The sequence below is a fragment of the Mytilus galloprovincialis genome, chromosome 9 (genome assembly GCF_965363235.1).
Source record: "Mytilus galloprovincialis chromosome 9, xbMytGall1.hap1.1, whole genome shotgun sequence".
Classification (NCBI taxonomy): domain Eukaryota; kingdom Metazoa; phylum Mollusca; class Bivalvia; order Mytilida; family Mytilidae; genus Mytilus; species Mytilus galloprovincialis.
The window spans coordinates 73,349,868-73,472,193 of record NC_134846.1 but is presented as its reverse complement, the minus strand read 5'-3'; the positions used below and the strand labels follow the sequence as shown (position 1 = coordinate 73,472,193).

Genomic DNA, 122,326 nt, shown 5'->3' with positions numbered 1-122,326 from the left:
TGTCTGTTCTATGGTCGGGTTGTTTTTTCTTTGACACATTCCCCATTTCCATTCTCAATTTTATTACAATCAATCTTAGTCGTATTTTTTGGTGAAACCGACTCAAGGTTTAACTAAATTTCAATATAGCTAGCTATAAAATCAGGTTCATTGTCTTCGAAACATGCTTGTACTAAGTCAGGAATTTCACTTGTTCCGTTGATTGATATCGTTTAAATTTGACATCTTTTATTGGCTTCCCCATTTTAAATTTACTTGTAGTTCGATATATTTGTTGGAGATGTGGTATGATTTCCAATGAGACAATTACTAGTATCCACCAAAGTTCAAATGAAGTTGATGTAAGCAGTTCAAGGCAACCATAGGCCGTCAACAATGAGAAAAACCCATACCGTATATTGAATCGGCTTTGAAAACTATGAAACATTTGAATTGGGAAACCTTACAGATAGGATAACAAAACAATTTACGAAAAACAAATATGACAGACATGAGCAAACGACAACCACGGAACTACATGCTCCTGACTTGGGACAGGAACATACAGAATGTGGCAGGGTTAAACATGATTATGAGCGTCAACGCTCCCCAAACCTGGGACAGTGGTGTAACAGAACAACTGAAGAAAAAGCCAAAATAAGGATTAATTTATCAGATCGATACAAAGCACAAAAACCTTAAACAAGAGCAAAAACCAAGACGTGGCATGGTATTTCCCCATCCCTCATCCCTAACAACAAAAAAGCCAAAAACCTCAACAAAAAACAACTAATAAAAATAGCATACCTTTTTCGCGAGGGAAATTCTTAACAAATCAAATACTTGTATATTTATTAAATTTCTACATATAGTGGAATAATATTGTTGTTAGAACAATGCCCCGTTATTTTGACGATAACATCATTCTATTTAAAAAAGAGTTATAGCAACACATGTACAAACATTATAACCGAATGATGTATACGTATTTGTTTATTGTGTCCTGATTATCACATTATTTTTTGGTTAATTGACGAGACTGACACATTCATAAACAATACGTATAAGTTGTTTCAGTCTTATTGGTTTTAAAGTGCCAGGATAGATACACTGAAAATCTAAATAAGTCAATTTGACCAATTTAATTAGTCATTTTGACTGTCCTCTAGATGACAATGCACTTTAATCATTTTGACTATGTTCTTAGTCATTTGACTTTGTTCTTAGTCATTTGACTAGATGGTTAGTCACATTTGACTGAGTAGGGTGGTCATTATGACTATGTTAGGAAGTCAAAATGACTATATGTCATACTCGTTATGACGAATTGGATTGTTCAATTGACTATGCACATTTGTCAGTTTGACAATTGAATGCAGTCCATTTGACTAATTGAAATAGTCGGAAGTGACCATGTTGGTTAGTCAACATGATTACTGTGAATAGTCACGACTGTTAGACTGTTATTTTAATTTGTGTTGTGTTTTTTGTTCTACCATTTAATTTGTGTGCGTTTCATTCCGTTTCGTGCTGTTATGGTTCTTTCTTCTGTTATTCTTCTTTTTGTTGTTTCTCTTCCATAGGATTGACAAATACATCTGGAATAAAATATCATTAAAATACCACAGCAGCAATACTAACAATGACAATAGTATAGGACCACAAAGTGCTCATGTTCAAAACCTTCCTTTATCTTAAGTTTCCATGTGTAACCATTACTCAGTGACATATATTAAAGTCTAAAAATCAAATAAAGAAAACAAATTTATTATAAACTCATTGTTAATTTGAAGTGTTTATTTCAGATATTTTGTCGGTATCAACTCTGCATGTGTCAGTGTGGTATTCTCTATGGTAAAACAATCTCTCACCTGTGTTCATACAAATAGCAATGTCTTCATTTGCTGAAAAATATAATTGTATCATTTTAGAAGCTAAAATATAACAATAAACAAGCATATCAGTCATGTTAAAAGTTTAAAGAAAAAACCAATTTTTTTATTTTAATCACTCATCTTATACCATTAATTTGTAATGTAAGCACCGGGATCTTGACAGCCACCCATCCTATATCACAACATTGTAACATTGTAATGTAAGCACCAGGATCTTGACAGCCACCCATCTTATACCACAACATTTTAATGTAAGCACCAGAATCTTGACAGCCATCCATCTTATACCACAACATTGTAATGTAAGCACCGGGATCTTGCCAGCCACCCATCTTATACCACAGCTTGTAATGTAAGAACCGGGATCTTGCCAGCCACCCATCTTATACCACAACATCGTAATGTAAGCACCGGGATCTTGCCACCCATCTTATACCACAACATTGTGATATAAGCACCGGGATCTTGACAGCCACCCATCTTATAACACAACATTGTAATATAAGCACCAGGATCTTGACAGCCACCCATCTTATAACACACCATTGTAATGTAAGCACCAGGATCTTGACAGCCACCCATCCTATATCACAGCATTGTAATGTAAGCACCAGGATCTTGACAGCCACCCTGCGTTTTTAATTCATTGTTGTGAATATCGATAGCAGTGTTTCTTTTTATCAGTTTTTGCTCAGGTGAAAAAAAGATATCGCTAAATACTCTTTTCAATCGACAATACGTTATATGTGTATCAAAATTGATATCCCGTATACATATCCCCCCGTTTTTTATTGTCGTTACGTCAACATGTGCCGATATTACTTTCATTTATACACTTCTTTTTCTTAAATTCAATTTTTGTAAGTTAGAATTAAAACAAATATACATCATACTTACTTTAAACAATTGGTTTATTTGACAAAATAACAGTTTTCGTGCCTTCTGGTTTGTTTACATCTACACAATCTTTGGAACAAAGGGAACGCGAATGAGTGCGCGTGAAATTCGATACTCTACACCACGTGGTGCTGTGACCACTAACATAGTCAATTGACCATGCAGGTAATCATAATGACTTGATGGGTAGTCATATATGCTTTTGACTACCTTTCGGCTGATATTTGACTAACTGAATAGTCATCGTGACTAATTTAGATTTTCAGTGTACTTGTACCGAAAACAAAAACACCAACAAAAAGAAACAAAAGAACGGATAAAATTGATCTAAATAACCACTATTCATCTTTAACTACATCATATATACCACAAATAGAAAGAACAAATTAACAAACAAGTTTCTAAACAACATGCCAAGCAAGCTCTAAACCGCTTTTCAATGTTTAGACAAAATACAAATTGTGAATGATTAAACAAAGTACATTAAATATCTATCTTCATTCCATAATTCTCAAAGCATGGTTTTCGGACACTTTAAACAAGAGCCATTTACCAATCCGCTATCGATTATGCATACTCACTTGATACGACTCAATAATGTATTGAAACAAGAGTAAATATACGATTGACACCTAGGAAGCCAGACTCGTTGACCCTTCAGGAGTCCATGTGCTTACCCCTAGTTTTTAGTTTGGTGTGTGCTTCATACTTTATTTGGCCTTTTAAACATTTTTTTTTATTCGAGCGTCACTGATGAGTCTTTAGTAGACGAAACGCGCGTTCGGCGTAAATATAAAATTTTAATCCTGGTATCTATGATGAGTTTATCTACTGAAACTTTAGTAACCTGTGTAATGTTTGGGATCCTGTTTTTTACGTATTTTTTGCGTTAGTGTCGCATGTTTTTCCTTGTGTTATATATTTTGAAAGCCTCTTTGTTACCTTTTCATTATTTTAAACTCTTAACCCTGCCCTTAATTTTTGTTCATTCAATTAAAACAATCCATACGGAAAAGTCACTAACTATACAGCACTAGTGTTTAGACATAACAAACCTGTTAAAATAAGATAACACACGGCATTATAACCGGATTCTAATGATATTTTTAATGAAGTTCATTGTGAATAGGAACCTTATGGATATTACGTCATGGATTCTACATGTGGAGAAGATATTTCTTACCCTGTACCATGTCAGATTCTGTAATTGTTAGTCTATGTTTTCTTTTCAAATGGGAAGTTTCTATGACGATTCATTTGACCTTGAATAGTCATGAAATATTTGCAACTGGGTGTTAAGTTAAAAAAAGAATACAAAAAAATAGTCGAACACTTACAGATACAAATTTTCATTCACAATCACTTTACACTTTGCTACTTATGTATGTTATGAAAATTAAGAACGGTGTAATAACAATGACTTAATATTTATCATGATATATATATCTCTGTACTAACAGGGTAGGCTTTTATGCTTATACAGTTTATCTACGCTTAAAGTGGCTTACCAGGACCAAGAATGACCAACTATACAAAATCCAAAAGCAATGTCTCTAAAAATGAACCAGTTACCAAAGGAACAACTCTATAACGACTATCACTGTGACAAAACGAAGATTAACTAGTTCCCTTTTTATCACTAGTGGAGAATGAATTATGACCTGTCTGGAGCACATTAGTACCTTCCAAGTTTTTAACAAGTTCGGTTTACTCAATTTTTAGTTTTCTCAGAAGATGTTTTTGAAAATATTGTTATTCTTTTGTCGTTAAAATAAAAATAAAAAGTATTTAAATTGAATATATGGGCTTTGCTCATTGTTTAAGGCCGTACGGTGACCTATAATTGTTAATTTCTGTGTCATTTGGTCTCTTGTGGAGAGTTGTCTCATTGGCAAATTGCCAATCATACCGTATCTTCTTTTTTTATATATATAGAAGACGAAATACATATTTGAGGTTTTGAAGCCTGTTACATATTTGTTTTTTCGTTCAATTTTTTTATATAAATAAGGCCGTTAGTTTTCTCGTTTGAATAGTTTTACATTGTCATCTCGGAGCGCTTTATAGCTGACTATGCGGTATGGGTTTTGCTCATTGTTGAAGGCCGTACGGTGACCTTTAGTTGTTAATTTCTGTGTCATTTTGGTCTCTTGTGGACAGTTGTCTCATTGGCAATCATACCACATCTTTTTTGTATTTGCAATTGACGTCACAACAACAAAATATTCTATTGATCTTCAATCTGTATGCTTGTAACTTGTTACTGTCTCTTCTTCAATCTATTTTATTTCAATCATGGTTTTGTTAATTTGAATTTTGCACTTCATATACCTTTATAGCTATTATATATATCATTTGATTAACTTCTGCACTTAATGTCCCCTGACCGTATAATATATAGTACGGCGAAGAATATGTATGTATCATTAATTTAACAAAGCAAGTTAGCAATAAGTTATCAGAAAAACAACTAAATCATTTACGTAAGTGCTATAATGAAGTCTTTGATATACCATCTACCATAAAAAATTATTGTGAAAAATATACTCTAAAAATATATATGCTTACATATACCATCCCATAGTAGAATTAATCTGCAGTAAATTTATCTCTTACTTAATCCTATTCGATGTTCCAACTAATAGACTTAAGTAAAAAAAATAACAAGGAGTGGTGTGATCGCCAAAAGGACAACTATCCACCAATGATCAAAATACTTAAAGGTGAACAAAAATAATTAAGCAAAAATAATTAAGTGGCTTCATTTTGTAAGATTAGTAAAGTTATATCCTTTTTTCAATTTTTCTTGAAAGACAATATGTTTTAATAATAATAAAAACAAACCTATCGGCCTTTGCATGACCACTGAAAAACTGTGCAAATTACCCCATGTCCATGCAGTCATATAAATAAAAAGTAAAATATCCAGTAGAAACAGATTTTTTATTATCTAAATACATAAGTTCAATGATCTGCTATAGGGCCCGCAGTTTAAAATGGGAAAGTTTTCAAATGATGGGCTTAAAAAAGAGAAGTAATGATCATATCTACATGGAAACATTTTGTCGATAGGGGAGTAGCAGTAAGATATAAAAAGGTCTTCCCCTGTGTAGATAAAAGCAATAGTTTTGGTCATTTTTTTAGGCGAAACATTATTTGAACTAATTCCTTGCATCTGTTATTCTAGAAAACGTCAAAATTCACCATTTTCGTCTTTTGTTATATAATTTCTAATTTCTTTACTACGGGTATTCTATTTACCAAATGACATGATTTAATCCATATGTTGCTTTTGTTTTTACGAATAAGTAATTAATGCCTTTTCAGTAAGTTTTGTAACATTCTTTCTTATTTTATGTCAATTATGCTTCAAAGATTTTGACAGTTTTCTTCGCGCCTGATAACAGTTATGTTTTCATTGTTTTAGTATTATTTTAGAATAACCTTCACAAAGATTTAAGAGGATTTTAGAGGGCGATGAACTTATGACAAATTACTGCTACTGGTCTTGTTTGTCTATTATTACCAAGTTTCTACTTTCGAAAGTATAGCTATTTTATGTATAATATATATTTATTTTTGTATAAAATCTCATAAATGTCTATAACTATTATATAAGTTATAGATTATGAGAGCTATATTTTGCAGCTTTTTTACACTGTTAATAAATAAAGTATAAATTGTTGTATAAATAACTAACTTGTTTATCATATGACTACTATTTTTTTTTATCTGAAAGGAAATGGTGAAATTACGAATGAACACACGACGGTTTTATTGCCCCTCGTGTTTTCTTTAGATACGATTTTGAAAAGGTAATGGACGCCAGTGACACCAAGTTAAGGACGGAAGCTGTGTCAGTAAACATTAAAATAAAATACAAAAGTCAATAGTTCTCGGAATTTGACTTTTGATCGACAAAGGCGGCCTAAAATCATGTTTTTTGATCCTTTAACATGGCTATTATCATAAATGATCATTTTATCCGAATTTTCAGTGTTTGTTGTGTTAATAGATATAGGAAGATGTGGTGTGAGTGCCAATGAGACAACTCTTCATCCAAATAACAATTTTTAAAAAGTAAACCATTATAGGTCAATGTACGGGTTTCAACATGGAGTCTTTGCTCACACCGAACAACAAGCTATAAAGGGTCCCAAAATTACTAGTGTAAAACCATTCAAACGGGAAAACCAACGGTCTAATCTATATAAAATAAAAAAACGAGAAACGAGAAACACGTATAAATTACACAAACAAACGACAACTACTGAACATCAAATTCCTGACTTAGGACAGGTGCAAACATTTGCAGCGGGATTAAACGTTTTAATGGATCCAAACCTTCTCCCTTTTTCTGAAACAATAGCATAACATCACAACATAGAAAAACACACATTAAAATATCAATTGGCAGGCTTAACTCAATCAAAAAACGTACATTAATACACTGAATAAATTCTATCTGCGATATCTGAATGCAAATGCACAGTTTATAAAATATTAGGGACAAACATTCAAGGCCAAAAAGCAAACAAACAAGTCCAAACAAAGCCATGGCAAGTCACCACTGCGAAATATTTAACCCTTAGAAAATATTCACTTTTAGTTTGTTTTATGTTTTGTTTTTATTTAGCACAAATCATGTCGTTGGGTTTTTCTTTCTTTTTTGTGTTTCACATTAAGTCATACCTACTATATCTTACTATACATTGTGCTCATTGTTAAAGGCCATATGGTGATATATTTTTGTCTATATTCTCGTACAGTTGTATTAAGAAACCTGAAGTATAATTGCTCCTTATTTTAATACAAATAATAGGATATTTGATGATTCAAGACCACGATTATCTATCATCGAAATTTTGTGTTTCTTTACTGCATTTTTTCATATGATTAATGAAGTTTTTTTTGTGCAAAATTTCGCTTGAGTACTTAAAAATCGAAGTTGAAGATTATTCAACTTGAAACAACTCATGAAAACCACATAGAAATATTACTTTACAATTATTGTTTCGAGCTCTACTGTTGAGTACAATGATGACGAAGAGCGCGTTTTTGCGTTCTTATACATGTATGTCTGTTATCTTTGAGTATCATCAGCCCATTTGTCGGCAATCCTTTGTGATAACTTTCATTGATGTGGTGATTTTCTATTATAAACTGTACATAAAATATTAAAATCTTTTGAAACAATTAGTTTTGTCCCCATAGCATCAACTTTTAGGAATATATGCCCAGAAAAGTACAAAGTAAATGAAATGTGGAAAAAGTTTGATAATAAAGCAACTGATACACTGCATTCGTAAGACAATAAAAACTAATGGGCGATTGTTTGTTTGGTATCGAGTCTGATAAGATTTACAATATTGATAGTAAAGGTAGTATGGGAGTCTAAATTAAAAATGATAGAATTTGTTCATACTTTGCCACAACGCAGTATATCTATTGATATATGTTCAAAAATATAATAAAAAATGATAGATCACCGATCATTTTCTCAAGCTACAGGCTATGAAAATGGCACATTGTGTATGGATTATTCAGGAAAAACATCATTATGTGATTAGAAGCTAAACTAAATGATAGAATTGTAAAATAAAATACGAGAACATAGTTTTTAGAAAATGCTTTGAGAATATCAAAAGAAACGTTTTTCCGGTTAAATTTCAAAATAGCAAAATTCCATGTAGATTCCTTCAGAAAATGCACTATTTCAGAGTTACCTACCCTTAAAATGTCAATTCAAAAACATTATTACATGTAATTAAGCTAAAATAATTTACACTCGAAAAAATATTAATATTTTTAAGATATAATCTTATAAATTTGATCTTTTAAATGCAAATTCACATTTGTTAACTGCATTCCTACATCTTGTTTTGCTAACTTGATTAAAAAACCGTGACCTTACATTTTCCGTTTTTCACATTCCAAGAAAGGGAAAGACACTCATACCCCCTTAAGAGGGTATTACTAATCAAAGGACGCAGAAGGCTGAAGATCGATTGTAATTAATAATTTTTCTGAAGGTATTGCTTTTCTTTAGCGCAATTACACAATTAAATGAATTGTAAAGATGCAAATATCGAAGTACAGATGAAACCCTCGAGATTTGCTAATCTACCAACAGCTGGACCGACTCGGTTCAGTTATGTCGTTTAACAAACGAATTATATGTTTTCCATGGGCACACTAAGTGTTTCATTAGTATGTTTTACCAAGTAAGTAGAGGCGTAGGTTTATTGATCTAAATGGGCGTTTTTCAATAAAAAAACGTATTTTCTTGTCCCAGCCACTTTAAAAAAAAATATGTTTGATCTTTGCAAGTATTTTTTTGTGCAGTCAGTACATTGCATTAGATTTAACATTTTAAAGCAAAGAAACAGTTTATTTTTAGAGGGATTGATTAGATATTGACTCCTGAATGGTCCAAAACAACCAAAATGGCATGTCCCTAAACCGCCTGTTCAACATTCATACTCTAAAATATCGTACAAAATAAAGAAATAAATGTTATTTTACTTTACATAAGTTCTTTAATAATTCAAAAGTATGTTCAGAGCCAACATATTTTAATAAACAGCTTTCAATATAGGATTTTTAATTTCAGAAGGTGTGTCCCTCACAAAATGTCTACTACGAAACGAAGTCATTAAAATTTGCCAATAAACAGTTTTATAAAATCAATGTAATTTTTGTTTGAAAGAGATATAAACGTTAGGGTCTTACAAAAGAAGTGATGCTTTTATAACGGCAATTAAATTGTTGGTAAGAAAAATTGAGCACATCAAATGGACCAGACTGATACCGTATTTTTGTTAATGTCCACTACGAAACGGGTCAAATCTCCTTCAGTATCTGGTTTTGAAATTATGAAAAAAATATCAGTGTACAGCTTAATACATGCTTTGATGAATACAATCAGTCTTGTTACTATTGCAATATAGGGATTGTGGGGAAAAAATAAAACATGCGAATATGTCCCCTACGAAACGGTCCCCTACGAAACAAGTATGGGAGAAAAACGTTTCGTAGTGGACACTACCACTACCATGCAGTCTTTTTTTAAATCTTTTTTCAATTATATTCGTGCAAAACAAATAACAAGGGTTAGTTTCATGTAATTTTTATTAGTTTTTTTATTAACATATAATAGGGTTGATGTCAACTACGAAACTTTATGTCCACTAAGAAACGGTTTTGTCCACTACGTAACGCATCAAAATGTCCACTACGTAACATGAGTTGTACCTTCATATGTGAAGTACTGTATAATCTTTAACGATAAAAATGGTTTTCCAATTCAGAAAAAAATGAGATAGTATTTAAAGTAAACAAACTGGAATGTCTATAGGAAACATTTAAAATTGCAAAAAATATGTGTGTTTAGAAGAAGTTTCGTAGGGGACAAAAGTCCCCTACGAAACAGTACACACATTATGAAAATAGTATCATTTTAAAGAATATTTAAGATTGCACTTTTTGCTTAGAAACAGGTCTATAATGGAGGTATTCAAAATAACTCTTGAAATTAAATTTTAGACAAGTTGATTTTCCATTTTTTTTAGGTCTGAAAGTTACGCTTTTATTGAAAAACACCCAAATATGTTCCCGTTGAGTTCAAGTTATAAATGATACCTTTGATGTAAGGATACTTTACAGATATGTTAACTTGTTGATAGCACGAAAAACTAAAATGCTCTTATTGGAACAACCATATGGGGTTTTTGGAACAGACAACATGGGCTTATTGGAACAACCCTAAATGGAACTATTGGAACAGCCAAAAACCGCTTATGGTAAACTTTGTTCGCGGGTGTTGCAACTTTTGAGCATAATTACAGAATTCTTTGAACTAAAAATCTACAATTACATGTTTTATTTAAATCATGCCAATGCCATTCGACAATATCTGTAATACTAGTAACTATTTGTGTTCTCAACATGTCGATTGTTTGTGCTAGTTAAATCAGAATTAACAATCCTACGAACGTCCCTAGTAACCTTTTTTGAAGGTCAATCAGTAATCTAATTACGAACATGAGAAAAGGTGACTTACCGAATTAAGACTATTTACCGGATTTGCTATCACATAAGCAACACGACGGGTGGCACAAGTGGAGCAGGATCTGCTTACCCTTCTGGAGCACCTGAGATCACCCCTGGTTTTTTGTGGGGTTCGTGTTGCTTATTCTTTAGTTTTCTATGTTGTGTCATGTGTACTAATGTTTGTCTGTTTGTCCTTTTTCATTTTTAGCCATGGCGTTGTCAGTTTATTTTCGATTTATGAGTTTGACTGTCCCTCTGGTATCTTTCGTCTCTCTTTAAGCATAATTGCAATTAATCTGAGCAATCAATATATAAGTAAATACCAAAGATCTCGTTTTTAAACACACCTTACAAAAAAAAATGTTATATGTTTTGCAAATGCATCAAAATGAAGAAAATCTAGTTGTTAAATACATCAAATTGTTACGCTTGAATTCAGACCTAACGCGTAAACGCCTAAAATAATTCCGTTAGCATATTTAAGATGTTGAAAAAGTCTTCGGTTCGATTTGGATTCACGGGATCAAATCTTAGGGTCTATCTGGAATATGCCGAGTAGTAATCAAGAAGAATATTGAACTCAATAAATGCTAAACAATTTGGAATATGACAGAGAGCTAACAGTTGATATGAGACATTTAGTCAAACAGTCAATATACAAACTCTTATCATTGATCTGAAATAGGACAAAATCGTACTGTTTTTCCTTTGTAATTCTTTTTATATTTGTGCTATGTTGTGTTATGTTATGTTATGTCGTGTTATGTTATGTTATGTTTGTTTTGTTTTGTTTTTACTTTGTAATTTTTTTTATATTTGTGATATTTTATTTTATATGTTATGTTATGTTTTGTTTTTACTTTGCTTTATATTAGAGGTAAACTTTTGACAGGAAAACAACTTAGAAACAGGTTCTTTTATTATAACAACTTAGGATACTATTACATAAACCTCTCAAACAAATGTACTTTTCGATAGAAATGTGTTGACAACATATCGCACTTAAAAAAAATATGTGCTGATAATTAGTTTTACGTACGTCAAACTTGCTGTAATTGCGAACCTAGTAACCTAAATTAACTTCACATTATCTTTGTTCGCACTTATTCTGATACTGATTTTTTCGTTACCAGAGTTGAAATATCAATTTTGTCTGATGTCTAAGCCCTTAATCATTCCTATGCCTTCTTGTTAATTTATATTTATTGTAACTGCGAACGTCACAAAGCTAACATCTGTGTTTTTAATTAACAAAACCGCAACATTCAAGTCTCGTTTATACTATTTAACGCAATGCACATACAAGTTGTGAAGAAAGCGTTATACGCTTTTCCCACCTCTGAGTTAAGCACTGAAAACAGACGTCAATGCATTTTCTTTATGAACCCTGACAACTTTACGAGGATCACAAACATTTAATAGTAAACACTGTCTACAAGTGCACGTGGTTAACATTTCTTCCGGATTCACTTTAACTAGCTGAATTGTTCGGTGAATTTTTCATTGCACTTAAAACAAGGGTAATGTGCACAATTGACCTCTGTTAACCCGATAAGATGTGTGGTAATTGAAAAGTATCACACTGTTTGAAACTTATTTATATTTCTGGACGCTTCAGATCTTACTATCATAACTATGAACACTATTGGAATAAGTCTGGCTCTTTTTCAGGTAAGGTTCACATATTGATTAATTTGACAATAATTTATAAATACAGTGGGAATTTTAGGTCATCCGGTTTCTATATTTTATTTATTTACTTTTCACTTTTTTATTCTTTTATAAATTATTATTTTCATTATAATTACATTATTATTATTATTTATTATTATTTATTTATTTTTATTATTATTATTATTATTATTATTATTATTATTATTATTATTATTATTATTATTATTATTATTATTATTATTATTATTATAACTACTGTTGTTGTTTGTTGTCGCTTCTGTTGTCTTTACACTAACAAAGTAAAAACAATTCGTGGTTGCTTACTGTATTAGTTCAAGGTCAAGTTGTTTAAACGCTAGTTTATATAACATTTTATTCAATAATAACTGTTTAAAATCTTGACAAGTGTGGGTGCACCTTTTTCTGATTATCCTCGGTTTCTTATATCTTAGCATCTGTTACGTTCAAATCACTTTCTAGGTTAATCTTTTGCAAGACTGGTAATTTCAACCGTCGTCGTATCACGATTATTATCCAAGGTTATAAGCCTGTCATAAAAAGAAAATTCTGAATAAAAGGTCGATGCCTGAGGTCGATGCCGCTGCTGGTGGACGTTTCTCCAAGAGCGAATCACCAGCCTAGTAGCCAGGGCTCATATGCTGACATCTAAGATCCTCGATGCGTCTTTTTTTTTGTAAATTTCCTGTTCAGAAATCTTTTAAATCATTTGAATTACTAATGTATTAACCTTATAATAGATGACAGTAACCAAGTTGGAAGCATTAATTTTCTATTCTCTTCTACTGGTGTTTCTATTGTTGTGCTTAGCAACTAATAGTAGTGAAGAAAAAACATGCTTTTGGCATGCTATATGTCAAGCCCGTGTTACCTTTGATTCTTCGTGACCGAATATACAATTCTAGTTTGTTTGAATACCTCCAGATGTTTCATAAAAAACATAGCAATATGAAATGCTCTATTCAGTCTCACTTTTGTATTCACAATTAAGAATATCAAGATTATAAAATACGATTCATATCTGAATTTCTGAATTGTCAAAAGACTGGAGCACAACATAAAGTTTTATTAATTTTATAGTTATTGGTGTGTAATTTTTTTAAAGAGTTTTGCCTTTATAATTTTGAGATTGAGATTAAGAACTTGACTAAAAATATAATCAAATTCAATGGAAAAATCAACAGACACAATTCACATCCTTGTAGATGTGGACATGACAGATGCTTCGAAAACAGTAATTATAACTGTTTTGGAGTTGTCCTGGACATTTTGTGTGTCGCATAAACAGATAAAAAAGATATTTCAAATATATCCTTTTATTTTCACTTTAGAGATAAAGAAAAAAAAATAAGAATGCACAGTTGAATCGTATTAAGTGAATTTAGGAAATAAGAGACATAATGATGTTTTTGGGCTGAATGTTTAGGAATGTGTCAACACTTATCTTATTATTCGTACAATAGAAATCAGCTATGAATAAAATAGTGAAATTTCCGTTTCTGAGAAGCAGAATACATGAACCTAATCCATATGTTGAACACATTTGAATCATTTTTTGAGAGCTCGTGTCAACCATTGTGAATTCTCAGCTAGGGTTTATCGGAAGGTATCAAAACCTTGTTGATAACTATTCCGTATGAACTTCACCAAAAATACACTATGGTCTTGAAGTATAGATACTGTGTATTGACGTTGTTTATCATCTTCACGTGTTACCATTCTTTTATTTACTTTTACTGTTTAGTTTGTTCTTTTGGTGGCATTCATTTGACGTGGTTCTGTACTTGTACACCCCGTCATTGTGTTATTGTTCTATGATAATTTTTGTATTCTTGTCTTAAATTTTATCTTATATGCTTTTGTATGCTTTTTTGTGTTTCTTGGGTACATATGACGTGGCTCTGTACTTATATTTTCCGCCATTGTGTTATTGTGTCATGGCAATTGTTTGGTTATATATCTTTTTTGTGTTTATACTGCTGTACACATATACACATGGAAAAAAGTATTGCAACACCTTGATTTTTTAAAACTTGAAAAATCAGCCTCTTTTTTTGGATGAAATATGATAAAATATTTGTATAATATTATTGAAACATAGTTTATGATAACATTGGCATTGAAACGAACAAAAAATGTTTGAATAAAAAAAAAAAAGATTTATATAACCACAATTTTAATAACAAAATGAAGTGTTTTTTTGTACAAAAAAATGCATTTTACAACTTTTACTGTAGTCGAACTTTACAATGTCAGACATTTCAAAATTAATCTTCTGATGACTGTTCACATCATGGTTGATCGTTATACTTCAAAGAATTAGTACTTTGTGCGCAGCCTCCATTCAAACGGATCACCGCATCTAAACGTCTTCTGATTCCTGCCATCAATCGACTAATTTGTTGCTAAGGTATCAGCAACCATTTCTGATAAAGGGCATTGTTTATTTCATGATGTGTTAGAACTGGGGTGTCCTTTCGCGCACTTTCCGCCCTATAGTGTCCCATATATGCTCGATATGGTTAAAAACCGGCCTACGATCGGGCCAAGAAAGATGAACCGAATTCCATTGGAACAATGGATCTTCCTCCACAATGCTAATTTCCAACTTTGGCGAGCTCTGCACTACATTGGATACGGAAAACTGTGTGTCTGTTCGTAAGCAAAGGTCTCCGAAATGGTCTTATCGCACGATAACCAGTAGCGATGAGTCGATCTCGAACAGTTCTTGTTAAAAGGCTCCTGTATGCCCACCACTTTCTTTTTAGGATTGTATTGTATGCAATGGGTTTCCTTCTGACCAACCTTCATTATGCTTGATTTTCCCTAGCAAATGGTATAGGGGGTCTTCTTTATCTCGGAAGGTCTTTGACATCGTTTATTGCCTGATTTTTATTCTCAAAACGACTTATAGTGGAATGGTGATGACCAACAATACGTGCAGTTGTTACAGCGACATCCCTGCTTCTCTCATGCTGATAATCTGCCATCTTGCTGCAGTTAAGAGTTGTCGAGGACCCATAACAAAGTGTCAATCACATAACTTTAAAATCTTGGTTATTTAAAGTGTTGAAAACAATGAGGATAAAAACATCTGTTTTGATGTTTACGGGTACAGTAGCTGTATGTGCAGATAAGAACTAATGGAGTCGATATGTATTGATTAAACTCAGGTGATACTTAAATAATGTTTAACTAGTTCTATTTTACAAAATTATATCACAAAATAATAAAGATTGTTTTTTTAATTTCAATTTCAATTTGGTGTTGCAATACTTTTTTCCATGTGTATATGTTTGATATAACAAAACCTATTATTTTTGTTTGTTTTGTTCACACGTTGTTGTAAAAATAATGGAAATGTAATACGCATGTCATACAAGTGAGAGGTTTAGCTTACTATAAAACCAAGTTTAATCTACCATTCACTACCTAAGAAAATACCTGTACTAAGTCAGGAATATGACAGTTGAGTTGTTGTTCATTCGTTTGATGTTTTTGAGCTTTTGATTTTGCCATTTAAGTAGGGACTTTCCGTTTTGAATTTCCTTCGGAGTTCAGTATTTTTGTGATTTTACTTTTTTCTAACAGTCGAATTCATTGTTCCCATAGTTAAGTGCTGAGAGATTATCTGTTAAGCTTCTTAAATGTTCTTTTATGTTTATAAAAGGGTGTTATCAACCCATGATAAAGGGTGAGGGGGAGGGTCCAACTATGTGTCCCCATTCAAATGCATTGATAGTCCAAAAAGGGGGGTTCTAACTCCCCGGATCCGCCACTGCTTTTTATAATTCATTTCGATTATTTATTACACGGTGGTTTGCGTTTGTTCTTACTTGCCTTCCTGATACCATTTTCGTTTTTTACAGACAAAATTGACGACGTCGCTCACAAAGATCTCAGTTGTAAGAGATGACTTCACTGTACCGGAAGTTAAAATCATAGCTTCTAAATCAGCACATCAGTCACTCGTTTCAAAATAAGTACAAAATACAATGCAATAATGAAGGGGAACTAAATCATGTATAATTTGTTTGTTTTATTATGTAACATGAATGTGCCTATTCTGAAAATCTTTTTTTTTATATTTCCAGAGTCTGTCAATATTGTGCATATGCATGGGTAAGTATTACAACAACATATGTTAATTACATAGTTAACAATACAAATGTCTTATATATCTACATAATCAGACCTGACTATCTTTCTCTCTTAGATTTTAATTTAATTACAAACTGCTGTTGCTGTCAATAAGAAACGCTGAATCAGCATTTTATTTGACCTAAAACATAGCAGTAAATCTATGTATACATTTTATGCTTTGTTTACAAGAAGCATCTAACAGTTGGTCTCTCCCTGAGGTCTCTCCTAGCTATCTGATATCGTCTAGACAAATTAATGTTTCTTAATATGATAACTAAAATGCAATTTATTATTTTATACCTATTTTAAATATTGATATACTGAATAGCACACGTGAGATAGAACTATAGATCAAATTGTATTAACTGCCTCAGAGGTTGTTTAATATTGTATGGTTTAAAATGAAGATAACATTTTTATTTACTGATAAAATGCAAGCATATTTCAAAGTAATACAATTTTGTACTGACATGTTTGATTTTATCATATATCCCAAATCTTGTATATCATAGTCATTGCTTTTACTTTATGTTTTATTAAATCCCTATGCACTGTGAAAAATTATTGTTGCATTTAAAATGTATGATTAAAGTTGAGGCAAATATAAGCAGAGCTGACGTTGGTGAATGGGAAATGCCAATCCACTTGCATTGAAAGTCAAATGTTTGACACGTGTTTCTGGTATCACCATCATCAAATACACTTGGGAACAAAGTTAATAAAAAACCTTATCAAAGTTACCGGGCTTATGTTTCTTACGCCATACGCGCGTTTCCTATAAAATAAAGTGCATAGAACGTTTTTGAATGGCAAATGCAAATGAACCTGAAAGCCTATTTCTAATGGCGTGAACTTATTTGAAAGTTTTTATATAGTTTTCTAATTTTTATGAAGGGAAATCATTTTCAAGTTTTTAATATGGTTCACTATTTCTCATGTTTTTTTTCTAATGTGCTTTGTCTTTATGCCTTTTTGTGTTTCATCGGTACATATGACGTAGCTTGTAGTTTTTCTGTGTTTTTGTGCTATGGTAAATTATTGTATTCGTGTCTTTAATTTTTTTCGAATGTGCTTTGACCATATGCCTTTTTGTGCTTCTTAATTACATATTGGTTTGTTTTTATAATGATCAAGATTACAACACAATGTTGACTGTTGTAAACCTATTTGTGACATTTTTACCTATCATGCCCGTTTGTTTAGTCCGTTGTCAATATAACGGAATTTTATGCGACTGTCATACAAGTGAGAGATTGAGGTAGCTATAAAACAAGGTTTAATCCACCGTTATTAATGATAAAATGCCTGAACCAAGTATAACAGTTGTTACCCATTCGTTTGATGTGTTTGAACTTTTGATTTTGCCATTTCATAAGGGACTTTCATATTTAAATTTCACTCGGAGTTCAGCATTTTTGTGATTTTACTTTTCATAGAGTGAAGTCATTTCAAAGTGTTAATATAGTTCACTTTTTCTTATGGAGTGAACTCATTTCAAAGTTTAAAAATAGTTTAGTATTTCTTATGGAGTGTTTAATTATAGTTCACAATTTTCTTATGGAGTGAACCCAAATGATAACCGTGGTTTAAAAAAAAAAACATTGCTATTTGTACAGAGTCAATCCACGTTTCTCGCCATTCAACTCAATTGATGAAAACATATATAATGCCCTTAGTCATGTACCTGTTATTCAGTGGTTGTCGTTTATTGGTTTAGTTCATAAGTGTTTTACGTTTCTTGTTTTTTATATAGACTAGACCGTTAGTTTTCCTGTTTGAATTGTTTTGCTCTAGCCATTTTTGGATCCTTTATATCCAAGGCTGGCTACGTGTTTAATACCACACTCTGACCTATGATTGTTTACTTTTTATACATTGTGACTTGTATGGAGAGTTGTCGCATCTTCTTATCTATATTTGTATGAAGTAAACTTGCACTTGTCCTGGATATGAAAAACAATATTTGCCATGGTTAATTTTACGATAAAGAAAACAATGATATGGTGAACCATTTAGTTTAATAACGACCCAGTTTAATATTATCCATTGTTCAAACGTTGATAATACATCATACATTACTGTTTTGTAGGATCACTAAGATCTGTATGTTTAGAAGAAGAACAATCTGTGATAATTCCATACATATCAAACAGAAATGGACAATTTGTCAGTGATTTGAATAATTCCACATCATATCAATATTTATACATATCATTTAAATGGAAGAATGGTTTACATACGTTACAATTGCAAAAATCTGTCCAGAGTCTATCAAATATTCATCTTACATGGGACGATGGTAATGAAACACTGTCTTCCAGTTTTCACGATGAATGTTCTTACCAAGGAAACGTAGTTGGGAAAGCTGGTAGTGTAGCAGCTGTTTCAGTCTGTGATAACTTGGTATGCATGAAGGTTTTATAATCTTAATTTCTATATATTCATACATTATAATTTTTGATGCACATAGTGTTTAAAGCTAAAAACGTTCCTTAATTTTGAGAGCAAAATAAAACTTATTCTCTTGTTCTTTCCCTTTTAACAAATGAAGCAGTTGGAATAGAATAAGTAGGTTTTGTTTTGGTCCTGAATGCTCTGATCCCAATTCGTTCTCTAATGATGAAATTTACCGCGATTGTTAATATACGAAAATAAAATAAGTGAAAAATTTCCATCAATAGCAGCAAACAAACTATAAATGTTTTAAAGCAAATATCCAGTGTATACAGTCTTTAGCCGTCTATTATCGTAAGTACGTGATTATAATTCATATATCTAAAGTATATGTATTTGTATAATGTGAATGTGTGTGTTAAAAGCGACAATTTTAACATTGCCATATAAGCGGGAGGTTTGTCGAGCCATAAAACCAGGTTCAACCCAACATTATTTTCTAAAAATGTCCTGAACCAAGTCAGAAATTAGCAGTTGTTATCAAATAGTTCATTTCTATGTATGTTGCATTGGCGTTTGTTTTTGTTGCACTTCAGTGTTTTTGTTGTTCCCTTATTTTCCTCTTATAGCTGATGTGTTTCCTTCGGTTTTAATTTATTTCCCGTTTAATTTTTGTTTCCTCTCAATCGATCTATGACTTTTGAACAGCGGTATACTACTGTTGCCATTATCAATCAATCAGTAGTCTTTCTGTCAACTGCTATCTGTGAACATTTTACCAGTAGCTTTCATAATATTTGCAACAAGAAAAGTACTTAGGTCTATATATAAAAATCAGATAATCACCTCTTTGTTTTACAGAACGGTTATGTTTTGACAACTGGTTACGAGTTTGTCATAGAGAACTTAGACGATGATTACCACAAAACAGGATTACACAAGTTAACAGCTTGTCGAGTTAAAGGTATGGAACAAACAATTATACGTCAAAAACAAAATAACAAACATTTCTGCTAAATAAATCACAACTGAGTTATTTTTGTTAATGTTTTTAACAACTTGCTTACTTCATATCGTATTTGAACACGAATTTAATAATGTAAAAAATATTACAAAAATAGCAAAATCTTAGGAGAATTTTAAACGGAATGTCCCTTTATTCATGACTTGGTACAGGTCAAGTATTATCTTTCTTTAACTCTTAATCATTATTAAAAAAAGGCCTTTAAAGCAACAATTGGACATACGGATCCAAAAGGTGGATTTCAGGTTATGAATTGAATAGTAGAAACAATTTTTTATGAAAACTGTAATAGCACCCCACCCAAAATGTTGTAAAAAATGTTTTCTCGTTTATTCCAATACATGAAAAGAATTAATGTAGACTCGTTTTCTTTTGACAAATGTTTCAATCAATATTATTCTAAATTAATGAGCAAAAGAAATTTTAACTAAAAAAAGGTTAAAATGACAGCGCATAGTAAACACTTTTTGTCAAAAACAATCCCTAGAAACTCTCCTTATTAAACAATATCTGAAAAACAGGACTGATAAATATAACAACAAATTGATCAGAATTTATTTTGGAATGTTTTCCATTGTTTTCAACTAAAAACATATTTAGTTAATCATTTTGTTTACAAGACATAACAAAAAAAAAGCTTTTGTGTTTAAAGTTGATATGTATTTGTTTTTTCCAAAATTTTGCTGTCTAATCGGGTAATACTTTACAAGAATATATGAATGCAACTGATAAAAAAATGCATAATTTCAAGAAGCCAAAAAAAAGGAAACAATAACAAAAAATGAAACTTTGTGCTTTTTATATTTTTACAGATTTCAACTTAATACAGATGAAGACCAATAATAAAAGTCGTCATCGTAGAGACGCTTCAGATTCAAAGAAATACTTAGAAGTACTCCTAGCTGTAGATCCGTCCGTTGTTCAATTTATTGGAAAGGATAAAGTAGAAAGCTACGTTTTAACCATTATGAATATTGTAAGTCTGAAATAAAAAATTATAATATATGATGATTCTGTAAATATTATTTTAATTATAGAAATATTTAAAACAGTCTTTTTTAAAGGTATATATATACTTGTTCCAAAATTCCGATAATTAAACATTAACATTTTGTTTTTTTTACTAGTTTATGTTGAGTTTGACATCTAAAAACAGGGGGGTGAATCTTCCTTTTTTAGATATATTCCAAAATATCAATGTCGATTTACTGGTTACTTTAGGGTGAACTTTAAACGATCGAATGCCATTAAACTGACTAGTTTTAATTATTATTATTATTATTTTTATTATTATTATTATTATTTAAGAACTTTGGAATGAAAAGCGTTTGGGTAAACAAAGTTTCACGGACCGCAAAGCGGCTTGACCAAGTTTTAAACACTGCAAAATATATTTAATATCTGAACATGAATACAGTAAACTTTGACTTTCACGTTAAACTGGTGTAGGATCATGATTTATTTTGTCCTTCCAGTATCTTTGGTGTTTAAACATGCTCCATTTTGTCCTTCCGGTAAGTCTGGTGTGTAAACATGCTCCATTTTGTTCTTCCGGTATTTCTGGTGTGTAAACATGCTCCATTCTGTCTTTCAGGTTAATCGGGTATATAAGCATGATACACTGGAAACCGACATAGAAGTTGTTACCACAAATATTTTTCTAATGACCAATACTGATGTAAGTACTATGAATATTTTTCTGGTACAAATGTAAGAAAAATAGATATTTTCCTTTTCACTTATTCTATTTTATCATCAATAGTGTATTCACTGTAAATGCTTTTATGAGAAATCCCTACGTTATATTATTACAAGTTTTGATATAAGTATCATACATATGTTCGGTCAAAAGGAAGAACGACGAAAAGACAAAAAACCAGATCATCAAGCTATGCGAACTCATAGAAAATCTGGAAGGTTATTTCAGGTGCTACTGACAGAAAAATTTTACTCATTGCTATTTATTTTTGTGTTTACATGCACATACACGAGTTTGCAATAACACACACACTGTATCGAGATTAATACTGCATTTAATGAATTATTTCAGCAAATTGCACGTCAAAAACAAACAAATGGTATATGCTAAACCGTTTAGCATACAAGTGAAACAAAAATATTGAATCAATTAGTTTGATAACATATAAATTTGTCTAATAACTTACGTCATTATTGATATGCCTCATAAACTAAAGATTATTATTGAAGTTAACGAATGTTGTGGTTTACATAAATGGATTGCTTTGGTGCAAAGTACCTCTGTATGAAACGGGTAATATTTCAAGTACATGAAAAGAAGCGCAATGGGAGTTTTGGTTAAAATAAATAATACGCATATTATAATACGCACTTGCAGTAAGTTACAGATGCTTTGGAACTAATTCATTCTGGTTGTTTGTACATAGTCATTATGTAACACTCTGTCTGTATAAGAATTCTATCATTTTGATTCGAAGACAACACTTTCTTTGTGCTCAAAAGGATTTTGTTTTGAGTCCAATAAAACTAAAAACATTCATGACCTGCGTGCCTTCAATGACAGGCTTTCACAATGAATGTGTGACCATATTTAAAGCGAAACAAAAGCAAGCTTAATTCAACACATATTTTTTTTTATTATGTGTGTGTTGTTGCGTAGTCTTCGGTTTTTTGTATTAAGTCTTGTGTACTGGTGTTTTTCCTTTTCGTCTTTTTTCGTTTTGTTTTTTGCGAAGAACCACACTGAATGAAAACATACAAGAAAATATACTGAAGATGATATTATCAAAATGCTGGACATTTGATCGAAAATCTATTTGTTGAGTTTGGAGGATTTATATTTCAACAGACAGTCGGTATTCCAACGGGTACTAATTGTGCACCCCTACTGGCCGATTTGTTTTTGTACTCGTATGAAGCAGAATTTATTCAGAACCTTCTAAAAGACAAAAAAAAAAAAAAAAAACCTTGCGAAATTCTTTAATTTGACTTTCCGATATAATGATGATGTTCTATCATTGAATAACCCATATTCAAGCCAATACTTACATCTCATATATCCCAGTGAGCTTGAAATTAAGGATACTACTGATACTAGAAGAACTGCTTCATACCTTGATCTTTTCTTCAATATTGACACAGATGGACGACTTCACACAACAATCTATGATAAACGGGACGATTCCAACATCCCAATTATCAATTTCCCATTTCTCAGCAGTAACATACCCTCTGTCCCTTCGTATGGTGTTTACATATCTCAATTGATACGTTATTATCGTGCTTGTTCACACTATACGGACGTCATATACAGGAGTGTGCTCCTTATGCAGAAACTGCTCCAACAAAGTTATGAGGAGGACAGATTAAAAATGACACCATCACGAATTGGTTGATCCATACGATGTGTCTTTGTCCAAACTAACTAAGGACATTTTTACCACGTGTTAGATTGTGGTTTGTCATTACGTCGTCTGATCTGTTGATTACTGGACGTGACTTCTTCCCGATTGTGACTGTTTTGCTGCGTGTGAATTCGCAATGCTATAAGACATGTCATGGTACTTTTCTATCCCAAATTCATGTATTTAATTTTGATGTTATATTTGTTATCCTAATCGGATTTTGTCAAATGTCTTAACGTTTCTAGTAGTAAATCTTATTTTTTTCTGTTATATTCGTGTGTTATGGTAAAGATAATTAATAATATATTAATATATGTTCATTTATTTATTAGATTTTAGTTTGGTTCAATGAATTTATACGATATATTTGGTTTACAGTTTGATTTAAAAGAAACACCGATATAGCTAGATAATACAATGCATTATCTAATTACTACCACAATTTGATATTAATTAGTATTGTAATTTTCATTGTTATTAATAAATGTAATATCAGTATTACAAATCTAATTCTATCTTATTTTTGGGAATTTGTTTTAGAAATTCAAATGAGACCATTTTTTTGTGCGTTGATGGCTTTGGCTAACTCGGCTATGTATTTTTACGTGCTGGTTTAGGTTGTTTTATGTAATGTATCCGTTTTTTCTGTAGTTAGTCAACACTTCGGTTTAACATGTATATCTATTATAAAGTCATTTTATAAAATTTACTGTTTGCGAAAGTATGAATTATTCTAAATAATAAGGATGTTCATATCCCAGGCAGAAAACCCTAGCCGTATTGGGCACAAATTTTTCGAACTTTTGGTCCTCAGTGCTCTTCAAATTTGTACTTGTTTTGGCTTTCGAACTTTTTTTCATCTGAGCGTTACTAGTTAGTCTTGTGTGGACGAAACGCGCGTCTGGCGTATTGAATTTAAACCTGGTACCTTTTGTTATTCGTGTGTTTCTCTGTCCTATATGTTCTCCAATTTATTTGTTTTATAGTCTTGTCATGTAATGTTGTCATTTTAATGTTATATTTAACATTTCCATAAAAGTTGGAGGTTTGGCATGCCACAAAACCAGGTTCAACCCACCCTTTTGTTCTTAAAATGTCCTCTACCAAGACAGAAAAATGGCCATTGTTATATTATAGTTCGTTTCTGTGTGTGTTATATTTTAATGTTGTGTTTCTGTTGTGTCGTTGTTCTCCTCTTATATTTGATGCGTTTCCCTCAGTTTTAGTTTGTAATCCGGATTTGGTTTTTCTCTCAATCGATTTAATAAATTCGAACAGAGGTATACTTCTTTTGCCTTTATTTGCCATTTGAATGTTTTCGACTTGTGAGTTTGAATATTCTGACGGTTTTTTCCGCCGCTCGTTTTATGTACTAGAGATCACTTTGAGTAAAAATCAATATCAAGGTTTTATTATATTTTGTCATTGCAAACAATACTTATGCGATATTTTAAAACGAACCTGAATCTGAGTTCTATTTTTTGGGGGGTAAGTTTTCTTTATAATCAAATTGCTATTATCATTCATTCAAATTGTAAGAATATTATTTTATACTTCATTTGTATGTATACATACGTTTAACAGGTAAAAGCTGTATATGTGAAGAACGATGCTAGGCTAACTGTGGACAGATTCTGTGCGTACATGGCATCACATCCCCGGTACGCTGTAGGATCTAAACACGATATCTCTGTAATGATAACAAGAAATGCCATTGGTCCGGCAGGTAAATACATGTATTGTCATTATTCATGGCAAATTATACTTTTTGTGTATCATTAGTTCATTCTGTAAGTAAATACAGATCGAATGTGTAAAAATATATAAGCGTAATTAACTTATTAAGGAACTGAAAATAACAGTGACAAATCCGAACATTTCAAATTGAAAGGGTGTTCTTTAACGATGACGTGATACGTATTAGTATTTACAAATGTATTGCGAATCGTCTCTATGTGAATTTAATGGAATGTCTTGCATAATCATATGAGCTTATGGTTCGATTACTGTTTCTTTTGTCACGCAGTTCGTCGCAGACCTTCGTATAGAGGTAACTATTTTACATATCTTTTCTGTTCGCTTATAAATTTAGTTTTGAAATAGATTATTATTGAAAACCCAATTTAAAAATCGGAAGGAATGTTAGCTTTTTATTATTTTGACTAATGTTTAATTTGAAAAATATGTAATTGAATAATTCAAGTAACCTTATTCCCTTTTTCAATTCATCAATTGTCATTTATATAGATTTTATATGAATCATTTTTCATTTAAATTCTTATCATCATATGCTTAAATGCAGTCAGTCTTATTCCTTGTAGAATAGCCTTGTAAAGTTATCTTCAAAGAATTGCTATGCATATAGAGCCTCGTCTCCGATACAGGCCCATTTTAGCGTCATTTTCTATATATCATCTTCACAACGAGGAAAAATGAATCATTTCGTTTGTTTATGAATGTGTCATGTTATTCAGGATCTTTGCATTCTCATACAGTGTTATTTATATATATATATATATATATATGCGTCTAAATAACAACACAACAATGTAAGATTTGTAAATTTGTGGAAGCAAATTTTTGTTCTTTCCTGGCCGGAATTTGAACTCATGCTACTAAGATATTGTGGCACCAAATTGCCTTGCACCAAGATTGTCACGCTAGACCACACGACCACCTATGCTCGACAAAAATCAAGCTTTCGGTGGCCGGGTGTTACCTTTCCTCGTCAGTTTTTATCTAACGTCGTAACACAGTACATGATATATAAGGCATGAAGATGAAATATTACAGATCAGATTAATTATTCATCGTAGAAGATATTACAAATTCATGTAGGGTTCAGTCTAAGAAATAAGTTAATTATAAGTACGTCTGAACCAGTGGCAACTCTGAGACAGATGTTATCCATCGGATGACCAGTGATGGTGATATAAGGCTGTAAACACATTCTGTAGATATAATTCGTAAGACAATGTAAGATCTGTAAATTTGCGGAAGCAAATTTTTGTTCTTCCCTCGCCGGGATTCGAACTCATGCTACTGAAATATTGTGGCACCAAATCGCCTTGAACAATGTCAGGCGCGCTAGACTACTCGACCAACTAGGCTCGACACAAATGAAGCTTTTGGTGACTGTTGGTACGTTTCCTCGTCAGTTTATATAGACATGACACCTAAGAATAATCTGTGCCCACATACTTTTTAAAGCCCGAAAAAAAAACCCAATTATATTAAACTGCAGTACCTGCTTTTAACACTACTTAGAAATTAGATTTATTGTTTTGGTCACAGGGTATATGGGATCATTCACTGCCCATGTACCATGAAGAGGTGAACACTAAAATTGCATGGTTAGCCGGTACATTTCAGATAATTTCACTCTAATGACATATGCAGAAATGTTTGATCTAAGTTAATCTTATATGCATTGCAATGAAAAGCCAATTTAGTTATAAGCTAAGAGAAGGATTTATTCGCAAAATTCCGACAAAGTTTTGACTGTAATGACACCCATTCAAGTGATAGGCCTATACATATATATATTTTCTATATAAAACTATGTGCGGAATGAAGTTGGTGGCAAAACAAAATGTGTGTAGCAAAAATATACCATATTCACTATAGTTTTTAATATTTTATACTTTTATATTTGAAAACAATAGTTTAGTTTCATTTGAAAACATAAGTTTATTGAATACAATTGAAGCGAATTTGCACCAACTAATATCCAAACTGATATACTTTGTATAATAAAAAATACTTAATCAGTAGTAGCATTTACAGATATACACTTTAATGTCCTAAATGTATGTAAGAGTATGTAATGTGCTGTCAGATGTGTTGACTCAGTATCGAGGAACATTCCAAAGTTTCAAAATATCAAAATGAATATTTTACAACGAGTATTTTTTTTTATATCTAATTTCCCAGTTAGAATTAATTATAATTAAAAAAAATACAAAGGTCATCAATGAATGAATATCTGTGTGATTTTGACATCGATGTAAATTTATTTGTCTTATTAAATTTTTTTTTTATAATTTTTGTGAATAAATTGTATTCGGTAATATAATTAATCTTCGTTTCTCATTGTCTCAAGGTCTAATTATACTGCTAATATCTAGGTTACTATGTCTCATGCAAATTACTGTTTAATGTTCAAGATGAATCAGTTTTAGTTAATGCCTTCTCAAAGCTTAAAGAAATTATAGACATATATCACAAAAACACTTAAACCCTTTAATGTTCAATTAATGACTAACAAATTGTCTAGGAAAGTGTGTTAAGTATACTATAATGAACCAATTGTAGGATATGCACCAATAACAGGGATGTGTAACCCAACTCGGAGCTGTGCTCTCATCAAAGACGAAGGTTTTACATCAGCTTTCATAGTTGCTCACGAAATAGCTCACGTGTAAGTAATTATTTGTTAGGAGGAAAAAGTTATGTCAATAAAAGTACGTTTATTATGAAAATATAAATTAAAATGATCGTTTACATCTAAGCAAACATTTATAACAGTACATTTATCGTTTAAGGTGTTAAAAGTTGATGCCAAGTACATAATATTCACTAAAATTTACACCCAAACAATTTTACAAATATAACGCCCTGAAAGACATTTGGCAGTGATAAAAAAAAAACATCAAATATATTCAGATGTGCGTTTCGTCTGCAGTGGTGCACAAACAAAAACAGTTATAAGAAATATTCAGTGTTGTTTGGTTACGCCTCTGAAAAATGTCTTAATTGTCTGGATCTACCTTTATCAATAACTATAAAACTAAAATATTTGAAAGCCAGTGAAGTGCTAATTCTTTAACACGTTGGAAGCTATATGAACTTAAAATGCATCTTTCAATAGTATATTTAGATATAGGAAGATGTGGTATGAGTGCCAATGAGACAACTCTCCATCAAAGTCAGAACTTATAAAAGTTATCCATTATAGGTCAAGGTACGGTCTTTGCACATAACAGACTTATTACAATATAGAATTGTTTTCGTATAGAAAATGAAACTTGGGAAGAACAAACTATACCCCTGCCTTTACAAAGCAATCGAAACAAGCTTAGTGTATTGTGCAGGATATTTTTTACTTCGTAAATACATTTCATAATTATTGTTAACATGGGTTCGTAGATAAGTAATTACATAATGACTGACGTCAAAACATCTTCTTTTCATACGCGAAATACCTTATAAGGCATAATATCCTAGGGTCCGTACTTGCATTGGCAGCACGACAGGCGGTTGTGAAGTAAAAACTTCTTACCCTTCCGAGCAAATGAGATCACCCTTGTTTATAATGAAAATCGTTTTGCTTAGTCTTTAGTTTTGTAAGTCGTATTTTATCCAGAGTTCGAATTTTTTTTTTGGAATGGCTTTGTCAGTTTGTTTTCGATTTATGAGTGTGACTGTCCTTTTGTGATTTTTCACCTCTCTTCAATAAACTTCAAAGTATTTATGATTAGTAGCCAAAACTTATTGTTATCTCTGATGAGTTACTTAACTCACGCAAGCTGAATTTTACTATTTTACTTATATTAAAGACATATAGATTATACCACAGTATGAAGTGTGATGATATCAACTTATTTTATCATGTAAGTAAGTTAATTAGGTAAACCGGCCAGTATTTTCATTTAAACCTATAGCAATTATTCAGAAACACTTATGTTGTGTTTAAATTTCCGCGAAACAGTTTAGCCAGTAATTTTTTTAATCGGAATCGAAGCCTACCATTGCTCTGCAGAAAAGGTGATCTAAAGTATAGTAGAATAATGTATTGTAGTATAGCCTATAAATAACAGTTATATTAAATTCATTTATTAGAATAGGTGTTTATCATGATGGTCACGGAAACGATTGTGGCGGACGAGAATTCCAATACAGTATGATGGCATCTATGGTACAATCAACGCTGCATCACTACTGGTGGTCACGGTGTAGTAATGATAGAATTAAACAAGCTATGCCGTATGTATTTTATCTTGCATGCAAAAGATTATTTCATATGAGATCATGATGCAGCTGTTTATTTAAGGCATATCGAAACTGTGTTCCCTCTGACACCGTGCATTATTTACATTGAAGGCCATATTATCCACGTGTTTAATTTCACTGCAACTGCTACGGAATGTTTTATTTGTTATTTTAACTCCCAAACTGCACTAAATAAGTCAACCAAATTGAACCAATGAAGGATCGTGTGCTAAGACTTATTTTACAGTTGCATACCAAAATCAGCGTTAAATCTTCTAGCAGATGTATCAACGGAGAAGAAAATGCGTCTATATCATAAAATGCCAGAAATTGAATTATTTAAAGTAGCAATAACTGATAATAACAATATTCCGAAGCTTGTCTTTCCAATAAGAAATTCTAACAAAAATATGAATAACCTTTGACAGGGAAAGAAGATAACTAAAAATTTACAATGGTGAAGAAACTTCGTCGACAATCTGTATTATCGCCATCAAATTCCCTCGAAATGTTTTTTCTCATTAAAAAACGCATACTAGTATATATTTTCAATCTGACGAATATGTAATCCTGGCCTTCTTTCGTACGCTATGACTTACTACGTCTTAATACTAGATGTTAACTTGTTATACCACTGCTATGAACGGAACAATATAAATTTCTATATTTGCAACAGTATTAATATCGTTTACAATTTGATAAATACTCAGTGCTCGAGTGGTGGTCTAAGTAGAAAATCCGACGTTTCACTAGCTTGTCAACACCGATGTTGTGTGTTCGACTACAATCTGAAGTAAACAAAAAAAAATAGATTAACCGGGTGTTGTTGGTTCTATCCGGGTACTCCGTCTTAAAACTTGACCGCAACGAAACTGCACAATAAACCCTACAGTGGCGTTTAACACCAACCAATCAATCGATTTATGAATCACCACAGCATATATTTTTAAAACCAAGCCGAAAACAATAAATATTTCTTTTCTGCAGATATTTGACTTGCATGAACAACAATCCATTAGAGGACCCATTGAAAGGTGTAAGTGACCCTCTTGGAAAGGCATTTAATTTAGATGATCAATGCAAATATGAGTTTGGGGCCAATCATATATCATGCAGATCGGTAAGTTTAGCTATTTGTTCACTCTATATACCCATACTTATTGAATTCTCATACAAAATGAATCCGCTGACCCCTTATATATTCAGTAAAAATGATTCATTTTATATTTAAATGTAGTTTGATGTTGTATAAATGTATGAAATACAGTTACATGCAGGTAATAATCATCCAAAATACAGACTAAGTACGTTTATTTTACGTCTAAATTAAAGGTATACTGCTTCTCATACATCCTTTTTTTTTTCTTTACAATCAAATATTCTGTTATAATTTGGTACAACAGACGGACGTTTCTTCGGGAAATTCTTGTATGAATTCATGAATATAAAGGTTGTTTTCATTCTTTCCGCTGGTTGATAAACAAAGGAAACAGAACAATACCGCTGTTCAAATTTAAAAACATGAATGAGATAAAACAAAACCCAGGTTAAAAACTAAAACAGAGAGAAACACATCAACTATAAGAGGGAAAAAAGAACAACCGAAGCACTGAAGTGCAACAAAAAACAAACACTAACAAAGATAAGGTTTTTTTAACCGTTCGATGTTGTTAGATTTCCCCTTTCCTACTTTACCTTGGAGTTCGGTATTCTTTAGTAACTTTTTTTCGTCTTCATACGGCTTATCATACGGCTTATCAGTGGCGCTTGAATACGGATTATGTCTTCTTGAAAGTTAGTTCATTGGAACTTATATTATTTTAATGCTGATATTTATGCAAAAAACAAAGATTAAATGTGTGTACATATACTTGTAACTACAAGATTGTTTTATTTTTAAATTTCAAGTATTATGGTGACCTTTGTGATACATTGTGGTGCGCTGAAAAGTCTAACATGAGACTGTGTAAAACAAAAAGAGGAAGGCCTTTAAATGGCACACCTTGCTCATCAGGAAAGGTATTTCATTTATATATGTTGAAAACTACTTGATTTTACGTTTTTATCTTGTTTATAGCATAATCATTTTATCATCATAATCAGGCTTTTTTAAAAAGTTAAAACACAACTTGTCATTTATTTTATCTTCTTGTATGCCTTTTTAATTTTGTTTCCATGATTCTTTATGGTAAAAAAAACATTATATCATGTACAAGAAATATTCTCTTCTCCTCGGATTATGCATCTTGTTTGTTTTCTTAGAAATTTACCGTAACCATACTATACAAACTTTTGCTATGTGTTTTTTTTTCTCAACTTCCCTTTTACAAAAGTTGTTCGAAGTAATTTTAAGAGAATGAGTGCACAATTAGAATGAACAAATTATTCATAACCCTCAGATTCATAGCCATTTGCTTGCAGTTACCAAAGAATGAATTTTTTCCCTTCTGTATGGATATTTCTATGAGCTTATAGACAAAACACTGTCAGTCAATCAGAAGACGTGTTACATCCAAAATTAAACTAGATTTGTTATTGCTAACAATAACGGATGGCACTCTCGTCCCCCATTGCCAGGTGAGCGGCAGCCATTTTGAAATTCCAAAAGTCAAATACCGTATGTAGACATATCAATTAACGTTTTTGTAAAATTTTATGAGGTTTGGAGCATTTTGAAATTTTTTGAAATTTTTTAAGTTTCCATGGTAACGGTGACCATTTCCAAAATTCCAAAAACAGGTGCCACATTGGAACATGCCATGTTACATTTCTTTAAAGTTTCATTGGGATTGATGCTATATTCTTCAAGAAATGCAGTTTTAATGTATTTTCCCATAGGGTCAATGTTAAACTTTCGCCCTGTTTCCATGACAATGGCGGCCATTTTGGAACTTCTTGATATTGCATGCACATCTAGGCATATCAGGTAACACTTCCATAAAGTTTCATTCACTTGGGTCTTATAATGAAGGATTTAGAATTTTGAAAAATTTTCACATTAATGCAGTTTTAATGTATTTTCCCATAGGGTCAATGTTAAATTTTCGCCCTGTTTCCATGACAATGGCGGCCATTTTGGAACTTCTTGATATTGCATGCACATCTAGGCATATCAGGTAACACTTCCATAAAGTTTCATTCACTTGGGTCTTATAATGAAGGATTTAGAATTTTAAAAATTTTTCACATTTTTGCAGTTTCCATGGAAACGGCAGCCATCTTGAACCATTCCATGGTGCTTGCAACTCTTCACCTTAGGGTCCTCTATATAATAGAGTTCCATCAACTTTGGAAATCTCCTGGACAAAATGTGTGGAAGAAAAATAATAAAAAGAAAAAAAAAGAAACGTAGAATAACAATACGTCACCCCAACTCCGTTCAGGGTGCCATAATTATTTCAGTATATTGAATACTCTATATACCCATACAATATTTTGTTTCATTCTAATCTTCATCAATGTAATACAAATTTGTGTTTGATAAATTTTGTGTGTAAGGAAAGATTATCCAAAATCAAATGAGGATAAAATTGATGATGTGTTGCCGTTGATAACAAATATTGTTAGTTAAGTGTTGAAATACTTAAGCAATTTTTGGCAAGTTTTCCTTATTATTTTCTATCCTAGTACTGGTGCATGGATGGGAAATGTTCATACCATGGTCACAATAAACCAAGAGATGGAAAATGGGGAGAGTGGGGATCCTGGACAAGTTGTTCCACTGACTGTGAAGTCGGTATTAAAGAGAGGAGTCGGAGATGTAACAATCCTAGGTACTAATATCCATATATAGTTTGTATATTGTTTTCATTTTTATGCCCCACCTACGATAGTAGAGGGGCATTATGTTTTCTGGTCTGTGCCTCCGTTCGTCCGTCCGGTTAAAGTTTTTGGTCGAGGTAGTTTTTGATGAAGCTGAAGTCCAATCAACTTGAAAATTAATACACATGTTCCCCATGATATGATCTTTCTAATTTTAATGCCAAATTATAGTTTTGACCCCAATTTCATGGTCCACTGAACATAGAAAATGATAGTGCAAAGTTCAGGTTAAAGTTTTTGGTCAAGGTAGTTTTTGATGAAGTTAAAGTTACATCAACTTGAAACTTAGTACACATGTTCCCTATGATATGATCTTTCTAATTTTAATTCCAAATTAAAGTTTTGACCCCAATTTTACGGTCCACTGAACATAGAAAATGATAGTGGGAGTGGGGCATCCGTGTACTATGGACACATTCTTGTTACTAGTTAAAGTGGCTCGGGTGTATTCCGTTGTTTTGAAGTTTGAAGTAGCAGACAGCAATTGGAATGTGCAAATCTTGAGGGTAGTATTTAAATTATATGTTTGATCGTATTTTCGGCTGCATGTTTGTTTGACTATTTTTTTTCCAACTTTGCCAAAATATGGGAAGATAACTCAGATAGCAAGTGACCCCATTTTTCGTTTTCTTATCTGAAGGTATCTTCTTATATTATAAGAGATATCTTTTCACATTTTATCTCAACATTCTATGGTGTTGTTTTCTTTAATTATACAAAATTGGATTTTTCACTTTTGGTTTATGGACGTGCAGCTACATTATGATTCATATATGCAGACATTGTCTTTTGATTCACAAATATCAACTTGATTAGATAATGTATTATTTATTATAGACCAGCATTTGGTGGAAAACCTTGTGAAGGTGATGATAAAGAAGTGTATACATGTTCAACTGGAGTACGTACTTATTATGCATATGCTAATACATTTTTACACTTCTTTCTTTTTTGCAAGTAAATAACTTTAAATAGTACACATTTGTAATTGTGTTTTTTTTCAATTGTTAATTTGACAATTCTTAAAATGAAGTGTCTACTGTATCCCAGACCTTAAATTCGATACTATTCAAGTTGTTTTTAAGGTATCAGTTCATTGGAAAAAATACATTTATTTTTGTTTTCCTATTGCAAAAAGTCATTTAAAACAAAATGTACGATCCAAAAACGTTAAAACGTACTAAATAAAGGCAACATTAGTATACCGCTGTTCAAAACTTATAAATCTATGGACAAAAACCAAAATCGGGGTAACAAACTAAAACTGAGGGAAACGCATTAAATATACACATTGTTTGTTTTATAACTCTATCCAATCTGTTTTGTTTTATTGTTTAGAAAGAATGTAAAGAGTACTCAGACCTACGGGCTCTGCAGTGTTCTGCTTTGAATGGAATACCAATAAGAGGCGTTGCTCACACATGGCTGGCTTATCAAAAGGAAAAAGGTAGAATAATTCATTTTTGTTGGCGTCTTGTTCAATTCATTTGTACATTTGTGTGAACATCTTAGACTGAAATTATGTATGTTTTCATAAATTTTATTACTGCATCCCAATTGTTGTCACATTTACCTAATATGTCCGTTTTAGTTGCTCACCCAATTTTGTTTATTCAACGAAACTATGAACAACTGTCATACATTTGGAAATTGTCCGTACCAAGTCAGAATTATCACAGTTGTTTTTCATTTGTTCCGTTGATTGATAACGTTTGATTTTGTCCGTTTTTATGAACTTCTCCTTTTTGAATTTAAGGTAGTACCTAACACTACAGGGAGATAACTCTGTAAACTCAGGTAAACGTTTTAATTACGTTGTGTAGTGAAGGGGATATTAAGTTCTCAATGATCAAAATAAATGTTTATCAAACTCCTATATAACCAGTGTAATTTTTTGGATAAAACAGTTGGTTCAAATTTTTTTGATTTTTTTACATTTTTGTCAAAGAGTCAAAGTAAATATTTTGTCAAAATTTTATGAAAATTAAATGAGCCAAATTAATTTTAGTTAAAGTGTTGGGTACCACCTTAACTAAGAGATCGGTAGTTTGTAATACTGTTTTATAGATACCTTAGGGAAAATAGAAAAGAAGAAAACTCAGCGCTAAAAGTCATTATATGTAATGCAGCATATTAGATATATGCTTACACTTCGACTATCTCTGTATAAAAAACATATTTTAAGAAACCTCAAAATGATTAGTCAATGAACCTAGTGAGGGGTGACATTACAAATCAATGAAATGTATCAAATCAAATTTCAAAGCAATTTGAATGACTCATAGGTGTTAGTATCCCTTTTAGTATATTTCGCCTCTATGTAACCATTGTGTTAAAGTCACATGAAACTTCATATTTGAATACAAAATTTACAGTTTTTCATACATCTTGTCTGTACCCCTATTTGTGACATGTTTACCTATTATATCTGTTTGTTTGTTTATACATCGTTGTCAATATAATGTAAACCTTTACGACTGTCTGACAAGTGAGAGGTTTTGCTTGCTATAAAACCAAGTTTAATCAACCATTTTTTTTTACATAAGAAAATGCATGTGCCATTTCAGGAATTTGACAGTTGTTGTCTATTCGTTTGATGCGTTTTAGCTTTGTTTTTGCCATTTAGTTAAGGATTTTCCGTTTTGAATTTTCCTCGGAGTTCAGTAATTTTTGTGATTTTACTTCTTTTTTTAAACATACTTACATAGCTACGTTTTATTATAAAAGAAAGTGTACGTGAACTTTCTTGTAAAAGAAAATCCTTTATATCATCCTAATCCTCATAAATATACCGTAAACAAACATGCAGTTAGCGGTTAATAATGATATCTGATTTTCAAAGAACAAATTTAGAACAACAAATTATTAAACAACTGTTCAGAAAACGTTTATTTACAAATGAGAACGAATGAAAATATAAAGATAATTACCAATTTACTTATTTGATACGTGACCCACGTGCACTGTGTTGATTGTTCCTTAAGGTCACAATCCAGCACACTTTCGTAACAAATCAAACGTTGAAAGGCTTCAACATTCATTGAATGATTATTTACTGTCGATAATACTTTATAGATTCGATGTAAATATAAAAAATCGTGCATACGTTTAGTTTAGTACAAATACATGCATCGTTCAATACTTTTGATTACATAAATATATAAATCATAATTATATGCTGTATCCATATTTTAAGCGTTCTTATTTAATTAGAATAAAAAAGATGAACACATAGAACATAAAACATTAAACAAAGAAATTCCTCTTTCATAGAAAAAGACCAGTGTAAATTTACATGTCAGTCCAATGATACAGGACAAACAAGGAGTTTTGAAGATATGGATCTTGAGGATGGCACACCCTGTACCTATGAAAATCCAAACAACATATGTGTAAAAGGCGAGTGCTGGGTAAGTAAATTACATTCAGTATTTCAAACAAAGCAATAATTTTTATTTTGCCACATGCTTCATGAAACATCTACCCAAGAAATAACATATATTATCATCAGTCAAAACTAGTCTTTAAGATTATTGTGAATTACCTACACCAGATGTGAAATTGTGTAATTTTCAAAGAATCATCCGTTTTAGTTTTAGAACATATTTATGTCGTTCAAAGCGGGCATTTTTATACTACGAAATGTAGACTCTTTATTACAGTTTTAATTAAATCGTATAATATAAACATAATGAGGATGTCAAATTTGATGTATGCCTTTTTGTGCTTCTTCGTTACATTTGTTGTTTTTATAGTGATTAAGATGATAACACAATGATGACTGCTGTACCCCTATTTTTTTGACTTTTTTACCTATTGTGTCTTGTTTGTTTTGTTCACGCATCGGTGACAATATAATGGAATTTGATGTGACTGTCATACAAGTGAGAGTTTTAGCTAGCTATAAAACCAGGTTCAATCCACCATTTTCTACATTTGAAAATGCCTGTACCAAGTCAGGAATATGACAGTTCTCGTCCATTCGTTTTTGATGCGTTTTGTTATTTGATTTTGCCATGTGATTATGGACTTGATTGAATTGTTTTTCCCCTGAGTTCAGTATTTTTGTGATTTTACCTTTTAATTACAAAAAAAAATACGAAAAGGTTGATGCAATTATGATATTGGAAATCAGCTACAAATATGTTTGGATATTTTTTATGCAAATCTCTTTTTATAAATGTTCTAAAGAAATCTTTGATTGCATATACTGGACATGAATTTGTTGCATCTTAATTTAAGATGTTGTAGGTTTTATTGATTAAGAATGAAGTCGAGTGCATTTATCTAATATTCCCTTTTTTAAGAGATACATAGAAACATAGAAGATAAGAAAAGCATATTAAAACTCATAAGTCGAAGACAAACTGGCAATGTCGAACAGTCCACAAAACACAACATAGAAAACCAGCTTGAGCAAACCGCATCCCACTAACCTCACTTAAGAATAATCAGATTCTACTCTACATGTGACATCCGCATGCTGCCCATATTTGAGTCTTATATTGGGATGTTAGATTCGCGGAAAAGAGGAAGAAACTGTTGTTACGACAATTGGAACACATCCATCGGCATCTGTGAGGAGTCAGGGACGACATCAAAAGATTGATGTAGGATAAAAAACTTAAATCGAATAGTTTGGGGGTGGGGGTCAACCTTGCTGCAAGTTTTGTTAATCTAAAATCGATTTTACATATATCCATATAGGTAAATAAATTTTTCCCAAATTAAGTTAAGAAGGGGATAGAGGGGTCAGCGAAAAAACTATGTGAATTAAGTTTTTTATCCTACATTGAACTTTTGATGTCGTCCCTTATTCCATCACTGTCAACAAAAGCGTGATGGCGTCGGTGATTTTTTGTGGAGTTGGGACTTCAATATCACTTGAAACTATTGACTCAATACCTTTCTCGATAGCAGAAACTCAAAATCTAAATCGCAAGCTCTTGATTATTGTATTAACTAGGAGATATACTATATATGCAGGCTCTTCTGGAATGTTGCTATTTCTATATGTAAGTCAAGATATGAAGCAGACTTGGATGGTACTGACTGTGCAAGGGCTGTATAGACAGTCAAGGTCGTTAAAAACTTCTATTTGTTGCTTTTGTGACTTGAATGGCGAGTTGTCTCATTGGCATTCATACCTAATCTTCCTATATCTATTAAATGTGTCTGTGATATCCCTTATTTCAAGTTTTATAGGAGACATGCCACATAGATGAAATGTATTCAACATAGGAAACAATCCTTCAATTTTCTAGTTACATGGCATCATCGCTATAGCGTGATGTACAAGAAGAATTATAGCCTCTTTTGATTCTCACAAGATGCTCATATATGACGTCTTTGGAAAAAAATTCAGCAAGAATAGCCGATCGTTTGTTGAATACCCCTTCCTGAAAACGTAACAAATGTGTCATTTTTCAAAAATTCAAATAACTTACCAACTTCAGTTTCAGAGATTTTTTGGTTCAATCAATCCCGGCTTTCATTGCTGAAATAAATAGTTGTTTTTGAAAAGAAATTTCGTGAACCACTTGACAGACCAAACAATACAACATTGTAGGTAACGCTTTTATAACATATTTATTCAATACAGTGATGCACGATCCAGTTATGCATCTTTGGTCGAAATGCAATAGGATATGATTAATTTCATAGGTATCTTGAGGACACACTTTCACAATGAATATTGAATATACTAATGCCTCTATATCATGTTTTTACTTTATTTTGAATGATAGTTGGAATATACGCTTTTCTTGTTGTAGAAAGTGGGATGTGATGGAGAGATGAATTCTACTGAAACATATGATGACTGTGGTGTGTGTGGTGGTAATGGTTCCGACTGTAAACTTGTTAAAGGCACATACGAACGAATGTTTAGATACGAACGGTGTAAGTTAAACAAAGGGAAAAGTAGTATACTTCTGTTCAACTTCAAAATCAGATTAGTTTTTCTATAGATTAGACCGTTGGCTTTCCCGTTCGAATGGTTTTACACTAGTAATATTTGGCCCCTTCATAGCTTGCTCTACGTTGTAAGACAAGTCTCCGTGTTGAATGCCGTTCCTTTACCTATAATGGTTTACTTTTATAAACTGTTACTTTGATGGAGAGTTGTCACATTGGCACTCATACCACATCTTCCTATATCTACCAACAATACGGAGAAAATTGCGAAAGTAAAACTCATTTACATTAAGAAAAATAAACAATGTACCCAAATATTTATGTGTTCAAAATGATAGAATTATCATTTTCTAATAGTTTAACATGAGATTACAAATGTTTGATGTCCAGATATAAAAGTAAAATCGTCGCAATGTGTTAATGTATTAACCCTCATGTATCAACAAACATGCGGTTTTAGTCATGAAACCAGGTTCATAGAATATGTTATTTTGACAACTTGAAAATGAAATACAAAGATTTTAACTGGTACAAGACAGTTGTCCTGTTGGTATTTTCTAGTTTTCGATTTTAACCCGTTGACAGTAAGTGGCAAGCATGTAAAGAATGAGTCAAACGTCAGTCTTTTATTTCGTATTTCCGTCTTTCTGTCTTTTTGAAAAAACAATCATTTGTTCAAACTCGTTGTAGAGGCATCGTAGCGACACATTTAGTAGAAACTAAATATGTACGTCTTTTCTTATGAATATTATTTAAATTCTCCCTCGCTCTGCTCGTCCGAATTTAAAGTATTTGATCTCTAAATTCAATAGGCTATCAACAAAACAAGCAAAGATATAGGATTAGTTGCTCGCAGTAGCATCTTATTTTCTCTTGCGATACAATATTTTATTTTAATTTATTGTACATATGTCTTCGATTGAAACAATATATAAATACATGACATATGACATTGTTCCTCTTTCGCATCGTTTCTTTTTCCTCGGCTAATACCTCCAACGCCTGTACGTACAATAAACATAGTAGCAACTACATATATACATATATATATGTGACCAACTTCCATTCGACGTAACTGCGAGCACCTTCGATACTAATACATTTAAATGCCAAACTTTATATAGTACCATTAAACCCCACCCGTAAAAACCGCCAAAACTTTCCTTGTGCCTCCTGCACCTGACATCAAATTTATAAATAGTACATACTATTACAAAACCAGTATCCGAACTAGTTATTCTAGGTCCCATCTATCAATAATTACTACAAATAGCGAACGGGAAAAACCCTATTTCAAACGAAATAAAATACATATAAGTTCAATAGCACTTAAATAGAGTTTGTATGCATCTTATAACTGATCTTATTATTTTATAATCAATGATTTTTCAGTGCCTACTGTTGTCAGTTTCAGTTTGATTTTCAATATTTGGTTAAGGTCAAAATAGTTATAATGGAAGCACTTAGAAACTAGGTAAAACAAAATTGTGAATTTTAAAGAATGTTTTAGGGCCGCCAAGGTATGAAAGAATATTGGTTATACCAGCAAACTCAAGAAAAATAGTTATTACTGAAGGACAATCAGCGTCACATTTTTTCGGTAGGTTCTACGTATTTTAAGTTAGTGTACAAGTTTCATGAGATTTATTCAACATGCTCGAATAGTTTGAATGTTACTTTTACGGTTTAAACACTATTTTGTTGAATTTATAAAAATTTTGGTTCAGGTTCACACATTTTTTAATCCTTTACTAAAGAGAAATGTATTCTCGAAATGCGCATCTGGTGCAGGAAAATTGGTACCGTTAACGTTATTACTAGAATTTCAAAGAATGTACAGATAATTCGGCGTTTTAAGCTTCATAATTTATGATTTAAATTTAAGTAGCAGAAGAACAATAAGAATTGCTGTTTAATACAATTTTACATCTTTTGTTTTATTTTGGAATTATATATTATCTTTGTTTTAGCGGTAAGGGACCCTGCTTATGGAATATACTATTTAAATGGAAACAGAAGGCTTGCGACTCGTTCAAAGAAAATTGTAATGAATGGAGCATGGTTTGAGTATGAAAACCAATATAACCGTGAATCCTTGAAATCACTTGGACCGTTAAGAAGACCGTTGGAACTAATGGTATCCTAATTATTTTTTATGTAGCAACTTTGATTCCAAATCCCAAGGCAAATTTGACAAAATACGTTCTTCTACTAAGTCCTGATAGGTTTTAGTGTCTTTTGATGTGCATGAATCATAGTTTGCTTTCCCAATCTTAGATTTGTCTTATGGGAAGATCAAACTCAGCAAATTCAATACGTATAATTTCATTTCTGGCATTCGGATAATGACTCCACCGTATGATTGTGATGAAATATAAGATATAACAAAAGCATTTACAAACATATATGTCATGCCTTAGATCTTAAACATTTACTCTTCAAACGATTCTTCCTTTCCTGTTAAATTCCAGTTCGTTTATCCATTCAGTTCGCATGCACACTTAAACTTTGATCTTTACTACATATGTAGTTCAATAACATAAAAAAAGGTGATCCTCCAATATATTTGAACTGCTAAAAGGCGAACAATAAATGAAAGCAGTGCGATCTCTTTATCACCAATACAGCAGTAGTTGAACTTAAACAATTGGAAACAAATTAACAAAAAATCAGATGGCATGTGTTTTCATATAGCTTGCAAATACAAATGTTCAATCCTGGTATCTATGATGAGCTTATTTGTAGACTTTAATCTCAGGAAATAATCTCAATCAAATTATTAAAAAGGGATGGTTTGTAGCAGGTTCATTGCGGTTTTTGTTTCTATATTTTAGATGATGCCACAGAACAAGTACCAAAAAGCAAGAGTAAATTATGAGTATATTGTTAAAAAAGACGATTTTACCTTTGAAAAGAGTAAATATGAATGGGTGTATGATCATTGGACAGATTGTTCTGTAACGTGTGGAGATGGTAAGTCTAATAACCAGTAAAGACTAGTTAAAGATGTGCTATCACCAAGGTTTGTTTGCCTATCTTTTTTGCGATTAGAATGTTTGACAAAGTCCATATCACTTGTTGTAATGTTAACATCTGAATTATATGTGAATGGTTAACTTGCACAGCTGGTTTACACATAAACATTGGAATTAAGTAACTGTTGTCAGTAAACACATTCGATATTAATTATGGTACTGTTAGTCTAAAATATTGTATGACAAATTTGAACATATATGCATCAAATCGAAAATATTTCAACAATAGAGACATAAGACACAACAAGGCAATTCAAAGTCAATTGACAACACCATTGTTTAAAAGAAAAAGACCAACAGAAAACAGTACACGAAACATTACAAAGAAAACTAAAGACTGACCAACACGAACCAACCACAAAATTGGGGGTAATCGGTGCCCCTGGAAGGGAATCTTGCTCCACATGTTGCACTTGTTGTGTTGCTCATATTAATTAAACCCCGGTATTAAGTGTAATTCCGTAGCGCACATTAAGGAAAATTGGACTGGGATGTACTAACGACATTTTGAACATAGCCGTTATCATCTGTGAAACGGATATTCCATTAAAGAACGAAATATACCAGATTAACAGTCAACAAACTCGTGATGACTACATTAAAACTGACGAAGGAATGATTTCAACTTTACCAATTAAACTCTTGGTTTAATAGCCTATTTGTGGGCATTAACCCTCTAACAAGGTTATCACGATAGGAAATACAAACCCTTGAATATCTTTTTAAACCTGGAGATATATACTCCGAATGCAGGCCCTACAAGAATGTTGCTACATAGAAAAGAAAAATGAAAATCTTGGAAGCTGAAATCAAATTTTTTATCGTAAAGTGTTGTTTTAAACCGACCCTCATTGTCAATGTTTGCATGCAAGTGAAGATATAAGACAGACTTAACTGTATATTTTGTATCCTTTATCTCAAGTTCGATTAGATAGACGCTTTCAACATCGACACCAAAGTGAGAAAGTGAGAAAGTTTGGACGAGGCGCGTTTTTGACGTAATGAATTTTAAACCTGATGCCTTTTGTTATCTATTATTCATGTGTTTCTATGCCTAATACGTTCTGCTATTTATTTGTATTGTAGTCCTGCATTATTATGTTGTCATTTTAATGTTATATTTAACGGTGCCATCAAAGTGCGAGGTTTGGCATGCCACAAAACCAGGTTCAACCCACCATTTTTTTCTTTAAAAATGTCCTATACAAAGTCAGGAAAATGGCCATTGTTATATCATAGTTCGTTTCTGTGTGTGAAACATTTTTACGTTGTGTTTCCGTTGTGTCGTTTGTTTTCTCCTATTTTTGAGTGTGAATTCACATTACTATAAGACGTGTCACGGTTCTTTTCTATCCCATATTCATATATTTGGTTTTGATGTTATATTGGTTATTCTCATCGGATGTTATCTAATGCTTAGTCCGTTGCTGTGTGTGTTACATTTTAATGTTGTGTCGTTGTTCTCCTCTAATATTTAATGCGTTTCCCTCAGTTTTAGTTTGTTACCCCGATTTTGTTTTTTGTCCATAGATTTATGAGTTTTGAACAGCGGAACACTACTGTTGCCTTTATTTATATAGCGGAAGTAAAGTTAACTGATTCTGCTAACTTTTTTTATTATGCATGAAATCAGCCTCATGTGAATAAAAAAACAAGTTAACAAAATGAGAGACTCAGTTCGTTCCCATGGGTATGCCGATTTTATTGTTGAAAAAAACCATTCTTCAAACGTAATAAAGATGTTGTCTTTTTAGAGATCAAACATGTTGACAATGTCAGTTTCAGAGAATTTTTTGTGTCAATCAAAATGATTTTTTTTTTACAAATTATTATTTATCCCTCCGTATTACATGGTTCTTGTATCTACGTGGGTCATTCTTTTGAAACAAAGCAGGACTAACTCTTTCAATTTGTCTTTTAGTTTGGAATAGGAAATATTCATGTAAAGTGTGCAAAAGTCAAATGTTTAAATACTGTTGCAAGATGAAATAGTCTTTAGACTACATGTACTCTAAACAATCTTTGGAATTTTTTTACTATCAACATCTGATTCACGTCAAATCTAGAATAAGTAGTTTCACAATGACTTTTTAGCTCGGCTTTGATTTCCTCGAGACATTAATGTTAATTATTTAGAAAGAGGTTTATGGAAGTGTTGAACTGAATGATTGTGCATCTTGATAAATGAAAATATATTGCAATAGGCACATCCAACCAATGTTTCTACGTTTGTGTAATGTTTCAAGTTTAAATATGCAATACACCATCATGTAACGTTTCAGTATAAATATAAATCAACTATTTTAGGAACACAGCATATCGTGAATAAATGCATAGACAAGGACACAAAAGAATCCGTAATAGACGACCGTTGCTTATATGTTGGCAGCAAAACTGATGAACCAATCAAATGTGAAAGAAAACCTTGCGATGCAGAGACGTGAGTTAAATTATGAGTTAGGGATAGATAAATGATATTGAGTTTCTTTTTAATTTAGTTTTCCCTGGATATATCTGTATTTGATATTAAAACAAATAAAATCAGTCCATAAGTTGTTTTGTAGGAAAATTTTTCGATATAACAATTTTTTTTATTAAATGTGAAGCTTATTGGTTAGATATTGTTAAATAGATAGGTGTCGATATGTGTAATAACATGAGCAACACGACGGGTGCCACATGTGGAGCAGGATCTGCTGACCCTTCTGGAGCACCTGAAATCACCCCCAGTGTTTGGTGGGGTTCGTGTTGCTTAGTCTTTTAGTTTTCTATGTTGTGACTTGTGTACTATTATTTTACCTGTTTGTCTTTTTCGTTGTAAGCCATAGAGTTGTCAGTTTATTTTCGATATATGAGTTTGACTGTCCCTCTAGTATATTTCGCCCCTCTTTGAGAAGCTTCAAAATTCTTTAATCAAACTAATTGTGAGTAAAATTATTGTATAAAATGTAACTACAACCTATTATATAGAAGGAAACAAAAAACGATGACATCTAAACAGCTTTAATCTCTAGCAGTATGCATTTACGAATGGACAATTTTTATTGTACGTTCGAGTTAAGAAACAATGCTTTAGAAGCGAAAGCCCGTAAGCGCAACGGTAACGGTATAAAACGTAAAAGGTAAAATAAAAATAAAAACAGAGAGGTCTAAGGTCATTTGACAGATAGTAAGTTGATAATGATCAACTAATGTGTTATGGTAGTTTAAAACAATGAATTGACCATATCAGTTTAGGCTAATTGACATTATATGAGCAGTAAATGTGCATTTAATTGCGCTCTGTCAAGAAAAACCCTTGATAGACACACGCTCTCGAAAAGAGAATCAAATGTAATATACTATGCAATTGAATGAGGTTGATTGCTACCCAGAAAAGTAAAATCTACAAGTTCACTTTTGTCGGACATTGGGTTGATTTACAAGTAGATTTCAGGCAAATCTAGTATTTACATCAGGAACATTCTAAAATGAAAATATTACAACAAAAAATTCTGAACGTTTAATTTATTCCATTTTTATTGAAACATTTTTACTACAGCTTTTGAATCTATTATACTCACTTTTTGTGAGTATTTATAAATGCTTGGTCGATGCACTACTCGTGAATGTTTCGTCATCACCAAAGTAATTATTATCACATGAAATCTGATCACAAGTAATTATTATCACATGAAATATGATCGAAGCGGTCGTAAGTAATCTACTATTCATAAAGTACATGTACTACAATCAATCGAAAGATTAAGAGTTTTATTCCCTCAGACATAACTCAAACAGATTTGGTAAAAAAAAATGAATAGTTTACTGTTTATTGCTCTTCAACTATAAAAATGATTTGTTCTCTAAATAGTCATAATTCGAGAACAAATCGTGAGTAACATGTTAAAGAAAGCAGCATCTGATGTACTAAGTTATAAACCATGCAGTTTTGAATATTGTGTATATCTGAAGGTAGAAAAAGTTCAACAGAAGAAAACATATCGATTTTTAAATTAACCACAAAAGAGTTACATTTTCTGTATTTTTTAAGTAATTGGGTATTCTTGTCTCCTGGTAGATCATTCGTTCAATAGTAAGTATTACAATTAGATAGATTAAGTATTATTAACAGAATACTAATTACAGTCCCTAGACCCTATTCTGTCGACAATGGTTTTGTCAATTGGTACATGATATGCACTTTAGTGTAATTCAATAATAGTGAGGATAATAAACGAAAAAAGATAAAAGCAGAAGAAAAGGGAAGATCGAGGCTCAGTGAGCCAACGTATTATTCAGTTTAGCACAATACATGCAATAAAGTGCGTTTTATTCACCTTATTTATCAAATCGTGTTAACGTTGATTCAAATTTATTCACAAATCAAAAGGAACTCAGTATTTTGATAGGTTTTATTATGCAGGAGTAAAGAATACCCATGTAATGAAAGATTTGTCTCAATAGAAATCAACCAAGAAAAAATATATATCAATTTCTTTTCGTTATAAGGCTTAACGAATACCGTTATGCGTAGTAATTTGCACGGGTGGATTCACCCGTGCATACTAAGCGGGAAGTTAAATCATTCGACGGTTTGCATTCAATCAGTCTATACGTTCAATTCAATTGCTGTTAAGGTCTGTTTGACTTTCTTCTCCTTCATGTCTGACGAAGAAATCCAAAGTTCTCCTGAACGTACATCTGCAAGAATTCATCATAGCAGAGAAGCTGATAATCCTACGAGCAACCCTACAGCTGATGCTTTCTCTTTGTTTTCCAAGCATTTAGACAGCGCATTGGAGAAACAGAAAAAGAAGATCTTCAAGTCTTTTCAGATAATCGTGACTTTGCCCTACAAACTATTGAAAAAGTCCAACAAGATATTGCTGCTCGTAACAAAGCTGTTAAGATTGGTGACAAGCATGTTTGAGACACCGTTAGCGAGTATGAAGGTAACCCTCTTGCTGATAACTCTGATGATGAGCGCCGTCTTCGACAGGCCGAAACCAGGTCAATTCGTAAAAGAAAGGCAGTCGCACCCCAAAACACATCAAAGAAATTTGCAGCTGACAAACTTTTTCGTGGCTTTAGAGAAACACCTGAAACAAGAAGCTATACAAATGGTTCACAAACAAGTTATAATGGTCAAAGATCCAGTCCCTCAAACTTCAGAGCTAGGAAAAGACCATCTTCCCAAGACACATGCTACTACTGTGGTGCCACAGGACACTGGTCGTCTAACTGTCCAAAAAAGCCAACAGTCTAACAACACCAGCAGTTCCAAATGAGGTATTATCTTTGATCGACTTTAATTTATGTTTAGACACATACGAGTTTGAGAATGAGTCAGTACAAGTTTATAATGTAAAAGGTCGATTATATAACAGCTTACAATTTTGGAAAGAAAAACTTTTATTGGCTGATAGTTAAATTTAGTTTTACCTATACTTGAAATTTACTGATACACCTACTTCTGTATTTTTGAATAACAATAGATCTGCTTTTGAACACAAAGATTTTGTTAAACTTAGAGAGAACTAAAGGCAGTGCTTTTGACTTTGAAAAGCTTTCCGGGTCATTTTGAAAATAAATTTGTAAAATTATTCAATTATAACAAAAGCGTAGCTCACATATCTGAAGTTGGCAGTATGAAACAGGATTTGCACAATCTAGCTATGGAGACTTTTTATTTTTGTATAGAAAACTCCGTGTTTTTGAAAATTGAGTGGATACCAAGAACTTTGAATACTACCGCGAATCGGTATAGTAAAATATTTGATTTTGACGATTGGTCGGTGTCGAACAGAATTTTCCATTATTTTGATAAAATATGGAGACCTTTAAGCATAGATCGATTTGCTACAGTAACAATACTAAAATCCCAAGGTATAATTCAAACTTCTTTGATCCTTTAACAAAAGGCATTGATGCGTTCACGTTTGATTGGTCAAGGGATAATAATTGGCTCGTGCCACCTGTATCTTTAATAGCTCACACTATAAATCATATTCAATTATATAAAGCTAAAGGTACATTGGTTATCCCTTTAAGTGGAAGTGGAAATCGACAGTTTTCTGGCCGATGCTGGTGTCTGTTGACACTGGCAAGTTTGTTAGTTTAGTGCAAGATTTTGTTGAGTATGAAACCCCTTCTAATTTTTTAAACAGGGGATCTGCTTAGAATTTTTTTTTTAACGAAAGCATGTTTATTTCAAATGTGCTTGTATTGAAACTTGATGCCAAAAATAAATGAACGAATTTTGAGAAAAAAATCTTTATGCAGACCTTGCCGCTTTTTGTATTTTTGATACTGTAACTGTAGATTGTACAGTGTACATGTGTTGCGTATGCGGACCTGGCCGCTTGTGTCACGGACCCGGCCGTGATTTTCTGTCCTTGAAAGGATATTGTATATCTTTCCATTTCTTTTGCAGATCTCTTTGAGTAAGGAATGGAAACTGTTTTTATATCCAAACCCTTGTTGCAGTTCACTGTCAAACATTGTCTTAGAAGGGGGAACAAATTTTGACTAAAACCATACAAAAGAAGGAACCAATTACAACGGATATGATTGTTAAATTATTTAACCTGTATCATGATATTTCTAACTTGTCCAACTGTAGGTTACTTTGTATGTTATCATTGACTTATGCTGGATTTTTTTAGATACAAAGAACTCTCGCTTATAAGAATGAGTGATATCAGTTTTTTATAATACACACGTTGAAATTATAGTTCACAATAGCAAGACCGATATTTATAGACAAGGTAGTATAATTATAATAGCAAGTACGGATATGCCGACTTGTCCTGTTAATTTTTTAAAACATAATTGTGACTTAGCAAGTCTTAAGATTAATTCTTCGGAGTACATTTTTCGTTCTTTGCAGTCCGAAAAAAACCCACTTTAGTATTGAGTAAAATAAATAAGCCTTTATCTTATACTAGAGCCAGAGAAATTCTTCTTGAAGCTTTGTACGTAATAGGGTTAGCCATGAAGCAATTTGGTTTGCATAGTTTACGAAGCGGAGGCGCTACTCAAGCCGCTAACAACGGGATTTCAGATAGGCTTTTCAAAGTGCACGGCCGTTGGCGATCCGAAAATGCTAAAGACGAATATGTGAAAGACAGTATTGAAAAAAGACTTTCTGTTTCTAAAAACCTTGGCATCTGATATGCACTCTTTCGCCTTTTGTCTCGACTGGATGCTGCAAACCTACATCCCATAGAATATGTGTGTTTGTGTCATTAAGCCTTGTATAGAAAAGAAATGCTTTATGTTCGATTGAACCCGTGAAAAGAACATAAATAAATTTCTTTTCGTAATAAGGCTTAACGAATACCGTTATGCGTAGCAATTTGCATGGGTGGATTCACTTTTGTTCTATAGGTACTGTCTTTTACACGTATAATATATTTCTAATAGAATTATAGTACAATTCAACACATGTACATTTACACTGTCCAAAGTTACAGTATTTATTAAATTTTCTGTTATCATTTATTTACATGTAGTTGTGAATTGTTTCTAATGTTTGTAATTGTATTTTGTAGATTGTGCAGGCTGTTGATTATACTTCTAGTGAAGCCAATTTGAAAAGGATTGTTTTTTGCATAACACCTGCCATTCTAAATTTTTGTTCACATGTTGTTATTATGTTCCGAATGTATTATTAAACGACTGGATGCTGCAAACCTACATCCCATAGAATATTTGTGTTTGTGTCATTAAGCCTTGTATTGAAAAGAAATGCTTTATGTTCGGTTGAACCCGTGAAAAAGAACATAACACTATAATTTGGTTTGTCTGAATCACTCTTTTGGTGAACCTGAACCCGGAACAATTATACACTTAAATTTTAAAACAAAAGAAGTACAGATAATTGCATAAGCGAGAAGAAAACACAACAGGAGCAGATATTTCACAGCTTTACAATGTTGACTTACTTAGCTGATTTCAGTTGATGCATTGTTTCACCCCTCCCTTTACTTGTAGACATTCTGATCCAAAACACAACAGGATCAGATATTTCACAGCTTTAAAGTTTGGACTTACTTCGCTGATTTCAGCTTCACTTTCCCCCTCTCTTTACTGGTAGCCAATTATCTGACCCAGTCTGGATCAGTTCTGTTTGACTGATATAATCGTTCCAGAAGTGCTACGCTTGACTTCACAACTTAGTTAACAGGTAAATGTATAGCTTTAGATTTTTCATCTTAGTTTGGATGTATTTTCAGATATGTCTGGGCAATGCAGCTTACCTGGAAACAATGTTCTGTTACTTGTGGAGGAGGCATACAGACACAAGAATACACGTGTGAAAACAAAACACCTTCAGGTTCTTTCATACAAGTGGATGTATCTTACTGTGACAATACATCATCTCCAAATTATACACAGCCATGCAATGAAAAACAATGCGGTTTTTATGAGTGGGAATCTACAGACCAGTGGACCGCATGTCCGATTACATGTGGATTCGAAGGATGGCAGTTCGAAATTTTCAATTGTTCATATGTAATGGGCGAAGAAAGAGAAGTAGCTAATGAATCCTTTTGTGGCGTGAATTTAAAGCCTAATATAACTAGGGCTTGTCGATTAGAACCATGTTATCAACAATGGTACCAATGGGGATTTAACAACGAATATACAGAATGTTCAGCAAAATGTGGTGAAAATGGAATACAGTTCCCAGTATTTTTCTGTGAGCAAATTGATTCTCATGGCTTTTCAGACATTGTCAGCTTGAAAATGTGTGACAACTTGATTCGCCCAGAAAATAGTACAAAACCATGTACCCAAGATAAGTGTGTGTTTGAATGGTTTGAATGGCATTATGAAGAATGGAGTGAATGTTCTGTCCCTTGTGGAAATACTGGTTATAAGACTAGAGATTACCATTGTAAGAGAATGTACTCAAATGGCACATCAGAGACGGAGAAGATATACATGTGTGATGATTTGCAAAGACCTGTATACAAGAAAGACTGTAGTGGCCCACCATGTAAATACAGTATTTTCCGTTTAAAGTACAGTGAAAAATGGGAGGAATGCACGGCAACCTGTGGCGATATGGGAATACAGACTCAAAAGTCATTTTGTCAGGAGGTTATGCCAAATGGTACTATAAATGACGTTTCTATACATATGTGTGCTGATTTAGTATCTCTTAGTGAAATTCAAGCATGTAATAGAATTCCTTGTATAAAATATAAATGGACTGCTTCTCCATTCTGGACCAATTGTACCGCCATGTGTGGTGATGATGGACTAACATACCAGATGCATTATTGTGATATGGTCAAAGAAGATGGATCAACTCAGTTTGTCCATTTTGAATTTTGCGCTGACATTCAGATGCCGTTTGTATCTAAAGAATGCAACAGACGTCAATGTGATCAGGAATGGATAGCAGGAAACTGGTCCAAGGTATTTAATGCATGCAATCAGTCCTGAACTGATTAGAAATTAAACTTAATCTAATAATAATATGATCATCTGTTATCTGCCTACATGGATTTTTGAACATCTAAACTGCATCAACAAATTATTAAGAAAAAAAAACAAATCAAATTATAGTGTAACCTTTGTATTGCAAAGTTTCAAAATTGAATATGTTTAGTCATTTATCTGTCTCCTTTTTCAATTCTATATCCGCCTAAAGTTAAGAATTAAAATATAATCAAGGCAACCACAAAGAAGGAACGTGTAAACGTTGTTTAATAAAGAGTAATTACTATTATTAAGAGCTGTGTTAGGTTTCACATTCGTTTCAAATTAGATGATAGTGAAAAAAATGATTGACAGAGTTTTTGTCATAATGTTTAATTCACCAAAGAGATCTTGAATAAAAGTTCCAGAGGATCTGGAAATTCAATTAGAGGGTATTCAGTATTAGGATATCAGATATATTTCCCACTAACTGCCAGCTTCAATAATATTCTACTTTACACGAACGGAACAGTGACGAACCTTAATACAGGACGATTTCTGTGCGTATTTTCCCTGTTTACTATAAAAATACATTTGTGTACAGTTTTGTACATTTATGATATGAGTTTGCGCTCGTGTATATTTTTTTTTTTATAAGGTTATATATTTTGGTTCAGAATTTTGGTTGCTATGTGGTGTATTGCTTGTAAGAAATACTTTTTAACTGGAGTGACCATTTATCGTATCTTCAAGATATCATGTTGATTCGTGTTTACCTGATAATTGGTTCGAGTTAATGCTTCTGTACATTTTGAAGGATTAAACTTTGTTAGACTCGCACATTTTTTTCGTTTAAGTATGAATGGATTGCGCTATTCAAATACACAACTGAACTGGTAGCGAGTGCTTTTTGTCTCGGCATTATTTACATAATATAATTTTACTTAGGCTGATTTTGACTGTTCTATAGGTGTGTGTTATTTTGCTTTCTTTTCTTCTTTTTTTCGGTGTTGGTAGTACCGGATTATGGTTATATTCCAGTAAAAAAACTTCATTTCTAAACAGTACTTCTACGGGGGTGTTATGCTACCAAAATGGGTCTCTTAGGGTCGGTTTCAAAAGAGAAATATGACACTAAGGGAGCATTAAAAATCATGATCAAAAGCAACACATATGAAACAGCAGTATCAACATTCACTTCAAGTAATATATGAGACGAAAACGGTAAACAAAATGGGAAGGGGAATAAGGTAACATACTGTTTTCTAGCTACATAACAAAAAGTAGGACAATATATTAAAAAAAACCACTTAGTTTATATGTATTCTCCATTATACTTATTTAGAATAACTTTACTTAAAAACTTGCCGTAAAATAATGTAACAATAGGATAAAATAATATCAATGTCTTTTTATTAATGATATGTGATACCTATAACTTGCCTGTCTGTATCATAATCTTATCTATAATTATTTTAACAATCAAATATAAACAAATAGTCCAATGCTATTTTAAGTGTTTCACTTTTTCACAGAGAATGTATTCTTTCAATTTTTGTATTCTATTATTTAGTATGTCTTATTTATCTGTTCCTATAATTTCTAATTAAAATATACTTTCAGTGTTCTACAACCTGTGATAAAGGTGTTCAAAGACGACCTGTAATTTGTGGGGAACCAGAAAATACCAATGACGACTTTTTGTGCCTCGGTGATCCGCCATCAAGTATTCAGGCTTGTAAATTGGAAGCATGTCCATTAGGTACTATTTATAAGGTTAAAATAAATAATCAAAACAAAACTGAATAATATATATATAATATAATGTAATATGATGTTGTATAAAAATACTGCTAGCATATTATCATTCCTGTGCGTATAATGCATCCGCTAAGTAGTAATCTCTCTTTTTCTATTTGAAAGATTAAAATGATAAATTTTGTCTATACTTATTACGTTCCTTAATCAGGCAATTGAAAAACAACACGGGCTACAATTTCCTTGTGTAAAAGTTGATCTTAAGGCAAAAGTAGTTTGCAGATGTTCAAAAAGGATATGGATACCCAGTGTAACGACAGGGTCTTTTAACATGAATGCATTATCCGCCTTGCAAAATCACACTCAGTCTACATACGAAAATTCATGTACCAAGTCAGGAATATGACAGATGTTATCCATTCATTGTTTGAGCTTTTGATTTTGTCATTTCATTAGGAACCTTACGTTTTGAATTTTCCTCGGAGATCAGTATTTTTGTGATTTTACTTTTCAGTCACATTGTCACGATCAGAAATAATACAAAGTCGGTATAATTGCAGTTCAGATGATAATACTGTTAAACAAACGTGATGTTAACCGTTAAACTTCATTCATTCTGTTTTATAAATATACAAGCCTAAGCTGTACGCACATAAACCATATCACACTTTATTTGTCATAAATTAAATTATATAGTCTACAAAATGCAGTAAACATGTTACTGCTAAAGCAAAGGCATTACAAATTTCTAAGGAAAGAGATACCATATTCAGCTCACATGGTCCATAGTATAACCCTATGTTGAACTACAGTCGGGTCAGGTACCTTAAAAAAAGGCCAGTAGTATACCGCTGTTCGAAATTCATAAAAAGATAGAGAAAAAACAAATCCGAGTTACAAACTAAAACTGAGGGAAACGCATCAAATATAAGAGAACTACGACACAACAGAAACACAACATTAAAATGTAACACACACAGAAACGAACTGTAATATAACAATGGCCATTTGCCTGACTTGGTGCAGGACATTTTAAGAAAAAAAATGGTGGGTTGATTTTGGTTTTGTGGCATGCCAAAATTCCCGCTTGTATGGCAATGTTAAATATAACATTACACGACAGGACTACAATACAAATAAATGGGAGAACATGTATGACAGAGAAACACACGAATAATAGCTAACAAAAGCTATCAGATTGGAAATTTAATACGCCAGACGTGCTTTTCGTACACACAAGACTAACCAGTAATTGTGTTGGCTGTTGTCCATCGTTTGTGGACTTTTGAATAAACCACCACAGCACCCTTAACCTTTTTAATGATGTTTCATAGTAAGCAATCGACTAGAATCCAGGCATTATTTATTTTTAAGAGATAAAAAGAAACGAGGGCCTATTTTTTATTCTATAATCCTAGTCATTATGGATTATTGTACAGCCATTGAAAAGGAGAAAAAACTACAATTATGATAAGATCACAGACGTCATCTTGAAGAAAAAAGAAGTAAATTGCTAAATACACGAAAAAGTCACGACTATTGAAAAATTAACAGATTTTGGACATACCTACACATTCAACAACACCAGCAGAGTGTCGTGAAGTGTTAACGAAATTAACTGCTGTTTTATATTCTGAAAATTCTCATTTATTTTTTTCGTTTTTTATATTAATTATATATTTTGTATTGATTTTGTGACTTGATGGATATCCCATATCAAGTGTTTTTTTTCTATTATTTATTCATTGAAGACCGCGCACTTTTACATCAAGAAAAGAAACAAATAAAAGACAAAACAAACACAAACACAAAGTAATGCAATTACAAAACACATAAAGATACATACTAACTGTACCTGGTCCGTAACAAATTCAAAAATGGAGGAAAGTCGAGTGGCAGTCATTCTGTAGTTTTAACCCATATTTGTTTTATTCATACTATATGTTATCCTGCTTATTTCAATTACACCTATCATAATGATCTACCTGATAAATAGACAACATGTTCTTTAAATAGTAAACATGCTGATTTTTTGTTTACACAGATGATGCAACATGTATCGACAAACGGTCCTTTTGTGGAAGAATGGCTTCTAGACGACGATGTGCCTATCGTGGATACAAAGATAGATGCTGTGCATCTTGCTCAAAATGGCATTAAACGCATTGATTAAACTGTATTATATTTTTGTTTTAATTTGATTGCATATATTGTATAAATTGTGATTCTTATTCTGAATCAACGTTAAAATGAAGGATGACATAGTATAAGTTTATATGTTCTTTTTTATAAAGTCCCATTAATAAATATGCCCTGTTAATCGAAATCAATATTAGTTTGGAAAGCGCAAAATTTCTTATTAGAATTTTACATATATATGCGACAGAATATTTTAAAAAACAAAAACACAGTTCTAACACTGTTGTTTTTTTTTTTTGGTAATTAAGCGCGCACAAGAGAGAAACAGAGAGAGGAGTAACTTCTTATTTTCTTTAGTTTATAAAAAAAATCGCCGATATATTGTTTTATCAAGACCAAAAGCTACATATATTCGAATACATTCTATTGAAGTACGTTAATATAATTAAGATGTCCTTTGGATTGCGTGCTGTTTGGTGTGTTTCAAAGAGATACACACAAAATCCTTTTAATACTCTGATAAACATTGTTAAAATTTTAGGAAATTTGAGTACATCTATATGTTTGCATCAGATATGTATAAATCGATTTAGAATAAAACATTTTAATAAGTAAATAAATTTATTGTGATAGTTTTTTTCTGTGAGTAAAAAGTCTGTGATATAAAACAATAAAACCGTGCAAAAAGAAGACAAGATTAAAAAAAATAAAATGTTCTGCTACAATTCTTCATTGTCTTGTATATACGACATATATTCGATGCCTTGGTGAGTTCGATGTTTTACATAGTATTGCGTTCCTGGTTTGCGAGCATTTTGTGGATCTTGTGCTTTATAAAGCCACACAAATGATGACGTAAAACACAGAAACACACAAATCCACGCCAATACAAAAGACCAACCAAAACTGTAAGTTCTGGATTCATTTATGATTTTTTGAAATGGTATTAAATAACCACTCAAAAGCTCTGATTTGCGTAGTATATGAGATTTTCCGTGAAATAAGGCGATTGATAAGGTCAACAACATACCTGAAAAATAAAACAAATCTTAATACATTGTATATTAACCTAGTACTATTATATCAATACATTTTGTGGTCTGTCAAAAACTAGAATTGGTGCTTCGTTACAATATTATGGAGACTTGTGTAATTGTATGAGAAAATATATACCTTTTTCTTGTTTCGTACTATTCAAATTGGGAAACCATTCAAAATGTTGTTGAAACACTCAGAAATAATTTGTCACAATGTTTTGTATAGCTTTTAATTATAAGTAGATACTAAGGATATATACTCCAACACATATTTGAGCACCCAAACCTTTGTTTTATGCAGTCACTGACCATACAAAGCCTAGTTTCCGAAGTTGATAATGTGTTTTGGTAGAATTTTATATACGAATTTTAACGTTGTCCGCTTCAAATTCATATTTGTAGATTTTTACCAATTCTTTTTCATTTGATAGGGTCAGAATTTTAATCTTTTACTTACTTTGAGACAATAAATTGTCTGAAAAATAAGTTATACTAGTGTTCTACTCGAAATCTATTCTCGAAATCTTCGAATTTAATTAAACACTGTGGATCATTATATGCAATTAGTTGAATATTATTACAGTCAATCAGACAACCAGCCATTAACGAAGTATTAAAAAACATATAAGTAAGCGTATTAGCTATAAAACCCGGTCAAATCAAACAAAAAGATATGTAAACGCCATACGACTGGACAATTGGTTGTGTTTTATGTACTGTTTTTTTTTTTTGTCTTTTTGTTTTGCCATGGTATTGTCAGTTTGTTTTTTCGACTTTTTAGTTTGGATGTCATTTTGGTGCTCTCGCCATTCTTTCATAACATTGGTTAATAAACTTCCCTTTTTGAAAACTAGGACATTATGAAGAAATATGTTCTAACTCCTTATGGTGGAGTTGACTGTACACGAATTTGATCTTTTCTGTTAAGTTTTCTTTTATTCATAAAGCTCTTACCATTTCTACGTTTTTATACAAACATGGCTTAGGTTTAAGCGTTCCTGATGAAGGTAAATCCAGAAAATCGCCATGGTCAAATGTTATTTTTCTAATTTTACAAGAATTAGAAAGCTGTGTTTTTATTATGCATCGTAGTTTAATAATTCGCATCTAAATGCTTGACCGAACATATTTGATCTTAGTACTCATTCATAGCCCCTAATTGCATTCATCAACAACCAAAAGTTTGTCTACCATTTGATTTCCTGTGGAATTTTATATTTGGGCGCTTGGTCATACAACTTTCCATGTTGTTTATTGTTTACAGTGCCTAGGTCCCTGGTTAAAACAACAAAACCTGCAAATCTATATTTTTAAGTGAACAATCGGGAAGTTTGATGTAGGTGTAAGAAATTACATGACTGTGTAGTTTGATATTTTAAGAAAACATGTATGGTGAAATCGTTCATATTGAAGGATCCCAAACCCTTAAAATTGAATTCGTTATTTTTGTTTCTTTAGAACAGTTGTCACGGATTATATCAATCACTATTGCAACTAGTCTGTGTTTCGTAAATTTAAGATAACATTGAACATACCTGCAGTCAGAGAACAAATTGAAGCCCATACAAACATTTTCAAATTTTTTCCTAAAAGTCCATATCCTCCCAACACTAATCCAACTACCATCGATATCATACATAATAAGGCAAAGGCACATGCTGCTCGCTCTAAATCTAAAACATCAGCCAAATATAACTCATTAATAAAACTATCATGTTTTTGATTATGATTTATAAAACAAAGAAAATAAGACAGAGAAAATACTAGGTTTATCTTAGATTAGTCTTGATATTTAAGATATCATACATATATATATATATATAGCAATGAAGGAAAAGGAGACAACAAAAGATCGCTTGTGAATCGCTGCACTAAACATGATGTAATGACCAACTAAAACATGTAAAACAATAAATCTACATGTTACATCGATTATACTGATCATGAGTTGTTGACCTATAACCAACTGAGACAATTGGAGTTTTGACAATGAAAAATGTGTCCAATTTTTTAAACTATATGTTTTAAAGCTAAGTGACGTGAATTAAAAAAAAATATGTGAGTGTCATATGTAAATCTGACATGGCCAGTAATAAAGAAATTTTTGACAATACACTATTGATCGACGCATTTTATATTATCAAATCCTTTGTAAAGATATTTAAGCATGACAATTAGACCAAGGATAACTGATGTGTCAGACAGAACATAAAGAATGAGGCATCCATACCAGGATACTATTTAGATATTGTATCATCTGAAATATAACACAATTACTGTCTTTGATTAAAGTATGTGTTTGTGTTGTATTGACTTTCGGAAAGTTGATGTTCAACCTACATGTTTTATATCAGAAGGTTATAATTGTTTCGTGTACCGTAGAAACATATAAATGAGAGAGACGAAACACCTGAGGATCATTGACAACCTGAAATCGAATGACAACCAACAGTCCATAACACATAAAACAGAAACAGAGATTGAGTAACTAAAAACCTTCATGTGATCTGAGGGAGGGAAGAAGTATATGCATAGTAGCTCGATGTTCAACTTTGATTTTTTGAAATACTAAGGCTTTTCTACCTCAGGAATAGATTACCTAAGCTGTATTGGCAAACTTTAAAAAAAAATCCTCAATGCTCTTCAACTTCATACTCTTATATAGATGATGTTCTTTCACGAAATAATTCAAAATTTGGTGACTATGTGGAACGCATCTATCCCATCGAGCTAGAGATAAAGGATACCACAGATACAGCTAAGTCGGCCTCATATCTTGACTTACATCTAGAAAGTGACAATGAGGGTAGGTTGAAAACAAAACTTTCCGACAAAAGAGATGATTTCAGCTTTCCAATTGTGAACTTTCCATTTCTAAGTAACAACATTCCAGCAGCACCTGCATACGGGGTATATATCTCCCAATTGATACGATAATCCCGTACTTGCATTTCCTATCATGATTTTCTTGATAGAGGGTTGCTGCTCACAAGGAAGCTATTAAACCAAGAGTTCCAAATGGTGAAGTTGAAATCATCCCTTCGTAAATTTTACGGACGCCATCACGAGTTGGTTGACCGTTATGGAATAACCGTTTCACAAATGATATCGGATATGTTACTTACGTCGTAACTACAATCCCCTTCCCTTTCATGAATGTGACCTACCGAATTAGACTATTTACCGGATGTGTTATCACATAAGCAACACGACGGGTGCCACATGTGGAGCAGGATCTGCTTACCCTTTCGGAGCACCTGAGATCACCCCTAGTTTTTTGAGGGGTTCGTGTTTTTTAATCTTTAGTTTTCTATGTTGTGTCATGTGTGCTGTTCTTTGTTTGTCTTTTTCATTTTTAGCCATGGCGTTGTCATTTTGTTTTAGATTTATGAGTTTGACTGTCCCTTTGGTTTCTTTCGTCCCTCTTTTATACTTTATTTGGCCTTTTTAACATTTTTTGTATTCGCGCGTCACTAATGAGTCTTGTAGACGAAACGCTCGTCTTACGTAAATATAAAAATTCAATCCTGGTATCTATAATGAGTTTATTGGACCTATAAGCTTCAAATTAACACACGTAAGTGTGAGGTCAATAAATGTGTCGTATGATTTTTATTATCTGTCTTATATTTTAGGTAGTTGATGGGTAAGCTCTTTTTAAAATAAAATAGACATGTTCACATAAAATCGTTAGTTTTAATAATATTGAGATTTATTTATAATTTTTGTACAACTGTTAAATTTCTGGCTCTTGTTACGCAGGTATACAAAAGGTTCATCATGAAACCGATAGTTACCCAGAGGGCATTCAATGATCACAAGTCCAAGGGATACATAATGAAATTTTCATTCATTCAGTTATGTCACAATTGAAGAATAAAAGACGGGATTGTGGTTATGCAATTTTGACATATCATCTGTGTCACGGATATTCCACGGTCTGCCATCTCATAGTGGCGTCTTCCGAACTTTCAAATGGATAATTTGTACTTCTAAATTTGGTTTAATAGCTTCCTTGTGAGCCGCAACACCATGTCAATAAAATCATGATAGACAATTGGAAGTTCTGCAATATCATTTACGCTTGGAGATATATAACCCATATACAGATGTTGCTAGAATGTTGCTTCATAAATTTGCAAATCAGGTCTTATAACAGACCCTCATTGTCAATATCTAGATGAGACATGATATGTGGCAGATTTAATGTATGTGTGGCATACTTTATCTTAGTTTGAAGGGATAAACGCGTTCAACATCAGATTATTTAGTGATAGGACATCATTTATATAATTGAAGATAAAATTAAAGGATAATTCTAGCTTATTTAAATTATTTCGTAGAAGGCTTCGGTGTGAAGTCAGCCTCATATGAAAAAAGGATCAACTCAGGATTATGATGAGTACATCTAATTCACAAAGGTATGACGACCGTCCTCTAAATGATACAAACATGTGGTCAATCATACAGTATAAAGTTAAAAAAATACAGAACTCCAAGGAAAATTTAAAACAACAGTCTTTTATCAAATGGCACAAGCAAAATCTTAAACACATCAAACGAATAGAAAAAACTGTCGTATTCTAGACTTGGTACAGATATTTCCTGATACAAAAAAAAAATGTGGATTTAAGGTAGATAGGGTGTCTTCCTCCATCTTGGATTTTGAAATACTAAAAAACAAGGTCTAGATCTTTGATGAAATGTTCAAATTTTTATAGTAGTAGGTAATTCATGTGTAAGAATTTTCATTATAATAAAGAAAATGCCATGTTTGATCATATTTATGATTGTATTTTACAAAAATAAGAATTCTTTTGTTTGATTCATTTTTTTCCAACTTTGTCAAATAAGGGGAGGCAACTCAAATGCAAGGGCAGATAATTCAGATAGTGTTACTTTTACAATAGAATGTGTTAGGAATTTACCAATTTTTACATGTAGCAAGAAAACGAGTCCGGTGACCCCATTTTTTCTTTTTCTTATCTGAAAGCATAATATTAAAGCTATCTTTTCATATTTTATCTCAAAATTCTATGGTGTGGTTTGCGTTTTATGGCGGAAAAATGGGTTTTCCATGCATAATCTATACAAAATCTTGACAATTTTGAACAACCTGTAGCGTGAAAATAAGTCCGGTGACCCATTCTTTTTATTAATGTTTTTATACAAGCAGGATATGAACTATATTTTGGCAAATTATTAAAAGATTCTATGGATTATAATTTAGACACCCCATCTACCTTAACCTAGTTTTATGACAGTCGCATAAAATTCCAAATCATTGACACAATTTGTGAGCAAAACAAACAGACATTTGGGTAAAGCAGTAAATATCGTGTTATGTGTTTATGCTATTGCAATGGGAAATAGACTTATATTGCATGTACTATAACAGCAAAAGTTTCACTAAATGTACTTTTATTTACATGAATAAATTCTCCACGACAGTTATAGACAATTGTTAACACTTTTGTGTAATAAGAACAAAGTAATGATTGTCGCAAAGGGGATATTAAATTGTTAAAAATTCTTAGCTGAGTGCAAAGAGTGTCAGATTAGTAAACATTGATAACTTTTATTGGTGGGAATGTAAGTACAAACATGTATGTTGATTTAATTTAGTTCGACTTTATTATTACCATTTGGATATTGGTAGGTTTTGAAACTTTCGATCGTTAATGTTATGTTTAATTTACAAATCAACTAGTCTGGAAATAAGTTGGTGATGGCTAGATGCAAGGTAGTGCTATGGTTTTTTGTTGGTTAACTTAAACACTATGGAGATTTTTATTTCATTTTTCACATTTGGGACTTGGGATAACCTTCTAAAATATTGCAATTAAACAGATGAGTGAGAGTGAAACTAATATCTTACGAGCTACATTTCTGGAATGTTGTGAAAATGGTATGTCTCTTCCACTTAGATATTCACACTGGCTCGTTCTCATTTCTGTAATAGACAAACGTAGGCGGACTCCGGCTGAAAAAAAAGAAATATTTGTTTATCACAGCTATCATAACCATACCGTTTACCGGGGGTTGGGAGTATATTATGTTCTTCTTGACAATTCGAATCAAATAGTTACGAAACAACAACCACTTGGAATTAAATTGTATTTACTACTGTTTTCAAACTCGTTATTTCAATTCATTTTATATAGATTTCGAACCATTACTACATTTTTGTATATAAAGTTGTTTGCATCATCGTCAACTATTGTAGCAGAGATGACCCTCAATTTGACCCATTCTTAAAATAATAATAAACTTGGGTGATTGTAACATAATATGTTTTGGTAGTTATGATTTCTATCCAAAATGTTGAGAATGTTATATGTTCATCACGTGGACGTTTCTCGTTCTGTAGTAAATATCTTACTATAACGTTGTTTGTCAGTTTTGCTGAGCTTTGTATATAAATACGCAGCCACATACGTTCGGTTAGGTGGAAGTTAAATCCAAAGCTTCGTGCAGAAAGATTGCTATGCTTTTTGCACATTAAAGAGCCCTTGCAACAACTGTCTAAGTGGTCTAGATCTGTATGTGGTCTATTATACGGCAAAAGTTGTGTTCCTATCCTTGAGGCTTCATTTCCCACGAGGAAATTCAAATTCCCAACATTTTATCCTAGTGGATTCCTACTTGGTAGATCCTACCTGCTGTGGACTTTGTTAATTTGTTCTTGCCCTGAACATGCATAATATATTGGCAACTCGACGCTATGCAAACAACAATGAAGTAATCTAAAAAGTGATACAGTTCCTTTTGAAATAATGATAATAAAACTTTAAAAAATGCAACTTCTAGATATATTTTTGTTCGTTTTGGAGTTAAAGTGTTCGATGTATTGGTGTTTCTTGGGGTTTAACTGTGCCTCTCTTATTGATTTTTTCAATGTGCTGTTACGAATGTTAGTACAGTTATACAATATTTACTGTGCATCGTTGCACAATTCTTTAGACATTTATACAATATATAAATATAAAAACTATATTAACGAAAATATTGGCAAAATTTAGAAATATTTATATAATTTAATCAATCAATTTCATCTCTTTCAAGTGAGGTAAACATTTAAACTCAAGATGGAAATACTTTTTAACTCTTTTTCATTTAGGATTTCGCCATTGCCGATTTTAGAATGTAATCAAAATTGATATTAGAAGTTAATACATTGTCATTCAAACTACTATAGAGCTTGATTACATTACGAGTTGTAAGACATGCTTTTAATATCTCTAAATATAGATGTAGATGATAGAAAGTGAAATGGTGAAATGTGAGTTTACTTGATGACTGTCTGTGTATCAATCTAATTAAAATTAAATCCTTACATTGCTCCTGTTCTGATATGTCGCGCATCTTTTAAATTGGTCTGTGTATATACATGCAGCTCATCATAGAAGTATGAAAAAACTTTTTACATTAAAAAAATGAATTTGCAGATGATGTGATATGTATTCTATAAACTCTGTAAAAGTAATGGTTGTATGTAAGGGGGAAAAAACACTCTATATCGTTAAAACTATATTTCTTTCGTTTTCGGATTAAATTGTCTGGTCAGGCAAATATAAATGATGAAAAAAGACATTTTAATATCTCATGGGATTTTATTATTTATAGTTGTGTAAATAACTAAGGTCTTAGGATGAAGCTCTAATATTTACCAATAACAGATTGGGATTTACTTCTGATGTACGTAATGGACAAGTTTATCTTCTTTTTGACAGGAATGTTAATAAATATAACGAAATGTATTGTTTCTTTGTAAATGAATATAGTTAAAAAAGAACTCGTGGAAAGTGTCAATGAGACAACAATCAAAAGCCACAAGCAAATAAACACAAGACAAGTAAAGGTCGATTTGAGTTCAATGTTAGACTAGTCAATATCACATGCCATGATCGAGTCAAGATTGGAAAATTAATTTGAAAATAAACAAAAAGGCTATCAAAATCAGTAAGTCTAAGGAAGGTAGACATACATTGTGTACCTCAAGTGATTCCAGAATAGGTAGTAAAACCGATAACTGGACTATTATACATGTTGTTGTAAATCCCTCCATGAAAACTATGTGTACATCAAACTACTTAATTCTACCAAGAGAAACAATTGAAAGAATTCAAAAGAAACCAAGGGGACATTCAAAATAAGAGTCGAAGGGAAACTGACGTCATGGAAATAACCAAAAAAGACAACAAGATTTTATATTTACATTGTATCATGATAGATAACATTTAGTCGTATGTTCACTTATGTTTATATATCTTTTAGTTTAAACAGTATTTATTAATGAAAAATTACAAGATATATATTACAATGTTACATAACGTTCAAACATGGGATTCGGACACAAGTTTGGAAAAACTTTTATAAATCCGTCTCCCTAGGAGATATATATCTTTTGATTGAGTTAAGCCATTTCAATTGCTTTTATTTAAAGTGTGTCTTTCCATGTGTACTTTTAAAACGATTAAACCCGCTGCATTTCTTTGCACATTTCACTAGTCATTTTCGGGACCCTTTATAGCTTACTCTTCGGTGTGAGCCAAGGATCCATGTGGAAGATCGTAATTTGACCTACAATGGTTATTCTTTTAAAAATTGTGTTTCGGATGGTGAGTTGTCTCATTCGCACTCCTATTACATCTTCTTATATCTTAACATTTGATACAATGGGAATTCTCGGCATATATTATTAAATCCCGATTATCTGCAGGATTTTGTCCCGTGTTGAACTTGTGTTAAGCTTTCTTAATTGACATTTTCAATGTCCCGAAAGAAAAAGGTATGATGGTTCATTTAACTCCTGAAATGGTTAAAATAATAAAACGCTTCAGTACGGTATTGTAAACTTCTACACTTTTGTACAGAAATGGCAGATCTGGTGACAATTTGATGTAATAAACATGTTGGACTATACATATTTGGAGTTACGTTTTCATTTTACATAACTAGATATGAGATGAGGATTTACTCATAGCCGACATTTCACCACCCTTATCTGCTAAGGCTCCCGAAATGATACATTTTAGAAGGGTTTTTGTGCGGTTTTGTATTAAATTCAATAAGATGGAAAAAAGTTGATACCGGGTTAAATTATGTACGTCATGCGTGCATTTTGTTACACAAGATTCTCCAGTGGCGCACGAAGCAAAACAATAGAAATCATATCAATAACGAAGTTGAAGGGCATTGAAAACCAAATATTTAAAAGAAGTGCGCCAAACTTTTTCAAGTCATGAAGCAAATATGCGGGACAATATAAAATAGTTGTTTGATTTTCGAATATAACTTGTTTTCCGGATATCAAATTTTGAAAAAATCTCCACCCACAGTCGCTTAACTTTAAATACAATACAAACACTTGGATTGCCTTAAGAGATCAATACCAATTCTCCAAATTCAATTAGAATGATGGAATCTGTTGTAATGTATGATGAGTTCATGGCACGAATAAGCATGCCATATCGTTTCATCTTCGCTTGCTTATATCGACTTTTTAACTTTATTTACCAAAAGTGTCTTAGACGTTTGAAAGGCGACTAAATGCAGTTGCCAGAGTACTCGAGCGGAATAAACGTGTGTTTAATTTGTGATAAATGAAGGAGATTGTCTAATAACATGGTGTTTGAAATAAATATCTTCAAACCGATATAACGAGGTGTATTACAATTTAAACAAACAGTGAATAAGAATAGAATATATTAATGTAGACACGAAATATACCAGCAAACGAGTCTTTATTGATAAGTTCTACAAAATATACCAGCAAACGAGTCTTTATTGATAAGTTCTACAAAATATACCAGCAAATGAGTCTTTATTGATAAGTTCTAATTCGTCTTTTCACAGATTTTCTATTTTACAACTGTTTAACATGCGACTGTTTCTCTAAATCAACCCAGATATCATTCTTCATCAGGAAAAATAATAAAGCATTTAGAATGTATTATACATGATTGATTCTGCTGTCAGCTATCATAAAATGTATCTAAATATTACTAAGACTGTCAAAAATGATCGGAGGCATGACATTATTTGTCATCTATAAAATTATCTTTAATTCAGTAACTATTTTGGGGGTTATTGATACTAACAGGAATAAATTATAAACCCACACTGAGCTAAAAAAAAAAAAAGATATATTTCGGATTTATGTACGGCCAATAAAGAATAATAACTGCCTAAAAATAACACAGTTGAATTAATCACCTAGAAATGCAGTTATTTTCAGAAATCAGTTTTAACAGTTGTGCTTGCTTGTCTCTTGAAATAAGCTGGACTGATTCATAGTTGGTATAATCTTGAGTTTTGTAAAATCTCTAGGGTATTTGGTCGAAAGTTTTGATGAATTATAAGAAAACATATGACGGTAATTATAGCCCACATACAAGCACCGCGCATCCAGTCAATCAATGGTAGTCGTCAACAATTCTATTAACACTGTAGTTTTGTTTGTAAGTAATAAATGGTAAGAATAAACACAGAAAACATCTTAGTACTACAATCTTTACTATTAAATTGAGAAAAAAAAAATCATGAAATTATATCGGTTTAAAAAAATAAATACCAAAAGATTTAAAGAGAGGCAAAAGATACCATTAAAACTCAAAAATGCATTATAAACTGACAACGCAACGTCTAAAAAAAACTGACAGATAAACAATAGTACACAAAACACAACTTAGAATACTAAAGACTGAGCAACACACCAAAAACTGGGGCAAATATTCTAAAACTTCTGTTGCATTTCAGCTTAAAACTAACCGTAACTGTATCTTATTGTGACTACAAGTTTAAATCTGCAATCGAAACCAATTGAGAACTATCGTTTACTAATAAAGAAGTCAAAGCAATTGTCAAATTGCAAAAAAAAAAAAAAAAAATGATTCTTATAGTATATGGTGATTATTTAATCATTTTTTCATAATTTTTTCACTCATCCCTGTATCTTATTGTCTGGATTGTTTGTTATAATTGTTCTCGTTTCATCTTTTTAAAAGTATTATCTAAAAGTCAAGGTCATTAGTTATTCTCTGTTTATATGCCGTATATTTACGAGGTTCAATAGTTGCACTGGGTAGTATCGACTTTTTTCATTGCTGTTCTGAAAATTACTATAGATATTACATTTGGATGCATTTCAATAATAAATCAAAATAGATAATTACTGTTTCTGCTCCATCACCTCATCATGTTAATGAAAACTTTATTTTAACATCATTAATGATTTAACTCTTCATCATTTTCATTTGTACAACGAACTGTTTTTATGCATGTAAATGTTTGCATATCATGTCGCTTGCTGTGATAAATGTTTTGGAGGCATTTAAAAATACCCATATATAACATTAATATGACTATGTCATAAGTTATAACGATGTCCCATTACAAATGACATTAGTAATAATTGTCATATTTTCTCTAGAGAGCTACAGTAACTAGCATTCATCTTACGTCATTTACGTCAGCCATGTTGATATATTCGTAGAATTCAATAAATCTTCAACTGTTTTCAAATGAGAATATTCTGTACTTTCTCTGGGATTTTGAGAAATCTGGTGTCGATATTGTAAAGACTGGGGATTATAAGGTCCAACGACATGCGCATTTAACAGTTGCCGTCAGCTTTGTGCACGCCGTCACAGTTATCGTCCTTAGGTTTTCGTTGGTACGAATATATTCCCTAGTGTGAACAGTGTATAACTTGCATTTTTTTGGTGTTACACTTTCCCAATTTATTTCTTGATTTTTAATGCATGAAATATAAATAACTTTGGGTGCTGAACCTTAATGTTAAGTAGTGATTTGGTCCAGTTTAAAAAGGTAAAAAAATAGTACGTCTGATGCTGTCAAACTGAATTTTATACCCCCTTAACACAGAATTGTCAATATTTTGAGTTAGAGCAGGTAAAAGTTTCTATAATTTTGGTAGTATTTGTCCCAATAGTAGTACACTACACTGTAAAAATCGTGTTGTTATAGAGCAGGTGCGATTTTCTTAATTTGAATTTATTGTCTTAAATAAATGCACTACGCAATAACTGTTTTCTCGGGCCATAGCTGTAGTACGTGAAAATAATAATGTGGATACAATGATATGTTTCATAACAGTTATAACACAACGACTATCAGCACCAACTTGTCGAAAGTGGAAGGAACAAAAAAGGCCAGGCTAAACTATTTATCAAGCTACATAAATATTCTAGTTATGTTTCTAAATGATATGTTGTTTAAGTAGACTAACACAAGATTAATTAATTGTATAGGGAAAATATCTTGAAGATTACCATTAGCTTGAACAAAGAAATGACATCTATTCAACTGGTAATCAAGCTTAGGTGATCATAGACATTGGTCTTGAGTATAATAATACTTTATTCCGAAAGCAATACAGCTTATAGGATACATATACACAATTTTACACCAATATAAGAATTTTACAAGAGATATATAATATATATAAATATAAGGTGTGCATGAAAGAACATATAATACATTATACATAATACATAATAAAAAATACGAAATACGAGCGGAGAACAAAAATATTATTTACTGCAATTAAATTCTAAGTTTTTCTGCAGATTTTAGAAATATACCTAAGTTTTTCAATTCTTTAATATTTCTGACAGATAACAACTGGATAAGTTTGTATGTAGAAGGATTTCTCCAATAATACTTTTTTATATACTTTTCTCGCATTTGACTATATTTTTTACATTCAAGTATAAAATAGTTTCATCTTCAATAGAGCTAGTATTACAATTTGTACATAGTCTATTATTTTTATCAACATTATAATATCTACCTGTTTCTATACTTAATATATGAGCTGATATACGATATTTACAAATGTATGGTTTATATATATAATTTACAGGTCTATCTAAATAACCGCTTAAGAACAAATGACAAGAAAAGCAAACACATAAATTTCAACAATCGGCTGCCTAGTCAATACATAGACGTTGTATTATGACAATATAGTTAACATTGATTTGTAATGATTTGAGTTCTTTAGTTTTGCCTTATTCACTCTGTGCCTCTCGGTGTGCATATCTGAATGTCTTTGTGGTATTGCATAAACCAAACAGTATTAAAATAGGTCACCGTCTTTGTCTTCATTCCTTCTTCCGGCGGGGAATAAAAATGATATGGGGCTTTTTTTACAAGTAAATATGTTAAAGTGTGTTACCCTTTTCTGTTCACTTGAAAGAGTTTTAAATAATTGCAATCAGAAGTTTATACACGTACTGTAGAGTGATTCAATGTTATTCAGAATTCACTATTTTGGTATATTTTTTTTTTTGTGTATCAAAACAGTGTACCAAAAGCTTTTCTTTCCTGATTTGAATATATTAATGTTCTTGTCCGATAATGGAGGATTTAGCTTTTTCTTTAATGTGTATTATAGATTAATTTAAAAAAAAAAAACGAAAATAATACGGGCACTTCTCTCGAATCCCCCTTTATATACCTTAATACAGTATTACATTATATATGAAGAAGAAAATCTGAGATAAGTGCCTTTGATAAGTAAGAAAACAGATGAACCAAAAGTTTAAACCAACATTGATACGACGGGTTCTGTTGTTTTGCAACTCATTATACAATTATTTTAATTTATGAACACGAATTAAAAAATGTTCGACATTTAATTTAAATTCGTAATACGGATTATGAAATTTGATCAAATATTTATTAAATAATATATTGATATATGTACACCATGCTGTTATCTGTCAGGAGAAACTGTCAATCTCTTACTTTACTAGGTTTTTGTTTCGATTTATGAACTACGCTCCATCTTTTTCTCTCCAAATAATGATAAATGGGGTGTAGAAACCATACAGCAAAGAAATACATTATGGCAAAAAATATATGAGAAGACAAACACTACAGATTCAGCGTAATGATCCCTTCCAGAAAAAGGTGTTGAACTCGTATACTTCGAAAAGGACACGTTTTTCTAATGTCTATATGTTACAGTACATGTCTGTAAATTTATACTGCATACAAGAATTATTTTTTTACGATTTAATCACAGCATCGGAAATTAGTTATCAAATTTTGTGTATGTAATGAAATTCTGAACAAGATCATGCACATTAACAACTAACGTCTGACTTCTCTTTAAAATTATTATCATTGCATACACTTCCTCCTCTTTACCCCTGTAACAAGAGCCTCTTTCTTGTCAATGATCAAACAAGTAACGCAAGAAATATTGAAAACGACACCAAAATAGATACGGCAAACGATTAATGTGCACTATGAACAGATCAATCAAATATTTTTTTCGCAGACTGTACTTCAAAACCTTAGATTCTAGACAATGTTTTTAGAGAAATATAATTGGAACCACAACGAAATGGATATTGTAAAATTACCACATGTTATCAAAAAACTGTGACATCCTTGTCATCTATCTAAATATACTTTCTGTCGTGTTGGTAGCTCTTGGCCTTGTTATATACGAATTTTACAGTTTTATATATTTTTTTTGTAAGGTGGCTTACTCTTTGACCTTTACTCCATGTCTACTTTTCTTCACATTAAAAAAGTTAAACTTAAATCAATATACCCTACTAAAAAAAAAACGATTTCTAAAAATTGAGTGATTATTTTTGTTGTGAAATCAATACTATGGTGACGTTGTAATTTCTATTTTTTAACAGGTCACAGCAAATAATTCCGGATAAACTAATAGAGTGAAAAATGATTAGTCTCTAATTGATATAATGCTGATCGTAAGTTCTATAAGTATTAGATGGAACGGGGAATGTTTTGTGTTAAATGGGACACACAGAAAGGAAATATTTTTCCAAGCAATTTTTTTTTTATATGTAACCAATTTCGAAATTTAAATATTAAAGATGCGACTGAAAAAAATAATATGTTTGTGATTATTTTCTTTGCTAACTACTAGTATATAGATATCTGATTTTTTTCCAAAGCATGACTAGCCGATTAAGAACGTTAGGGTACCGTTTGTGGCATTTTTTAAGTTTCGACTTATGAGTTTTTAATGTGCCCTTGGTGTCTCAGCCTTTTTCAGTAACAACCTTTAGTTATTGTTTCACTCTTACATGTGTATATATGTCTGTCATAGACATAATTAAATGAGATTTTGTCATTTGTCGGCTCATTAAAGACATTTAGGGTGAGTTTTTTGCTATCTGTAGGTCTATGCCATACATAATTGAGTGAGATATTTTGTCTGTCATACGCTGCCCATTACGGACTTTCGTCAGTTCGTTATTTTTCCTGTCATCTGTAACCCCATTACGTGTGTTTTCTGTCATTGCTAGTCTACTATAGACTTGAACCTAACATTTTTAAGATCCGATTACAGACATTATTAAGTGAGTTAAGTAACGTATTCGTAATGACGAAATAGGAAGTATAAATTTGTGCTGTGGTTAATTGAAAGAACAAATGCTATATAAATATCACATTTCGGTATTCTGATGCAGCTAATGAGTTTGTAAGGCAAATTTTAGAAAACAAATCCGAATTAATGTTTATAGATATAAGAAGATGTGGTATAGGTGCCAAGAAGCCAAGTCATAATTTGTAAAAGTAAACCATTTTAAGTCAAATTTCGGCCTTCAACACGGAGTCACGGCTTTGATTTCACTTGATTTTTTTTCAAGTATAAATAACCGTTGGCATTCTTGATGAAAAAAAATTTCTGCATATTTAACCGATTAACTAGCATTCTTTTCAAAGGAATGGATCTATTTAATTACAAGCCAGATTGGAATAACAAAACACCTTTAATGCTTTAATCCTTGCTTTAAATGTTAGACAACCCGTATCATGTTTAAATTGTTGATATATATTTCAGATATAGTCCAGGTGACATCGGCTCCAAAATAATAAATCACCGACAAATCGAGGACAGCATTATCCTTAAGTCTACCAAGACTAGATATTGGTTCTCAGACTGGCTAATGGTAATTTATTTGATGAAATTTGCCCCTTTATTCCATTGTGGTTCAACTCACAAGTATGTTTTGGTAAAATTAAATTTAACAATCGTCAATGGTCTTATTGACAAAAAAGATAATTTGAAATATTTTCTATTTAAGGAATGGCTGTAATATTTTTTCTGTCTATGAAGAAATAACATAAAAAATTTGGTGCACAGTGAATAACGCGCGTAGCGGGTTATTTAACAGTGTGCACAACATTTTTTATGTTATTTCGAATAGACAGAAAAAATATTAGTCATTTCATATAATTTAATTCTATATTCCATTTTAAACCGTAGAAAACCATGAAAAAACGTTGATGACGTCACGGTCCCGTGACTAAATTATGTCTATGGGGTGATAACAAAATAACATCAGCCAATCAGAAGACGCGTTACATCCATAATTAAATTATTATAATATAGTATAAAATTTGTCTTGTAGATATTTCTTTGTGAAATAAAAATTTATCTGTTACTATTTTTTGATGCATACACCTGTCTATCCGAAAAGTCAGGTGTAGGTATATCCGAAAAGAAAACCATTAAAAAATAGCAACAGATAGGCTCAAAGTAAAACAAAATTGCGATCAAGCAAAGTGGAGCCAAACAAGATGGCGGATATTGACATAGCGTCCTTACTGTAGGCACCACCAATGTTGGTGACATTTATGTACTTACTACAATAAAGGGTTATTGCCCTGACATTAAGGAATATTATCCCAATGCAGTATGTCATATTGCACCGGGACAATAGCCCTTAATATATTAGAACAATCACCCTATATCGTTCTATTGATAAGATACATCAATCTGATAACAAACAAGATGGGAATACACAATCGCCTCTTGTACAACTGCCGTTTTACACAATATTTCTAATATATCTAAACTTTGTAAATCGATTACATTAACAAATGGATATTTTTAATATATTGTTACATTGTCTACATAAAAGAATGCTAGAATAAGTCATACAAAGAACAAATGAGTAAACTTTGCCCACATTCATATTAGTTATTCAGATTTCCCCAGGGAAGGACTTGTCACATACAAAATAAGAAACATATGTCACCTCCTAAATCACTGTCATCTAAAATCAGAATATCCAGTCTTAAACAGAATACGTCAGCCTCGTACATTTTGTTTAATGTTGGTTTTTGACGTGACATTTCTTCAAGGAAAGGAAAATTCATAATTTAAATAAATCCTAATGTTTTATTGCCATGCTTGTAAAGAAAAGTACCAACAGGACAATTTAAAACAATAAGTTGAAGACGACAGTGAACACCATCGCTATAGGACAGAATGCAAAACACCAATTGGTATATGGTTTGCTTATTGTTGAAGGTTGTACAGTGCCATATAGTTGATGGTATTCTCGTTCTTTGGTCTCAAATTGAGAGTTGTCTCAGTGAAAATCATGCCTCATCTTTCTATTAAAAGATGTGGTGATCTTATTCACTTTTGCATTTTTGACATGATAGTAGTGTCATTTAGAAAAATATATATAAATGTTAACAAATGTATGTCCTTCAAAAAAGCAGATTTGTATTCTTTAAAGGAGAAATGTTTTTTTTTTTTATTATTAGCTTTTTGAGAACTTTGTCTTGTTTATCTGTACATGACACGCAATGTTCCCCTGTAAAGATGGAGAATCTGTTTCACCAATGACATAAAATTATTGAAATTTATAGAAAGGGCATTATCATCATGAAAAATAGATGTGTTCCAAAACAATTGTAGCTCTTTCCCTTTTGTAGCTTGTTTTATAACTAGTCTTGAGTCCATAATTTGAAGGTGCTTAGATTCTTGTGTAGACCAAAATTCACTGAAATAGAGTTCAATTTACTGCTTCGATAAAGTTGAGTATACGCTGTACAGTGTCCCAATATAAAAATGATGGTCAAATGAATAAAAAGTCTTCGCTTATCGGACCAATATCTATCACTATAATAAAATAATATACTAGACTTTGCGGAACAAATAAAGACTGGGCTATAGAAACACTGTTATCAAAAGTACAATGGAAATGTTCTTGAACTATGTTCCTACTTCCTTGTACTTTTCATTGAGCTGCCTTGGCAAGGGTAAAATGTAGAGTTTGCTGGCTTATAATCATATGATCTCTAATAGTGAAATAGTAATATTAAAGTCAACATCGCGTTTAAATATTTAACCACATTTTCCATTACTCAGATAAACATTGTAACATTATTTTGCCCCTTCCAGCAAACTTAAAGTAGACGACTCTTTTTGTACCAATTATATGTGTAAGTACTTTTGTCAACACAGTTAAATTGGATACAATTTAACAAAGCCGAATTGGAAACAAATTTAACAGTTTGAAGCAGGTTTTGGAAATATTTATTGACTAATTAAAAACAGAAATTCATGACATCATATTATAAGATATTACTAACAAATCATTTCTCAAATTTCGCCTACAGAATCTGTCATCTCGTAAGTCACTCCTACAGAAATTGTAAACGTGACAAATGTAAATTGCAAAATTTTTAATTACATTTATTTTATTATCTTTATTCCATTTTGTTTAATTTTAAATTTTGTTAACTTTAGTTTCGACAAAGCTTTATAAGCATATCAACATTGTAGATATAAATATTTTACTTCAAAAAAAATTAAAGCTTATCAAAATGTACATTTCATGTTGATATGAGTCAGTCAATATTAATTTGTAAAATATCATAAACAAAACCAAAATAAAGCTATTTTCAATTCCAACCATTCAATTTGACGTAATGTATGGATCAATATAAATGTTAATTGATCAGAATCCACATTTTGTTTGTGTGCATCATACCCGGGAGAATAAAGGAATACAATGCCCCCGTCTCAATCTATGCTCTCCAACTTCGTACTTTATTTTGTCTTTGTAACTTATATAATTTGAGCGTCACTGATGAGTCTTTTGTAGATAAACTCATCATAGATACCATGATTGAAATTTTGTTAAAAAAGCCCCAAAAATACCAAGTTGAAGCGCATTGAGGACCAAACATTCCTAAATGTTTTGCCAAATACAACTTAGGTAATCTATTCCTAAGGTAGAAAACTGTAGACGAAACTCGTGTTTTGTGTACAACATTTCAATCCTGATTAGACAGGGATTTTCTGTCTATTTATCAAGTACACGACTAATTTTATGGAAAAAAATCAATGCAATTATTTTCCGACTCAACATTTGATAGCTTATGTTTTTGTTTATAATTTCAACAGTTATTAAATGATTACATATCTATAGCTTAAGGCAGCAACCATTTGATTTTCTGGGGGGGGGGGGGGGGGGGGGGGGGGGGCTATGGATTTTTTTTCTGGACAAACTTTTTTTTTCGCGACAAGTCGAAAAAAAAATTTTTTCTTTCAATTTTAGCATTACATATAGTGGCAGCTGAGGGAGAAACAAACATTTTTTTTTCTCAGAATCAAAAACAAATTATTTTTTTCTCCAAAAACTGGAAACAAACTTTTTTTTCAAAAAAAATCCATAGCCCTCCCCCCCCCCCCCCCCAGAAAATCAAATGGTTGCTGCCTAATGATAGTGAATTCTTTCGGAAAACGTGTTTTTCATTAAAACAATCGACATTACCAAGGGAACAAACTGTACACCTCTTCTTGTCGACTTATTCCTGACTGACTTAATACAGGAACTTTTTAGGAAGAAAGAAAAGAAGTTAACAGTATCCTTTTACTTTTCTTTCCGCTATAAAGAGGATGCTCTCTCGCTGAATAATTCAAACTTTGGTGACTATGTTGAACGCATCCATCCCACCGAACTTGAGATAAGGGATACAACAGATAGTCAAGTCTGCCTCTTATATATCTTGGCTTACATCTAGAAAGTGACAATGAGGATCGATTGAAAACACAATTTTACGACTATAAAAGAGATGAGTTTAGCTTCCCAATTGGGAACTTTCCATTTATATGTAGAACAGTCTAGCAGCGCCTGCATACCCAGTATATATCTCCCAATTAATAGGAAATTCCAGGGCTTGTATTTCTTATCATGATTTCCTTAATAGAGTATTGCTGCTCACAAGGAAGCTATTAAACCAAGAGTTCCAAATGGTGAAGTTAAAATCATCCCTTCGTAATTTTTACGGACACCATCACGAGTTGGTTGACCGTTATGGAATATCCGTTTCACAGATGATAGCGAATCTGTTCATGATGTGATAACTTCAATCCCTTCCCCTTTTCCCAAATGTGACCGGACTGATTATTTTTGATGGATTTATACTAACATGAGCAACACGACGGATGCCATATGTGGAACAGGATCTGCTTACCCTTATGGAGCAACTAAGATTACCCGAAGTTTTTGTTTGGGTTAGTGTTGCCTTGTCTTTAGTTTTCTTATTTGTAATTTGTGTACTATTGTTTGTCTATTGGTCTTTATTTCTTTTTTTAGCCATGGTGTTGTCAGTTTATTTTCGACTTATGACTGTAAATGTCTCTCTGGTATCTTTCGTCTCTTTCATTCAAGAAAACGTCTTTCGTAAATGATATAAATTTTGCAGCGTTGCAACGATCTTTGTAAAATCAAAAGCTTTTACCTTTTCCTTTTATAGTAAACGAAGAATTCGATACCATGAAGGCTTATGTGAATATATAACCTTAAAGAGCTAAGTGAAAAAATATGTCTTAAAGATGGAATCGTCTGACAGTGAATAACAAGGTTTGAAATGATCATCTTTAAAACGATAACTATGTTAAATACATTTGGTTAACATCGTAGTCATTGTCAGATAAGCATTAGTAATTATTACAAATCTTATTTTCATATTTATTTAATTTAAAAGACTAAAAATAGTGATACCTGCAGATTAGACAGAATGTGTTTCATTTTATCTTATTTCGCTTCTTTTGGCCATTTCCGTTTCTTAATAAAAAATATTATTATACAGTTTGAACAAAATTACAAAAAAAAACATGAATAGCACATAAGCACTTTTTTGTTAGTAAAATAACTGCTATGTCTCTGATTCTAAGGCATTCAGCATTATTTATACAATAACGTTAACGGTACCAATTTTCCTGCACCAGATGCGCATTTCGACAATACATGTCTCTTCAGTGATGCTCGTGGCCAAAATATTTGAAACCCAAAGCTTATATAAAAGATGAAGAGCTATAAATAAACTCATCATTGATACCAGAATTAAATTTTATATATACGCCAGACGCGCGTTTCGTCTACAAAAGACTCATCAGTGACGCTCGAATCGAAAAAATTTTGTAAACAGTTAATTTATTAATATAACAATATTAATGATAATTCATGTCAGCACAAAAAGTGCTGACTACTGGGCTTGTGATATCCTCGGGGAAATAAATCTCCACCAGCAGTGGCATCGACCCAGTGGTTGTAAATAAACTCATCATAGATACCAGAACTAAATTTTATATATACGCCAGACGCGCGTTTCGTCTACAAAAAACTCATCAGTGACGCTCAAATCCAAAAAAGAAAAAAAAAACAAAGGCCAAATAAAGTACGAAGTTGAAGAGCATTGAGATCCAAAATTCCTAAAAGTGTTGCCAAATACAGCTAAGGTAATCTATGCCTGAGGTAGAAAAGCCTTAGTATTTCAAAAAATTCAAAATTTTGTAAACAGTTAATTTATTAATATAACAATATCAATGATAATTCATGTCAGCACAAAAAGTGCTGACTACTGGGCTTGTGATACCCTCGGGGAAATAAATCTCCACCAGCAGTGGCATCGACCCAGTGGTTGTAAATAAACTCATCATAGATACCAGAACTAAATTTTATATATACGCCAGACGCGCGTTTCTTCTACAAAAGACTCATCAGTGACGCTCGAATCAAAAAAAGTTTTAAAAAAGGCCAAATAAAGTACGAAGTTGAAGAGCATTGAGATCCAAAATTCCTAAAAGTGTTGCCAAATACAGCTAAGGTAATCTATGCCTGAGGAAGAAAAGCCTTAGTATTTCAAAATATTTTAAATTTTGTAAACAGTTAATTTATTAATATAACAATATCAATGATAATTCATGTCAGCACAAAAAGTGCTGACTACTGGGCTTGTGATACCCTCGGGGAAATAAATCTCCACCAGAAGTGGCATCGACCCAATGGTTGTAAATAAACTCATCATAGATACCAGAACTAAATTTTATATATACGCCAGACGCGCGTTTCGTCTACAAAAGACTCACCAGTGGCGCTCGGATCAAAAAAAGTTTTAAAAAAGGCCAAATAAAGTACGAAGTGGAAGAGCATTGAGATCCAAAATTCCTAAAAGTGTTGCCAAATACAGTTAAGGTAATCTATGCCTGAGGTAGAAAAGCCTGACTATTGGGCTTGTGATACCCTCGGGGAAATAAATCTCCGCCAGCAGTGGCATCGACCCAGTGGTTGTAAATAAACTCATCATAGATACCAGGACTAAATTTATATCCAAAAGGTCCAAAAAGTATAGCCAAATCCGTGGAAAGAATCAGAGCTTTGCATTATACAACATAAGATTAACTGAATTTGATCAAAGCATTTGAAGATATGAACAATGCATACAGTTATTTTTGTTGGCACATGTTAAAAAAACGTAAAATTTTTTTTTCGAAATTTGATTTTTGTTTTCCAGTTGGATAACACAAAAAAACAAAATAATGATTCTCTACTTCTTTTAAAATCTTTATATTCATATAGTTAAAGCAGATTGATATATTAGGATTGTGGCTTAGAAATAAAACTTACTGACCACTTAATAAAAGGAAAATTGAGAATGAAAATTGGGAACATGTCACAATAAACATACTTATAAAAGGTTTTAAAACCGACAAATAGGACCTGATTTAATTGTAAGGACACCTCTATAAAAACTTCTTTTTAATTTTCAGTAATCCATCTTTGTGTTGCTAATAGTAGGAATGCCGTAAAATATAAAAATGGCTAATTGAGGTAGTCTGACAGAGTCTTACATTTTAAGGTCACCATTATACCATAACAGCCAAGATTTTCATTTATCTGAACCCCACCCAGGGACACAATCAAATGAACTTACTTTACAAATAATATATCTTTATGATATTTTAAATGCTAAGCTGACAATGGTGATGAAAATTTCATACTCTGATATATTCTCTGTGAAAATTAAGAAATAAAGAAGTAATCATTGTCTTACAAATGTCTCCCATGGGAAATTCACTTTTAGACTTCCTGAACTATTGGTAAATAATTCTGACATATCAAGTTTAACGTATTTACACACATTTCTTGTTGAACACATTGCTATCATTAAGGAAGACTAAACAGCCCATACATAATATTGTTGGACGCTTAACATTAACAAAGCTATAGAAAAATCACACCAAAAGCAATTAAAGTACAACCAAAAGGTTCATGAAATTAGAGTCGACTGCAGATACATATTCAGAAGCCTAGAAATAAACCATTATTTTTGCAATCCATAGACGACTAGAAAATGGCCATCAATAATTCTCAAGAATAAAAACGAGACTAAACATGTCCGCTTTTAAAAGTTAACTTGTGTTGTAAACTTTTAATCCGACTAGCATTTTCTCCATGTAGATTGAATGAAACGAAATAACCAAATGAAAAAGACTACAGTGCACGAAATGTTTATAAGCAGCACGTGCATGTGTACATAATTTACAACTGTCATGTTACCTTGGACACATGTTTAAAAACTGTTACTATTCTTGTTGAACTGTTTCATTTGTAAGTTATCTGCACTTGTGGTTTCCTTGTTCATATGGATCAACTGCCAGTTTACTGGTTCTATATATTGTCGGATTACTAGCTCCAGATGTCACACGTGGCCTATTTCCGTAAACGTTAACACTGTCATATTACTTGTACACCTTGTAACAAGTAGGGGATGTAGGTTTGCTTGCTCCGTTATACACCAGTCAAGTCACTTGTACCGCGTGATATAGCTGTTGTGTTCCATTTTCAGAATGTAATAACTCTTGTCAGGCTGTTTACTCAACGTGTTGTTAAGTTTGAAGGAGTAAATAAAATTATTCGTTTACTATGATTATGTTTAAAGTTATCAAAATATATAGAATTTGGACGTACCACGGCGGAAAATGATCAAATATTAAAAACCCATCAAATGCACTTTTAAGTGCAGATACAATTATTGATAAACCTGTCCTGTTACGAACAGTGTAAGATTAAGAGACACGCTAATTGGAAAATACACGTTTAACATTCGGAGAACAAACACATTAATACAACAAAGACAGAAAAGCAAATACTGTCTAGCATTGAATTTGCCTTGGGAAGTTTGAAAGGTCAATTGTATTTCTTCAAAAAGTTACAATATAAATCATGTCAATGCTGAAGCTCTGTATATACGATATATATTTTTTTAAAAGAGCAAGCAACTTGGGATGTTTAAGGGTCTTAAATAATAATGAGCAATTAGGTCGAAGGAATGTTCACTTTTCAATGTTAATCAATCCTGCATTCAAATATACCCACAAAATAGATATTTATCATCAGAGTGCTTGTTAAACATTTGGGAATATACATTAAAATTAAATCAATATATTACTAAGCTTCTTGAATCTATTCGCGCAGAATGGCATGTCAGATTTCATGGAATATGATAGATTTATTAACTGGTAAAAATCTTTTTTTATCAGAAGTTATTAAACCATTTCATTTCGATTCAGCTTCAATTAGAGTACTTCTTTATGGAGTGTGAACCATAATGAAGTAGAGTTTTATACAAAAACAAACAAAGCTATAGAAGAACTTTCATTTCTTTATATGTTGCCAATCAAACAGACCTTCATTTAATCAAGAATACAAAAGCTAATTTGGAAGATGATCTGACCAACACTTGTTATAGGGAGGTGATCATTTCTAAGTCGGAAGGAATGGTTATTAGATCAGACGTAGCCAGCTGAGTCTTGAATGGACACGAAACGGAATACAAGCGGCACTTCACTAAATCAAATTGGACAAAAATGTCACTTAATATACTTTTCCTTTCAAGATAGGTCTTAAGTTATTGTTCTATGTTAATTCGCCATTGAATAGACATAGAGTATGATCATACATATAGCTGTATTATAGTTTAGTTAGAGGGAGATAACTAGGAATATATACTTTGGATTACAAACATTGCAAAAACTATAATCCGCCAACGCAGTGTGTTTTAAATGTTAATGGTAAAAATCAAATTATCAGATAAGGGACATATTTGATGTCTTGCGTCTGCCAGTACCAGATTAAAGTGTTCAATATGACTATAAGTTCTAACTGTAGCATGCACGTAGTAGTGTGTTATCAGTTCTGTTCATGTAGTATTGAGAATGGATTATTTTGGGAACAACTTCCGTAATGGCTCAAACCAATCAAATTCTTAAGACATAGAAACAAATCGTTATTTAAAATTAACCTTAAAATATAAAGAAAAGACTTCGCAGGAAACTGGTCCGGAATATTCCCCTGCTGAATAACGTTGAAAAGTCTCTTTCTACCAAATACATTGACATTTTTATTCTCTTTATGTATCGTTGGATATTTAATTCAACATTATAGAAGAACAGACGTACAGGTACATCCATAGTAATATATTAGACCTCAACTTTTTAACTAAGGACAACAAACAAAAATACACAAGAGCAACGCTAAAACTACACAATGAACAATCAAGTTATCATAGATACTAGGCATAAAATTGGGTAACGACAGACGCGTGTTTAGTCTACAAAAGACTAATAAAAATAGTATTGCAAAAATATGTAATCCAACAACGCAATGTGTTTTAAATGTTAATGGAAACAATCAAAATATCCAAATCGGAACATATGTGATGTCCTGTATATATTTGTATCAGTGTTAGGTGTTTAATGTGACTATAAGTTCCAACCGCAGCATGCAGTGTAGTGTGTTTTCAACCCTTTTTTAAAATTGTGATTTGATTAGTGCGGAAGTAATTTCCGATTTTGTTTAATAGAATACAATTTCCCAGCATTGCAACACGACGCACTTTTAAATGAAATAAAAAAAGATAAAGACAAACAAAAGATTTCACAGGAAAATGATTAGGACTAGTCCCTTGTCAAATCACTCTTAACATTCTTTTATAGTAATATATCGATAATCGTTTTAAACTGATGTAAATTTCTATCTTTTTCCGGTATCGTTGGATATAGTTATAACGTTCAAATACTGTATATGAACTTGACAGGTGCGTCCATAGTAATACCTTCGGACTTAACTTAGAAACTAACAGAAAAAGGGGGTATATTAAACATTTAACAATATCGACCTTACCTAAAATTACACAGGTATATGTAAACCAAAATGATTTGGAAAGTTATATGACTCAAAAGGTAGAAAAGATGCTTGTCTAATTTAAAACTGTAATAAACACAGACTTATTTCTGAAGATGTATAATTTTAAAATGTATACTGTTTGTATTATGAACTATATTGTAATTAATATTGTGTATAATATGCTCCTGTTACGCAGTCTTCTGCGAGTGAGTTTTACTTTTAAAAAAAAACTATGAAACTATGAGAATATGCCCATTTTGAAAACGTATGTTTCGTTAATGAAGTATATCTGTTGAAAACAAAAGAATTAAATAATCAAATTGTCAAATCTTAAATAGCAATGGACGGGCAATAAGAAAAAGGAACTAAATACAAATAAGGAACATCTATTCACATTGAATTTCAATACATTTTAAAAATCGTTTTGTCAGCTGAAAAACTTTTCAAAAGTATCTACCAAGGGCAGCCAAGTGTTTCACTCTCACAGCCGACTTATTCGTTTTAAAATGTACACAAACGTAGACATATAGAAGAATTACTTTCAGCTGTAGAAAGGAGGTGTAATTAAGTTCTTTTCTCACCATGCTTTTTATCATTCTATTATCTCCTTCTTTTAAACCAATATCTTAATAAGTGCTGTGGTCGCCTTGATAATTGTATTGATTCTGTATTATACAATTAGGTTGTCGGCTTAACTGTTATAGCGATTCTTAATATATGGTGACTTACTCCTTCATAGATTGTAATTTGTTAACATGACCCTGAAACGGTGTCGTCTTGTGCTAGCAGTGAGGAATTATCTTATGTTCATGCTTTGAAAGCATCACTTAAATTTGAAAAGCTTAAGGTTTTATGGGGATGCCCAAAAAGACAATGTTTTAGTAAAGACATAAAGGGAAGCCACTGAAACGACAATACAGAATTTTGAATTATAATATGTCAAACAACTGACAAAATGATTTCCATTAACTAACAGAAAAAAGAAAAACACCAAGAGCGATAAAATATAATGAATCGGAAAAAAGATTTGAACTAGTAAATTGGACTTTGAGTTTAAACCAATAAATTGAAAATAAGACGTCCTCATAGTGCAATAACAATAAAATGCAGACTAAATCAAAAATGTTTATCAGGCAAATTGGGTATAAAGGGAAAACAAAAATGGATATTTGATATTAAAAAGCTTTTATCATCATAATTAATACCGAATCTGTATAAATGTAAAAAAAAAAATAGATTTTCATGTAAAAATACAATTTTCATTAAAAACACAGACCGTTCTTTAATGTGATTTTTTTTTATTATAACAGGTTGGGTTCTTTTATAAAAGGAGACGAAAATGGACGTTTAAATTAACATTGAATGAGATTGGAATAAAACGAATACAACCAACGATGGTTAAAATAATTTACAAAATTTCTCAATTCGACTTCGCTTTTGGTTGATTGAACGATTTCTTTGTACGATATCTGAGAGTTTTTTGATAGTGACATACATACATAAATTGTGGCTAATGTTAGTCAGATGCACTATAACTAAAGTGCAAATATATGTAACTAGATGCATGTAAAGCAAATTAATAACCGGTATATAACTTAAGGATAAATATTTAGAAATTATTTAAATGTGTTGTTAACTTAATGGAAGGGAATCATTATCCCCTCTCCTGTAGGATTAATACGTTAATGATTCAAAATACTAAGGATTTTCTTATCCCAGGCATAGATTACCGTCGGCGTATTTGGCAAAACTTTTTAGAATTTTGGGTCCTCAAAGCTCTTCAACTTTGTACTTGTTTTGGCTTTTCAACTATTTTGATCTGAAAGTCACTGATGAGTCTTATGAAGACGAAACGGGCGTCTGGCGTATCACATTATAAGCCATGTATTTTTGATAACTATTTATACATTAATGATATGGAGGCAGAGCTTGTTACACATAATTGTTAATCGTATAAACTTTAAGTGTAAAACTTGTATTTTCGTATATACGCTAATGATGCGGCCTTTTAATGAGAAACATTTATGGCATACATCTGTGCAAAACTTCATTCATCAATGTGGTTGGCAGTTGACGTTGCGGTCGTAGATCTGTCTCGCAAATGACGTTGTCAAATCAAACTCTATTGACGTTGCATTGTCACGACATGTTGATTTGGTCTTTGGTGGTCTTCAACAAACTCCGTCTACCGGTATCATTGTCAGAAGGACAGTAAGACGAGTTTGTGACGTCAAATTGTCTTGTTGCAGCACGTTTCACGTTTTCCTGTTTGCAGTATTCTAATGTGTTGATTCGGTTTTTTATTCCTCAGTCTTAGCAATATGGAGATGCAACATTTTTTAAATGATTAAAGTGTGGCCAATGATTGAACGAACTGTTTCAAAAAGAAAAAAAAAATTAAAAAAAAATCCTTTATTGGATCGAAATTCCGCTTTCTGGAATTCGTGCGATCCCAATAATCCAGTATGTTCAATAACCACAGATACGTCAGATGTTGATTTTTTCAAAAGGGAAAGAAGTATGATGAGCATGAATAGTATTTTTATGAGGATCAAACATGATTTGGTACAAAAAAATCTACAAAATGAGTGTTGCGTTTTTAAAGTCAGTCAGTATATATTGAAATATTTTAGGTACCTAGGTAAGTTATTAGATTATATATGTAGGACTCAAATCTATAACAGGTTCCAAATCTATGGCAGATTCCTAATCTATGGCAAATGTGACGTTATAAACGCCAAACTACTCAAATCTATGGCAAATTTTTGTTTACTCCAAATCTATGGCAGATCTTGGGGAAAGAGTACCGTATAACGTCACTATTGAATAACGTCATATCATATCTTCGCCGCCGCTAACGATTGCAGAACCCATAGATTTGAACACTATTCATGATGAAGGTATTTTCCTGACAACAATTTGCGGGTGGTCTTTTTGGCAAAACTTTTTAGAATTTTGGGTCCTCAAAGCTCTTCAACTTTGTACTTGTGTTTGGCTTTTCAACCATTTTGTCCCTTTGGTATCTTTCGTCCCTCTTGTAAAGGGAAAAGTGACCTATTATCCTGAAAAGGAACAAAACTTACTTTACCGATCGATGCCCGCGACGAATAAGGGCACCGCTATTTTCAGTACCACATTTTTTAAGACAAAGGAGTTTTAGTAGGTACTGTAGTTAACTAGTTTACGACTGGCACGGTTTATAAAGTGAAAGATAAAATTACCAGATACAAATTTCATTTAAATCGTCTTCAAATAAAAAAAAAGATATATTAACGATATCGCTGAAATAAATATTATTTGAAAATTCAAACTGTTTATTTTTATTTGTTACTTTTTTATTTTTTTTTTTTATAAAAAAGCGGCCTTCTTGTTTGTTAAAGGTCTTATAAGTTGGTTTAATGAATTGGTTAAACAGGTACCTTGCACAGATTTGAAAATGTTTATTTTTTACAGAGCACATCATTTTAATCTTGAAGTCTGTATTAAGGCATATGAATTTATCATTTAGGATTTTTTTTTGGTTGACCATAATGGAATGTATATTTCACAAATGTTTATAGACATGCTCTCGTTGTCGTATTTTTCCACTTGCTTAAGACAAGTCATTGGTCGAAAATGTACTGCATTGTTTTCTATTTGCACAAAACTTGCCATTGATTTGAAAACAACATAAATCCGCCATAGATTAGGAAATTACAAACCTTGCCATAGATTTGGGATGGAATGACGTCACATTTGCCATAGATTAGGAATCTGCCATAGATTTGGATCCCATCATAGATTTGAGTCCTACATATATATTCAAAATGAACTGTCAGAAAAGAATTAAAAAAAACTGGTTTAGCCTATTTGATGAAATGCATAACTATTAGTATTAAAATGAAACAGTGTTGTCTCTATCTGATACTTATATACATACTGAATTATTATTTTTTTCTGAAGTATTGGACACCAACTATTAATAAAATGCATCTTTATGATTTCAAAATGTATTCTCAAAATAAATGAGTATTGTCTTATACGGTTTAGTGTAAATTGGTTAGATATGTTCATGATAACATATTGGTTGAAAAACATAACTAATGAAAATTATAACGCAAAGAATTGTGATAAACAAAATGAAAAACAAAATTGGTGTTGCAAAATGAGATGTTTTGTTTAGATAAGGATTCTATCGTGTTTGGTTAAACAAGATAGCAGCAATTTCATTCATTACTGAAGTAGCAGCTTTTTAAAACAAAATTAAAAGTTAGTTTTATAGGCAAATGTATAGTAAACATTATTTGAAATCTTATTTTGATTGACCTGTAAATTATACATTTGTAGATAACGCATATCTACTCATAATGTAAGCATAGACACAAGAATTTATAACTATAATGTTGATTGAACAAATATTAATTGTTTATTTATGACATTTTTACCGATTATGTCTGTTTGTTTTGTTCACACGACTGTCATACAAGTGAGAGGTTTAGCTAGCTATAAAACCAGGTTCGTTTCTATGTATGTTGGCGTTTTTTTTTTTGTGTTGCACTTTAGTGTTCCTGTTGTTCCTTTAATTTCCCTTTATAGTTGATATGTTTCCCTCCGTTTAAGTTTTTACCCGGATTTGTTTTTTCTCAATAGATTTATTACTTTTAACACCGGTATACTACTGTTGTCTTTATTGATCCACCATTTACTACATAACAAAATGCCTGTACCAAGTCAGGTATATGACAATTGTTATTCCTTCGTATGATGTGTTTTGAGCTTTTAATTTTGCCTTTTGATTAAGGACTTTAATTTTGAATTTTCCTCGCAGTTCGGTATCTCGTCCATTTAAAAAAGAAAATCATCGGACGATACAAGACCTTGTTGATAAATATTCCTTATCAACTTCACAAATAATAAACGATTGTCTTGAAGTATATGTTATTGGCACTGATGGTTGTTAATCATCTGAATAACGTGTTATAGTATTCTTTTTATTTGTCTTTATGAATATTACTTTTAATGTTTTGTCTATTTTGGGTGAATGCATTTGATACGGCTCTGTACTTATACATCCCGTCATTGTGTCATTGTGCTATGGTAATATTTTGTATTCTAGTCTTTTATTTTTGTTAGTGTGCTTTGACTACAAGCCTTTTTCTATTTCTTTATGACATATTATTTGTTTTAAAGTGATTACGACTGTCAAAAATGTTGAGAACTGTATCCCTATTTTTGACATTTTTACCTATAATAGATATTTGAAGATGTGGTATGAGTGCCAATGAGACAACACTCCATCCAAGTCACAATTTCTTAAAGTAAACAATAATAGGTCAAAGTACGGCTTTCAATACTGAGCCTTTGTTCACACCAAAAAGCAAGAAATATAGGACACAAAAGAACTAACAAATAACCATTCAAACAGGAAAACCAACGGTTTAACCTTTATAAATACGGGAAAAGAGAAACATGTATGAACAGCATCAACAAAAGACAACCACTGAACATCGGGTCTATGCCTGAGACAGGTGCAAACTAATGCAGCGAGATTAATCGTTTGAATAGGTTTGATCATGTCTGTTTGTTTTGCTCACCCATCGTTATCAATATAATGGAATCTTATGGGATTGTCATACAGGTTTAATATACCATTTTCTTCGTGAGATAATAATGCCTGTACGAAATCAGGAATATAACTGTTGTTATCCATTCGTATCATGTGTTTGAACTTTTGATTCTGCCAATTGTTAACAGACTCTTCGTTTGAGTTTTTCGAAATTCGGTATTTTTGTTATTTTACTTCTGTTCGTTTACTTTTTTATCGATATTTTTTTTAAATCTGATAAATCGGTTATGAATAACCCTATCAATGTAGAAAAAAGAAAACTGAGGGAATTGCATTAACTCCAAATGTAGTGGGTCTGAGGCAATGGCAGGGCATTATTGAAAGCTTCCTAATTGCAACGTTTTTCAGAGATTAAAGGTAACACTAATCCATATGCCGCATCATATATAGATATAGGAAGATGTGGTATGAGTGTCAATGAGACAACTCCCAATCTAAGTAACAGTTTATAAAAGTAAACTGTTATAGGTCAAGGTACGGCCTTCAACACGAAGCCTTGGATCACACCGAACAGCAAGCTATAAAGGCCCCAAAATTACTAGTATAAAACCATTCAAACGGGAAAACCAACGGTACGGTACAAATATGATATTATAGGATTATTGCATGAATATTGGGGAATATTGTCCCGAGTAGAATTTTATATTGCACGAGCTTGCGAGTGCAATATATGTTCTACGAGGGACAATATTCCCCAATATTCATGCAATAACCCTTTTATTGTATAGCAATATAATATTTGAAAGTAAAAATTGGTTTAAACTTAGATTTAAACGTTGATGACGTCATGAATTTTGAATATTTATTGCACTAGTGCAATATTAGAATTTATTGCACGCTAACTTTTGGTTACGTTCTGTGGGAAATATTATATTACTATACAATAATATATATATATATATATATATATATATATATATATATATATATATATATATATATATATATATATATATACTTCTCATTCTATATGTTATTAATGTCTTCAAGATGTCTACTATGTTAAATCACACCTGAAATATACAAAGGGTAGAGTGTGTTGGGAGTTGTCAAACAGCAGATCAAGATATTCAGAATTTAAACGTTGGGGTGCCGTCTTAATGAACTTATTCCTTTTTCGTATCAAAACAAAATCTGTTAAATGCCTAAATTAATTAAGAATTAATGTGTTTGTATTGGCAGAATAATTTGTACATCAGTATACAATGTATAAAATGATCGAATAATAACATTGATTCATTAGCTAGCTAATTTCAAACCACGGTTTCCAAATTAGTAGTACTCTACAAATCATGTAATAAAACAGGAGAACATTCATCTATTATTCATTTATAGAATTACGTAAGAAGTTTAAATTTCACCACACAAAAATAATACCGACTTTTCTGCTTTCAAGCGCTTTTCTTGATTTTCCTAAATACGAATTATCCGACCCTAAATAAGAATTGAATGCTTACAATTAATATGTGCGCAAGATCAGAGCTTTTAGCACCCATACAAAAGAAACGCATTGAACTCTTTTAATTACCTTCATTGATACTAGTATAACTATGAAATAACGAGTTTAGCTGATCTTTTCCTTTGCTTTTTATGCATGGATTAAATGTTATTACGAAATTCATATGCAACTCGTGCAAGACGTTACATTTTGTTACGAAATAGCACATAAATTTTGAAATGCTTTGGTCAATCAATATATAGAACCTTTACTTATGAAACATCTATGTAATGTAATTATAGCCAAATGTTCTTTAACAACATATAACCATCGAAGGTTAAAATTAATTGACAAGATTGTCTTAGATCGACTTTCAAATTGCTTTTGGTTAAGAATAACATAGTGAACACATTTATAAAAAAAATATATACCACCTCTGTATTCTCCCTTATTCTGAAAGAAAAACGATAAATAACCTAGCCGTTTATGTCTAATATACCCAATGTTTGAAAGCGTACTATGTTTGCCAGAAGTTTATCTAAACATGCCAAAATCCATATTGGACATCAAATATAGAAAAAGTCTTAAGACATGTTTGGCAAAAATAACATTTTATGATGGGATTTAAATTGTTTTACGTATTTATGCCTCTGGGTATTATATAAAATCGAAATACGTTGTCATATTGTCAAATAAATTTATCAGAGATGTTGAGTAAATCTCCCACAGGAAAGTTCAATATAGAAATAAATGATACTATAAAGCTATTAATGTGCAACTTAATAGAAAGACTGTTGTTAATGTGTACTTTCGATAAACATTTCTCGTGAAGACAGACATTGTACTTAAAAACAGTATATATATTTGATGTGAAATGTAGTTTGCATATTTAAAAATATTATATATATATATACGTGTTGCTTTTGTCTTCAACTTGAACTTTGTACTTTTCTTGACCATTTTCATTTTCTATTCCAGTGTCACTGATGAGTCGTTTCTAAAAGTATATCTTGTGTGCAAAATTATGACCAGGGTAACTTTGGTGAGCTTTTATTTTGTTGTTAATCATATTTTAATTGATATTTATATTCATGAACTGCAAGTAAAAGGGAAAACCACAAATTAGTCCGAGGACAATTCAAAACGGTAAATCCCTAATCAAATGACAAAAGCTCACAAACATATAAACGAAGGGATAACAACTGTCATATTCCTGACTTGGAAACTAAGGATTTTCTTATCCCAGGCATAGATTACTTTTGCCGTATTTGGCACAACTTTTCGGAATTTTGGATCCTCAATGCTCTTCAACTTAGTACTTGTTTGGCTTTATAAATATTTTGATATGAGCGTCACTGGTGAGTCTTATGTAGACGAAACGCGAGTCTGGTGTACTAAATTATAATCCAGGTACCTTTGATAACTATTTACACCACTGGGTCGATGCCACTGCTGGTGGACGTTTCGTCCCCGAGGGTATCACCAGCCCAGTAGTGAACACTTTGATGTTGACACGAATATCAATAATGTGGTCATTTTTGTTAATTTCCTGTTTACAAAACTTTTAATTTTTCGAAAAACTAAGGATTTTTTTTATCCCAGGCATAGATTACTTTAGCCGTATTTAGCACAATTTTTTGGAATTTTGAACCCTCAATGCTCTTCAACTTTGTATTTGTTTGGCCATATAAATATTTTGATATGAGCGCCACTGATGAGTCTTATGGCGTACTAAATTATAATCCAGGTACCTTTGATAACTATTGGTACATGCATTTTTTATGTAGAAAAATGTCGGATTAAACCTGGTTTTAAAGAAACATTATATAGCAATCTCCCAACCCTATTCTTAATATATTCTGCCAACAACTATGGTAATCAATTTTTTTTTATATATTAATCGTGCATTCAGAATTATAGCAAATATTTGATTTCTGAAAGAAAAAAAAAACAATCAACAAAAAACAGACATATCTGACAGCAACCAAAACCAACAACAGATTTACAGACTTCTTATTTATGACAGGCACATATAGAATGAGGCGGGGCTAAACATGTTTTAGGTTGCTCAGCCATCCGCTAACCTGAACAGTGGTGTAACAGCACAACATAAGAACAAACTGAAGAACAAACTGAAGAAATCAATGGTTTGATTAATCAGATTAGAGTTGAACATAAAAAGACAAACAGTACTGATCTATGAGTACTCGCAGATACTGAAAGCTAAAGGCATTAACAACTAATAAATAAATAATATTCTTCCAGACTAAGGTGTCAACCAGTACACATTCAATTGATTTAGTGCAAAGACGTCAAAACAGTCTGATATAGCTTGACATTGTGCAAATGCAAAAATATAAGTACATAAAGCCGGACTTAGAACCATTAGTTTTCGTAGCTATAAAGAGTTATACATATTTAGCTATTTTTTAATTTATCAGAAACAAATTGTCATCATATAAGATGGAAGCTTAAGTGTAATTCTACACTGGCAAACAATAATTTAATTTTGTTTTTCAAACTGTCTTGTTTGGAAATGGAATCAGTCTGCTTCATATCTATATTTGGTGGAAAAGGACTGTGTGATTATATTAGGCAACTAATTGTCAATGCAAATGTCAAAGAAAAGAACATGATAACGACATGGCCAATAGATGAAAAAATTGGGAAAGAATTTATTAATGTTAAAGATTCCAGAGACATAGTTTACATGGAACACCAATTAAAAATCGTTATTTTAGGTTTTCATTTTGACAGATTTTTAGATATCGTCAACGCCAACATTCAATCTAATTTCACACCTTTGAGGAAGATGGAAACAGAACATTGCATCGACTCAAAGGGATTTCAAATTCTTTTTGATAAATTTTCGTTTAATTCAAATACAATTGTTGTGTCATTGTAATCTTGTCGTTCGTTACGTTTCGATAAGAGAGACATTACATAGAAAAAAAAAACATTACAGGGGACCTTATCAAATTGAATGTTTCCTAAGGGAACGAATTTCTGTTATTGAAATGCTAAAGTAGTAAAGCCATGAGAAATGCTAAAAAATAATATTTTAAGGAACATACGTCTTGCTATTATATACATACGTATTACTGCATTTTCACATCATCGTTCATTTCCAAGGAGTAGATCTCAAAATAGTAAGTTAAAACATAACATCGTTACACTTAACATACACTACAGTTAACTACAAGCAAAGGTCATTGTCTTATGCCTTCGAAATGCACTATCAATAAGATCGAATTACAAAGTGTCAATCATTTACGGATAATAAATCATCATTTACAGTTATGCAAATGTCAAAGAAGAAAAATGCAGATATATTGCACTTGAATCATTCGATTACTCGATCCGAGAATAGAACAACTACAAATAAACTCATTAGAGTTGCCAGGAGCGTTTTGTCTGCAAAAGACTCATCAGTGACGCTCGAATCAAAAAAGTTAACCTATGCCAAATAAGTACTAAGATGAGGAACTTTCAGGGCCAAGGGGATTTTCCAAATACAGCTAAGTTATTGTATTCCTGATAAAGAACATCCGTAGTATTTAAAAAAAATCAAACTTTCGTTAACAGTTAATTTATGATTATGACCATATCAATAAAAATTAATGTCAACATGAACTGAAATACTGACTGCTGGACCAACGTTTTATTATGTCATATATAAAAAAAATATTGGTTGTTATTTGCTTTTGATGATCTGTTCTTAGTATCTTTTATGTTGGGATGTACAAGCACCCGGCCACGTCTACTCTGTGTGTTTGTTTGGGATTTCGGGACCCTTTATAACTCACTATGCGGTGTGGGCTTTGCTTATTGTTAATGGCCTTATAGTGACCTATTGTTGTAAGTTTCTGTGCCATTTGGTCTCTTTTGAAAAGTTAGCAATCATACCACATCTTCTTTAATATTAAAAAAAACAAAAAACATTTAAAATTGTAATCTTAGATTGAGTTTAATTATATGAATTATGAATCATACATCTGCTAACCCTTTTGGAGCACCTGAGATCACCCCTAGTTTATGGTGGGGTTCGTGTTGCTTATTCTTTAGTTTTCTATGGCTATGTTGTGTCATGTGTACTATTGTTTGTCTGTTTGTCTTTTTCGTTTTTAGCCATGGCGTTGTCAGTTTATTTTCGATTTATGAGTTTGACTGTCCCTCTGGTATCTTTCGTCCCTCTTTTATAAATCGATTACATATTCATCACTGATATTATGTAAGATGATTGTGGTATATGCCAAGTAATATACAAAATCCAATGTAACTTATGTATGCAATGTCAGCCTTATTTTGTCTCGACATGATACAATTCATCATGCAAACATTACATTTTTCATGCAGTTACTTCAAAGAATTCAAGAGATTTTGTATTGAATCTTTAAAACAAAAATAGAGATAGACTCTATCAATGCATTAGAAAAAATGTATTTAAATTAAAGTTTACTTTCGTAACATGCCTAACATAAATAAAAGATTTTAGAGTTTTATCAGGTGTATCGTACGGTTTTAATTTCTCCCATGTCGATTCGAATTGCAATCATTAGTCTATATACGGATGTAAATCGATTAAAGCTGTTTTAGGTTAGACAAATATACTGATGTTGAAATGAAAACAATCAATCAAAGCAATTAACAGGACTTGGTTAAGTCAAACCTAAACTTTTTAATAGTGTGAAAAAATGTTTACACAGTAGATTAGAGATATTCAGTTGGAGGCTTTTACTGTATCGCATGGTTGACATATCTGATTTACGTTATGGAATCCTTTGATGATTCGTTTAAAGAGATTTTGTTTCTTGCAATTAGTAATCCTGTATCAAATTCAAGAATTATAAACTTTTATATTTTAATGCAAATAAATGGTGCAAAAAATATATCACCAGCACTGTCGAGTCCATTCATTGACTGATCAAATAAAAATATAATAGAATTGTAACGAATGAAATATTACAATTACTATCAGAATAAACAAGGATAAAATCAATTCTATATATATGATGAGATGACAAAGTACTAAGCTGCACTTAAGTCTTTGAAGGATTTAAAGGAGACTAGGTTGACCGAAACTTATCAAAGACTTGAAGATAACAGAACCAATTGTTTTACTTGTTTAAATTTTGAGAAGCAATTAAACAAAAATACAAAACCATATGATTCGTACTGAGCAATATTTTATGTAAGTCGTGTCTAACAAAACTGAAACATTATTTTGAGGACAAAAAAAAATTTTCTGCAAATCTATCAAAATGTATTATAATATTTTTTTTAAGACCGGTTGTTTTAAGTTAGAAGAAACAAAAGTATATCGCTGTACAATCATATAAACGTTAAAAATGCAAATTCAAACGAGAGTCGAATTTATCAGAGATTTTCGAAAAAAGGTGAAAACATAATGACAATAACAAATAACGCAAAAACGATCAGACGACAAACAACAGTATGAAAAATACAACACAGAAAACTAAACAACACAAAACCAACCAAATACCGGGGGTGATCTTCTGTTAAACGATTACATTAAAAAGTTATACAGATTAAACATTTGACCATAAGTTTCATTCGATGAAATTTTCCAAACATCCAATTGAGCAAATTATACGGATGATTAATATTGACACGTAGTTAATATGTTGAATGAAATGAAATATTTGACTACTAATTGGTGCTTTGGGAGTTCCATCGGTATTTGGGCAAGAACTTCTTGACATGAATGTGTACCTGAAGACACAATGTCCAATAATTGCCTTCGTCCATAAAGTTTAGTCATTAAACGTTCATAAAATACATGCAATTATTTGATGGATGAAATATTTGACGTTAATTATGCAAATTGCATGGTCTATATTGCCAATTAACCATTGTTTTACTTCATTTTAATGAATTTAAGAAACATGTTATTGCTTGATAATTGTAAAAGTTAATTGATAATCGTTAGTACAGCTGGCCAATATTTATTGCTTTAAATTTTATAACGAGTATATATGATAAAAAAAGTGATAAACATAGTATTTTCCTATAGAAATGACAATACCATAACATGACAAGTGACAATTCTTGCTATGTGCTATGAAATATAAATTCACAAACAAAATAGTGCACTAAAATTTAATACATGACTTTTACCTTCTAATGCATCACAATCCCTGAATAGATTTCCATACTCTTGAAATAAAACCACCATCCCTCCTTCTAATTCGGACGTTATGATTGAAGACTTTTGTTTCTGCATACTTGTGTTTTCAGTGTCAAGTCTGAAAAAGTTGCTAACAAATATTGGCGGTTGATATAAAGTTTCTTGTTGCAATAAAGGCTCCTTTTCGTTGTTGAACTTTTTGATATTTTTTCGTTTATACCATAACAGAGTGTAAGATTTTGTATCACGAGGTAGCATAATTTCAGCGTTTTTAGTTTGATATAATGTTGAATTCAATAAAGTTGAATTAAACCCTCTGTATTCCCAATAGTCAGTTGTCATTGAAATAATTAATAAAACAGTTACATTTCCTGCAAATATCAAACTACTGTAGTTACAAATTTTCACCATCACAATTTAAATCCAAAACCGTGTTGACGTTTTTGACACACATAATCCTGGATCAGTGTCTAATAAAAATATGACTTCACTACAGCAACGCATCCATCTATGAGCTTTCCGATTATAATGCTAACTATGGAATAAACAAATATGTTCCGCCTCTGATAATAATATTTCAAAAGATTTTATAAATTGAATTTGTTTAATTAAATAAGTAACTTACAACATTCAAAAATTAACAACTAAATAATTTACACTGTCCCGTTACACTGTAAGCTGTTCAGAGCAGTCAAGTTTGAGTGTCGATAGAATTACTCTTCAGGGAAATTCTTTGCATTGTCACGTTATAGTTCAAGCTTATTATAGAATTTACCATCGCGTTATTTAGGGTAAACTTATTCTCTATTGTGAATGATTTTATAAAACAATAACCAATATTCACAGCGGAAATGTAGATTGTGGCTTGAATCAATGATTATCATAGAAATCCAGTGGTTTATTGATATCTCAGGACTATATCAGTCTATTATAATGTGTGAGAAAGATGAAATATGTAATTGAATTTACCCCTCTTGTTTTCTCACTCGGTTGTAAATCACTTTGTTCAAGACAAGGCTTGCTTGGGATGGCGTAGTGTTGTTACTGAAAATTGTTTTTTCTTCCTTATTAAAAACAAAAATCCTATCTCCTATGCCTCTAAAAAGTTTGTCGATAGATCAAAAGATGTTAATAGACATTTGCTTAGTTTATGGAAATAGACAAACAAATTTGTTTCTCAACACAGTTCTGTCTGTGATGTGGTGTTTCTAATAACTTTTTATTACTTTATTACGTGGGATATGTACTTTAAATCATGTATACTTCAATATAAAATGCCTGCTAATAGTTTGAAGATGGCATTTACATTTGTTTACCATTTGATCATTTCTACGAACTGCATTTTTAGAATTTAAAAACACATAACCAGTCAACATTGCTTAATAAAGATACTAAAATAACTAAAAATTCAGTATTGTCAAAGCGTTGTATGTCGCTATACTGTTGAAATCCTTTCTTCTGCCAAAGTTTAAAAAACAGAGGATCTAACTTAAATATATAATGTTTACGGTTAATTAAATCTTTGATTATTTACACACACATATGGCTCTTCAATTTCGTACTTTGTTTAGTCTTTTTTAACATTTTTTTTTCAAGTCACTAATGAATCTGTAGTTGACGAAATGCGCGTCTGGCGTTCCAAATTCTAAGCTTGTTTACTATCAAGAATTTATATATTATACAATTTTTAAAATCATTTTGGTTCATGTACAGTTAATGAAATTTCATCTCGGAGGAATTATGAAATTGCGCTCGAACAACAACGAAAACAGACAAAACAAACCAAACAAATAAACAAACAAAAATCTCTAAAATTTGATTTTTTAAATTTAATTTCAATCCGACCATTGATAGTATGATAAACACAACAACTGTATATTTTTCTTTATATAAAAATGCACAATTTTATCATTTGGTATAGCGACTAGTTAGTCATTGCTTTTGATTTAGATCATCTCCGTTGCCGTGCAGAAAATAAAATTAACTATTATTTCTTAAGCGACAATTCTAAACTAACTTCTAGTGTAACCATAGCTGTAGCTTATTGTAGTAGAGAGAAAACTTTGACAATGCTTTTCTCACTTTGTGTCGTATTGTATTTCCATTTTCAATTTAGTTGTCTTCTTTGTGGTAGAGATACCTTTTCTAGTTTATTTGTACTGTATTCCCGTCATGTAATGTTTTCATTTTAGCTGTTTATCTAACATTGCCATAAAGCGCGAGGTTTGGTTAGCTACAAAACCAGGTTCAACCCATCGTTTTTCTTAAAATGTCCTGTTCATAGTCAGCAATATGGCAGTTGTTATTTAATAGTTCGTTTCTATGTATGTTGCATTGTCTTTTGTCTGTTTTTTATTGCTCTTACGGCCACGGCTTGACAAAGAATGGGACTGCCGAGAAACATAATTGGCAAGTCCCTAGTATATATAATTAAACCTTATAGTCCATTCCTTATTCCTTATTTCCACATTATTGTCCATTCCTTATTCCTTATTTCCACATTATTGTCCATTCCTTATTCCTTATTTCCACATTATTCTTATTCCTTATTTCCACCTTATTGTTATTCCTTATAATGTCATTTCCTTATATATCAATATAATATCCTTATTAACATTATTGCTTCCAAAATATATCGGATGCTGGCCCTGGGAAACAGAAGCTCAGCGGATACATAATTCCATTATAAGAAGCATAATATATTTGTAGATGTTGTGTCGCTATTTTCGCCATTAAATGGTCGGAGTCTTTGTCTGAAGCCGTGACGAAGGATTGGGATTACAATGGTCGGAGTCTTTGTCTGAAGCCGTGACGAAGGATTGGGATTACAATCGGAATAAGCTACCAGTCATTTCAACCTGAAAAATAGAACAAAAACAGCAGAAAAACGAACAACATGATATAACATAATATAACATTTAACACATGTATATTAACTACATTTTAGGAGTATGTCTTTTATCTAAGTGGTGGGTGGGTGGGTAACTTTTGAAACACACATTAGTTAATTCATACGGAACCCAATTTTTTGCGTCTTCCCTCTGCTGTATCGTACGTGGTAAAGAAAGAATGATGACGTCACAGTTATCAAGGTTAAAATAATTAACGTGACTCATAATACATAACAAGTTCCACCACGTGTTCAAAGCGGGACAACTCCCAAAACGTAAGCCCACTTTCCTCCGATAACCGGATTTATTCTTCATAGGAATAAATCTTATTATCTGAGACAACGTGGGGCCAAATGACATACAAATATATAAAGTAAGAAATATTTTATTTGGCAAAAGTACAAAATTGTACGGCCACGGCTTGACAAAGAATGGGACTGCCGAGAAACATAATTGGCAAGTCCCTAGTATATATAATTAAACCTTATATAGTCCATTCCTTATTCCTTATTTCCACATTATTGTCCATTCCTTATTCCTTATTTCCACATTATTGTCCATTCCTTATTCCTTATTTCCACATTATTCTTATTCCTTATTTCCACCTTATTGTTATTCCTTATAATGTCATTTCCTTATATATCAATATAATATCCTTATTAACATTATTGCTTCCAAAATATATCGGATGCTGGCCCTGGGAAACAGAAGCTCAGCGGATACATAATTCCATTATAAGAAGCATAATATATTTGTAGATGTTGTGTCGCTATTTTCGCCACATGGTCGAATTCAGTGGCTATGCCAAGAGTTATTGGACACTGAGTTCGACCACCGCCACAAATGCGGTAGCGACACAACACACCAGCCGTGACCGTACTTTTAAATGACCACACACATATATTTATATTTAAATTACCCTGTAATGAAATAAGAAAAAAAAAACAATTGCCCACATGAGATAAAGTAACGCCGTCAGATGTGAATATATCGGGCTTATTATATATTTCAGGCTATTTTATGTAACAACCTCCCAATTGTATATATAGCTAAGCGGCAAAGGTGTACATTCTTGTGGCTGCTTTATTCATGCTTATTGGTTTTTACCATATCTCCGATTCAAAATGAAACTGAATCCATTATTCCTACAAGTATTCAAACTTTTAAAACTTAGAACACATGAACACTGGTACTTGTCACCAAAGTCAGAGAATAAGGGGACTTTAACCTTTGGTCTTTGCATTTCATATTTTTAACAAATAAATTAGACAATATTCTAGTTTAGTTTCTGTTATTTCTATACATGTACCATGACAACATTGATCCGTTTTTGAGAATGGGATAACAATAATAGCAAAATTTTGCAACGTGATCTTTCTTTACGGATAACAGTTAGCTGTCCTATAAACCCATTTAATTTGTTTCAAGTGACATATAAGCAATAAATATAGTTGCATGCAATAAAAATGCCTTAAGTGATTCTAAAAGTGGTGGCCAAATGATATCATAATTATACAATTTACGGAACGCTTCGAAAGCCACTAGACATGTACACTATGTTTCTGATGTATCTACTTGATACAAATCAAAAATACTAAAAAGGAACAATTTACAGACACTGTGTCCTATCAATGTATCTACTTGATACAAACTAAATTATCCTTAAAATACACAATTTACAGACGCCGTGTCCTATCAATGTATCTACTTGATACAAACTAAATTATCCTTAAAATACAGACACTGTGTCCTATCAATGTATCTACTTGATACAAACTAAATCATCCTTAAACGACACAATTTACAGACACTGTGTCTTATCAATGTATCTACTTGATACAAACTAAATTATCCTTAAAAGACACAATTTACAGACACTTTGTCCTATCAATGTATCTACTTGATACAAACTAAATTATCCTCATAAGACACAATTTACAGACACTGTTTCCTAACAATGTATCTACTTGATACAAACTAAATTATCCTTAAAAGACATAATTTACAGACACTGTGTCATATCAATGTATCTACTTGATACAAACTAAATTATCTTTAAACGACACAATTTACAGACACTGTGTCATATCAATGTATCTACTAGATACAAACTAAATTATCCTTAAAAGACACAATTTACAGACACTTTGTCCTATCAATGTATCTACTTGATACAAACTAAATTATCCTTAAACGACACAATTTACAGACACTGTGTCATATCAATGTATCTACTTGATACAAACTAAATTATCCTTAAACGACACAATTTACAGACACTGTGTCCTATCAATGTATCTACTTGATACAAACTAAATTATCCTTAAAAGACACAATTTACAGACACTGTGTCATATCAATGTATCTACTTGATACAAACTAAAATATCCTTAAAAGACACAATTTACAGACCCTGTGTCATATCAATGTATCTACTTGATACAAACTCAATTATCCTTAAAAGACACAATTTACACACACTGTATCCTATCAACATATCTACTTGATACAAACTTAATTATCCTTAAAAGACACAATTTACAGACACTGTGTCATATCAATGTATCTACTTGATACAAACTAAAATATCCTTAAAAGACACAATTTACTGACACTGTGTCCTATCAACATATCTACTTGATACAAACTATATTATCCTTAAAAGACACAATTTACAGACACTGTGTCCTATCAACATATCTACTTGATACAAACTATATTATCCTTAAAAGACACAATTTACAGACACTGTATCCTATCAACATATCTACTTGATACAAACTAAATTATCCTTAAAAAACACAATTTACAGACACTGTCCTATCAACATATCTACTTGATATAAACTAAATTATTCTTAAAAGACACAATTTACCGACACTGTCCTATCAATGTATCTACTTGATACAAACTAAATTATCCTAAAAAGACACAATTTACAGACACTGTGTCATATCAATGTATCTACTTGATACAAACTAAATTATCCTAAAAAGACACAATTTACAGACACTGTGTCCTATCAACATATCTACTTGAAACAAACTATATTATCCTTAAAAGACACAATTTACAGACACTGTCCTATCAACATATCTACTTGATACAAACTATATTATCCTTAAAAGACACAATTTACAGACACTGTGTCCTATCAACATATCTACTTGATACAAACTATATTATCCTTTAAAGACACAATTAAACACACTATGTCCTATCAACATATCTACTTGATACAAACTATATTATCCTTAAAAGACACAATTTACAGACACTGTCCTATCAACATATCTACTTAATACAAACTATATTATCCTTAAAAGACACAATTTACAGACACTGTCCTATCAACATATCTACTTGATACAAACTAAAATATCCTTAAAAGACACAATTTACAGACACTGTGTCATATCGATGTATCTTCTTGATACAAACTATATTATCCTTAAAAGACACAATTTACAGACACTTTGTCCTATCAATGGATCTAATTGATACAAACTAGATTATCCTAAAAAGACACAATTTACAGACACTGTGTCCTACCAGAATATCTCCTTGATACAAACTAAGTTATTCTAAAAAGACATAATTTACAGACACTGTGTCATAACAATGTATCCGCTTGATACAAACTAAATTATCCTAAAATGACACAATTTACAGACACTGTGTAAATATTCGTCCTGATAGATATGCCTGAAATATTTGCCACTGGACATTAAGCAACCAACAATCAATCAATCCTATTAAAATATCAACTTAGTACAGAGAAAATTTGTGGTCTAATAAATTATCTGAATTAATGAAATATATTGGAATACCCTTTCACAAGCATTGTAATAGTAATTTCAAACAGAAACTAGAAGATTTCTACAAAATTAAATTAAATTTGAACTATCTAAGATAAAAGATGGAAACTGTGGTTAACTTTTTATTTATCACTAAATTAAGAATAAGTGCACACTCATTATCAATAGAAACTGGTAGGTATGCAAGACCAACAATACCCTCTAATGAGAGATTTTGTAAATTTTGCACTGGAAACACGGATACACAAAATATTTTAACATGTATGTATTCGGTTAAGTTAGGTGCATCTTCTAAATGTACACCAACATAAATACTTATGTAAATAAGGAAAGCATCTATCCACGTGTTAATATCAGTAATCTTTTTACTTAGTTTAGTTGGATAATCAGCTGTCCATTTGTATCTACTGTTCTGTGCCTGAATTTGTATTAAAGCAATAATATATACCTAAATCTACATATTCACCATTAATTATTTTGTTTCGAGTTTTGTGAAACATTTAAACATAGATTATCATTTGCACTAGTTATTGGCAAATATTAGAACTTTGTGTTATACCTGTATTTGATTGTTGCCTTTCATTGACTGAGTCAGGAGATGTAACACTAACAGTAGCTGGAGAGTGAATAAGGGCATTGCCATTGACAATCTGAACAACTTCATTCCTAAGTTCTGGAGTCATTATACATGTAGCTAAAACTTGCGTGGAAGTATGCTGTCCAACGACATTGCTAGATCTGTTTCCCAACGGTGTCGGTACGCCCCTCTGCTGTACCCTTTCAGGCCTTTGCCTTTGGCTGCATTTATAAGGACTTTTAGAGGGCCTTTGTGACATACGATCTGCTTTCCCGATTTCCATAAGATGTTTGGTTTTTAAAACTGAAAAATTACTACAATAATATTAGTGAAACGACCGTTGAAAAGTTATAATATCTATACAACTCGTCTAAACATCAACCCAACAATGTTAGATCTGTATATTTTATAAACTTCATACATTTATTCATTATTGGTTTCTCTTTAAATTGCTTGCTGTGTAGCAGATGAAACATTTCATATAACGATAGTTTTAAAATCGCAGACGTCCATGCGACACGTGTCTTTAAAACCATGTGCGCAGTTTTTATCTGAAATTACGGGTCTGTTAAAATTTCTATTTTTGGAAATATAATTCATGATTTCCACTGAATTAAACCAACAATTATAAAATCTGGATACTGGATCAAAACCATGTGCTTTTCCTATCTTTCAAACTTTCCGAACCTTTTCAGTAAAATAAGATTTTTTGAAAGACATCCATTTCATATACCAAATCAAAGAAATATTATTAACTTTTGAAACTTTTGAAACACACATTAGTTAATTCATACGGAACCCAATTTTTTGCGTCTTCCCTCTGCTGTATCGTACGTGGTAAAGAAAGAATGATGACGTCACAGTTATCAAGGTTAAAATAATTAACGTGACTCATAATACATAACAAGTTCCACCACGTGTTCAAAGCGGGACAACTCCCAAAACGTAAGCCCACTTTCCTCCGATAACCGGATTTATTCTTCATAGGAATAAATCTTATTAATAGTTCGTTTCTATGTATGTTGCATTGTCTTTTGTCTGTTTTTTATTGCTCTTCAGTGTTCTGTTGTTTCGTTGTTTTCCTCTTATAGTTGATGTGTTTCCCTCAGTTTTAGTTTGTAACCCGAATTTGTTTTCTCTGAATCTATTTATGACATTGAATAGCGGTATACTGCTGATTGTATATTAATCAACAGTAAACAACTTCAACCCATTCACTTTCATGTGTCGTCCATTCCTCGACAGAGCCATAAAAACTGCAAAATCAAGTTTCCAAATTTTGGCGTAAGCATTTCATAGAAAGTTGTTATTGACCATGTTAACATCGCCTGTTATGATATGGTCAGCTGGTTTATACATATGAATGCGGATTGTTTTTAGACTTAGAGTGCTTGATGTTGACCTGCAACATGTTTTAATAACGTCACAGTGGCCAACGCCTTATTTCTAATGGAACCATAATACCGTCAAAAACACAACCACTACCTCTTCTCCTCCTGTTCCTTCTATGGAAATCAAAAAAACACTCTACATATAAAAACAAAAAGGAAGTGAGAGCAATTCGCATAAACAGGAATGACTCTGGTTAAATCGGGACAAGCATGTACCAACTCAAATGTACCAACTCAAATGACGACTTCAATTGGAATCATGAAAACTTGGGTGATACACAATGACCGAAGAAGATACAAATCCGAAAACTCTAATTCACGAATTCACACATGAATAGATAGTAAATTTTTATTTATTTTATTAAGACAGAATTAACCAGAATGATATGTTTATCGAGAGAAATGATTCGCATGCAAGTAGTTCCACGGCCATAAATGAAAATTTCTTAACGTTTTGAAATCGCATACCAATAGAAATAGGGAATTATATAAATGAACAACAACAAGGTTTGAGAATTTTTGAATCATCACAACAATTAAGTTCTGTCCATTTGGAACAGCAAGAATTTCCCTCTGTGCTATTTCAAAATAGAAACAGAACCATGTCACTAGCGCTGTAACCAATGAAAATGAGGAGTAAAGATTTTAAAACACAAACGAAAGTTTATATAACAGTTACTGCATCAATGTCAATATCATGGAATATGACAGTTGTTGCCCATTCGTTTGATGTGTTTGATCTTTTGATTTTGCCATTTGATTAGGGACTTTCCATTTTGAATTTTCCTCGGATATTAGTATTTTGTGATTTTACTTTTTACCATCACCATTACTTCTCCAATTAACACTTCCAATGCCACCCATATACAGACACCTCGACCAAATTTAGACAAAGACAATAACAAATGTGTTTGTAGCATTTTATTTTCCACGCAATCAGTTCCTTGAACGCCTTCCATTTCCATTATTTCCTATATACATTTTTCAATATTATTCTAAATTGTATTTTATTAAGAATAATGCATTCTAGTTTAAATAGAAACTGTGTCTTCTTAGTAAAGCTTTTTCGTCAAATACAATTTTTCTTCATAGGACACAAGAAGCAAAACATCATCAGATTAGGCAAAGTTGACCAATGGTTTGAAAGTGTGCCAAATTAAACAAATATCTAACAAAAATACTTCAATCAAGTATACATTTAATTATATAGAAATCAATATACTTTTTATATCCAAACGATTTTTGTTTTTGGCTTATTTAAAGAATTCGTGAATGTTTGTTAGTAAGACAAATTAGTTGATTCTTTTTCGTTAATCGAACATTACTTGTTTACCTGATGCGTTTAAGGTTACGAAATGGAATTCCAAATTTAAACTTTTTACTAGTACAACCTGTATTAAGTTCAAATGATTAATCAATCGTATTATGCATGATGATAACATGTGTATCTCCGAATCAAGATGCGAAAGTCAAAAAAGAAAATATTTATTTCAAAAGATACATGTATAAACAAACGATTGTTCACAATTTTGTTTAATTGAAAACAGCTTTGGACACAGTGTTATTTTCAGTAACTAGCAATGGGTTTATACCACTAATATTGGACTTTAAATGTGTAAGTCCTTGGTGATATCATATGCTCTGTATTCAGTGTTTCAGAACTGACATGACATGATAAATTAATTATTATTCTAATATTTCAAGCTGATAATTAAACCCTGCAATTGCAATGTAGCAACATCTAAGTTTTGAATATGTATATATACCAGTATTCTAGGACTTGTGTTTCATATTACCATTTTCTTGGTAGATGGTTGCATCTTTCTATGAAGTTGTTGAACTAATGATTCTTTACTTCGTCGATGTGTTTATTTTTGTTATAGATGATCACTTACATCTTAATTGTGCTTACCCTTCTGGTGCAACTGTGGTCCAGCTGTTTTTATTCAAGAGTCAGTGGTGACTCTTATGTAGATGAAACGTTCATCTTACTTATAAAATCATATGCCTGGTATCGTTGATGAGTTTCTTCCTCGATTCTTATAAGATATTTTGTAGGATTAACGCCCAGGGTAAGCAGCTTATTACGTCATAGTTAACGTATTATAGCGGTGATTTTACTTCATTTACGTATTCAATCAGTTCTAAAAACATGCAATCTTCATTCATTACTACTTGCGTGTTTGCATGTTACATTTTAAGAATGATCTATTCAATTGCATGTTACAATAATGTTTCTGCAATGACTGCTCATTTGTTTTTTCAGACTTTCATTTTAACATGCCTTTGATTTAAATACTAGCTCTTTGTACAAGTATCTATTCACTTATTAGTCACGCATTTTAAGACATGAGGGATATGTGGGTGGGAGGTAAAATATAAGATTCCAACCAAATAATTTACAGTATGCTTTCAGTCTTTTATCTACAATGCACAATCAATACACAAAAGCCAGACTTGTAACTATACTTACCGAAAAGTGGATACAAAGCCAAAATCAATGCCCTAGTACATTTTTACTTGTCATGAATATAATTATTTATGTTGAAAGGAATAGAAGTTTAATTCCGCGTTGGGATACGGGTTGTAGATTAAGCGAACAAGTCTTCTTTAGGTTACGGAGAGCAACTATAAATTTTCTTAATGACATAACAATAAATGTAAAAGGGAAAAGAATGCCAAAGAAAAAAGTTTCACTCGATATTTCTTTCTCGACATATTGACGTAAGTTTATCTTGGAAACATTTCTTAATGGAAAATGGTTAATGTTAAACGCTTATATTAGAATCAGTGTCTGACATTGTTTATGTTTCTTAATGTCTCACATATCATGGTCAAAATTGGGTAGGAAAGATTAGTAAAACAAACAAAAGAGTATATTTATAAGATCGTAATATTATCACTATTTATATCAGTATAAAATTGGAGATTCAGGCCTTGGGATGTGTTCAATTGGTAACACGTCAATTGCAATTAGAATAAGGTAGAAGGGATAACCCTAATGTACTCTGACTTCTAATACTTCATACAATTATAAAAATAAGGAGAAGTGACATGATAATTAATGTGACAACTATCCAACAGAGACCGAGGCCAAGGACGAGAATTAAAAAAAACTACAGTTAACCATTAGGCCATCAAACACTTTTGATTGAAATTTGTAATTACATTCTCATGATATGTGACAGAGTGTCCATTTCTAGAAAGTTTTTTAATCTTTACTAAAATTCACCGTATCATAGCTTTGCTATCAACATTATGACGTATTTTCTGAGTAGTGACGAACATATGGATGAATAAGTATGAATTAAAATTGTGATTTGTATTGGGGCAATTTTGGCAAGATTTACTTTTATCCAGAATTTAATTAATGAAGATCGAACGCTGACTATAGTTTTTTTCTAACCAAACTAGAAAGTCTGTTTTATCCAGAAATTGAAATATGAAGACTGAAAACTGACTATAGTTCTTCTTTAACCAAACTAGAAAGTCTGTTTCATATGTTGATCCTTTCCTCATTATTGACACAGCTGGACGACTTCAAATTTGAATGTATGACAAACGTGATGATTTAAATTTTCCAATTGTATACTTCCCATATCTCAGGAGCAACATAACCTCTGCTCCATCGTATATGAAGTTTACATAACTCAATTGATTAGGTTACGTTCGTGCTTGATCAGGCTATAATGGGTTATAAGCAGAGGCTTGCTCTTTTCAAAGACACTGCTCCGACAGAGTTATGAGGACGAAACACTGCGTTCGACACAACGCCATCACGAATTTGGTTGACCTATAGGACATAAGGATGTCTTTAACCACATTATGACGGAAAGTGGATCTGCATGGTTCTTTTTGGAATTCTTAGTATTTTCTCTTTTTTTTTCTGTCTTCTAAATCGAATTGCGAGATTTCAAAACATGGGTAAATTGATGTTATCTTCGTGCTTTGGTCTTTGGTGGATAATTGTAACATTTTCAATCATTGTTTCACTATAATACGTTATTCTGATTGGCTAACTGTACATCACGTGTTATTCCTTAAGCAGTTGTATCACACAATAAAACTTTTCATTCATGATGACACGAGGTCCCACAATGAAGTGCACAGGTAAATGAAATAAAAGCTTGATAAAAGGCGTGTTTTCATGATCCTATAGGTAAAAATGTAATTATAAGTATTGAATGCTTTTTTGTAACTTTATAGGGTTGTAAAAGCGTTGACCGTGCGCACGTTTTTAGTATGAAGCGCTTCCGCACTTCATACAAAATGTACTTCGGTCAACGCTTTTACACCCCAATAAATTTACAAAAAAGAGCATTCAATTCTTAAATAAAAAACAATAACAGGAACAGGAACAATAAAAAAAACTTGTTATTATTATTTTCAAAAGGAGCACTCGCTCTTCGCCAAAGATGAAAATATAATGTGTCTGCAAGATACAAATTATTATATTGGGTTGTTACGAAAGTCCGCGGCTTGTTAGTAAAATTTAACAACAAAAAAAAACATGTAATATTTGCAATATTATATTATGATTATCTTCACCAATAATATTTGGCACTAACATTTAGAATCTATATATTATTGTTATTTGTCAAATTGTTAAGAAATCGCATTGCAAAAAATAGACTGTTTTACTTTCAAACGGGTTTTAAAAACTTTCAAATTTTGACCATGTGAGTGAGGCAAATACATAGAGAAATTTTGCTCTACCTCTTTATAGTCTTTCCAAATTGACCGGGGAATTCAGAGCATAGGCATCTCTCTCTTCCTGAAGATCTATAGATGTGAGTTTTTTTTCGTTCTATTTAGTGGTCCTTGGTCAATACATTGTCCAATCATTAGATATATGCACTTTACCAGATGGAAATTGTTCATTCTTACTGGTAAAGTGTTTCAATGTTTAACGAGAGGCAAACTTGGGATTTTTATATTTCTCTCGGGAATCAATTAAATTTTTGGATAATTCTTTTGAAAATGGTTCTGTCACGCTGTTCGTGTTTCTTTTCTTTATCATTTTCTTTTTTTTTTAAATTTTCAAACTTTGATCTTAGATGCATTCCAAGTTTTTCAGGTGCTAATAATGATTTCCTTTCCCATGTTTTTTTTCTAGTTTGTCCAAAAAAACCTGTATAGAAACAAAAATTATTTGATCGCAAATGCAATTTCCTTCTAGGATAACAACAAACTAAAATAATAGTATTCGTTAGTATAAGCTGTGAATTAGCGTAAAAAAGAAAAAAGCTTGATTGCAACCCTAACGAAAAAGCACATAAAACCCTATTTTAAATCATTGGCGGCTTTTTTATGCCCGCGTCACACTGTCCCGATTTTTACGCCGATGGCAACACAATAATGGAAATTTTCAAAATCGGGACTGATCGTATCCAGATCGGGCTATTCGTAGTGCCATCTTTAACCATCGTAGAACCATCGGCCACTTTTTCTAGCCTTCAGGGACAACTTCGGGAAGGGTTCTAAATTTTTTAACATGTTAAAAAATCCCCGAAGGTGCGTCCGATGTTGAGGGTTCGTATTGAGTTCGTATCACCATCCTCACCATCGTAATGTCACCGGGAATGCATCTTTGCACATCGTATTGCATTCGTGTTTCCATCGTTTCCATCGGGCAGTTTTGACATTACGATGTCTACACGAATGAATCACGAAGATATCCGAAGATCTTACGATGGCAACACGACTTCGTGAAGACCTCGTAATCCCGTCGTGTTGCCATCGAATAAAAGTACGAAGGCGACAAGATGGAACTACGACGGCAATAAATCCAGCTAAATGTAAGTTAATATTCTCGCGCTAAAATACATTTAAAGTGCCATGCGCGATATGCACTGGTCAGTCTAATACGACAGTTAAGAAAGACGTTCACAAAACATGGAGCTCATATCATATGATTTTATGAGAACAAGAAAGGCGACAGCGTTGTTTCTATTAATTCAAATGGAACAAGAAGAGCAGCTATTACAGGCTCAGGATTTACTTTTACAAGTAAAATATTATTTTTTGTCAATTTTTCATATCAAGTAACATAATGAAAATCATAAACGCGCCTCGTACACCAACACTGCAGGTACACGTATATAGGGAAACCAACTTTTTCTTCATTATACTGATTTTTTATGTATCGTCTGAGTTGTTGTCACACGAATGTTTACTCCATAATCATTTTGTTTTTGATATTCTCCTGGAAAGAGCTCTTTTTGAATAAAAGGGATCAACGAACCCATTACCTTACCTTTAAGATAGATCAGTAAACATGGGCATAATTATGGGTGATTATTCAGACTAGTGCACACATTTTACAGTTCAAACAAGGCAATGTCGAGCGTGGCATCCCCTCGTATGTAACATATTGGGGACAAATATGGACACTATATTTGTATATGACACATGCAGAAAATGGTAAATTGAATATGCATATTTGATACATAAACTATTTTTTTAGAAATCAACCAAAACATTCAGTAACTGGAAATACCTTTAATATTATCTTTAGAACCAGCAGGTAAAAAAATGAGCAACCAATTTCCTGTGTATTATGCTATTTCAAGGAGAAAAAAACAAGTCCATCTGCATGACCTTGACCTTTGGCCTTGAACGTAAAAAATGTCAGATCATTACAAGGAGGAACAATATACCAAATGTGGTTAAAATCTTTTGAAGCATATTGGTTTTTGATAGTCAACAAGGGTGATATTGCCTTGTATTACAACTGCCACTGTGACCTTGACCTTTGAACTTTAAAGTCAATAGCGCTTAAGATATTCTTAACGAGTAACACCATACCAAGTTTTGAGCATTTTGGTTCTAGAGTGTCCATAACAATTTTATCTACACGCAACTTACATGTAGTAGACGAGGGGATAATAAACTAAGTTTTATAAGAATTAGACAAAAAGATCAATTTCCCGCCATGCATGGCAGACTTGTACAGAAACGATATGTTGTCGAAATTCTGTTCGTATCTTTTAGACATCGTATGGCCATCACGCCATCATCGTAATCCATCGTGTAGCCTTCGTAATCCATCGTGTAGCCTTCGTGATCCATCGTGTAGGCTTCGGCTGAGATATGAAGCTTAAATACCCGTCTTCGGTTAACCTTCCTATGTCCATCTTTTGTTATCGTATATAATTTCGTCACCATCGTATAGACTTCGTTATTCATCTTACTTGCTTCGGTCACTTATTGGTATTTTAACGAGATCGGGACCAACTTCGTACGAACTTACAATTTTCGCATTCGGGTGTCCATCGTATATAATAATCGGGACAGTGTGACACGGGCATTAAGGAAAACACTTATTATAATATGTGAAACTGTCTTTTGTAGGGGGAACCGAAATCTACGACTATATTGTAATAAGGACGGCTTCTATCTAGACTATTATAGGCCAACATTTTAATTGAAGTGAAGTTTGTTAACGTATAGACGTTACGCACGGTATTGGTGCCACTTAGACCCCGTTCACACTAGGACATTTTTATCGATTTAAACTAGACCGGTTCACTTTAGATCGATTTAAGGGCCAATGTGAACGCTTTGAATCGATCTTCAATCGGTCTAAACTAAAACACCAAAAGAGGTAGTTTAGTTTGAATCGATCTAAAGTAAACCGATCTTACTTTAAATGTGAACGCAGAGATCGGTTTAAACTAGTACGATTGAATCGAAAATAACGTATGCGCATGTACAGCGCCAAAACTATCTCAGAGGTTCGTTGTTTAACCCATATTTCTCTGTTTACAGACATTTAAAACAAAGTGAAAAAAATTTGTCTTCGCCATCGCATAGATTTGCGAAATCTGTGTCTTCTTTTATAATGATGATTTTTTTTTCTTTTTAGGAACCGCAATACTTCGTCGTGTTATAACTTCGTTGCTAAAGATTTTTTTTTTTCAAAATTAAAGAAAACGGCAATAACACCTGTACCAAAATGTTAACTTCTGATTCAGGAGAAACAATAACTTTATCCATTTTTTTTCAAGTGTGTGTGTCAGAGTATCAATAGATGAATTTAATAAATCGGTTCTATTTATACACAATGTTTACAGTTTTACGGGTAAAAAGGTTAGATCGATTGCGTTTTTAATTGTAGTGTGAACGCAGTGGATCGGTTTAGACCGATAGAAATCGTTATGATTAAAGATAATGTGAACGCTTACTGGTTTTATTTAGATCGATTCAAATTAGATCGATTAAAAAAAATGCTAGTGTGAACGGGGTCTAAGCGTTACACGACGTTCATAATAAAACGACGATTTTGACGTTGTTCCACGGAAAGTTTCAAACGTTGAGCAAAGCGCATACCGCATAATCTGCTATAAAAGGTCCCGAAATGACAATATAAAACAATTCAGATGAGAAAACTAACTGCCTAATTTATGTCACAAAATGAACGAAAAAGTCTGTTTTGTATATTTTTTGGCATTTTTTTATCTTCGAAATGTTTTAAAACTTTAAAACTTAGTTAGATACTATGAGTGAAACAAATGCAGGACAAATCTGAGGCTAACCTCTTTACTCTCAGACGAGCGTGCTTACAACATATCACATTGGTTGTCTTTGCTTATAACCTTCGATGTCTTATTTTCTTCTCCTTTTTACTATTTGTGTATTACCAGTTTCTTCTATTTCTTAAAATTATGCAATGTTCTCTCTGCCAGAAGACGTCTCCTATCTTTGCTAGTAAAATTGTAAATATTTCGTTTATTGTTCCTGTCTCTTATCCCCAATTTCACGTTTATATATGTTTGTTGTAATTTGGTGATTTCGCTCCCTCAATTTACGTTAATGTTCAAATGCTTCTTGAGTTGTCTTTGATTATGTGAAAGATGTAGGTAGCATATCGCCAGCTATTTTCCTTTTCATTATCTTATTTTATCAACACTTTAATCCTGGGACTATTATACTAACGTTAATATAATAGTCCCATAATTTGGTTTTATTTAATTTTTCTTAAACAGTGACTTATACTTACATTATAATTCATATTATTTATTTTAAAGTATAAGTAAGTCAACAATCTTAACATCATTCCCGATTTTAGAGAAAATGTTAAAAATAGCATATTTTCAAAAATCTCTAACAAAAAAATTTGCATCAAGTTTGAAAAAGAAATACGTGCTCTTATGCTGCCGTTGTCAACTTTCAATGATTAAAGTTGGTTCGGGTCCAAATTATTTTTTTTAAAAAGAAAATGTTTTCATTGATTACAATTTTGAAATCAGGATTATTTTACCAGGCAAATAATTAAGAAAATTCATGTTATGAAGGAATTTTCACATTTTGTACATAAATCAGGCCGTTAGTTTTCTCGTTTGAATTGTTTTACATTTGTCATTTCGGGGTCTTTTATAACTGACTATAAGTTAAGGGTTTTGCTCATTGTTGATTGCATATAGAAATTTTTATTTGGTCTTATACGGCCGCATCTTCTACTTTATCATGAAAATGAGAACGGTGAATAAGTATTGCTTGTTTTTGCTGTCGGAAACATATTTTACGAGCTATCCTTTCATCTGATATGTTTTCACAAACTCAAGCTTCAAAAAAGGGTCGACGATCAATTCTTTTTATAATGTTTGAAATTATAGAATTTGGCAAAGTATGTAAAACTCGTACACAGACCAATGCAAGTTCCTCTCAGATAACCAGCATGTCGAAATGCGATTTTGAATAATACAATTATTTTTATTTGACTAGATATGTATTTTGAAGTAACTGCTATATGTGCATGTTCACATAATGGATCAGTGTTTTCTCAAGCGAACAACTATGGACCAGGAATGAATTTCATGTTATTAATTTCTATGCAGCTTTCATCAACATATAACTGAGTATCGGTTTACAATAAATATTCTTTGACATTTTTTTTAAAACCGTTTCCAAACTGATTATTTTTTATGTTTTCGGTTTCAATCTTTTTGGTTTCGTTTTTACATTGTTTTACAAGTATAATCAAAGTACTGAAGTACTGAACATCGGATGAACGCAAGTTCTTGTGGATGATCACAAGCACTTGTCTCAGAAAAAAAATCACATTTCTATACCTGAAACTGAGGTTTATGTACAGAGATATATTTTTTTCTAAGACAAATTCGTGCGTAGATGATGAATAAATGACAGGGAAATCAACCTCACTGCTTGAATATATATTATATTGTGGTGATACAAATCAGTATACTCTGGTTTGTTGTGGTATCTTGTTTTAATATTTGTATATAGCAGTTAAATGTATGTATAATTTTCATCCAATTGTATATCATTCTATTCTACGATTCTAATAAAAGTGCAGTACAAGTGCATGGTGGACACTCTTCTATAACAATTCGATTTTTCCAATAGATTGGATTTGACTAGACATTCATATTTTCCCACAAAACCTTCTTGTTATTTTCTTCCGCATGCATTAACATAATTTTTTTTGTACGTATGCATAGATTTTAATGCATATAAATATTTCTAACGACAAAATACAATCGTATTACTAATTTCTGTTCTTATGAGTATTCATTGAAGAAACGAATTTATAACAAGCGATAAGAAATATTATTTTGCACTCGATGATATTCGCGTGTTTATACGATCGGTTACCAGTCAAAAACGAAAGTCAAATCTCTATGGCAATGATACAACGGAATGCCCTCACGGTCATCGCGATGTAAAAATCAATATCCAAGCTATGTTTTGAGGCGTTCTACGAAGATAAAAAACGGTCTACTTTACACAAAAAAAATAATCTGCACACAGCAGATTGATTCGTTGAATTTTTTTCTCGAAAGAGTTGGGAGTGTCTATAAATTAATACCTTGGATCTAGCTGCTACATGTTTGTGTGCCATACATCATATATGTCGGACAACTACTCTCTCTATCTCTCGTTCTCTTTCGTTCTTTCTTAAATTATGCCAAAAGAAAAGTTTCAATTTCAATATACTAGTTTCATCACATGCATATGTACCAGCCAAATCTGTTGGAGATTCGAGAGAAAAAAACTTCATTCTGCCACACTTCTTCTAAATGTAATAACCTTATTTTTCAAACACATATTGCTAGGTTGATAACTAGGGATTGTTCTACTCACAGTAGATAAAAAAAAAATGATCGTAAGCTATACTGAAATACAAGTCTTTCTCTGATAAAACTTTGGTTAATGAGTCGATGCGATAAAAAAATGGTTGCACGTTAAAATGGTTGCACGTTTTACTGAAACGTTTACGACAAAGGCGTACTTTTTATCATAAGACTTTTGTGAGAATTTTCATTCATGTGTATGGCTTCGAATCTTTTAAAAACAACGTTAGGAATAACAGATACTATCTGACTGGGGAGGATAATTAAGATATCACTTTTGATCGCATTTTCTTTTTCAATGTATCTTGCTTTTACAAAGTGGGAGTGTGGTCATTAGTAAGTTATCTCTTTGTTATAGCTCCGGGGCCTTGTTTTTATGAAGTATCCGAGTTAAATATTTCGACATCTTATATCCTTGAAACAATGCAGATCTATATTTTAATGCATATTAAACGGGAGCTTCATTTTATAAAGATCAGACCATTTCATGAAATTATGTTATGCCAAATATGCAAGAAAAGTCGTATACAGTTTAACGTTATTATAACGCGAACGTCAAATTACGGTTACGGGAACATGTCATTGGACATCTTAGATCGTTTCGGATTTTCTAGCTGCAACTCAAACAATATATACATATCATATCATTTTAAAGGAAATTAAATGCATTTTCCATTCATATCAGATAACAGGTGTTAAAATTTTTAGATATAGTAGAATTTCGTTTGATAAAAAGCCTCTGAATTATTCTTTGTGCTATTTTGTCCATCGGGACATTTTATTGGACACGGGAAAAATGACGATGTTTTTAAAATAAGACAGCAGTTACATAATGATGACTTCAGATAGCTTCTTCAGGACATGTATAATTTTTCTGATATTATTAAAATCCATTTTCGTCCGTTATGTCTTATGAAAGTGAAGACATAAAGTTTTTTTACGGGTTGAGCAGGTAATTGGGACATTTTTTCTCTTTTTTATTTAAACTCTTCTGACGATCTTCCTTCTCTTACCGTTAAAAACGTCTATTAATTCATTTAACGTTAAATGTATACAATACAGTTGTAAAATTTTAAACCATTCTACTCATTAATGAATCCGCACTGGGATTTCAAAGACGCACATAAAACAAAATTGTAACAGCGGGACACCCTTGAAATGACGTTATAGGCATCCAAATGAGCAAAGTTTTTCATTAAAAAATAGACAAAGCACAATATCATCTATTTTATTGATTTCTATGGCTTTTTTCCTTTCGAATGATACATGTGATATGCATAACATGGATATTTGTTGTATAGGATAAGAGCCTGAATTTAAATAACCCGCCTTCTAACCCATATTTCCAAAGTGACACCAATATCGTGCGCAACGTCATAGCAAAATAAAAGAAAATCTTATACAGTTATAAAGACGCACAATGAAAACTCATTTCTTTATTTTACGTCTTAGTTGTCCTATCTGGTCATTTACATAGTGCACTCATATATCTGTCAAAACCCTTGGTATTGTCCGTGTCACAGGACAATGATGACGCACTCCAGATATAATCCTCCCACCCCCGGGATCAGATAAATTGATTTACATGATTTGGTTCATATGAAGTTGTTAATAATTAGATTTATTAAGCAGTAGATATTGTACATATATTAATGTGAATCCCCAGTTGATTTATGACAAGATTGCCTATATTCCATTAATCTTTATAATATTTCGTCCATTTTCGGTTAATTTTCTGATTACTTTTTCAATAACCAATTGTGGTTTTTGCTCAAGATATGAACTGGACCAGATTGAAACTTACACAGGAAAATGGATGGGAGCCCAGGGGTAATTCAATATATCATGCTGCCTTATCGAACATCGCTATTCTATACTAAATAAGATTGTATATCTAGTAATACAGTAAAACAAATCAATCTTTTTTTTCCATTATGATACCAAAAGTTATGATTGTGACAGTTAAACAAAGCTAGAAGCTGTACCAACCTTCACAAACAAAACTTATCAGTGCAAGAGTTAATTATAAGGTCAATGGATCATTGTCCGTGGTTACGAAAACATCGACGCAAAAGAATAAAAAAATATTTGAAACTGTGGAAAATTAAATCAAAAGGTCTGTTAATGGCATTCCGTTATGATACCATCTGACGGAGCTTTGTATTTGACTGTCTGTAACGCATACCAAAGACTGTGACTGCGATATTGTATAATGCAAAGATTTTTGTCGCATTTAAATAACAATACAAAAGAATACTGATGTACCAAAGTGTTACAAATAGCTTAATATATATTAAAGGATTTGTAGAGTATACATCAATGAGACATCATTATATGCCGTGTTAGAAAATATTAAAAGCACTAAATTACCCAATTCTAACAAAAACTTGTGTATAAATGTAACAGAGACTGTCGACGATCTTTCATCAACATTAACTAACAACAACAAAAAAAAACATAAAACAAGAACGTTAACATGAGGTTATTACCTATAGTTTTATATTATGTATAAACTGCAGCGGGCTGATATATATAGATCCTCTACCACTGCATCGAGTGTGATGCGATATTTATACAATGGGTTCAGAAAGGGATAAATTCACGAAGAATTAGGGAAATGTGTATAAACATCGATACACATATACTCACAGTTACTGAAAGGCAAGTTCAAGCTATTTGCTATAAAAATCATAACATGTTTATCGTCATACGATACAGTTTTATTTACATTTTTAAAAATACAGAATTATTTACGAAATTTGCTTACAAGCTATTTTTCACCTAAGCAATTCAAATGTGTACCTTCAAGTGCTACTTTTAGAGATAAAAGAGGTCGAAATTTTAGACAATTACTGTAAATTTCGGTACCTTGGACATTTCTATCCTTTGGATAGACACACCTAACTTTTTGTATTTCAACAGTTAAACACAATCGGATTTTTGATAATTTTTGTAGAAAAATTATGAAAATCTTCTTCTCATAAATATGTTCTTAATATGTACAACAGTGCTTTTATTAAAGTAATTAATTTTAACAAAGTTTCAGGATTTCAGTAAATAAACGGGATGTTTTGCGGTTCATTTATCAAATCATAAAAAAAAAAAAACAATATTGACTTTTTATTATAACTGGTACAAATAATATTCATACGTAATCAAACATACTGCCATTTAAAAAAAAAGCGGGGTCCATGTACTCGTTTTCAAGTGAAATCAGTTTGAATGATAAAAATCAGTCGAAAAATGCATTTTTCCCGATATGTCAAAGTTTAACGTGGCGAAAATAACATTTTACGTTAGCAACGTCATCACCTTTTCTGTAACTGTGGTTGTAGATTTTATAAAGCAACGTCATTAAACGGGCACTAGCTACCACAGGCACTTGTCTCAGATTTTTTTTTCTTATGTACTTTAATATAATAAAATATATACATATATAAAAAGTGCCTGTGCCAGCTACGAAATCTACAAAGAATGTGTAGTTTGATTTTTTTTTTGTTCAATCATTAATGAGAGTGGAATAGTGAAATAATAATTCGCTTTTAGCAGCAAGTATGGTTCAATTTTGTTAAATTAAGCGAAGCAACATTGATAATGAATTGTTCACTTGCAAGTGAATAATTCGACCTCATTGAAACCGTATTCATGTGAACTTCAATTTAACCCCTTAGCTAGGGATGGACCCAGATAACAATACTTTGTTGGGCCAACGTTGGTGATTGGTTGGCACAGTTGGTAAATAGTTGGCGTTGGCAGGACAACAAGAGACCAACGTTGGCCCAACAAAACTCAGCCAACATTTATTTTGACACGATTGGCCCCTCGTTGGCCCAACAACTTGGCACCAAATGTCATTTTGGTGTGGTTGGCCGAATGTTGGCTCAACATTTTCTTACCAAATGTTCTTTAAGTAGTTGGCCCAACGATATTCGACTTATGTCGTCCATTGGTTCGGTGTAAGATCTTTTGACTGAACCTACTGAACCAATTTTAATCAAACTTTATTTGAATGATTCATAGGAAGTCATACCAAATATAACTATGTTAATTTGTGCCAATAGCTAGAAAATTCTTAGTATTTTGAATAATTCAAAGTTTTTAAAACAGTATTTATAAGAAAAAATATCATTGATTATATATTGAAATATATTTTTTAAAGCCAACATTGTGCCAACAATATGTCAACGTATTAAGTACTTATCTCACCGTTTTATACCACAGATTTTTTTTTTTTTTTTTTTTTTAAAATATTCATGATTCCAAAGTGCGAACAAAAAAATGTACTCTTCATTCTCTTTATCTAATATTTTCAAATATGTGTAGTCATTTAGATGTATTTATCTTAATGTTTGAATATTTTTGGCGCAAACAAAAAATACTTAAAACCAGCCCCAAAACATAAATACAATTTGAATATAGTTTCATTTGTTGTTTATTACTGTCTTTTGATGAGGTAAATGTGGGGTTTTATTGACTTTTGAAAGACTGATATTCACTGAGGCCAAGGCCGAAGTGAATATCAATATTTCAAAGTCAATTAAACCACATATTTACCGAAACAAAAGACAGTAAGTGCTCTATACCATATTCCGAGAGAATTGTAAGTAATGGAAAATATTTGCCAAAACTAATTGTACACCAAACGTTTTTTACAAAAAATTATCCATGTATAAGCACGAAACGTTTTGCGCCGTGTATATACTTTCTCCGCAGGTGAATATGCTTATTGATTCAAAATCCCTTTCATATAGAAAAAACCTACTAAAGTTTTAGCATTATCATCATTATGGAATAACTCAATTTATACATCTGTTCAATTGACACGAGTGGTATATTCGACACTCTCCAATTGACAGTTGAGTGTATATATAGTGTCTATATACTTTACAGTATAGGCTAGAGTATACTGATTACTAATAAATATCATGGAAAGCATGAATAAACTTTGTTAACATACGTTGGCAAGCTGTTGTACGACCAACTATGGTCCAACATAATTTCAAAACTAGACTACGTCGGTAGACTAATGAAAACAGTTAACTTTGTTGGCAGATTGTTGGGGCCAACAAAGTCTCAACATGTTGGGCCAACGAAGGCCTGGCCGATGAGCAAAATAACGTTGGCCAAACATAGTTTTCCAATGTTGGCCCAAAAATGTTGCCAACAGAATGCCAACGTTGCCCCAACACATGTTTGGGCTATCTTGGAATAACGCATGATTCATAATTGTGCGAGTTCGGTTATTTAAAGGAAAGAGGAATGCCGTACTATTTTCAATCACGTTAAAAGAACAAAATGAACATGTTTTAAAAAATTCAAGGACTATAATGTTATTTTTTCATCATTGTGGACAGCTATCCATTACCCTGAGTGGGCAGTTGTCTCATATAGGCAATCATATCACATATCACTTGTGTTTTTTTTTTTTTTTTTAAATATTTTATTCCGTCTTCATGAACTATAAGCGAAATGTTTGATTGTTTGCTATTTTCTGTCCATTGACAAACATTTCTAGACACATATTTATACAATGCTCATAATAAATAGGCACTGGCTACGGTTACATGGAAATGTAACAATAATAAAAGTATTATTGTTACATTGGAGACTAATTGCCGGAATGCAAAGTTGGGCGAGGAACCGATTAATTACGAATGTAACAATAATTACTGAGGCTACAGTTACATTACGTTATTGTTACATGAAAAACAGCAATGTACGCTAGATTTATTAAACTTAAATCTTCTATAGTTGTTTTGCCTAATTCTTTCATATGTATTAAACAATACTTGTAATACTGATAAATTTAATATTAATCAACAATCAAATGGTGTTTAACTTGAATAGTTTTACGTATTAATGGTTTTGATGTTCTTAAAGATACTACTCAAGATTAGGAGTGTCAAAGGCGAAACATATAGTTCAATGGTTTCTCTTTTTTAAAGTATTTAACTGCACACCTACTCTTATTACCGTCATTATACTTTGAACCAATTTTGTTTAGGGTGAAAAACTTCAAAAATTGGGATGCGTTTTAAACCGGCGAAACTTAAACAAAATCAAGACATAAATTTCATACAGCTATACAACTTGACCCAAATTGATACATCAAAAGCAAAGTTTGCTAACTGTAACTTAAATACTAAGAACTTCTGTATGTACACGTAACCGTGGCGGACGCAATTTCGTTCATCAAAAATGTGTCGGACTTTCAAAACCACTTACTTGATTTGTAGAAATTGTCATTGTAAATAAAAAAATTACAGTAAATAAATTGTATGTAGTAAATGTATGTATTGCAAATATAAAATAAATGTCTTCATTTTTTATTAGTTAGTACATATTACTAGTCCCATCGTACATTGCTGTTTTTCATGTAACAATAACGCTATGTAACCATAGCCTTAATAATTATTGTTACATTCGTAATTAAACAGATCCTTACCCAACCATGCATTCCGGCATTTAGTCTCCAATGTAACAATAATATTTTTATT

General features: G+C 31.9%; 2 protein-coding genes across 2 annotated transcripts; one reads left to right on the top strand and one right to left on the bottom strand.

Moving 5' to 3' along the window:
• The first annotated feature begins 12,189 nt into the window (after nucleotides 1-12,189).
• LOC143045889 (A disintegrin and metalloproteinase with thrombospondin motifs 3-like) lies at nucleotides 12,190-56,259 on the top strand. Its single transcript, XM_076218714.1, has 23 exons — nucleotides 12,190-12,494; nucleotides 16,610-16,637; nucleotides 18,748-19,061; nucleotides 19,914-20,016; nucleotides 20,889-21,052; nucleotides 21,671-21,754; nucleotides 25,044-25,185; nucleotides 27,774-27,879; nucleotides 29,301-29,444; nucleotides 30,438-30,570; nucleotides 31,359-31,469; nucleotides 33,078-33,223; nucleotides 34,110-34,173; nucleotides 34,611-34,719; nucleotides 36,546-36,682; nucleotides 39,047-39,173; nucleotides 40,699-40,788; nucleotides 41,159-41,325; nucleotides 42,023-42,161; nucleotides 44,531-44,663; nucleotides 50,443-51,634; nucleotides 53,261-53,399; nucleotides 55,440-56,259. Exons 1-23 carry the CDS (start codon nucleotides 12,459-12,461, stop codon nucleotides 55,553-55,555), a joined length of 3,924 nt encoding a protein of 1,307 aa, XP_076074829.1. The 5' UTR covers nucleotides 12,190-12,458; the 3' UTR covers nucleotides 55,556-56,259.
• On the bottom strand, nucleotides 56,254-96,827 carry LOC143045890 (uncharacterized). The gene is made up of 4 exons (XM_076218715.1): nucleotides 96,047-96,827; nucleotides 62,450-62,554; nucleotides 58,107-58,244; nucleotides 56,254-56,564 (listed from the first exon to the last, which is right to left on the bottom strand). Exons 1-4 carry the CDS (start codon nucleotides 96,465-96,467, stop codon nucleotides 56,254-56,256), a joined length of 975 nt encoding a protein of 324 aa, XP_076074830.1. The 5' UTR covers nucleotides 96,468-96,827.
• Between the last annotated feature and the right edge of the window lie 25,499 nt (nucleotides 96,828-122,326).

What these genes read in the sequence shown, in the direction of transcription:
- LOC143045889 (XM_076218714.1), top strand. Translation starts at nt 12,459, where the DNA reads ATGAACACTATTGGAATAAGTCTGGCTCTTTTTCAG. An exon ending in ATCATATATCATGCAGATCG is followed by an intron (nt 30,571 to 31,358) that starts GTAAGTTTAGCT and finishes TTAAATTTCAAG; the next exon opens with TATTATGGTGACCTTTGTGA. An exon ending in GTGTAAAAGGCGAGTGCTGG is followed by an intron (nt 36,683 to 39,046) that starts GTAAGTAAATTA and finishes TTCTTGTTGTAG; the next exon opens with AAAGTGGGATGTGATGGAGA.
- LOC143045890 (XM_076218715.1), bottom strand. Translation starts at nt 96,467, where the DNA reads ATGGTGAAAATTTGTAACTACAGTAGTTTGATATTTGCAGGAAATGTA. An exon ending in GGATTGTGATGCATTAGAAG is followed by an intron (nt 62,555 to 96,046) that starts GTAAAAGTCATG and finishes CTTTTTTTTCAG; the next exon opens with CCGGAGTCCGCCTACGTTTG. An exon ending in ACATTCCAGAAATGTAGCTC is followed by an intron (nt 58,245 to 62,449) that starts GTAAGATATTAG and finishes CTGATGTTTTAG; the next exon opens with ATTTAGAGCGAGCAGCATGT.